The sequence below is a fragment of the Humulus lupulus genome, chromosome 6, assembly GCF_963169125.1.
Source record: "Humulus lupulus chromosome 6, drHumLupu1.1, whole genome shotgun sequence".
NCBI lineage: Eukaryota > Viridiplantae > Streptophyta > Magnoliopsida > Rosales > Cannabaceae > Humulus > Humulus lupulus.
This window is the reverse complement of record NC_084798.1, coordinates 223,193,659-223,312,970: the sequence shown is the minus strand read 5'-3', so window position 1 is coordinate 223,312,970 and position 119,312 is coordinate 223,193,659. Positions and strand designations below refer to the sequence as shown.

The 119,312-nt window shown below is 35.2% G+C and overlaps 5 protein-coding genes, 1 long non-coding RNA gene and 3 pseudogenes across 6 annotated transcripts; 2 read left to right on the top strand and 7 right to left on the bottom strand.

Moving 5' to 3' along the window:
- Positions 1-27,337: 27,337 nt before the first annotated feature.
- On the bottom strand, positions 27,338-27,988 carry LOC133783557 (uncharacterized). Its single transcript, XR_009870911.1, has 2 exons — positions 27,781-27,988; positions 27,338-27,566 (listed from the first exon to the last, which is right to left on the bottom strand). It is a non-coding gene; the product is annotated as an uncharacterized LOC133783557 (long non-coding RNA).
- Positions 27,989-28,354: 366 nt separating this feature from the next.
- Positions 28,355-31,243, bottom strand: LOC133786222 (wall-associated receptor kinase-like 1). The gene is made up of 3 exons (XM_062225422.1): positions 30,346-31,243; positions 28,473-29,673; positions 28,355-28,364 (listed from the first exon to the last, which is right to left on the bottom strand). Exons 1-3 carry the CDS (start codon positions 31,214-31,216, stop codon positions 28,355-28,357), a joined length of 2,082 nt encoding a protein of 693 aa, XP_062081406.1. The 5' UTR covers positions 31,217-31,243.
- Positions 31,244-33,411: 2,168 nt separating this feature from the next.
- On the bottom strand, positions 33,412-34,950 carry LOC133784552 (multiple organellar RNA editing factor 3, mitochondrial-like; annotated as a pseudogene).
- A 9,291-nt stretch (positions 34,951-44,241) lies between these two features.
- Positions 44,242-47,051, top strand: LOC133786221 (cytochrome c oxidase assembly protein COX15-like; annotated as a pseudogene).
- Positions 47,052-48,954: 1,903 nt separating this feature from the next.
- On the bottom strand, positions 48,955-50,384 carry LOC133786220 (wall-associated receptor kinase-like 1). The gene has a single exon (XM_062225421.1). It carries the CDS (start codon positions 50,107-50,109, stop codon positions 48,955-48,957), a length of 1,155 nt encoding a protein of 384 aa, XP_062081405.1. The 5' UTR covers positions 50,110-50,384.
- A 3,040-nt stretch (positions 50,385-53,424) lies between these two features.
- LOC133786219 (wall-associated receptor kinase-like 9) lies at positions 53,425-54,342 on the bottom strand. The gene has a single exon (XM_062225420.1). The coding sequence runs from the start codon at positions 54,340-54,342 to the stop codon at positions 53,425-53,427; it is 918 nt and encodes a 305-aa protein (XP_062081404.1).
- An 11,168-nt stretch (positions 54,343-65,510) lies between these two features.
- LOC133784551 (L-ascorbate oxidase homolog) lies at positions 65,511-71,121 on the top strand. Its single transcript, XM_062223847.1, has 3 exons — positions 65,511-65,824; positions 65,916-66,025; positions 70,377-71,121. The coding sequence occupies exons 1-3, from the start codon at positions 65,666-65,668 to the stop codon at positions 70,441-70,443; spliced, it is 336 nt and encodes a 111-aa protein (XP_062079831.1). The 5' UTR covers positions 65,511-65,665; the 3' UTR covers positions 70,444-71,121.
- Positions 71,122-105,221: 34,100 nt separating this feature from the next.
- LOC133786218 (G-type lectin S-receptor-like serine/threonine-protein kinase At4g27290) lies at positions 105,222-109,358 on the bottom strand (annotated as a pseudogene).
- An 879-nt stretch (positions 109,359-110,237) lies between these two features.
- On the bottom strand, positions 110,238-113,990 carry LOC133783556 (wall-associated receptor kinase-like 9). The gene is made up of 3 exons (XM_062223212.1): positions 113,497-113,990; positions 112,884-112,991; positions 110,238-111,656 (listed from the first exon to the last, which is right to left on the bottom strand). Exons 1-3 carry the CDS (start codon positions 113,969-113,971, stop codon positions 110,425-110,427), a joined length of 1,815 nt encoding a protein of 604 aa, XP_062079196.1. The 5' UTR covers positions 113,972-113,990; the 3' UTR covers positions 110,238-110,424.
- Positions 113,991-119,312: the final 5,322 nt, after the last annotated feature.

Here is a 119,312-nt window from a genome sequence, read left to right as displayed (position 1 = left end):
ATCAACATAAACTGGGTCTTCAAGGTACATCACATGAACTTGCTCCTCCTCGGCCATTGACTCATAATAAGGCTTCAGTCTCTGGCCATTCACCTTGAAAGACTTCCCCGTGCTTGGGCTTACAACTTCAACCGCTCCATGAGGAAAAACCTTGGTAACAATGAACGGACCTAACCAGTGAGACTTCAACTTCCCAGGAAAGAGTTTAAGGCGAGAGTGATACATGAGAACTTTCTGACCTTCCACAAAGCTCTTCCGAAGAATATGTTTGTCATGAAAAGCTTTGGTTTTCTCCTTATAAATTTTTGAGCTCTCATATGCTTCATTGCGTATTTCTTCTAACTCATGCAATTGAAGCATTCTTTGTTGTCCTACAGCAACCGTGTCCATGTTACACTTCTTTACAGCCCACCACGCCTTATGCTCTAGCTCCACCGGTAGATGGCAAGGTTTACCATACACCAACCGATAAGGTGACATACCGATAGGTGTTTTATATGCCGTTCGATACGCCCACAAGGCATCATCAAGCCTTGTACTCCAATCTTTCCGGTTTGAATTTACAGTTTTCTCAAGGATCAATTTGATTTCACGATTAGAGACCTCCGCTTGCCCGTTGGCTTGTGGATGATAAGCAACTGTCACCTTGTGAGTTACCCTATAGCGTCGAAACAATGCTTCTATACTCTTGTTACAAAAATAAGTGCCTCGATCACTAAGTATAGCCTTAGGTGTACCAAAACGCACAAAAATGTTGGAGCGAATGAAATCCACTACTGTTTTTGAATTATCCGTTCTAGTTGCAATTGCTTCCACCCATTTAGACACGTAGTCTACCGCCAATAAAATATATTCATAGCCGAAAGAGGATGGGAATGGTCCCATGAAATCCATACCCCAAACATCAAAGATCTCAAGAATTAAAATGGGAGTTTGAGGCATTTGATCCTTGGCCGTTATGTTACCAACTCGTTGACAATGATCACATGCCTTACAATAAGCATAAGCATCTTTGAAAATTGTGGGCCAATAGAAACCGCTGTCAAATATCTTACGAGCTGTCCTCTTAGGTCCAAAGTGTCCACCACAAGCATAAGCATGACAAAAAGCAAGGATGGAACAAAATTCAGATTCCGGTGCACACCTACGAATGATTTGATCAGTACAATGCTTCCAAAGATAAGGTTCATCCCATATATAGTGGCGAGCATCATGCTTAATCTTGTTCCGTTGTGCTTGTGTGAGATCACTTGGTGACTCCTTTGAAGCAAGGTAGTTTACAATGTCGGCATACCAAGGAATAACTTCTTGCATGGCAAGGAGTTGCTCATCTGGAAACTGCTCATGCAATGGTAACAACTCCTCCTCCCGAATCAACCGACTCAAGTGATCAACCACTTGATTTTCCGAGCCGCTTTCATCTTTTATCTCCAAGTCAAACTCTTGTAACAATAAAATCCACCGAATAAGTCTTGGTTTTGCCTCCTTCTTTGCTAGCAAATATTTAAGAGCAGCATGGTCGGTATATATGATTACTTTCGTCCCAATCAAATCAGAACGAAACTTCTCCAAAGCAAAGATAACCGCCAATAGTTCCTTCTCAGTGGTAGAGTAATTTAACTGTGCATCATTTAGAGTTCTAGAAGCATAGTAAATCACATGAGGAAGCTTACCAACCCGCTGCCCTAGGACTGCACCCACTGCATAATCACTAGCGTCACACATAAGCTCAAAAGGCAACTCCCAATTCAGTGGCTGGATAATAGGAGCTGTAGTCAAAGATTCTTTCAATATATTAAAGGCCAGTAGACACTTCTCATCAAACTCGAACTTAACATCTTTTTGGAGGAGCTTGCACAGTGGTGTAGAGATTTTAGAGAAGTCCTTTATAAATCTTCGATAGAAACCCGCATGACCAAGAAATGACCGTATTTCCTTGACACTAGATGGAGGTGGTAAAGACCGAATAAGATCAACTTTGGCCTTGTCCACTTCAATTCCTTTTTCCGAGATAACATGTCCCAAAACAATCCCCTGCTGTACCATAAAATGGCATTTCTCCCAATTCAAAACTAGATTGGTCTCAATGCAGCGTTTGAGAACCAAAGTAAGATTATGCAGGCATTTATCAAATGAATCGCCATATACACTGAAATCATCCATGAACACCTCAATAATGCTCTCAATGTAATCTGAAAAGATACTAACCATACATCTCTGAAATGTAGCAGGAGTGTTGCATAAACCGAATGGCATTCTCCGAAAAGCAAATGTGCCAAAGGGACATGTGAAGGTCGTCTTCTCCTGGTCTTCTGGGGCTATGACAATCTGATTATACCCCGAATAACCATCTAAGAAACAGTAATAGGAGTGGCCAGCCAATCTCTCGAGCATCTGATCAATGAATGGTAGGGGGAAGTGATCCTTCCGAGTTGTCGAATTTAGCTTGCGGTAATCAATACACACCCGCCACCCTGTTTGAACTCGAGTTGGAACCAGCTCATTCTCATTATTCTTCACCACAGTAATGCCAGACTTCTTGGGTACCACTTGAACTGGACTCACCCATTTACTGTCAGAGATTGGGTAAATCACACCCACACTAAGGAGCTTCAGTATCTCCTTTTTCACAACCTCCATCATAGGTGGATTCAATCTCCGTTGCGCCTCACGTGCTGGTTTAGACCCTTCTTCAAGTAAAATTCTGTGCATGCACATGGAAGGGCTAATTCCCTTAATATCCGCAATAGACCAACCAATGGCTGTTTTATACTCTCGGAGCACTCTCATTAATTTCTCTTCTTGACCTTGGTTAAGATTTCTTGCAATTATAACAGGAAGTGTCTCGTTCTTCCCCAAGTAAACATATTTGAGATGCTCCGGAAGAGGCTTCAATTCAAGTGTAGGAGCTTGAATAATTGATGGCTGCAATTTCTCATTAGAAATCGGCAAATTAAGAAATGCAACCTTCTTAAAAGTCTTGTCAAAACCACTATTGAGTGTGGTTATGACATCCATGATCTCATGAGACAAATCTTCATCGGTCAACACAAGATGCTTGTACTGACCCACTAATCTAGACTATTTGGACCATTAACGAAACTATACATAAAACTTACATTTTTACGAAAATACCATAATTTATTGAATAACTTGCAAAATAAGAGTTATTTACAAAGTAAATACCAAAACGGATATGGGATCCCATTGTCTTTAAAACAAAAACATAATTTAAAATAATAAAACATTACATAATTAGTGCGGAAAATACATATAAAAAGACATAAAACCGAAACTACATCCTCGAATCGATTAACGCTCAGCCCCTTGACTCCATTCATCATCGATACACATCCTCTAAGCGTCCACGAATCTTACCGCCTCTTAAAGCTATTTTCCTGCACATAAAACAGAAAGGAATGAGCCTAATGCCCAGCAAGGAAAATCTAACACAAAATCATATACATAAATTCATAAGAAAACATAAAGACTCAACATAATACATATAACATACACTTATTATAATGGCCATTATTACTTGGGGTCCCATAGACCAAACAAGCATATGCCCATGGGATTAGTGGGGTCCTACTAGCTAAGTAGGTCATATGCCCATAACCCATTTGGGGTCTTGTTAGTCATATGGGTCATATGCCCAAGCCTACAAACATACACATATACATATCATAACACTTTTAATAACATAAAACATATAGATAACATAAGCACATAACATGTTGATTCTAGCCTATTTTCCTTACCAAAGTTACCGGGATTATGGACTGAGTTGGGACTTTTGGAACACTCCTAAAACCATAAGAAAGAGTGAGTCTAAAGAAAGGAGATGAAATGAAAGAGATGGAAAGACTAAACCATAAAAAACATACTTACCGACTTATATGCTTAAGAGCTTGGATTCCCTAACCAAAATAAGAATAAGGTTAGGGGACTGAGTAGAAGGTTTTGAGAAAGGAAATAACATAAAATACAGAAAGGAACTAGAGTTTTGGTTTTACCTCAAAGATTGCAAGATCAATCTAACCTCCACTGAAATACTATAGAACTCACTTCCCAAAGTGTTTGATAAGCTTATGATGTTTAAGCTTATAGTTTTTCCCCAAACCAGGTGTTTACACTCTCACACTCACTTAACACTAGCAGCTTCTGAATTTAGAGCAAATGGTGAATAATGGCTAGGTACTACGTCCTATTTATAGAGTTTGGGAATGAAAATATCTTGATTTTACTTGAATAAAGATAATGGCTTTTTAGGTGAAAATCATTTGAATAATCGTTCAGCAGAGGCTGAAGACTCGTTCAGAAGATGCTGGACTGTTGAAGGAGTTTGAATGGCTGAAAGGAAAAGAATTCAAAAGTATTTGAAAACATGCTGGTGGAGGCGATATATCACCTGGACCTTTGTTCCCGAGGCGACCGTGCATCGATTCGTGTTTTCCGTATCTACGTGCTGCGATATATCGCCCCCTATAGCTGCGATATATCGGCATACGCTGAATATTTAAACACGAATTTACACATTTTTAGCTAAGTTTGAATGGAGTAAACAGCCTTGACTAAGCCCTCAACGTACTCAAAGCTGCTGACTGACCCTATAACATTCAAACTTTACCCTTATTTAATTTAATCCTCAAAAATACTTAATCCTTAATTACCATTCAAAACATGAGCTTAAAATCCTATTGGTTGATGTCTAAACCTTATAATATAATAATATAATCCTTAATATCAGTCACATTAATCAAACCTTAGGTTATACTTAATATTCTTAAACTATAGGTTAAACTTAGAAAATCTATAAGTACTACTATGAGTGTCCAAATAACTCCCGGTCTGAACCAAAAATCCAAAGTAACAAGGATAACACTAAATATACTATAATACTACTAACAATTAGCTAAGTAAAGTTCTTGGACTCTACAATGCTCTCTCAACGCAACCTCCAAACCATCTTCACTATGCAAGTCTAAAACTCTTTGAGAAAGAATATCCAACACATCAATAGAGTAAACAGCGTGCACATCACTTGGATATCTCATAGCCTCAAAAATATTAAATCGAATAGTCTCCCCATCAAATTCCATGGTCAACGTACCGTCATGCACATCAATCTTAGTTCTCGCAGTTTTCATGAATGGCCTTCCCAACAAAATTGGAGTGGAGCATGGAATATATTCATCTTCCATATCAAGAACATAAAAATTTGCCGGAAACACCAATTCATTTACTTGAACTAAAACATCTTCTATTACACCCCTGGGATAAGCATTCGACCTATCAGCAAGTTGAATAATCACCCCTGTTTCTTCAAGTGGACCGAGATTCAATGAAGCATAAATGGAGAATGGCATGACATTGATAGAGGCTCCCAAATCCAACATACACCGCTCAATTCTTTTATTCCCAATAGTGCAAGGGATAGTAAAAGTACCAGGATCCTTACACTTTGGTGGAAGCTTCTTTTGTAGAACTGCGGAAACATTCTCCCCCACACTAACTTTTTCATTACCCCTCAACTTACGCTTATTAGTGCACAACTCTTTCAGAAACTTGGCATAGCGCGGCACTTGTTTAATAGCGTCAAGAAGAGGAATATTCACTTCTACCTTTCGGAATGTATCAAGAATCTCCTTGTCAACCTCCTCCTTTTTAGTCTTTTTCAGTCTGCTTGGGAATGGAGGTGGAATGACAATAGTAGGCTTAAGGCTGAGTTGTGTAGGGGTGGTTGGCTTTGGAGGAACATATTCTTTGACTGAGCAATCAACTTGTGGCTTGGATGACAATTTACTGGGCACTGGAGGATTAGGTGGATCATATTGCGTTCCACTACGCAAAGTTACTGCACTAACATTCTCCTTGGGATTCATCTCAGGTTGTGAAGGCAATTTATTTGACAGATGAGCCTCCAACCGATTATATGATGCCGCTAATTGTCCCACCTGATTCTCCAAACTCTTCATGGAAGCTTGGGTGGTTTGCTGAAATTGAAGAGTATTTGTGGCAAGGGCATTGATTAAATCCTCAATAGAAGGTTTAACACTTGGTGGTGTAGCAGCCTGCGGTGGTTGTGATGGTCTAGGTACATAATTATTTTGAGACCTCTGTTGTGTAGTGAAACCAGGTGGTCTTGCTGCTGTTGGTTGTTGAGCTATTTGTTGATGATTCCCATATCGAAGGTTTGGATGATCACGCCAGCCAGGATTATAAGTTTGTGAAAATGGTTCATAATACATCTGACGTAATTGACCAGGAAAATTTCCTACAGCATTAACACCCTCAGTTTCTCCCTCTACTAGAGTGGGGCACGTATCAGTAGGGTGCCCCACTACTTGACAGATTCCACATGGCCGCACCTGTTGGCCCAAAGCTAGTTGTTGTACCACTGAAGTCAGTTGAGCTATCTGTTGACCAAGTTGATTATCAACAGTAGTTTGCACCTCGTTAACCCTTCTTGAAGATGACATATGCTCCTGGCGAATACCAAACTGTTGGGAATTAGCTGCCATATTAGAAATCAAGCTCCTGGCTGCTGCAGGAGTCTTGTCCACTAGTGCCCCTCCACTGGCTGCATCAATCATACTTCTGTCCAACGGCAGTAATCCCTCATAGAAATATTGAATCAATAGTTGCTCACTGATCTGATGGTGAGGACAACTAGCACACAACCGCTTAAAGCGCTCCCAGTAATCATAGAGTGATTCTCCCACAGCCTGCCTGATGCCACAAATTTCTTTCCTTATACTCCCCACTTTAGACGCTGGAAAATACCGCTCCAAAAACAAGGTCTTCATAGTGTTCCAGGTCTCCACAGTACCAGGGGGGAGATAATACAACCACTCCTTTGCTGAATCCTTTAGAGAGAAAGGAAAAGCTCGGAGTTTTATTTGTTCTTCTGTCACTGAGGCTGGCTTCATACTGGAGCATACAATATGGAACTCCTTGAGATGATTATTCGGACCCTCACCAGGCAGCCCATGGAACGATGGCAATAGATGAATGAGGCCCGACTTAAGCTCAAAATTCACATCAAGAGGTGCATATTGAATGCATAGCGGTTGTTGATCAATATCTGGTGCAGCCAACTCTTTCAACGTCCTATTTTGTGCCATATCTCTGTAAGATGTAATAGAATCGTTTGAATCTGAGTCGTGAGATGGTAAGGGCACTTTCACAGGATCCACTTGATGAGCAAAACGTTGAAAGAGTGGATTATCAGTAATAGTCCGCGAAGTCCGAGAAGAAGATGAAGTAGCAAGATACTGTTTGATTGCCTCCAACCTGTTCTGAGTGTCTTCGCCAGACATATAACTCTGAGATGCCAAGAGAAATCAAGTTAGTAAGCGTAAACCAATATGAATAATAAAAAGAATTAAATAGTTCCCCGGCAACGGCGCCAAAAATTTGATGCGTGTCGTATTGCGTACCAAATTTAACAAATATTTTATTTACTCTAAAACCAATTATTTAGTATAACGGCAAATAGAGGTCGAACCCAAGGGAACTATATTCAGTTTATTATTCACAAAAGCTTAACAAAGTTAAATTGGAAAGGGGGTTTTTGGAAAGTAAAAGTAAAAGCAAGAATTAAGAAAACAATTGATAGCAAGAAGACATTAACAACGATTTTAAAGATGGTTAAGAATTATTCTCCACCTCAGACAATCATGCATGAATATCAATAATTAATATTATTCCGATTCCCAATTAAACTATTAACCCTGTAGATAACGCTTAAGCAGTCAATTATCCCAATCTCCCTATCACAATCAATTACGGCTAAGCGCTCAATAATCAATTCTTTTTACCAAACAACAAACCTATTAAGCATACGATTCATTCAATTTTGGAAAAGCGTTAACAACAGTGGAGATAGGTTAATCTAGGCAATAAATCAATGAAGTATTTAATTCATTTAACCTAGGTTCTATTCTTCATCACAATCAACAATGCTTTTGACCACATCATCAATTGCAATTTATCACAAACACTTAGAATCCTAAGCTATTAGGTGAATAGAAATTCTAAGATGACAGTAAAATAATGCAAGCCCTAATTAGTTGTACACCCTAACAAGGAATCACAATATTTCATACAATAGGCATAGAAGAATAGAAGCAATTTAACATTATGGAAATCAAGAACAATATTCACATCTCAAATCAAACATTCATGTCTGGGTTTTGAATAACCCTTAACCTAAAAGAAACTTAGCCAACAATCATGATGAAAAACATAACCAGAATCAAAGAATAGAAGAGTTTAGAGAAGAAGAAAACTATTGAAAAAGTTGAATGCGATCGTCCTTCTTCTCCTGCGCTCTCTCTGTGTTTCTCTCTCTAAAATCGTGTATCTAAAATTTTTTTTCTACGAATATGACCTAATCCCCTTTTATTTCCCGTCCAAAAATTAAGAACAATCGAATTTAATTCTGAATTCAAACGCGTGCCGCGTCAGCCATATTTCCTTGCCGCGGCACGAGGCTTCAGATATGCGATATAAGCTTTTCGTGCCGCGGTATGCAACTTTCCTTGCCGCGGCACGAGACTCTCTGTTTCTCTTGTAGCGGCAGGGACTTTTCCCTGTAGCGGCAAGGACCTCTCTGACTTGCCTCGTAGCGGCAAGGACTTTTCCCTGTAGCGGCAAGCTCTCAGATTTCTGTACTTTTGTTCTTTTCTCGATTTTTCTTCTCTTTAACACTTTACTCCAATGGTTAGAATCCTACAAAATCATCATTCAACCAAAAATCATCAAAAATATACAATTATCCTTAAAAATAATGATTTAGATTAAATGAAACAAATTAACAAAACGATTCTAACTATCCCCAAACACACTACTTATGAACACAAAATCTGATAAGTAGAAAGGTAAATTATATACAAAAATATACTTATCAAAGATCCCCTTGCTTCAATGTTGAACTCCCTTCAACAATATCTCAAATCCGAAAACCTTCAGATCTATAGCATCAAGACCCAGCTGAACTCCTTCAGCAATCACGACTTGATTCCAGAGCTTGCACAGAAACCTTCAACCATCTTCAATGGAGTTTCTTGCCAACACCTGCAAAAATCAATGGAAGAAAAAGAAAGAAAACAGAGCAAAAACACCCAATAGAATCTTTCGAAGAAAGAGAGTTGGTTATAACTAATTAACCAACCCAATATATATCCTTGGCTGCAATTAGGTATAATCCCAAACAAACTAACAGCTGTAACTCACTAACAGACTTGCTTTACACACATGCTAACATGGACTGTAACTAATACTTGGCTCTTTCAGCATTTACTTTTTGGACTTTGACTTTTCATTCCACATTAATTAGTTATGAATATTTCAAAGTCTTTTCAAGTAAAACAAAAGTATTATCATTGTCGATTGAGACATAACAATATGACTTGATCATATCATCAATTATATGAATTTTCTATGCTTATATTTTGGCTTGGAAAATTCTTGTGTCTGAATGCTAATTTGGACGAGTATTAAATGGTGTAGAAGTAATAATGAATCTGACCTCCACATACATTTTAAATGTCTAAAGGACTTTCCAACGTTAGTTCCATGGTGCACTATTGTTGCATATATATATATATATTTATATATATATATAACATTCACTCTTCCGATTTCACTATTTACTAATTGTTATGAAAAATATATACCCAGGAATTAAAATTTTCGAAAATGAATATGGTTCATGTGGTGAACTAGGTTCGTGATTGGTTTGCTGAGTCAACTAAGTGAGTTGCTCAGGCAAATCATGTGTTTCTTGAAATAATATCTATTTTGTGATTGTCTTTGATTTTACATAATCAATTTGATAGCTGTGAAGTTTCTTGATTAGTTCTTGAAAATGTGAATTTAATGTTCTTAAGTGAAATAATTACGTTTTAATCAATATTTTTATGAAATTAATGTAATATATTTTATTATTAAAAATATTTGATTTGATTTGAATTTATGTTTATTTTGCATAAATAATAATGCATTGTGGCAAATATAAAGAAAGAAATTAAAAAGAAATAAAGATGCAAGCTTTGAAAGAGAAATTGGTATTTTTGAAAATTAAAAGCCCACAAAAAAATGACATTTTTAGGGAAGAAACCCAAAAAATAGAAGTGCCATTTGTACAATGGATCCTCCATATTCATATTTAAGGCCAGTTTGGCATGAATTTCAAAACTTAGAGTTGTTTTAATATTTAATGTTTTTAAAATTTCTTTTTTAACTTTTTTTTTTAAAAAAAAAAGCTCTTAAATGATTTAGTGGCGTATTTCTAAAATTACAGTAAATGATATTTTCTATCTAAATGTGGATTTTACACAATTCATTACAATATTATTTTTAATTATTATATTCATACCAATTAATATATTTTAATTTATATATACAAATCTTAACAAATTTTTCATTTTATTTACTAAAATTGTCTTTATTATTTCTTATACAAATATTACCTAATTAATTGAGAAGCGTGATATTATGGTATGTATTTAAAACTTACCATTTTAAAATATTTTCTCTTTTTGGTTTATTTCAAAAAATTTATGAACGTCTGCCATAAAACACCTGTTATATACATTTCCCCAACCATTGAACATTTTCCCAAATTCAAATTCAAAACCCCAAACCTCTTCTTCTCTCCATTCCCAACCGAAAACTCATACACTCAAACCCATTTCTATTCTTCATCTTCCAAACTGATGGTCTCAACGAGGAGCGCTGGTGATACTCTTTCCATAGACTCACCGGAGAAGGAAGAAGAGATGGAGGTTGAGTCTGAACCCGAGGAGACTCGCCATTGATACTATTTAACGTGACTGTTTGTTTATTTTTATAAACTCAATAGTATATTTTATTTTAAATTTAATATATTGGTTATTATTAGTAGCAATTTTGTTTATTTTTATGTTTATGCTCATGATGTCATTTTTTATTTTGTGGATTGTTTTGTATGTTAATTTTTTTTTCCTTTTTATGAATATAAAATTATGTTTATATTTATTTTTATGAATATTTCTTGCTATGAATATACAACTTGTTGACGCCGTTTTTCGTCAAACAGTGAAAGAAGAGCACATAAACAGTAAATGATAATGGCCAAATAAAAGAAAACAAATTAAACCCACGATTTTTACGTGGTTCAGCAGTTAAATCTGCCTAGTCCACGAGTCTCTGTTATTAATCTTAAGATTATCTCTGAAAATTCTTTAGCATGAATTCTTCAGAGTTTTCTCTTAAGGATCAGAATTTCGGTCCCTTACAATGGTGCATGGCCTCTCTATTTATAGAGAAGGCTGCAGAATATTATCCCACATATTTTGGGTAGTTACTCTTTTGTGAATAAAATAAATGGCTTTAAATGCCCATAATCAGATATAAAAGGAAACGTCCCCTGAAGATCAGGGGGCGTATAACTGACTAAATAATATCCCACAATTCTAGGGGATTTACAATAATGAATGAGGATTATATCTCGTATTTACAACACTTATAGATATTCAAGGTGGTTATCATGTATCTCTAAGGCTTTAGCTTCCCAGGTCTCACATCATCGTGCGAGCTAATGACATCTCCAGAGATCACATGGCTTTCGAGATCGTACATGTGTCAAGCTCGGAGCCCATGATCTGAAATCATCCCTGCGGATAGGTGCCTCAAGGGAGCTGCCTTTCGAGATCGTGAACGTTTCGAGGTCACCATATTCGAGGTCATACATCGTACTTTACAAGCTCGATATACAATCCTGGAGCATACTCTAAACCTTACGAGACCATCTGTTGCGAATCCAGCTTTTGAGGTCATATTTACCGTGGCTCGAAATCTGGGTATAACACAACTAAGTTTATGTTTATTTTTTAGAAAACATTGTTTATTTTGTTAATGTTGAATGAATATATTGTACTTTAAACAAATTTGTTTATTTTTTAATTGTTATTTTTTGTTTTAAACTGGTAGATATAGTAAATGTACATAGTTGTCATATTTGTGTATTATGTAAATGTATCATAAGCTTGATGAAAACCCCTATCAAATACGTGTGCCTGAACAACATCCATAGATTCGAATCTATTATTATTGCATCTCACGTATGGGCACCTAATTATTCTTTCATCAGAATCTTTATGTTTCGACGCCATCCTCAAAAAAGCTTGCAGACCATTCAATTATTCTTGATAACCACGATTTCTCAATGTTGTCCAAATCTTGTCAATCGCCATCTAAAGTGTTATAAGAGTGTGTGAGTTTTAGTAATGTGAATAGGAATGGATAACACAAAAATTTTGTTATCATTTTTGAAATCTTATGCAATATTATAATATCTTATCCTATTTTATGATGTTTTATTAGATAATGTTATTTATAAACAAATTAATATTTCTTCCTAAACTAATTTATTATTTATTATTAATTTTTTAAACTTTCATTAAATATTATTATCAATTTTTATATTCAACTAACTATTTAATATTAGATAATGTTATTTAATAAACAAATTAAATTGAATTATTTAATTAGATAATGTTATATCAAACTTTTATTATTTAATTAATTACATTAATAAAAAATAATTAAATAATTAAAAAAGAAATTATTATTTATTTAATTCTTTATTCATAATTTTTTAATTTGTAATAATAATAATAATTTTAAAAATTAATTATTATTTAACTTTTAGACTAATTTATTTTTTAAAATAATTAGATAAATTTTATTAATCTTTTTCATTCGATATTTTATCAATAATATTTTAAACTTATCATTTCTGTGTCGATATCCCTATAATTGATGGTGGTGGTCAACAACCATCAATCATAAGCATACCGAGACAGAGAAAATAAATTGACTTCTAATTAACTACTAATTAATTTTTTTTAATAATTTTCAATTAATTATAATAATACTAATTAACTAAATTATATAATATTCATTACAATTCTCATTATGTTGACATAACATATAACAAAAAATAATTAAAACTACTTTACTTAATTAAATTTCACAAAAAATTTGACAACATAACAGTTGTAATGACCCACTAATCTAGACTCTTGGACCATTATCAAACTATACATACAAATTCTTACTAAAAACATACATTTGCGAAAATACCATAATTTATTATAAACTTGTAGAAACAAAGGTTACTTTCACAAAATAAGTAGGATATGGGTACCCATTGTCTTTAAAACAAAAATAACTTAAAGTAAAAAGAGTTACATAGAAGATGCGGAAAATACATTTAAAACCATAAAAAACATAAACAAGACTACATCCTCGAATTGAATAACGCTCGGCCCCCTTGACTCCATTCACTATCGATACACATCCTCTAAGCGTCATGAATCTTACCGCCTCTAAAGCTTATTTTCCTGCACATAAAACAGAAAGGAATGAGCCTAATGCCCAGCAAGGAACATCTAACACATAGTCATACACATAAATTTCATAATGAACGTAAAGACATATCATAACACATAATACACTTATTATAATGGCCATTATTACTTGGGGTCCCATAGACTAAACAAGCTTATGCCCATGAGATTAGTGGGGTCCTACCAGCTAAATAGGCTTATGCCCACAATCTTTTTGGGGTCTTGTTAGTCAAATAGGGCATAAGCCCAAGCCTACAACAAACACATGCATAACATATTCATAACATACTCATAACATATCATAACATAACACATAAGATAATATAAACATAAACATAAACATATAGATTCTAGCCTATTTTCCTTACCAAAGTTACCGGGATATAATGGACTGAGTTGGGACTTTTGGAACACTCCTAAAACCATAATGAACAAGAGTGAGTTGAAAGAAGGAAAGAGATGAAAAGGAAATGGGAAGACTAAACCATTTGAGAAACATGCTTACCGAAACTTATGTGCTCAAGAACTTAGATTCCCTAACCAAAATGAAGATTATGGTTAGAGATTGAGTAGAAGACTATGAGAAAGAAAATAACATAATACAGAAATGAACTAGAGTTTTGGTTACCTCAAAGACTTGTAAGATCAATCTAACCACAACCGAAATACTAACGAATCTCACTTCCCAAAGTGTTTGATAAGCTTATGATTTCCCAACCAGGTGTTTACACTCTCACACTCACTTAACACTAGCAGCTTCTGAACTTAGAGCAAAAGGTGAATAATGGCTGGGTACTAGGTCCTATTTATAGAGTTTGGAGATGAAAAGATCTTGATTTTACTTGAATAAAAATAATGGCTTTTTAGGTGAAAATCATTTGAATAATCGTTCAGCAGAGGCTGAAGACTCATTCAAAAGATGCTGGATTGTTGAAGGAGTTTGAATGGCTGAAAGGAAATGAATTCAAAAGAGTTTGAATTTATGCTGAAGGAGGCGATATATCGCCCCCCTGTAGGCGATATATTGCCCGGGCCAGTATGCCCGAGGCGACCGTGCATCGTTTCGTGTTTTCCGTATCTACGTGCTGCGATATATCGCCCCCTATAGCTGCGATATATCGGCACACGCTGAATATTTAAACACGAAATTACACATTTTTAGCTAAGTTTGAATGGAGTAAACAGCCTTGACTAAGCCCTCAACGTACTCAAAGCTGCTGTTTGACCCTATAACATTCAGACTTTACTCCTTATTAGATTTAATCTTCAAAAATACTTAATCCTTAATCACCATTCATAACATGTGCTTAAAATCCAATTGGTTGATGTCTAAACCTTATAATATAATAAATATAATCCTTAATATCAGTCACTTTAATCAAACCTTAGGTTATACTTAATATTCTTAAACTATAGATTAAACTTAGAAAATCTATAAGTACTACTATGAGTGTCCAAATAATTCCCGGTCTGAACCAAAAATCCACAGTAACAATGATAATACTATACATACTATCATACTACTATCTATCTTAGCTAAGTAAAGTTCTTGGACTCTACAATTCTCCCCTACTAAAAAGAATTTCGTCCTCGAAATTTACTTATCAAATAACTCCGGATACCAGCCTTGCATGTCCTCCTCTAACTCCCACGTTGCCTCGCGTTCAGAACTATTGCTCCATAGGACTTTGACTAAAGGAAGGCTCTTAGACCGTAACTACTTCATCCCTCTATCTAGGATGCTAACCAGTCGTTCCTCGTAACTTAAGTCTTTCTGGAGCGCTATTGTATCGTACTTGAGGACGTGAGATGGGTCTGACACATATTTGCGTAGCATCGAGATGTGGAAGACGTTGTGACTAACGGCTAGTGCTGGCGGTAAGGCTAGTCTATACGCAATTGTTCCCACTTTGTCCAATATCTAAAAGGACCTATGAATCGGGGACTAAGCTTGCCTTTCTTTCCGAACCGCTTGACACTTTTTATAGGAGATATCTTGATCTCCAACTTGGAATTCCACATCGCGTCGCTTGGTATCCGCATATCTTTTCTGACGGCTTTGAGCAGCCAGCATACGCTGTCTAATAAGCGTTACTACTTCTTGAGCTTGTCTAACAGCTTCGGGCGCTAGAAGCTGCCTTTCTCCTACCTCGTCCTAGTGCAACGGTGATCGGTACCTTCGTCCATATAGCAACTTATAAGGTGCCATTCCGATCGTTGACTGGTAGCTGTTGTTGTACGAGAACTCGATCAATGGTAAGTACTTGCTCCACGATCCTCCGAAATCAAGTACACATGCGCGTAGCATATCCTCTAAAATATGAATCGTACACTCGGACTGCCCATCCGTCTGAGGATGGAAAGCTGTACTAAGGCTTAACTTAGTACCCATATCTCGCTGTAAGTTTCTCCAAAATCTTGACGTAAATACCGATCCTCTATCTGACACTATCGTCTTGGGGATTCCATGCAGTCGTACAATCTCTTGGATGTAGATGTCTGCATATTGGTCTGCCGTAAATGAAGTCTTAACAGGCAGAAAATGAGCCGACTTGGTTAGTCTATCTATTACTATCCAAGCGGAATCATGCTGCTTATTCGTCTTTGGCAGACCCGTCACGAAGTCCATGGCTATATCGTCCCACTTCCATTCTGATACGCTAAGCAGTTACAATGATCCTGCAGGTCGTTGATGCTCCGCCTTCACTTGCTGGCATACAAGACACTTAGATACATACTCTGCTATGTCCTTCTTCATCCCTGGCCACCAATAGACTGCCTTGATGTCATGAGTCATCTTGGTAGACCCTGGATGAACTGAGTACGGAGTATTGTGCGCTTCTTCTAGGATCGTCTTCTTAATACCTTGATCGTCTGGCACGCATACCCGATCCTTATATCTCAATAAACCTTGACTGGATATTGAGAAATCTGTAGTCTTGCCTTCTCTGACTGCATCCATGTGTGATGCTAGTGTGTCGTCATGTCCTTGACCAATTCGTATATCCTCTAACAAATTTGATTGGATAGACAGGTTAGCCAGCTTGTCTACAATCACTTCTATTCTGGCACTGATAAGCTCCTGCTGTAGCGGCTTTTCTATTCCGGATAAGACTGCTAAGTTCCCATAGCTTTTCCTACTAAGCGCATCGGCAACTACGTTCGCCTTCCCTGGGTGGTATAGGATTTCGCAGTCGTAATCCTCTACTAACTCTAACCACATGCGCTTGCCTCATGTTAAGCTCCTTCTGCGTAAAGAAGTATTTTAAACTCTTGTGGTCCGTATAAATCTCGCACCGTTCTCCGTAAAGATAATGGCGCCAGATTTTCAACGCAAAGACCACCGCTGCCAACTCCATATCGTGAGTTGGATAGCGTTGTTCATACTCTTTCAACTGACGTGAGGCGTAGGCTATCACCTTGTCGTTTTGCATCAACACGCATCCCAATCCTAGCTTTGATGCATCGCATAAGACAACGAACTTATCGTCGGGTGTCGGTATACTAAGTACTGGTGTTGAGCAAAGCTTATCTTTAAGCAACTGGAAACTTTCTTCCCACTTATCGTTCCAGTTAAACTTTTGTTGCTTCCGGGTCAGGTTGGTGAGTGGAGTGGCTATCTTAGAAAAACCCTCTACAAACTTCCTATAATAACCTGCTAGCCCTAAGAAGCTTCTTACCTCTGACGCGTTCTTTGGTCTAGGCCAATCCTTCACGGCCTCTACCTTCGATGGATCTACTGCAACTCCGTCTTTTGATATGATGTGCCCGAGGAACGCCACTTGCGAAAGCCAAAATTCGCATTTCTTGAACTTGGCGTAAAGTTTATGCTCATTCAATCGCGTCAAAATCAACCTTAAGTGTTCCTCGTGCTCTACTTCATCCTTGGAGTAAATTAAAATGTCGTCGATGAACACAAGGACGAATTTATCCAAGTAGTCCTTGAAGACCCTATTCATTAAATCCATAAACGCGGCTGGTGCGTTAGTAAGACCAAAAGACATAACCAAGAACTCGTAATGTCCATAACGAGTCCTAAAGGCTGTCTTAGGAATATCTTCTCCCTTTACCTTGAGCTGATGATACCTGGACCGTAAATCGATTTTTGATAATACCGTCGCGCCTCGGAGTTGATCGAATAAATCATCAATCCGAGGTAGCGGGTACTTGTTCTTAATCGTTACTTTGTTCAGCTCACGGTAGTCTATGCACATTTGCATACTTCCGTCCTTCTTCTTCACGAATAGTACCGGAGCTCCCCATGGTGAATGGCTTGGCCTAATGAAACCCAAGTCTAGGAGTTCTTGTAGCTGCGTCTTTAACTCCTTGAGTTCCGTAGGTGCCATCCGATATGGTGCCTTAGAGATAGGCTCGGTGCCTGGTACTAATTCTATCGTGAAGTCTATCTCTCGAGTTGGCGGCAATCCTGGCAAGTCATCGGGGAAAACTTCTGGAAATTCTTGTATAACCCGAACATCTCCAACTTTAAGTGATGTCTCCTTCTCCACATTCGCGATGTTGTCTAAGAACGCTTGGCATCCTTTCTCCATCATTCTTTGAGCTTTGAGAGATGACACTAACGGGGTGCGTAATCCTGAAGCTTGTCCCATGAAGCATCGTCTCTGGCCGTCAGGAGTCTCGAACATCACCTTCTTGCGTTTGCAGTCGATCGTTGCGCCATGCCGTGCTAGCCGATCCATGCCTAGTATTATGTCGAAGTCCTTGATCACTAGCTTTATCAGGTCTCCTTCTAGTTCTATGTCCTCAATCTTGATCGGTACGCCTTGTACTATTCGTGATGATAGAACTACTTTTCCCGAAGGCATCTCGGTTACAAACCTAGTTCTAAATCTTTCACTAGGTTTGTCTAGTTTTTCTATCATTCCTAACGAGATATACGAGTATACTGCTCCCAAATCAAGTGATACTAGAACATATACTATCGAGGATAGGATCTGACCTGTAAATGCTTGTTACTAGCATGGGTTCCTCCTTGGGTCAAGACAAAGACTTTGGTTTGGAACCATCGTTTAATCCCTCTTCTCCTCACTAACATTCATCTGAATCCTTTCTACTTTTATTGCCGTTTCTAGAACATTGGCATAGGTAGTGGTTCCCAGGTCTGCTAGCTTAACCCCTAATTCCATCTTTGGTCTAAGTCCTCTGACGAACTTGGTCAACCTCGTAAATTTGGTTGGGATCAACTCTGGTGCAAACTTGACTAATCTGTTGAACTGACGAGCATATTCTTCTATCATTAGCGATGACTGCCGAGGTGTAATACTTCTTGTGGAACAGCTCCTTAAATCTTGTCCATATCATGGTTGTGACATCGTTAGTCTGCTGAACTAAGTCCCACCATATTCTGGCATCCTTCCTGAGTAATGACGAGACGCAGGATATGCGGTCCGTATTACTGAGGTTCATGTGCGTAAGAATTGGCTTCACATTCCTTAGCCACTCTTCTGCCTCAAAGGGGTCTATAGTCCCTTCGAAGTTTGGAGCGTGCTGCTTGCGGAACCTTTCATACACTGACTCCATATAGGGTACTGGATGTGGCGCGTAGTTCGTCACTGGCCATCCCCCATATGGACCAACTTGTTGGGGTGCTAGGGCCATATATTGTAGCTGCGGCTGCGGTTGCGGCGGAGGCTGAGGCTGAGTCTGCGCCTGTTGACGTTGTTGCTGCAAGAGTTCCTTGACTTGCTGTCGCCGTCTAGCGATTTCCGCGGTGTTGTCAGCTGACGGTGTCGGCGCGTTGCGGCTAGTAGTAGCACGCACTCCTCTTCTGCGAACTGGAGGGCATCATTGGTCGTTGGAACAACGTTGGAGGCGTTTCCGTTGGTGCGTGCAGATCTTCAGAGCGACATCTTCACCAAAAGTTCTAACAGTTGAGAACTTGTTAGAACTTACCCTAATAGGCTCTAAGGCAAAAACTTATTCTAAAACAAACATATCTCGGACCTATTTATTATGACTTCTTATGAAAAATTATATAGGTCTTTATTTATTATCAGAGTGGGTTTCTATACTTAGAAAAACAAGTCATCTTTATTTTCTAAGTGTGTTTCTAATCTTCCTATATGACTTAATCCTCAGGCTCGAAACTTATCTTTGTTCCAAAGTTAACCATATTGAGGGAGGGCTGGGATCAGTAAATCGTTCCCACTACTAAGGCCCCCTAACTCTCAATAAGGAAACTTGGTTCATTGATTTGTATCCACCCTCACCAAACTTAGCCATTATTCATTTTATTTATTACTTATTATGATTGCGAAAATAAAATTAAACTCATACATGATGATAAAATAACATGAAATTAATTTGGAAAAAAAATAATTTTCACTTATTACAATCATAAAATAAAGAAATAAACAAAACAAACAATGAAAAACTAGCTATTCTAAAAATCGGGATCTTCTACATCCGATCCTTCATCTAGCATATCATCATCTATCTCCTTATAATCATCATTGTCTTGAGCCTCAAAATTTCCTCGGGGAAGATTCAAGAAGATCCTATGTTGTTGCTCATTAGTGAATTGAAACTCTAAATTATAGGTGAACTTAAGTATGAGAGAATAATATCTTAGGGCTGCTTGTAAGTCATCATCATTATTTATATTCTCCCATATTTCTTCTAAAGTTAAAATTGCTGAAGGAAAATCTTTTAAAAGCCTAATTACTAGGACATATTGTTCTGCAGCTCTCATCATGATTTGCTTAGACTCTTGAAGGTGACCTATCTCTTTGTGGAACGAGATCAATCTCCGAGTGATCCTTTCTAGTGCTCCTACGGTGTTTCTTGGCTCCCTTATTCTTTTTAAAGCCTTAATGGCTCGGATATCCTCATTGCCTAAAGCTCCGTTCATTCTTAACTGAAACATAAACACTAAAGGTGTTAGCTATACACATAGGCAAAGTAACTTGTAACTTAAACACTTACTTGGCGGTCAGATTCGGAGCTTTGAGCGTGTGTATCGAGGAGAACTTCATGCAAAAGAACCGTTTCTCTGATACCAACTGTAATGACCCACTAATCTAGACTCTTGGACCATTATCGAACTATACATACAAATTCTTACTAAAAACATACATTTGCGAAAATACCATAATTTATTATAAACTTGTAGAAACAAAGGTTACTTTCACAAAATAAGTAGGATATGGGTACCCATTGTCTTTAAAAAAAAAATAACTTAAAGTAAAAAGAGTTACATAGAAGATGCGGAAAATACATTTAAAACCATAAAAAACATAAACAAGACTACATCCTCGAATTGAATAACGCTCGGCCCCCTTGACTCCATTCACCATCGATACACATCCTCTAAGCGTCACGAATCTTACCGCCTCTAAAGCTTATTTTCCTGCACATAAAACAGAAAGGAATGAGCCTAATGCCCAGCAAGGAAAATCTAACACATAGTCATACACATAAATTTCATAATGAACGTAAAGACATATCATAACACATAATACACTTATTATAATGGCCATTATTACTTGGGGTCCCATAGACTAAACAAGCTTATGCCCATGAGATTAGTAGGGTCCTACCAGCTAAATAGGCTTATGCCCACAATCTTTTTGGGGTCTTGTTAGTCAAATAGGGCATAAGCCCAAGCCTACAAAAAACACATGCATAACATATTCATAACATACTCATAACATATCATAACATAACACATAAGATAACATAAACATAAACATATAGATTCTAGCCTATTTTCCTTACCAAAGTTACCGGGATATAATGGACTGAGTTGGGACTTTTGGAACACTCCTAAAACCATAATGAACAAGAGTGAGTTGAAAGAAGGAAAGAGATGAAAAGGAAATGGGAAGACTAAACCATTTGAGAAACATGCTTACCGAAACTTATGTGCTCAAGAACTTAGATACCCTAACCAAAATGAAGATTATGGTTAGAGATTGAGTAGAAGACTATGAGAAAGAAAATAACATAATACAGAAATGAACTAGAGTTTTGGTTACCTCAAAGACTTGTAAGATCAATCTAACCACAACCAAAATACTAACGAATCTCACTTCCCAAAGTGTTTGATAAGCTTATGATGTTTAAGCTTATGATTTCCCAACCAGGTGTTTACACTCTCACACTCACTTAACACTAGCAGCTTCTGAACTTAGAGCAAAAGGTGAATAATGGCTGGGTACTAGGTCCTATTTATAGAGTTTGGAGATGAAAAGATCTTGATTTTACTTGAATAAAAATAATGGCTTTTTAGGTGAAAATCATTTGAATAATCGTTCAGCAGAGGCTGAAGACTCATTCAAAAGATGCTGGACTGTTGAAGGAGTTTGAATGGCTGAAAGGAAATGAATTCAAAAGAGTTTGAATTTATGCTGAAGGAGGCGATATATCGCCCCCCTGTAGGCGATATATCGCCTGGGCCAGTATGCCCGAGGCGACCATGCATCGTTTCGTGTTTTCCGTATCTACGTGCTGCGATATATCGCCCCCTATAGCTGCGATATATCGGCACACGCTGAATATTTAAACACGAAATTACACATTTTTAGCTAAGTTTGAATGGAGTAAACAGCCTTGACTAAGCCCTCAACGTACTCAAAGCTGCTGTCTGACCCTATAACATTCAGACTTTACTCCTTATTAGATTTAATCTTCAAAAATACTTAATCCTTAATCACCATTCATAACATGTGCTTAAAATCCAATTGGTTGATGTCTAAACCTTATAATATAATAAATATAATCCTTAATATCAGTCACTTTAATCAAACCTTAGGTTATACTTAATATTCTTAAACTATAGATTAAACTTAGAAAATCTATAAGTACTACTATGAGTGTCCAAATAATTCCCGGTCTGAACCAAAAATCCACAGTAACAATGATAATACTATACATATTATCATACTACTATCTATCTTAGCTAAGTAAAGTTCTTGGACTCTACAACAGTTTAATACGACCATTTCAAAATCTTTAAAATCCTGCACTCAGAAAATCCCATAACATTTATTAGAAGATATGTAGTTTTTTTTTTTTAGTTTTGACAGCATAACAACTTAAATTTGGCATATCCCAAAATTTAAAACAACACCCAAGTAATGCCCTCTTATGATTCCAAAATTTTGTGTTTCATTTGTGCTCTTTGCATCTTTAGTTTTATTCATTTAGTTTTTGAATTCGGAATTATATTTTGTCACCCACACCACAAACAATTCATACTATTATTAAAAAAAATTAATTCTACCATAACCCAATTACTGAAATACTAACTCATCCAAAACTGAAAAATACACACATCAAAACAGATATTACACAAATCAAATATATATAATATCAACACACATATATATTTTTGGGTTTTATGCCCTTATAAAACCATGTCAGACATGTAGCACGATTTCATATTATCAATAAAAGTAGTAGAAATCATTTAGTTTGACAACTGTGTTGCTTGCTTGTTTTATTACATGATTATTGAAATAATACAAACATTTATAAAATCCCGAACATATGGATATATACAATTATAGTGACTAGGTCACAGTGGATTATAGTTGTAATTATATGTTCAAAAGAACGAGTCCTAAGATTAGATCAGTGCATTGGATTTTCACTGATTAGGCAATCTACGATATGATCTACTTACACATTCAAGGTGTGATGTCTTGTCCAAGGCTTCGACCAAGTAGATAAGATCGAATGTATTTAGTTACATCGGACTAGGATCGATATTGATTATTGATTGATAAATAAGTATCGTTGTTATCAAATCTAATTAATGTCACAACGTTGACCATATATTAAGTCGATCTTAATTCTGAGTGATAATATTCTGCTAATTATATTATTTAAATCTTTTGACTTGTTCGTTACCAGCTTACCCTACGGTCTAGCCCATACTTACATCTTGGAGATTTATTAGTGTAATTGAGTGGGAGTATTATTCATAGATACGAAATCTATAACTTCTGTATGAGAAGTGAAAAGATGATTTCCTTAATTGCTTTGTTCAAAAGGTTAAATGATTGAGATCTCATTTCTGTGATTAAGTCCACGGAAATATCATTTATAAGGAACTTAGTGGGAGTTAAGGATAAAATACTGATGAGGGGTAAAACGGTAATTTGCACCCAGCTCGTTAGTAAGTCATCGATAGAGGATTGACTGATTGTAATGGTTATAACAATGGATAACGTATTTATGGTTTTGAAAATACGTTCTATGAATTCAAGAGTTCAATTCCGAGTCTATAGTGGAGTCACGAGGAATTAATAAGGTAGTGAAATTATTCGTAAATAAATTCACGGTAACTTGTTGGAGCTTGATTTCATGGATCCATGGTCCCGGCATCACCTTTGAGTAAATCATCTAGAATGTCTCAATTAATTGATTTAATTATCAATTAGGATTTTTTTAAGTTGACTAGGTCAATTTTGGAAAATTTACAGAGATATGAGATTTAGAGAATAAAAGAGAATCTTTGGGTAAATTTATTAATATTGATAAATTGGTATCAATATAAATAAATAATATTAAATCAAGTTTCAAATTATAATTAGTTAATTTGAATAAGGATTTAATTAATTAATTAATTAAAAATAAATAAATAAATAAAAGGTTTTGAATTTAGGCCCTATTGGGATTTAAATTCAAAACAAAGAGATTGGGCCCAAGTCCATTTATGGCAGCCCAATGCTTTTATTTTTGTTTATTATTTTTAATTAATTTAAATTTAAATAAATCCCATTAAGTTGCCTATATAAGGAATATGATATCTAGGGTTTTCAAAGAGGAAGCAAGTCAGTCTCAGTTGATTTGGGTAAGTGAAAACCTAGACACTCTAATCATTTCTTAGCCACAATCTCTTCTTCTTTTCTAGATCTCTATCTCATGTGTTGAGAACCAGCCCACACTAGTTCTAGGTTGATCAAAGGCTTGGTGAGGAAGACTGTGTTGCTGATCTTGTTCAATCTCTTGATAATACTCTGCTGCAGAAAGGAATCAAGGGTTAGAGAGATTGAATGATGGAGTTGTTCCAATTCCGCTGCGTAATGTAAGTTCTTACTTTACTTTGTATTTGTATCAATTTCATAGGAGCATGTTCTAGGAATTTGCATGTTTGTTTGATAATATGTAAATTGCATGAAAATAAATAAAGATCCTGAAATGAGTTTTTCCAACATATATATATATATATTGGGAACGACTACAACGCATCCCTTTTTTGCAACACTGGTGCATCCTTTTCTAATTTCGGCACCTGGATAGATATAATCCCAATTTTTTTATATGACGGTGTATATTGTAGGTATTTAGAATATCCTGCAAATTTTCAAGAAATTCTGAATAGTTTACGAAGCCGAAAACGGAGTTCAAACTGTCAAATTTTACACGCGTACACAAAAAAACAGGTACGCGTGCAACAGACAGTTTATACCCTGTTTTGGTACCATAATTTATTCAGAATTTCTTGAAAATTTGTAGGATGTTCTAGATAGCTATAATGTACACCATCATATAAAATTTTTTGGGATTATAACTATTTAGGTGCCGAAATAGAAAAAGGATGCACCGGTGTTGCAAAAAAATGAGATACGTTGTAGTTGCTCCCTATATATGTTGTAGTCGCTCCCTGTATATATTATAGACATACACAAATATATATAACACATATATATAAAACACATACACAAATACATATAATATAGGACAGATTTAATATACAAATACATATAACATACCTATATCAAGTAGCTCCTACACAACCGGAGGTCTGAAGCTCTGTTGTGTCGTCACTGCCGTGGCCCATGGAGAAGAGTAGCTAGCCATGGAGAACAGAGTCACACATAAATATATATATATATATATATATATAAAACAAAGTTGTTGGAATAGAAGAAAAATCACAAAACAAACCTGTGGAGTGTGAAAAGAGAAGAGACGCGGAGAAGAGAAGAGACGAGGGGTTGTGCTAATTTTTAACCTCTGCATAAGTATTAGCGGCAGGACCCGCCGCTATTATAAGTATTAGCGGTAGTCCGCCGCTAATAAAGTTAATTACCCGTCGCAAATACTATTAGCGGCGGATAGTCCGCCTCTAATCAAAGTGATTATCCGCCACTAATAAAACTTAAAAACTTTTTCCGGGAATTTCATTTGGTATATTGGCGGCGTACGATCGACCGCTAATATTGGTAAGTCTGCCGTTAATATATATTTTAATATATTATTTAAATACTCATACATTATTAGCGGCGGACCCCCTAGTTCGCCGCTAATAGCCTGTACAATATAGGCGGACTGTGTCCGCCGCTAATACTTACGCCGTAAATGGCGGTAATTGTTGTAGTGCTATTTCTTTAACCTCTTTTATAAATGTTGATAGCAAAAAAGGCAGTCAACAGATTGATTTACATGTTAATGATAACACAATCCGCTGAGGTATTTATTTAATTATTAATGTTTGTTAATCTTTGAAGTTTTTAATTTAAATTATTGATCTTGATCTTCTATCATTTTCATCTTATTTTTGTATAATGTTTTAGATGTTATCGGGTGTTTATGTCGTGTGGGTAATATTGAAATTGTTGGAGGTGATTGGGAAAAAAGAGACATCAAAGTTGTAACAAATTAGTAAGTATAAGTTAATCAATAAATCTTCAAATAGATTATGTAGCATCATTAATCGAAAGATTTTCCACCATCTCCAATGGTGTGGAAGCTATTGCGAGTACTAATATATTTATATTTTATTTAATTATTATTATTATTTAAAATGAATAAAAAATAATAAAATTGCATAACCATCTTATTTTTTATCTGCTTATTTGTGGTTAATTAATTTACTATTATTATTATTTTAAATTTAAATAAGATATAATTTTTTATTTATAATAATATGTTGATATCTATTTTTGTAGACTTTTTATAAAATTAAAGATATTTATAAAAAAATATCTTTTTGTATATGAATATGAATATAAATTTAAATAATTATTTTTAAATTAATGATTCTCGATCGATATTATTAAATATATTATTGTTATTATTATTATTATTATTATATGTGAAGTTTTGGTACAATTTGAATTGAATCTTATAATTATGATACAAAAACCTATAATCTCTGTCAATAATTATTCCCTTTTTTCGAAAGAGATACGAGTAAATAAAATAGAAAAAATCTAAATTTATCATTTCATCAAAATATGATGCTACATAGAAAATTTAATATATGTATATGTATTGTAATATCTTTTAGTAGCAATAGTATATATATAATAACTTATCACACTTGTCAACTTCTAAAACTAACATGTATATATAGTGCCACTGATCAATGACATATTCGCACATTTAGGAAGTTACCATAAAAGATAAACAATGATCATGTCCAGAAATCCAATTCATCAAATCTAAATGAATTGGATACAAAATACTAATTCAGATGAGAATGAAAATGTTGATTTCTCTTCACTGATCATTTTTACCTTTTGAAACCTTTCTTTCACGTCAAAAACCTTACTATATTCTCAAACCTTTTTTTTAGTATTATTGAGATCTCAACTAAATTCCTTTGCTCTGAGATTTTTCTTTTTAGTACTGTTTTGCTCCGGAGCCCTGTTGTGGTCTTTGTTTCAATCTACAAATAGTTTCATTTTCGTCATTGGTTATGTCTTTCATCTTTTGGTTGTAGAAATGGTTTATTTTCTTAGGTTTTTGTCTTCTTCTTCTTTGATATTTTGTTCGAATAAAATTGTAGTGATTATGTAAGATAACACATGTTTCTACAATGAAAATGTATTTCTCATTATAAATAGAAATCTTGTACCGGCATAATAAAGTCTAAAATATACATAATTTGAACATAAAGATAATTACAAGTCTAAATTATCTAAAATCTCACACTTATAAAAGTCTACAACAAGTCTAAAATATTCAAAGTCTCGTACATATATAATAAAGTCCATATAAAATAATGTTCATAACAAAGTCTCATGAAATAAAAAGTTGATAACTCCATACAATAAAGTCCAACTCATCAAAACCAACTTCCAAAGGCAATATATTTCTGCAAAATGACTACAATATCACCCCCAAACAAAATCCATTGTTGAACCAAGGATAAAGAAGAGACTCTCCAAAATATTATTTTGGATGATAAACCTGAAAAGTTCATAAGAAAAATTAATATTACACAAACTTGACAACGTCAGTTGCTTAACAGAGGAAGAGGGATCACAATTCATCATGTTGAAACAACAATATGAAAACAAGAATCTATTCCACTGCATAGTTTTATCTACAGCAGCATAATATATATATATATATATATATATATATAAAAAAAAGAGAAATGAGAATGAGAGAGAGACTGTACCAGTGGGGTGCGTGAGAATAATGTGAGCTGAGAGCTGCACGAAACAAAGAAACGAGAGGCTTCGGTTAAATATGTTTAAATTCTTATATTTGTCTAATTAAATTTAATTATAATAATAAACTTAAGCATTCCCAACACTAAATCTTCCCCAAGTATTTTTTTGTCACAATAGATAACAATTGGCTTTATAATCAATGTCGGAATAAATTAAAATGGATACTGATTAAACAATACATATAAACATTATTAAAATTACTTTATTAGTTAGCTCTAGAAATTATTATTATTATTATTATTATTATTATTATTATTATTATTATGTGTAATAAAACGAAATATGCTTATAGATTACATTACACACTACAGCCAATCACAAAGTTCCTGGATTAAATAAAACAAATGGTTAAAGTGTTATATATGTAGTTTATTAGGAAAATGTATACATAATTCATTTTTAATAACTATTTAAGAAATACTTTGAATTTAAAATTCGAATACAAAACAATATCTTATTCTGCCTATTTCTTACAATTACATTGTTTGTATTATTATTATTATTATTATTATTATTAAACTACAACAACCTATAAAGAATTCCACATTATAATTGACCAGGCAAATATATACTATTGTTTTTTAATTATCTAAATTTGAAAAAGAAAATATAAGTGAAGAGTATTACAAAAAGATACCTTATAATAATGGTAATTCTTGATGCAACGAAGAACGCATTACTATCAAAAGTTGATGACGTGGAAGCATTCCAAGAGTAGTCTATAACTTCAGGTTGTGCATATGCTAGCTCTTCATAATCATGTTGACTACCCTTTGCATCTTTATTATCAATGACTTGTATCCTCTCGAGCTCCATTGCTACTTCTTTCATGGTAGGTCTATTCCTTCCGTTCAAGTGTAAGCATTTTTGTGCAAGATTAGCAACAATTAAGATCTCTTCTTTTAGCACATCTTTGACAATTTGACCATCAAGAATATCGAACAGACTACTGCTATTTTCCTCCATTGTCATTATGAAATATGTTGCCAAACTTCTTCCTTCCTCTGATCTTGCAGCAGATATTGCTTTTTGTCCAGTCAAGAGCTCAACAAGAATCACTCCAAAACTATAAACATCACTCTTATCTGTAAATTGACTTGTTTGAAAATATTCTAGATCTAGATAACCAAATGTGCCATAAACTACCGTGGTCAAGTGTGTTTGCTCTAAGGAAATAGTTCTTGATGTACCAAAGTCTGCAACTTTAGCTCTCAATTTTTCATCAAGGAGTATGTTTGTAGACTTGACATCTCGATGATAAATTGGAAAAGAAGCTGCTGAGTGTAAGTATGAGAGAGCTCCCGCAACTTCAGTTGCAATTCGTAATCGCATGCTCCATGTAAAAGGAAACTCTACATTTTTGTCATGAATATACTCAGAAAGCGTTCCGTTTGGGACAAATTCATAAACTAGAAGTGGAACATCTGTCTCCAAACAACAACCCAATAGCTTGACAACATGTCTATGATTGATTTGCGTAAGAATAACAACCTCATTAATGAATTCTGAGAGTTTGGCTTCATCAATTATTTTAGACTTCTTTATGGCAACAATCTTTCCATCTTCCAACATTCCTTTGTACACAGTTCCTTGACCTCCTTGTCCAAGAACTCTGTCTATACTAAAGTTATTTGTTACCTTCTCTAACTCTTTTGCATCGAACAACTTGGTTTGCTCGACATTGTTTTCACTCGAGTGTATTTGCTGTTCCAACAAAAGGCCACCATTTCGTTTGAAAAATATTTTCTTCTGTTTAATTTCTTTTCTTTTCTTTATGAATTTGTATAGTCTCCATGTACCAAAAACAAGTACTAAGACTCCAAGAGCACTCCCAACTCCTGTTTATCAATTTATGAATAAATAAACACAAATATATGTCATTTTTTTAATCAAAGCATTAACAATTAGTTTGTAATATTAAATTGGCGTAAATAAAATAAAACTTTATATTGCTTTTATTTCTCTTCAAAACTTTAATTTTTAAATATAAATTTTATGATAAATAAACAGAATTATCACAATAACTTATTTTTCAAGGTATTATGAAAATTGATCTTTTGTATTTTTTTTTATTTAATGTTCATTCATATCAACAAGTTTACTCTATGAGATGACCCACATACACACATTGCTTTGTAGAGTGACATGAAATTTCTATTGTGTCACTTAAAAAAGGGATGCAAATGTCTCTATTTTATTGTAGTAATGTTCGAGTAAAAAGGTGGCAAAATTCCAATTATTCAAATTTCAAAACTTTTATAGTAACACCGTGCATGCATTAATATTATAAAATATTATTTTATGAAGAATTGATAAGCAGGCATACATACCAAATTATAAATATGCATTGTATATAAAACCATACCTATAAAAATAAATTTGCTCTTGTAAATATGCAGGCAAAACATGTGTTTTAAATATATCAAAATACGTAACTTTAAGGGACCAACTTAGGAGGGCGGGAACATAATAAGGATCATGGGATGTTTTATTTTTATAAATTTCATAACGATCAATCAGGAATGCATATTTACAATATTCGTTATCACGATTTGTTGCAAGAGTCGTACTAGAATTATTATCCATGGAGATTTTGAAGCTGGCACCACTGTCTATAGAGAAAGAAGTACTACGACAACATTTAACGCCATCGTCGCAATTACTAAAATCAACATTATTACTACTATTGAATGATGATGAGCAGGTGGAACTGCTGCTGGTGCACCCATCCTGGACGAGCCTGTTACCGCTCCTTGTTTCGTACTTGGCAAAAGCACCACAACTTACTGCAACAAAGTCATTCTCAGAAGAATAGTAGAAGGGGCTTCCTGTTAAGTTTGCTGATTTTTTGCTTGTCTTATTTGCACAGTTGAAGAAACTGATGGGGCTTCTCACCTGAACCCATTCGGATGGTCTACTGTCGTAATTATCAAGTATAGAAATGTTAAGTACCTGTAGTTGTAGTTGAGTGTGTTCGAGGAAAGGCGTAGTAGAGTTGTGACAGGAGATTTCGAACCATTTGTCAATATAACAATTGGACGATCCAATTCCGAATGGGAATGGAATAGTTATGTTTCCGCACTTTTCTGGACAGCCAGGTTTGACAAATATAGCTAGCACTGTTGACGATGTTGTCATTAATAACCATCCAGTTATGATAACAAACAAATAGTTCAGCATAGTAGTCACTACCATTCTCTTCTTTATTATAATGATCACTTTGCCGTAGTCTCGTATAATCGTATCTAACAAATAAACAAAACACAGTAAGTAAACAAATCTATAAAAACAGTAAGAGAATATGTTGTGATACGTACCAGAAGGGAGTGATCTTTGTGATATTATTTCCACCAGAGAGAGATGAGAAAAGTTGTGTGACATTAGTGATCAGAATATATATATATATATAAAGAAGAGTTGAGGAAACATCCACAACTGAAAAGTCTTTGGCTGAACCAAACATTTCCCCTACAAATCATGGCCTACCCTATTAATTTGAACATAAATTTATAAGACAAGTCAATAAATACTATGATATTCAAACATAAGTAGTACTCGAACTGTGGCCTACCCTATTAATTTGAACATATTAAATATAAAAAGAGCAGGAAAGAAGAAAATTAGGCGTTGGATTTATTTGACTTGATAAGTCTTTCATTTTTTTTATTATTTAAAAAAATAATTTTAAGTCTAAAGTGTAAAACACTTTAATAATTTTACATAATAAAAATGTAAAATTTGAATTATTATTATTATTGTACGCATCCAAAATTGAGTATTTTTAAGTCTAAAGTGATACAATAAAAATATTAGTGCATCTAAAAAAGTTGAATAATACTCAAAGTTGATTTGAGTTGATTTTAAGCAAGTTGGCCAAGGGATTTGGCTGACCATTTTGACCTTGTGCTAAAAAGCAATAAGTGACATGTCGCATATATAGTGATACGTTCAAGTCTTTTAAAAAATTGAATTGTTTATTTATATACGTTCAAGTCTTTAATATGTTTTTTTTTTAATAAAAATCTTTAATATGTATTTTCGCATTAATCTTTTAAATATTATTTTTATTTTTTAAATAAATAAATCATATTTGAGATACTAATGAAGTTTTTCCTTTTCAAATTTTAGATATCATCACACTCGAATGCTATACATATCATAAATATGTCATTATACATGTTACATGCTAAGAGTACTCTTTTTCTACTCTATCATTTAAAATATATCACTAAAATCCTATTTTTTTTATTTTACATGAAAGTACACCATATATCAATTTTTCTATATATTTCTTTACATCATTTAAATATTATATCTTTAACATTGTAATTAATTAAAATAATAAAAAAACTAATAAATTTGAAAAGAGAAGAAATAAAAGTGAATAAGAAAATAGAAAAAAAATGTTTTGAGGAGCTCTTAAAAATCTATAAATGTATATAAGAAAATAAAGAATATAAAGAAATTCTATTTTAGATAATTAGTTTAAAGGAGCTATTGGATAGTAATTTGAATAATTTTCTCTATAATTATAGAGAATTATTCCTTACTCCCAGCAGCTCTTCTACTCTATCATTTAAAATAGATCACTAAAATTTTACTTTCTCTATTTTACATTGAACTCATAACTGATTCTTTATATATTTCTTCATATCATTTAAATATTATATCCTTAAATATTTTTATTAATTAAAATAATAAAAATGAATAAAAAAACTAATAGATTTGGGGAAAGAAAGAAAGAAAAATTAATAAAAAATTAGGAAAAATGTTTAAAGGAGCTTTAAAAATCTACAAGTATATTGAAGAAAACAAAACAAAAAAATAGAAGAGTTCCAAAATGAAGAATTGATTTAAAAGAGCTGATAGAGGTGAATTTAATTAAGTTTCTTCAAATTTTTAAAGTAATAGCTGTTTTAAAGGAGCTACTGTGAGTGCTCTAAGTTGCTAAGTATGAGGAAGAATTCTGCTAGCTGAACATGAGAGCAAAATATTCAATTATCTATCATAGCTCCATCACATAATATCATATCAAACTGTTCAAATATATGTCATTAGATTCGAGACAAATAAAGATAAGAAAATTAAATGAAGTTGCAGCATATTCTGAATGCACCAATCAGACACTACTTCAAAGAAAATTTATGTTCTTCTTCAAGCTCTATAATGCAATTTGTCAGAAGAAGTAGAACAATTAGCCAACGTTTAAAATATCCTACAGGTTTCAAAGTAAAAAATAACCAACATATACACTAGAAAGGCAAAGATAATGCAATCACCAAAGATGGTAAGTTTGATCGAAAAGGAGTTTTAAGAGTAAGTTTATCCAATCCTACACACCTAAAAGAGATCAATTTGTCAAATAAATAAAAGGATAAGTATTAGAGAATAAAATCCCTCGTGCTCGTGAAATGAATATGGTTACTCTACTCATCACCAATTAGTTTTTAGATGAAACTTCATATTTTTTTATCATACACCATTTCTTACTTTCTAAACCACATTCCATATTCTAACAATAAGTACCATTCGGTAACCTTAAATTAAAGGAAACTCACAGGAAAGCACTAACTACAGATGCAGATGAGAACATGCATAGTTCACCTTATACAATTACAATAAGAGAATCTTAAACCATCGTAGAAAGAAGATCATAATTCAATATCCCGACCTCGGATTTTCCAATTAAACGAAAGTTGTTGAAAATCTCAGAAATAATTTCTTAAACATCTCCTAATATTGGGCCTCACCTTAAGCATCTACTGATGCAGCACAGGCACCTACCTTTCTTCAGCACAACTCTTCAGTGTATCTTTGGTCTGCTTCTCTCATTTCACCTCTGCGCCTATCAATCTGCTCCTAGATGGTTGTTCTATCAGTGAACCTGAACTGTGGCCTAGGTATCACTTTCCCATCAATGAATAAATCTCCTGAATCCAAAGTGCAGGCAAAAAATAACAGTAGTTGCAGAATAAAGTAGCTTAAAAAATGATGAATATTTCGCCCCAAAAAAATCAATTCATTGACAAGCTCACCTCCATAATTGTTGGGAACGTCAAGATATGAATCTGGCAAAGCCCAAAGAACACTAGTTTTATCAAACCAAAATAAAAAATCAGACAAACTCTAAACAAGGTCTATATATATATATATATATATATAGCAAAGCTCTAAATCCTCATATACTTGAAAAACCAGGATCAATAAATGAAAGATCATCAACTAAAAAGAAACCAATAATCACAAAAGTAATGTAAAATTATTGCATTTAAATCAGCAAGTAAACATTTTTTAGGCAAAAATCACTCCTGTCATCATTTTGGTATGGGCATAATACGATCGGATCAAAATAGCGAAGAGAATATTCATCAGAAAATTTACCATTGATTTTACTTGGCTGCAAATTTCTCTTCAATATTCATCAATATGCATAACACTCAAAATCTTATTAAAACAATAACATCTCTAAAACAAATGAGTCATGAACAACAAAAATCCAAAATTCAAAGCAATAATAAAACCATAAACCCAGAAAGGAAAATGAATACTCAATATACCTCTAACTTTGATAGAAAGCTCCCCTGAAAATAAAGCACCAAAACCAGCGTATGTAGTAGTGGAAACAGAGTATATCTTCTTCTTTGCCTCCTCACTAAAACACAAAATCACTAAAACCCATTAAAAAAGATTGAAACTTTTCTCAAACCCCTTTAACAATCAAACGAGTTAGCTCAGTACCTCCCAAGAACAGTGGCAAGGGTTTTGACATAAGAATTGACCATTTCATCCCCAGGTGGTTTGGGGTCATTGGCTAACTCCATTACTATAAGCCAGTGATCGTATCACAGTCATCTAGAAGGATAGTCTCCTTAGGTGGGCGGTTGCTCCAGTTCGGAGCCGGGTCGTTCGGCGGCGAGTAACCGGACCCGGAAGTCTGGAACCGGACAGGAACATTTACTGAGCTAACACCGAAGCTAAGCGATGGAAAATCGAGAATGAGGTATAAGAAAGAGAAGGGGAGAGAGTCCGGCTGATGATGGAGGATGAGCCAGGCCTGGCAGCGGAGGACGCCATTGTTGGCTCTCAGCTAGTAGCTTCGACAGTGCGTGAGTGAGCTCTTTGATATTGTCGTTTTTTATAAACATATCGTTTATCAAATAATATATCGTTTTCAAAGAGGTGTCGTTTTTTTCGATCACTGTCGTTTATCAAGGAGGATGGCATTTTTAAAGAAAAATGTGCTGTCGTTTTTCATGAAACTTGTCGTGTTTATTGATCATGGAGGAATTGGAGTGAAATGACAAAGAACTACCCTTTTTCTTATAGTATTCATCTCATTGATTAATGGTCTTAATGCTCCTTTGTTGCAGCAATTAGATGGATTCAATATCGAGACAGTTGATGATCAATATAACAACATCAAAGTAATAGTCTTAATTCTCCTTTATAGCATATGAAATTGCTCAGAAAGAAGTAAATTTCAATTAATACTATTATATTGATGGTTAAGTATAATAAGTAGCATTATGTCCTTTGGACTAATGATCACCAAAACGGTGCCGTATTATTTGGTTACCAATTTGACCAAAAGTATTCATTTGCATGGTTTGGTCATTGGTGTATCTGCGAGCTGTCGTTGGCGTACGACAAAATGATGGTCAAAACGACAACTATTCCCACCATTTTAGTTAATTAAAAAGCAAATAATTTTCCAAAATACAATTAATATTTTTAAAGACGTTCTTGTTTTCTTTTTCTTCAACTAATTAACCCAATATATATCTATACTATATATATATATATACGAATAAGCTCCTCTGTCCTCCTTTTTCTTTGTCTTTTTCTTATTTTGTTGTTTTCTAATATGTTTTTCATTTTTTTTTTCTGAATCATCAATCTTAAAATTATCAACCACGTGTATTACATATAAATACTATAGTATGTGTCCGTTAGTTATATTATTTTGCTAACAACAAATATATTAAAATAAAGAACTTACTATATTTATATATAATGTGATAGAAAATTAAAATTTACTTGGAGACGTACAATATCTATTTATTTAGTTTATATATAGTTAAAATCTTTTCATTGACATTATATAAGTAATGGAAATAATTATTTACCAATTCCGATTTTTATACTTATACTTATTTTGAAAATTAAATTTACATTACAATTTTTTTTTGACATGTTTACACTATTTATATATTTCTAACAAATTTATTTACTTATTTTATATTGTAGTCGGTAGAGCCTAATCTTTCATGTATTAAGTTTGTTCAACTTATTTTATTAAAAATATAAAATATATTAGTAATAATATAAATAAAATACAAAATAGTAAAGTGACAGTTTTTCGTAATTATTATATGGCATGAATGAATTTTGTTTACTATAAAATTTTTTATTTTATATATATGTGACAAAAATACTGAAAAATATATTTATTTATGTTAGGCAACTTAAACGACAAAAATAATTGACTTATCATAAATACAGTAAAAATAGTAAAAAGTAGTATTATATATATATAGTAAATTAGTGTGTGAAAAAAATAGCAAAAGAAAAATCACAATACAAAAAGACAGAAGAAGAATTACAACTAACGGATCCTATTCAATAAACAATATAAAACTATCTGTTAAACTCAATTTCAATTAGTAAACATTACGCATGGTGATGCGATAATTTAACTTAGTCAATTACATTTATTTTAGCCAATTATACTGATCATATTTTGAGTGCACATATCACTATTCTAATTCTCTAAGATCATATAAGTTATAAACAAATAATTTACAGCCTTTTAACACTATTTACAAATTTTTCAAACAAAAAAACATATAATTCCTCAATATTCAAATATTATTTTTTTATATAATTTTAAGCATGAATATTTATACATTTAATAATAGACTCAATTTTTTTAAATAAACAATTAATTAAGACTACTTTTTTTCCACAAAAAAATATTGTCCCACCGACTCATTTCACTAATGCTCCAACTTGTCATTTATGTAATATATATATACATTGTTTGAAATATAATTTAACTCTAACAAAAAAATAATATCTGGGAAGTTGTAAATAGTTGAATTAAATATTTAGAAAAATATTAGTTTACAATCAAGTCTCATAATATATATATATTAATTTATTAAATAAAGAAAAATTGTAAGCGAAATAGAGAAGTGTCAAAAAAGTATAATAATAATAATAAAAAAAATCTTAAATATTCAATTCAATTTCCAAAGCCAAGAGAAATAAATTATTAGTTATGAACTATTTGTTTATATTATTATTTACTTTCTTCACATACAAAAATTTTAAACAAAAATATATTTTTTCACTCATTCCTTTAACAAAATGCTAGAACAAAAGTAACATTCTTAACGGTTGCTCGTGCCTTAGTCACGAGCTTTTAACTAGTATATATATATTTATATATAAATCATTGTAATTTAAACTCCTCCGTTCTTCTTCTTCTTCTTCTTCTTACCTCTTTTAATCTTCAGAGATCACCTCAAGCTCAACGCTCCTCCGTCGTTGTTCATCAACGCGCCGCCCCGACCAGCTGCTACGCTACACCCACGGTCATCGTCGACCTCCTCACACCTCACTCACCAACTCTTCGCTCATCATCTCAACTCAACTCAGCTACCACATGGTAAAAATCTCTCCTTTTCATTTCTCTCTCAGAGCAGGCTCAACTTGTCTCCATTTCATAGCTTTGTGTATTCAATATTGTGTTAGTTGTTATATGTATATGTATCTATATAGATAGATAGATAGTATTCGATAAAATGTATGTGCTGTAGTTGGTATGTGTAGTGTTTGATAAAATGTTTGTGTGAAGAATTGGTTACAGTGACGACAAACTGCTTCATGTTTCGTTGTTCAAAGTTCGTAGAAACTAAAGATTGAGTTAAGGGGTCATGTGTCATTAGTAGTATGTGCAAGGTTTTGTTGTTCTTAATTAACCATAGTATGGCTAAAGCTAATGTCTCAACACCCATCATTAGATTGAATAACTTTCATCTTTCTCTTGTATATGTTTCAACTTTTAACAACAATTTCTACATTTGTTTTTTCAGGAAGCTTTATATCGAACTTCTTTAGTTACTTGGCATGAGATTAGGTTGGAAATCCTTTAGAATTTGCCATTTCTATACCAACCACACCACAATTGTAGTTGCTTGCAAGTAGAATCTCAGTTGTGATTTGAAAATGGTTTATGATATAATTATTTTACTAGTTTCCAAAGAAATACATTTTATTGTTAAAAAAAGTTAGTAGATGCTAAAACCCTATATGGGCTAGTAAAACCCTCACACATTGGCATTGGTATTGAGACAGAAAGAAAGAGAGATGTTCCGGAGCCGATTATCACCATTTTTGTTGGTGAAGAGTAACCGTAAGGCTCTCTACAACCACCTCACCTAAGCAACATCATCTTCGTCTGGAGTTGCAAGGGAGGAGACATCTAGATTTTTCTCCACTGGAATCGTACGGAGAATTCTGCATGACTTCCGATCTTCCCCTAAGGTTCTTCTATCTTTATCTTTAGAACTAAGAGATTGTACTTTGCTAAATTTTGTTGTGTGGAAACTTGAACCAACTTCAAACACTTTGAGCTGAATTGATTAGCTTCAACTTCATTAAATGCCATTTCGAGACACCCAAAATGACTACTTTCTCATTTTTTATATATATGTAATCCATAAAGCATTGTCATAGTAGTCATAGATTTGATTGTGGAGTTCTGTAAACTGTCATTGCAGTTGTAGATATTTTAAAAATCATAGCTTGGGATATGCAGAAAACAATTTTTTTTTTAACTTTTGTGCTATGATATAAGTATATAGATATATATTTACATATATTGGTTCTTAGGACTTAAATGGCTGGTTCCTTGTCTGCTGTCTTTCTTTTTATTTTGTTTTCTAGATTTTTTGTTCTTTGCTTCATATCAGTATGTGCTCTTACATTTAAGTTTATATTTATATTTTAGTTGAGCATCATTACTTCTTACTGCATCAGCTAGCAGTAACCCAAGATTAAAGTTTAAAAATTTCAACTTCCAAAAATTCATTGGTTTCATAAATGCCATTTCGACCTCATTCCCTGCTTTAAAATTTATTTCTTGTAAGTATCATATATATATATATATATATATATGTTTTTGGGTATCTAAGTTCCTAGCTACATATTCAGCTATTATATTCTAAATTGCTAATTTGATAGAGGGAAGTAACCACAAAAGCAGAAAAGTCGATAGTTGCATATTTTTGCTTTTGATATTATGTGTTTCTTATGGCGACCCTGTATTCCATGACAATTAAATGTAATGAAAGTCCTTGTTCTAACTCAGTTTCACTTGGGAATTGGAACACAATTCATGTATCATGTTCATGTAATTTAAATGTAATATGGTATGTATCACAGTAAAGCTTAACAGAAATTAACTCAGAAGTGAATAAAATCAGGGATTCATAAGCTTGAATTCCCTTGCTGCCTTTTCATTAAAAAATACCCAGAATTCGAGAGCTGGGATTCTCTCCAAATACAACACAATTCTTACAGCACAAAGAACATAATACGTAATACTCCCCTTTAATACTCAAGCTCACAGCTCTATTCTGTACCCCAATACATTGTACCCCAGCCCTTCTAACTACTTGCTGACCTGTCATCCCTTCTTACCCCCCTAGCATACACATACGTCAAGGGTGGCCTATCATTACCCCCGGCCCAAAGACGCACCTTGTCCTCAAGGTGGAAATCTGGGAATTGCTGCTGGATTGTGCCCAAATCCTCCCAAGTCGCCTCAAACTCCGGTAGATGTAGCCATTTGATCAACACTTGTGGCTGCTGAAATTGAGTACCGGGACGCAAGGCCAACATCGCTTCAGGCTCAAGAAGCCACTCCAGCTCTTCAGTCAAGTTGGACGGTAAAGGAATGGCTGTTTGATGTGGGCCTAAAGCGGGTCTCAACAGCGAAACATGGAAAACTGGGTGAATTTTCGTTTGAGGTGGCAGTAGCAACTTGTAGGCTGTCGATCCCACTCTGGCCAGAACCGGAAAAGGTCCAAAAAATAAAGGTCCAAGCTTCTGATTTTTTCTTTTTGCCAAAGTCTGCTGCCTATATGGTTTCAGCTTCACATAAACATTGTCCCCAACTGCAAACTGAACATCGCGCCTCTTTTTTTCAGCTTGAGCTTTCATCTTTTGTTGAGCTCGCTGTAAATTCATCTTTAACAGATCCAAAATAGCGTCACGGTCCTTCAAATTTTTCTCCACAGCAGAAACAATAGTATGATTGCCTTCAATCCTTATCAACGGCGGGGGGTCTCTGTGGTAAAGAGCCTTAAAAGGCGTCATTCCCGCTGCTGAATGGTACGCTGTATTGTACCAATACTCTGCCCATGCCAGCCATTTGACCCATTGTGAGGGCCGAGAGCTCACAAAACACCTTAAGTAGGTCTCCAAACACCTATTGAGTACCTCGGTTTGGCCATCTGTCTGTGGGTGATAAGCTGAACTATATTTCAGCGAAGTTCCTTGCAACTTAAACAGCTCCTTCCAAAAAAGGCTGAGAAATACTTTGTCCCTATCGGAAACAATGGACTTAGGAATGCCATGTAATTTGACGATCTCTTTGACAAAAACGGCAGCAACAGTAGCAGCTGTATAAGGGTGTCGAAGAGGTACAAAATGGCCATATTTAGACAAACGGTCAACCACCACTAAGATTGAATCGAACCCATTGGAACACGGTAACCCCTCAATGAAGTCCATCGATATATCGTCCCAAACTTGGTCCGGTATAGGTAATGGCTGTAACAAACCAGCTGGAGACTGCACTAAATACTTGCTTTGTTGACAAGTATGACATTCAGCAACAAACTTTTGGATATCTTGTCTCATTCCTTGCCAATAAAAATCAGCGGCGATGCGCTGAAATGTGCGGAATGCCCCTGCGTGACCCCCCATGTTACTACAGTGATACTCCTGTAATATCAGCGATATAAACGGCGAAGAAGAGGGAACTACCAGCCGCCCTTTGAACTTCAAACACCCCTTCGAAAAAGAGTATCCCAGTACCTCTTTGCCCTGCTGAAGTTGCTGAACAATGGCAGCCAAAGTTGGGTCTGTAGCTACATGATTCTTTAAATCTGAAACAGAAATCAGATTAGGAATGGATAAAGCATTGCAAGCTCCAATCTCTGGTACCCGTGAGAGAGCATCAGCGGCTTTGTTTTGAAAACCTGGCTTGTATTGGACCTGAAAATCATAACCCAGCAGCTTCGTAAGCCACTTTTGATGCTCCGTTGCTACCATTCTTTGCTCAAGCAAGTACCTTAAGCTCCGCTGGTCCGTTCGAACTATAAACTGGCGGCCCAAAAGGTAAGGACGCCATTTTTGTATAGCTAAAACCATAGCCAGAAGCTCTCGTTCATAAACTGATTTGCAGCGATCTCTAGGTGATAACGCCTTGCTGAAATAAGTTATTGGACGTTGTTCCTGCATCAAAACAGCCCCAATCCCCGTCCCCGATGCGTCCGTCTCCACTATAAATGGGGAAGCAAAATTTGGTAAGGCTAAAACAGGGACCTCACACATTGCTTTCTTAAGTGCCAAAAATGCCGCCTGAGCCTCTTCATTCCAGCCAAATGCATCCTTCTTGAGCTGGTCCGTTAACGGTCTTGCCAAATACCCATAACCTCTTACAAATTTTCGATAGTAGCCGGTGAGTCCCAAGAATCCTCTTAGCTCCTTTAAATTTATGGGTGCTGGCCATTCTTCCATCGCTGCCAGTTTAAGTGGGTCTGCCGAAACACCTGCTGCTGAAACAATATGCCCCAAATATTCCAGTTGTGACTGCCCAAATAAGCACTTCTTTTTATTTGCATACAACTGATGCTGGCGGAGGCGAGATAACACCAAATCTAAGTGCTGCAAGTGAAGCTCCAAGGAAGCGCTGTAAACAAGTATATCATAAAAAAAAACTAAGACAAACTTTCTCAAAAACTCACGAAAAACATCGTTCATTAAGGCTTGAAAAGTGGCTGGAGCGTTGGTTAGGCCGAATGGCATAACCAAAAATTCGTAATGTCCGTCATGGGTACGGAAAGCCGTCTTCTCAACATCCTTTGCTGCCACCCTTATTTGGTGATAACCCGCCTTGAGGTCGAGTTTTGAAAAGACCCTTGCCCCATGTAGTTCGTCCAACACCTCCTCAATGACTGGAATGGGGAATTTATCAGCAACTGTTTCACGGTTTAATGCTCTATAATCGACACAAAACCTCCAACTCCCATCTTTTTTTTTACTAGTAGTACGGGGCTCGAAAAGGGACTGGTACTGGGCTGAACTATCCCCGCCTGTAACTTCTCCGTCAATAATTTTTCTATCTCATTTTTTTGGATCTGCGCGTACCGGTAAGGGCGCACTGAAATGGGGCCAGCTCCTTCTCTCAAGGTGATGTGGTGCTCATGAGAACGGTGGGGTGGCAGTCCTTTTGGCATGTCGAATACAGCTTCATGTTTCTGCAGTAATCCTTGTATTTCAGCTCCATTTTCAGTCGGCCTACTTTCAACTTCGGCAGTAAGTGCACCACATTGAATCCAATAGCCCTGTCCTTCATGCTGAACTGAATGAATCAAAGCCTTCAAGGAGATCTGCGACTTGCATAAACTAGGGTCCCCTTGCAATGTAATCCATGTACCCCCAATTTCGAATTTCATGACCATGGTGCGCCAGTTCACTTGCATATTCCCCAAAATACTCAGCCACTGTATACCCAAGATAGCATCGGCTCCCCCCAGTTCTAACGGTAAAAAATCCGTCACCACCCGTAGCGACCCCAGGTCTAACTCCACATTCTTGCAAAGCCCCTCCGTTCGTACTCGTCCCCCGGTGCCCAGCAAAACCCCATAAGCTGTAGTCTCTGTAACGGGCAACTTAACCGCACTAACGAGGTCCTTCGACACAAAATTGTGCGTTGCTCCACTGTCGATAAGCACAGTCACTGGGTGTTCGGCTATTGACCCCAATATTTTCATTGTGTGAGCTGATGATATGCCCACTAATGAGTTAAGAGACAGCATCGCTAATTGTTCTTCCTGTACTGTGTCCTCCCCCGAATCTGGACTAGAGGGGGCTGACTCTTGGCTCTCTGAACCTTTGATCTCATCTGCAATCAACATCACATGCAAAGATTTCTGTTCACAAACGTGCCCCCGATGGAACTTCTTATCGCAGCGAAAACAGACCCCACGACTCTTCTTATCTTGGTACTCTTGCTCCGTTAGCCGTCGTAAGGGAGGGGGGGTGACTGGCGTTGCTGACGGCGGCCTAGTGCTGGTCGACGATGGTTGCGGGGAGCTGGCCAAAAACGCCGTAGTCGATCTCGTGCTGGGATGCTGCTGTGAAAATCTGGGCAACGAAATTGGGCCGGCCTGTGCCCTAGCCGATCCAGTTCGGTGGTGGAAACCCAACCCAAATAGGAAATGGCCCTCTTTAATGCGCTGGGCCGTCTCCATGATTTGGGCCAGGCCCGACGGTTGTAACACGTGCAACGGCCCACGGATCTCCTCCTTCAACCCCTTGATGAAACTTCCCTCCAAGACGTGTTCAGGAACACCGACTACTCTAGATGCCAGAGCCTCCCATTGAAGCCGATATGCTCTGACTGTAGATTCTTGCTTGACGGACAGTAGCTCTTCCGTCGATGACCCCACGGGAGCAGATCGGAATCGTACCATGAGAAGGTGCTTCAACAATGCCCATGAAGTAATCTGGCGACGGGAATTCTCCCATTGGAACCAAGTAAGAGCGTCTCCATCCAGGCCGATTATAGCTGCCTCCAACATTTCTGCTTTGCTCAATCGATTAAGAAGAAAGAATCTCTCCACACGGAAGACCCAACCCTCTGGGTTCTCGCCAGGAAACAATGGCAGCTCGATGCGTGGTGGTCGGAAATCGCGAGATTGCTGTAAGTCAGGATGTGTAAACGGCTGCCCCGTCGACGGTGTTGGAGGTGGGTGCATCGCCGCAGGAGCTCCTGTTGCTGGATGAGAGGAAGAGCTGTCGCCGTCAACTGCCTTCTTCTGTCGATCATCCGCCGCACTTGTACTTGCCATTCCCGGTCGCTGAGTTGACTGGAGCAGCTGCGTGATATGTGCAACCAAGAATTCCACCTTCTTTTCCAATTCTGGAATTCGTTGTGTGTCCGCTCGTAAAGCGTCCAGCTCCTGCGGCAGGTGTTCGATCTGCGATCGAATTGCCGCAACTTCCTGCCTCAGTTCAGACTGCACCTCTTTGATCTTCTCTTCCACCAGCTCGATCTGAAAATTTGGTTTCGATCCCATCTTGGATCTGTGTCTCTGATACCACTTGGTATGTATCACAGTAAAGCTTAACAGAAATTAACTCAGAAGTGAATAAAATCAGGGATTCATAAGCTTGAATTCCCTTGCTGCCTTTTCATTAAAAAATACCCAGAATTCGAGAGCTGGGATTCTCTCCAAATACAACACAATTCTTACAGCACAAAGAACATAATACGTAATACTCCCCTTTAATACTCAAGCTCACAGCTCTATTCTGTACCCCAATACATTGTACCCCAGCCCTTCTAACTACTTGCTGACCTGTCATCCCTTCTTACCCCCCTAGCATACACATACGTCAAGGGTGGCCTATCATAATACTTGTGTAACAAGTTTATAATGAAATTCAGGGTCAGTATGTGCCATCTTTGAGAAATGTTTCCACCGCCCAATCTCTTAATGCAAAAAGTAATGAAGGACTGAAGCTACTTGTAAATGGAGGACCTCGTGCTCAGAAAATGGTTAGGATATGGCTCTTTGGCTCTGCTGCTTGGGTGTTTAGTATGGTCGTACTTGGAGGTGTTACACGACTAACAAGATCTGGTCTTTCGATGACTGATTGGAAGTTCAGTGGTGGGCTCCCTCCTCTATCTGATGAGGAATGGTTACAGGAATTCGAGAAGTACAAGCAATCCCCTGAATATAAGCGATCAGTGAAAGAAAAGAACAGTACATGTATTTGTAGCATTGCTAATGGTTTGTGATGCTTAGCTTTCTAGTTTTTAACGGTTTTGAGGTGAACTCTTTTGGAGTTCGGACAAGGATTATTTTATGGCATTTGCTATAATCTTATTAATATTTTTTGAATTTATGGATGATGGTTTTTGCAGGGTTAATCGAGGAATGAGCATTGATGATTTCAAATTTATATACTGGATGGAATAGCTCTTGGTATCATGTTTGCTTTGCCATTTTCATATTTTCTTCGTAAGGGATATATTACCGTACGACTTGGACTGAAACTCTCTACTCTTTTCGCCCTTGGTGCTGGGCAGGGTCTGATTGGATGGTGGATGGTTAAAAGTGGTTTAGAGGTAGGACACCTTATATTAAGTGTATTTGCAAATTTGAATCGAAAAATGTTGCGGTTTGCACCTTTTAAATGATCTCTCTTTTTTCAAATAGGAACCACCATCTGAATATGCACAGCCTAGAGTAAGCCCGTATCGGCTTGCAGCTCATCTCACTTCGGCATTTGTTATATACAGCGGCCTTCTTTGGACAGGTCTCTCGGTGGTAATGCCCGAACCACCTGCAGAATCAATGTCCTGGGTTAAGGGTGCTGCAAAAGTAAAGAGATTTGCTCTTCCTGTCAGCTTACTCGTCGGCATTACTGCTGTCTCAGGAGCATTTGTTGCAGGAAATGATGCTGTATGTAACTTCAACTGTTATTGTATTGCTCAGTTTTTAACAAATTAATTTGTAGGTGGTATGGTTTTTTGTTTTGTTTTTTTTGCTAGTAGCGTATTGTGATAATGATTTTGTGAATTTCCAGGGACATGCCTACAATACTTTTCCAAAGATGGGTGACACATGGATACCTGAGGATGTTCTAGAAATGAAGCCACTTATTCGCAACTTCTTTGAGAATACCTCGATGGTACATGTAATTTTCCTATGGTGTTTCTTTACTGTGTATTAATGAGAGAATTCCTTAGCATGATTTAGGTTCAGTCCGTCGTTAAATTTTGATTCATAAAGGGATTCATGAGATCTCGAATTCAGAAAAATATCTTTTAAGCCATTGATCTGCGAGCTCAATGGCTCAAACTCTATATGACCAGTAGTTTCCTCAGTTCTGTGTGAACCTATAATCAATCAATGTGATCATAGAATATTCCTTTAACCACATTTACAGCTTGACCATCGCATCCTGGCAACAACCACTTTAGTTTCAATCGCCTCGTTATGGTGGTTAACGAGGAAGGTGGATCTTCATCCTGCAGTTCGATATTTGATTGGAAGCACTGTTGGCATGGCTGGTCTTCAGGTACATACGTTCCGATAACTAAATTTCTATTAATGTTCTTCTGACTATAAAGATCGAAACTTGGTTCTTCTCCTTGAACATGTAGCCGGGACCGAACTATATTTGATGATCGTTCTTGTAATCATTGCAGGTTACCTTGGGGATATCTACCCTTTTGTCATACGTGCCGGTTTCCCTGGGCAGTGCTCATCAAGCTGGGGCTTTGACACTAATGTCACTGATGATCCTTCTCATTCACACTCTGAGGAAGCCATCGCCTTCTCTTCTTAAATCTCTGCCAAAAGTTGCCAAGACAATCTAGCTTACCGCACAAATTTGTGCAGATGCCTGCCCTTTTGGTTGGTGTTTCTGGTCACGAGTTCTTTCTTATTTTGTCATAAGAAAAATTTGTTTCATAAACGCATAATGCTCGGCCTTTGTTTTTCTTCTTCTTCTTCTTGTTTAGCTAATGTGATTTATTCAATTCCTCATTGTGGAACTTGAAACGTTATAAATTGAAAAAATAATACAATGACAAATTTCCTTCCTGGATGGTGCTTCATGTTACAAGGGCCTTTGTGGTTAAAGAAACTTACCCCATTTTCGTTCATGGAGATCAGCTAGAAAAAGTTTGATGGAAGAAGACGTATCAGAGAACATTGATTGATCAGATAAGATATTTGTATATTGGAATGAGGTTATGAGAGAGTGGTGATAAAGAATAGCACAAGACTAGATAAAGTATTACAATATATTTTAATACTATCTTTTTCTTCAGTAGTCAATAATGCATGTTATATTGTTTAAATTTGTGTTGTAATAAATTATCTAATTGTTAATAAAATGTTCCCCAAAATGAGAAGTGCATACAGAAGCAGAACATATAGTTTGTATCATTGGCAGAGACAACTTGAGGATTTTCTTCAATTTAATTAGATTGAAGAAAAGTTGAGATGAAAATTGTTGACGACCCACTACACAAATATTTGATTAAGAAATTTACTGCTAAAATACTAAAACTTTCATTTTTACTAACATTTAAATACCAAACTATTGTGTGCCGATTCATCATCTGAAAGGACCATGTATGTGATCATGTTTAGTTTCTATAATCATAACTGATCAACCAAACTATATAAAAAAAAATAGGAAATATACGTATCTAATACGGTTCCTATATTTGTAAAAAAATTAGTAACAAATGGTACATTCTTTACTATTTTGGTCAATAAATTTTCTATAATATACAAATTAATCTTTTTTTATATACTAATTTAGTAACACATTGAAATATAATAATTTTAGTACCATCTAATAAGAGAAATTCCTATCAAATACCCTATATTTCTAAAATCAATAACAAGTTTATAATGAAATTCAAGGATGTGCCATGCATCTTTGAGAAATGTTTCCATCGTGCAGTCTCTTAATGCTTAGAAGATGGTTGGGATATGGTTCTTTGGCTTTGCTGCTTGGGTGTCTAGTATGTTCGTTCTTGCACGTGTTAGAGCACTTACAATGAATGTTCTCCTCTATATTACAAAATACATCACTAAAACATACTTTATTATAATTTATCTCAAATTTTTACATTATACCATACATCAGCTTCTCTATTTTTTCTCTACATCATTTAAATATTATATTTTTAAAAAAATATTTTATTCATTTTAAGAAATAAAATAATTAAATATATAATAGTATCACACTCATATATATATATACAAAAATTTATAAAAAATAATAAAATATTTATAGATTGATGAATAGTGTTTCACTACATATAGAGAAATACTATTCATTTAGATAAAAAAAAATATAAGTTTACACCATTCATTGGAAGACTATTTAACAATTTTTTCTCTATATTATAAAGAATAAAACATTTTACCTTCTCCATTGAGAGTGCTCTTACACGACTACAATATTTGGTCTTTCGATGATTGAAACATTCCAAAAGTAGTCCACAATTTTAGGTTGTGTATATTCTAGCTTTTCATAATTATGTTGACTATCCTTAGAATCTTTATCAATTATTTGTATCATCTCAAGTTCCATTGCTACTTTTTTCATGGCAGGTCGATTCCTTTAACTCAAATGTAAACATCTCTGTGCAAGGTCAACAACAATTAAGATCTCTTCTTTTGGTTCATTTTTGATAACTTGATCATCAAGAATGTCAAAGAGACTAATTTTTTCCTCCATTGTCATTGTGAAATATGTCGCCAAACATCTTCGTTCCTTTAACCCTTGTTGTAGATGTTGCTTTTTATCCAATCAAGGGCTCAACAAGAACCACTCCACATTAATTTTTCTTTTAATAAATAAATTATATATTTAGACGAAAAAATATATTAAGAATAAAGAGATGCTATGTTTCGTACCAAAAGAGATCGAGTATCGATGAAGAGATTGAAAGGTCGTATATTTATGTGAATATGCATGTTCACCATCATTCTCACCTACTTGTAAGAATAATATTTATGGAGATAATATTTATTAGATAGTGGGCAATAAAAATTCGTATAAAAAGAACTAATTAGAAAAATAAAAAGGCCAAAACCATACAAAAACACAAATACTACTATATTATATTACATAGTAAAAGTACCAAGCGTTCAGATGAAACCAAAGTTAACAATATTAACCAATAAAGTAGACCACAATATATAATTGATCTCTCAAATTTAAGATAGAAAAAAATAAGTGAAGAGTACTATGTACAAAAAGGATATTACTATATTTGTTCACCCTTACAACAATGATAATTCTTGATGCAACGAGAAGCTAGTAGCAGCACTATCAAAAGTTAACTCTATTGACGATGTGGAATTATTCCAAGAGTCTGCAATTTCAGGTTGTGCATATGCTAACTTTACATAATCATGTTGACTACCCTTCGAATCTTTATTATCAATGACTTGTATCCACTCTAGCTCCTTTGCTACTTCTTTCATGGTAGGTCGATTCCTTCCGCTCAAATGTAAGCATCTCTGTGCAAGATCAGCAACAACTATGATCTCTTTTTTTGGCGCATCTTTGAGAACTTGACCATCAAGAATATCAAAAAGACTGTTTTCCTTCATTGTCATTTTGAAATATGTCGCCAAACTTTTTCCTTCTTCAGTCCTTGTTGCAGATATTACTTTTTGTCCAGTCAAGAGCTCGACAAGAATCACTCCAAAACTATAAACATCACTCTTATCTGTAAATTGGCTTAATTGAAAATATTCTGGATCTAGATAACCAAATGTGCCATAAACTAAAGTGGTCAAGTGAGTTTGCTCTAAGGAAATAGTTCTTGATGTACCAAAATCTGCAACTTTTGCTCTCAATTTTTCATCTAGGAGTATGTTTGTAGACTTAACATCTCGATGATAAATTGGAAAAGAAGCCCCTGAATGTAAGTATGAAAGAGCTCCTGCAACTTCAGTTGCAATTCGCAATCGCATGCTCCATGTAAAAGGAAACTCCATATTTCTCTGATGAATAAACTCAGAAAGTGTCCCGTTTGGTATGAATTCATAAACTAGAAGTGGAAGATCTGTCTCCAAACAACATCCCAATAACTTAACAACATTTCTATGATTGATTTGCGTAAGAATGACAACCTCATTAATGAATTGAGAAAGTTTGGCTTCATCAATTATTTTAGACTTCTTTATAGCAACAATCTTTCCATCTTCCAACATTCCTTTGTACACAGTTCCTTGACCTCCTTGGCCAAGAATTCTATCCATACTAAAATGATTAGTTGCCTTCTCTAACTCTTTTAAATCAAACAACTTGGTTTGTTCAACATTGTTTTCACTTGTTTGCATTTGTTGTTCCAACAAAAGACCTTTGAAAAATGCTTTCTTCTGTTGAACTGCTTTTCTTTTCTTTCTGAAATTGTGTAATCTCCGCATGCCAAAAACTAGAATTAATGCTCCAGTAGGAAACCCAGCTGCTACACCTGTTTAACATGTATTAATAAATAAACATACATTTATAGAAATATGAAATATGTGATACTTTCTACACGCATTACTTTGTATTTTTGTTTATTTAATCTTCATTCATATCAACAAGTCTACTCTATGAGATGACCCACATACACACATTGCTTTGTAGAGTGACGTGAAATTTCTATTGTGTCACTTAAAAAGGGATGCAAATTAAATGTCTCTTCTTTATTGTCGTAATGTTCGAGTAAAAAAGTGGCAAAATTCCAATTTCAAAACTTTATAGCTAATTTTTAACAATATTTCCCTTATTTGAAAATAAATTTATAAAGATGAGTCGAAGGACAATGCCTGGGCTTGAGGCTTCTGTGAGATCGGCGAGGAGTTGAAGACGAAATCGTCGGAGGTCCGATCTCGGCTCTGGCGGCAGATAGACGGCGAGACTGGGTTTATCGGTTTGTAGACTCATTCTTGTTAACTTATTTTTATTTTTGAACTTTTTCCCCCAAAACCTAGATATGGAAACTCATTCTTGAGGTATTTTTTTTTCTAACTCGGACTATGGAGCAAATTCTGGGCAACTCTTGAGATGGTCCAACTAGGTAGTGACACATGTCATCCTAGTCACCACCTAACTAACGGATATCAATAGACTAAGAGTGACGAAATTACTATTATACTAATTTCTGGTATCCCCTAAAAAAAAGATTGAGTCTATGATGCGTACAAATCTCAAACTTTAGGGTAGTTTTGGTGCAAACATTTTTTTTATTTATTATGACAAAATAGCCTCAATTTATTTATTTAAAATTTGTGATAGATTTAAAATATATTTATAAATTTTTATTAAAAATATGATTAATAAAAATATATGGATATTGGTAGTAAAAATACATAATGTTTCAACACGGTTATAGTTAAATTCCTAAGTTTTTTTTTCTTTTGCATCGAAAATACATCTTGTTATGCTTTTTTGGTAATCGTAGGTACCTATCAGTTAAGATGTGATTATTTCTTTTGGAGATGTGCTATAATTTCTTAAGAATTGATAAATTTAAAAGATATTTTCACTTCTAGTTTTATTCAAATATTAATAAAAAAAAATTAAAATATAATATAATGAAGCTCTTTTACTCACAAGATTTGTTGAATGAAAGTATTAGATTTTTTTTAAAAATGAGAGTAGGTGGATAGATGAGTTCTAATAGTAGAATAGTTATCCCAATTACATTATTTTATTATTGAATTTATATATATATATATATGTAATTTTAAATTTTTGTTCCATTATATTATATATTTCCAATATATATTATTATTGAATTTTATTTTTGGTGGAATGAATTCCTAGATGCACTACTATTATGAAATTTTACTATGTTTTACATTAATTAATTACTACAAAATATTATTTTATGATGAATAGATAATCACACATACACACAAACAAAATTATAAATATAAATATATATATATATATGCATTGGATATAAAGACATACCTATAAAGATAGCCTTGCGTTTATAACTGCAATGATAGTGCCCGAAAGTGTTGACGCAAGTAGAGCCTCCAGGGCATAACGAATTGTACTCAATGCATTCATTAATATCTGAGAATTAAATAGCACATAAATTTTTTAGTTAATATAAAATTTATTATTTATTTATTATCATATATATATATATATATAGATTATGAAAAAAAGATTACTGTAACTATAATAATAAGTCCTAACTAATTGCATTTATGAACAATCTTTATATACAATTTGTGTTATAAAATAAAGGTAGCTAATATATGAGGAACTCATAAATCTTTCTATATAAAAGGTGCAGAAATTCTTGACTTTAAAAGTTTGTTTTGTTAATTTTAATAGAATATTTTAAATATTTAATAAAATATATCTTTAAAATTAACTAAAAATGATATTTATTAATTATATTAATATAAATTTAAATATTATAAAATATATCATTATTATTATAATATATGATATAAGACTCTATATAAAATAATTATATTAATATAAATTCAAATTCAAATTCAAATTCAAATGTTATTAAATATCATTATTATAATAATATATAATATACAAGACTAGATATTTAATAATTATATTAATATAAATTTAAATGTTACAAAATTTTATTATGATAATAATTTATAATCCTAATTTTTATAAATTTATTAATTATATTAATATAAATTTAAATATTATAAAATATTATTATAATAATATTTAATACAAAACTAGACATTTAATACTTATAATAATATAGAATTAAATATTATAAAATATCATTATAATAATAATATATAATAAATATTTTTTATTTTTATTAAAAAAAAGTATCATTAATGTTTAATATTGTTATCATATTATATTTATATATTTTTAAAAAATTATAAACATTTTTATTTTTATTTTCATTTAATATATTTATATCATTTTTTTATATATATAATATTAATTATTTATTTAAAAATTTATATATCAATAATATAAATTTAATATATATATATATAATTGATAAATTCTATAAATAAAATTAAAGAAATGTGTGTTATAGATTACTTGTATCTAACTAGTATATATATAGTAATTGAAAGTATTGCTCAATGCTTGCTTAATATTTATATACAATTATAATTAATACTAGATACAAGCAACGTGCAATATGTACTTAATTTTATTTATAGAATTTATTGATTATTTTTATTAAATTCATATTAATGTTATATAAATCTCAAATAAATATTTTATTTTAATTAAATAATTTATTTATTTTTGTTTAAGTTTATGTTTATTCTAGTTTTTAAATTTGGGAGTGACAACAAGAAATTATATATTATATGTTTAATGTAAAATTAAATATTATACGTGGATTATTTAGTTTTTTTTTAAAGCAATTTGTTACTAATTGTCAGTAGATTATATTATATGTTTAATATGATATTATTCTAATAAGTGAGTTTAAGTTTAATTAAATTTTATTTAAATTATAAAACGTATAATTTATTATTTTTAAATAATTATCATAGTATAATATCTAAAAAATATCATATTTTAATTTGTTTAATTATTTATTATTTTTAAATAATTATTATTGTAAAATATCTCAAAAATATTCTATTTTAATTTTTTCAATTATTTATTTTATTTTTTTAAGTTTAAGTGTTTACAAAATACTGTTAAATATAATAATATTCTGTTAAAGTTAACATTAAATAAAATAAAAAACCATTAAAATCAAGAATTTCTATTATCTACGCACTTATTCATTTTTGAATTAATATTTGTGGTAGAGGTTTACCTTGACTACACCCACCCACCAGATAGGGATTCCCTCGAAGTCCAGTACTGCACCAACAATCACTTATTCGATCCAAAGAGGATTTTAATAAATTACCATAGTCCTCCGTCGAAGTTCGACAATCGAAGTTGCTAGTTTTGTTTGGTATAAAAGGTGTTTTAAATACATCGAAATACGTACTGTTAAGGGACCAACTTAGTCGGACGGGAACATAATCCAGATCACGAAATGTTTTATATTTATACATTTCATCATAATCTATCAAGAATGCATATTTGCATTGGCTATGATTTGCAGGAGTACCAGAAGAACCATTATCCATGGAGATTTCGAAGCTGTTGCCCACAACATCCGAAGGGAAGACGACGGAAGTAGTACAACATTCAACGCCATCGCAATTACTAAAATCAATAATATTATGACTAGTTGATGTAGTTGTTGTACTATTGGATGAGCATCCATTCTGGAAGAGCATGTTGCCTGACTTTGTTACGAACTTGGCCAGGGCACCACAACTTACTGCAATGAATACATTGCCACGCGAATAGTAAAACTGGGTTCCTGCTAAATTTGCTGATTTTTGCCTTATTGTCTTGTTTCCGCAATCGAAGAAACTAATGGGGTTTCTCACCACAATCCATTGCGAATCGTAATCATAGCCAGAATAATAATGACCAGAATCAGGATCAGGAATTAATGAAATATAAAGTACGTGTAGCTGAGTGTGTTTGAGAACAGGCGTGGAAGAGTTGTGGCAGGAGATTTCGAATCGTTCGTCAAGAAAACATTCGGATGGTCCAATTCCGAAAGGGTATGGAATATCTACATCTCCACACTTGTGTTGACAACGTGGTTTGGCAATGGGTGAAGCTAGTGCGGACATTATTGTCATTAATAATGATCCAATCATAATAACATTAACATTAACAATCAGCAGACTCATCATGAGTACCTCTTTCTTCTTTATTGATCACTTATTTGTTATCTGGCATCACATTTAATCAAAAAAACACACATGTATAGTACTTCAATGGTGAATTAAACTTCAGTTTGAATATATAAATAATAAAAAATACTATAAATTGATAAGCAAATATCTAATTAATTAAGATACCATTTTAGCAATAAGTCAAACTAAAAGATATAAGGTTAATTAAGCAACTATTTGGTATATTGTGTTTTATCAAAATACACACTTAGTACCCCATGTTATTGATAATATTGTTTATTTAGTACCCTAGAATTTAAAATTTTACATATTTGGTACCTTAAACAAATTTGATTAATGAAATTTTATCAATACGAACAAACTATCCTCAATTATATGGATTTCAAATTCAAATTTAATTATTTAATTACATATAATTTAGAACAATTTATTAGTCATATTTATAAAATTTTATTGATCGTATTTGAGTCCAGGAACCAAATATGTACAATTTTAAATTATAAGATACTGAATGAGTATTACTAAAAATATAAGATACCAATTCTGTATTTTGATAATACACAAAATACCAAATATGTATTTACCCGAGATATATTAATATATAATATCTAAAAGCATGAAGTAATTACTAAATTCACTTGTATATATATTTTATAACTTGCAAATATATAATTTAAAACTTGATTTCGAGTACTCATATAAAAAGAGTAAAAAATAATTTATGGACATCATCAAGGAAAGTATGATAGAGTGCTAATATCAGAGGATACTTCTATGGTATGTTCCAAGAAAGAGACATATTGATACACTTTTCGTGCTTCCAGTTATAATCTTAATTTTTTTATATAACAATATACAATATATTTATTTACTATTTCACATATGGATCAAATTTTTAATGATAGTGTACAAATTTTTTATAAATTTTGAATAATTCACCGTCCCTTATACAAATAAAGGTAACCTTCAATGACAACTTTATAGTCACAATATATATTTTGTGTGACTAAATATTACTTTTAGTAACAACAAAATATTATTTGTGACGAAAAGGTCATACATAATCACAAGTTGTCACTAATGTAGTTTTACTCACAACCTATTATTTTTTAGTGATACAATTTGTTGTGACTAAAAATACATTTAGTGACAACAAATTGTGATTTTTTTTACAAATACTTTTAGCCACAGACTTCTTAGTGATGACATAGGTAAGATGATTTTTCTTTAGTCACAAAATTTATTATGACTAAAACTAAGATATTTTGTAGTGCCAAAACCAAGAATCAAACAAATCTATTTGATACAAAAATTTCACGTGCTGAAAACAAGAAAAATGTAATGGTATGCCCCTTTTGGGGATGTACTATAGAATTACACTACATAATAATGGAATTTTTTTGGTGCAAGCAACTTGTTTCAAACATAAAAGAAAAAGCATGCATGTATGCAACAAACTATTTAAATTTTGATTTCGACACTCTAAATAATCTCAAACTTTTTGAAAATTTATGGGAATAACACTAAAAATTATGAATTCTGTTATATGTACAAGCTACTTTGCCTTGTAGCTCAAAATAATAAATTATATCTAGAAATGAATTGAATGATTTTGTGTAGAAATTTAAAATAAATACTCTACTTTCTCATAAGTATAAAATAAACTATACATTGAGAAGAAAGTAGATAAATAAGAAATTAAAAAACATCAAAAATAAATATAGAGGGATAAAATTATTTCCAAGAAACAGCAAGATATAGTATGAGTCTATGTGTTACTTACCAAAAGAGATCGAGCGTTTTTTATATTTCCCAGAGAGATCGACAAGGAAAGTGTTAATTATTTTTTCATCAATGAGAAACTAGGAAGGTATATTTGTGTGAGTATATGTGTGTTTTAGTGAGAATATATATAATATTTCAAAGATACATGAAATTAATTTAGGGAAAAAAGAAAAAGAAAAAAAAAAGACTTGTAGCAAATATAGAAGAATCGAGGATACATCCACAGTTGAAAAGTCTTAGCTGAACCAAGAAAGAAGACTCGAGGAAACAAAAAATCTTAATTTGCTTAGACCCTACCTTTTTAATTGTCTGTGTTTGGTCCATGTATTAGAAGATACTAGCCATCATCGACTAGTACTTGATGTGGTCCAGTAGTCAAGTCATCAATCAATATTTATGTTCATAAATTATATGAAAAGACATATTTTAGCTTGATGGACGAAATCATTTATATGGATCAATCAGAATGCTTTAAAATAGTTGGATAAGAATGAAAAATTTGCAAGTTGAATAGGTCCATTTATAGACTTAAGCAAGCTTCTCGTTCTTGGAATCTTAGGTTTGATGAGATAATCAAAACCTATGGCTTTGAACAAAATATTGATGAGCCTTGTGTTTACTAATTAAGGGAAAATCAAATAGTGGTATTTCTGGTTCTTCATGTAAATGATATCTTACTCATTGGAAACAATGTTAAGAAATTATCATATGTGAAGAATTGGCTGAGCACTCAATTCTAAATGAAGGATTTGAGTGAAGCGAGTTATGTTCTAGGTATCCAGATCATTAGGGATAGAAAGAACAAACTCTCAGCTCTATCTCAAGCAACTTACATTGATAAAGTGCTTGAACGTTTCTCAATGACAAATTCCAAGAAAGGATGTCTACCATCTCGCCGTGGAATTCATCTTTTAAAAAAAAAACAGTCTCCCTAGACTCCTGAAGATGAAGATGCAATGAGAAAAGTTCTTTACGCATCTGCAGTTGGAAGTCTGATGTATGCTATGTTGTGTACTAGACCAGATACCTGCTATGCAGTGAGAGTAGTGAGTAGGTATCAGTTAAACTCAGGACCGAAACATTGAATAACAGTTAAACATATCCTGAAACATTTAAGACAGACTAGGGATTATATGTTAGTCTACAAGGGTAGTGTTTTGAACCTTGTAGGCTTGTAATGACCCAACTATTTCTAAGACCTTGGACCATTAGATCTACTATACATAGCTACTATTTTGGGAAAGATACATAAGAAATAATATAACTTTATTAAATCTCGAAATATTGTATCAAATACATAATAATAGAAAATATGGCATGGGTACCCATTGTTTAAAACATAAAACATAATTTTAAACTAAAGAAAATTGTTTACAAAACTAAATGCGGAAAAACATGATTTAAAAGACTAAAAATAAATAACTTCATCCTCAATCGACACGCAGTCCACACATTCCATCCACCCTCAACACACAAGCCAAGCTACCAAGAATCATTCCGCCTTCCATATTCATTTTCCTACATCACACTAAAAATAAAGGAATGAGCCTAATGCCCAGCAAGGAAAAACTACTAACACCATAAACATACACATAAACTCATATCATAACATATGCTATAAACATATCATAACATATACTAAAAACATATTATAACATATACTATAAACATATTATAACATATTCCATATAAGACTATACTAATAATGGTCATTATGACATGTAATAAATCATCTACGTCCCATGTTTAATATTTGAGGTATGTTAGATCACATATAATGTATGATAACAAATCTACGTCCCCTGTCTAATATTTAAGGTAGGGTAAATCATATGTAGTGTATGATAACACATCTACGTCCCCTATCTAATATTTGAGGTAGGGTAAATCATAACATAACATATTAAAACATAAACTTATCATAGCATATTATACATAACATAACATAACATATCATTCAAACATACAAGATCTAGCATATTTTCCTTACCAAAACCGGGATGCGAGAACAAATGCGGGGCTTGGAATACTCCTAAAACCAGCAATAGAATAGTGAGTATTTCTTAAAAGAAAGAGATGAAAAGACTAGAACTAAACCACCAAGAGAAATATTACTGAAAAGATACCTTAAGTTCAAAGAACTTAAAAATCTAACCACAAAATCATAACAAAAGTTAGAACCTGAATGAAAACTAAAGAAACTAAGGAATCAAACAGGATTGAACTTAAGAATATGGGTACCTTTGTTGACCTTATAGATGGCCTAACTTCAATACTGAAATACTCTAATCCTTACTTCCCAAGTGTTTGGTAAAGCTTAAGAATAGTAAAGCTTTTTCTTTCCCAACCCAAGTGTATCTGTTTAACGCCCAAAATGTGACTACACTAAGCGGTAGTTGTAGTATGATCGGGCAGTCGATCCACAAGGAGGTAACCTAAAATCAAAAGGTTCGTAGAAAATAACACAAAAAGTTAGTAACAAGAAGTAAATAAAATTGTAAATGAAAAGAGGTTTGGGATTTTGGTATTGTATTTTTGATAAAGTGATGAAATGAGATAAGTGAAATAAATGTAAGATGTAATCAAGAGTTTGAGAAAATGAAAGGTTTCAATATTCATCCATATGCTTGTTTAGTTACTTGGCTACTTGATTTACAAAAATACACAAGTAAATAGTTCACATCCCAACATTTACTTGGAAAATCTAACATTAAAGTCCATAGTTTTTCAAAAAAAAGTTCATTTGAGTTATAAAGTTCTTTACTTTAAAAGCACAATGTTAATCTTATGAAAAATCTAAAAATGACAAAATACCCAAGGGCAATAATGCAATAGAAGATTAGACATAAAATTATGTATCAATATTACTTTTACTAATTAGAAGCACATAGAAAGAACATGACTAATCATATATACTATTAGCATAAGTAAATAAAGATAACAAAATAAAGATAGAGATGAAAGAACATAAATAACTCAAATATATTACATTACGAACACAGTAAATCAAAGTAGCAAAATAACATCACTTGCATATGGAATCATCCCTAACCTTCCTAGGAAGATTAGGCCATTATGCTCATGATTCTCACAAAATTATAAGAAGTAAATATGAGAAGAAAGTGAGTGGAAATTTTGCTATAGTTTCTCTACTCTAAAAATTACATACCAAATGTGAAGAAAGTGTCCCTATTTATAGATGGAGAAAATGACTAAAAAGACATTAAACAACAAAATGGGGTTTACAAAATAAATCTGAAATATTAATAATAAAATATGATTTTGAAAAATCAAATCTTATTATTAATATTACCCTAGCTATTTTTGTGTATAGTCAAAATGCTCCTTTTCTAAAATACCACAAAAACATGATCTTTAAAGCTCAAAATAGCAATTTACAAAGCCCAATACCCACAAAACATGGTTGGTGACACAAGAGGGTTTTGACTCATTTTTGGCCAATGAAAACGTGCCACATGGGCGGCTGGGTTGAAGAGAAGGCTGATGGGCTGTTGCAATTTGGGCCAAAGGCTGGGATCCTTGGGCGTGAAGATGCTGCTGGAAGGAGTGGGCCTGCGTTGGGCTGGCCTTTGTTTGGGCTGTTGGGTAGCTTTGTTGAAGGAAAAAGGAAGCTTGGTGATAACTCTACAAAATAGAGTTATTTTACCATATTTTATATGCTAATTGTTACTTAGTTCTTGAGTTTTTAATTAACTTATTAAGTTTTTATGTAATTTTTAATTTATTAGTCTTATTGTAGTTTTCTAGATTTTTATATGTTTTTATAGATATTTTATTATAATATGTTGTAGTTTAATTATTTGAAATTTGTGTTGTTAGATTATAAGTAAAAAAAATGTGATTTTATTGAACTTAATTGCCAAAGTAAATTAAATTTCAATTAGTATTTTCATGGAATCAATATGAGTTATTTTATAATTGAAAATATTTGATTCTAATTTAATATTTACTTATTTTGTAGGATGTACTTTGCAATTTTTTTATGCTTGAAAAAGAAGAGAAAAGGAAATAAAAGTGGCATTTTTGTAGAAAAAGTAAAGAAATTTTGGCATTTGTTCAAAGGCCCATAAGCAGCCCCAGCCCAATGAAGCTCCTCTTGCCATCACTTGCCGCTGCCTCTCCCTCACAGCCATGCTCAATTCTCCAGCCGCCACCTGTCCCAAACTCCTCCACCACTCAGCATCACTTCCATCATATAACCAGCCCCTTGGCCAAACGTCCTTCAATATTGCCTAGCTCACGTTCAGCAGGCTCAGCAAAACGGGCCAGCCTAACATCCAAAGCCCATCTCTCTTCCAGCAACGCCAGTGTAACGACCCACTAATCTAGACTACTTGGACCATTAACGAATCTATACATAAAACTTACATTTTTGCGGAAATACCATAATTATATTGAAAACTTATGGAAACAAAGGTTACTTTCATAAAATAAGTAGGATATGGGTACCCATTGTCTTTAAAACAAAAATAACTTAAAAACTAAAAAGATTTACATAGAAAATGCGGAAAATACATTTAAAACCATAAAAACATAAACATGACTACATCCTCGAATCGAATAACGCTCGGCCCCTTGACTCCATTCACCATCGATACACATCCTCTAAGCGTCACGAATCTTTCCACCTCTAAAGCTTATTTCCTGCACATAAACAGAAAGGAATGAGCCTAATGCCCAGCAAGGAAAATCTAACACATAGTCATAAACATAAACATAATGTCATAATAACGTAAAGACATATCATAACACATAATACACTTATTATAATGGCCATTATTACTTGGGGTCCCATAGACTAAACAAGCATATGCCCATGGGATTAATGGGGTCCTACTAGCTAAGTAGGTCATATGCCCATAACCCATTTGGGGTCTTGTTAGTCATATGGGTCATATGCCCAAGCCTACAAACATACACATATACATATCATAACACTTTTAATAACATAAAAACATATAGATAACATAAGCACATAACATATTAATTCTAGCCTATTTTCCTTACCAAAGTTACCGGGATTATGGACTGAGTTGGGACTTTTGGAACACTCCTAAAACCATAAGAAAGAGTGAGTCTAAAGAAAGGAGATGAAATGAAAGAGATGGAAAGACTAAACCATAAAAACATACTTACCAACTTATATGCTTAAGAGCTTGGATTCCCTAACCAAAATAAGAATAAGGTTAGGGGACTGAGTAGAAGGTTTTGAGAAAGGAAATAACATAAAATACAGAAAGGAACTAGAGTTTTGGGTTTACCTCAAAGATTTGCAAGATCAATCTAACCTTCACCGAAATACTATAGAACTCACTTCCCAAAGTGTTTGATAAGCTTATGATGTTTAAGCTTATAGTTTTTCCCCAAACCAAGTGTTTACACTCTCACACTCACTTAACACTAGCAGCTTCTGAACTTAGAGCAAATGGTGAATAATGGCTGGGTACTAGGTCCTATTTATAGAGTTTGGGAATGAAAATATCTTGATTTTACTTGAATAAAAATAATGGCTTTTTAGGTGAAAATCATTTGAATAATCGTTCAGCAGAGGCTGAAGACTCGTTCACAAGATGCTGGACTGTTGAAGGAGTTTGAATGGCTGAAAGGAAATGAATTCAAAAGAGTTTGAATCCATGCTGAAGGAGGCGATATATCGCCCCCTGTAGGCGATATATCGCCTGGGCCAGTATGCCCGAGGCGACCGTGCATCGTTTCGTGTTTTCCGTATCTACGTGCTGCGACATATCGCCCCCTATAGCTGCGATATATCGGCACACGCTGAATATTTAAACACGAAATTACACATTTTTAGCTAAGTTTGAATGGACTAAACAGCCTTGACTAAGCCCTCAACGTGCTCAAAGCTGCTGACTGACCCTATACATTCAAACTTTTACCCTTATTTAATTTAATCCTCAAAAATACTTAATCCTTAATTACCATTCAAAACATGTGCTTAAAATCCTATTGGTTGATGTCTAAACCTTATAATATAATAATATAATCCTTAATATCAGTCACATTAATCAAACCTTAGGTTATACTTAATATTCTTAAACTATAGGTTAAACTTAGAAAATCTATAAGTACTACTATGAGTGTCCAAATAACTCCCGGTCTGAACCAAAAATCCAAAGTAACAAAGATAATGCTATAAATACTATCATACTACTATCTATCTTAGCTAAGTAAAGTTCTTGGACTCTACAGCCAGGCCCACGGAGACATCCACCAGCCACCAGCTGCTGCCATTTCCTCCACTCGGCCCAGCCCACAAGCCCAACGCATGCCAGCCGCCTGCCACCAGCAGCCAAATAGCTGCATTTTCCCATTTTGAGCCTAAAATTGCTTAAGTGTACCATTTGTCCCCTATGTTCAAAATGTCAACTTTTTACCCATAATTTTTACCCAAAATCATCATCACTCCTACAATTACCCCCTACATACCATATTTATTTTATTTAATTAATCTAATCAATTTAATTAATTTTAAATTGATTATTTTAATAATCTCATTTTGGCTATGAATATGGTATTTCAAGACCATTTGGGGGTGCTTAATTTTTGGTTACCATCTTCCTTTCTCCCATTTTCTCTCTACCATCCTCTCTTCCATTTTGGGTTTTTCAAGAGTATTTTGCAAGTATGTATGTCATTTATTTTGTAATTTATACTCTAGTTATGTGCTTCTAATCTTTTTCATAAGATTATTAAGATCATGATGAAGCAACTTGTAACTAGGTAATATTTATGTTGTATGTTGATTTCCCTTGTAATGCAACAAGTTTATGGATTTTTCTTCTTCATATATTTCTTTCATCTTAAATATCTTGTATTTTAGATTGTTAGAACATATTTACACTTTGTTCTTCATTAGTGCATAAACATAATATTCTTTGTGTAAGATGTGTCATTAAATTGTACACATCCATGCTTAGAACAAAAATATTATGTTTTGCCTTATAAATAATGTTCATTGATTTATTTGTTATTTTATTAGATTGATTTACACTAAATGTTTTGAAATTATAATTTTGAAAAGTGAAGAAAAATCCTATCTTTTTAGAAGTAATTTGTGCTTAAAATTATAAATCTATTTAGAAAATGATAGTTTAAATTATTTTAACTATCACTAAAACTTGGGAATCAATGTACTAATATATATTATTAAACTTACATTTTGTGGATTCTAGTATCTTAATAATCTTTTCTTTTAACACTTATTTTCAACTCATTATTGCTTTATTTTTATTATCTTAAATAGCTTTATTTTTTTCAATCTTTTATTTTATGTTCATAATATTAAAACTCATCAATTTTTGGAGCTAGGTTAGAATTTATTACTTTTGATTTAAAATAGCATACTCTTTACGAACCTACATTTCGAGAAAGTTTATTTATTCTCAAAATTTGAGTGTAACATGATCGTATACATTCACTTTCAAATCTCATATATTCTTAAACTATGACTTCACATTTAGGTCAATAGTATTACATGCTATACTATATTAAATTAATTTGTGTTGTAAACTTGTAATAAATTATATATATATATACACTGCGGTATGAAATAGTTATCCAAATATTATATATATAAAATGTGCACCAAAATGATAAGTGAATAGACAAGTACATGTTCTTTGTAGTATTGGCAATGACATATAGTTGCTGAATCCATGTGAATTGACTTGTCCCTAAGGAAGGTCAATTTTTAGAAGATATATTCCAAAGTATTTTCATTCATGTGAGGAATTATTAGAAAAAGTTAATGAGAAAAAATATGAAAAAGTATAGGTAATTTAAGAGTGTGTGTATCATTACTACTTTATATAGGTGGGTTTTGTCTTGGTTTTTAATACAATGTGTAACGCCCCGATTTCCCGAGACGTTACTTAGGGAGTCCATTTAAAAATAATAAACAATAAATACTTTAAGACACTAAGAGAAAATATTTATTTAAAATTTAAACAGACAATGAGATCTCATTATTTAAAAATAAAAATGTTGGACGCTAGGTTTAATAACAAAAACATAAAGAAAATAACCATTCAAGTCTGAAAATTTTAAAAACATAACATTTATTTCTAAAAAAACATAAAATAACTGGAGCCCAGCCTCTAACATGTTCCGTCCATGCCTCGAGCCCGCACCACTCACTGCTTTGCTTTGCCTTTACCTGCACACAGAGTACCCGTGAGCTAACGCCCAGTAAGAAGAGCTATGTAGGACATAACTCCCCAAACCAGAAAACATAAACTTTCAACTAAACATATATAAACATCATAAGCACAATAATCATCGTGTGATATATAAACACCATATCACACTAACATAATGTGAGTTACACTCACACACATAAATACTAACAAGTCATGTTGATCGGACATGAAATGTAATCTGCCTTGCCTGCGCTGAACTCACACTCGGCATTCCCACGGTGGCTACTAGTCTAGCCTGCGCTGTACTCACACTCGGTCGTTCCCTCGAGACATCGTTGCCCTGCCTGCGCTGTACTCACACTCGGCAGTTCCGTGGTGGCATCCTATTATCCTGAGTTATACACACCCAAGATAATTCCTGCAAGTGCTATACTCACACACGCAGCTAAAATCTACTCTATCCTCTTAGCATGTCTACTAACTAAAATCCCTAGCACTATCCTCATGCTAGTCAACCTAATGCAACAATTCAGGTCACAAATATAATTACATAACTAACAAATAAGAAAACAAGGTTGTACGCATAATGTACACCCTATGCGCAGATGTCCACTCTTCTTACCTTAAAGAGTGCGTTTTCCGCTGACGTGTCTCGAACCACTCGCTGCATCACCTCGATGACCGCTAGCTCCTAGACATCCAATTACACAGCGAAAATTTAGGAAAAATAAAATAGGCGTTAAGGTTTTATTTCGAAACCTTAATTATCGAAATAATTTAACTATGCCATTTTAACATGCATGACACGTAAATTAAAACAATTTTCCACAAAAGGTTCAAACCATCATGTCACACACACAAACTATGATGTTTCTAACATATCGCATGAATTCATATAATTACTTTTTATGTGAAAATTACCAAAATACCCTTTAATATCATAATTGCATTAAAGACTCAATAATTTTATAAAAATTATCATATGACAACAAAATTTAATAAATAACTTTTCCAGAACCCTAAATAATTAGCAAATTCTCATATACGACCAGAAAAATAATTTTCTCTCTTTTTTATTATTTTTTATTTTTCTTTAATTTTGTTTTTATTTACAAAAAATTATATTTCCCTCTCTTTCTTTGTCTTCTTCTCTTCTCTTCTCTTCTCTCCTGCACAGCACTTATATAAATACTTGCTTTCCCTTTCTTCTTCTTCTTCTTCTTCTTCACTCATTTCTTACCATTGTCCAATTTTAGAAGAACAAGCAAACTGAACAATTTGATTCAGTTTCCATGGCGCTAATCATAAGCTTAGCGAGAGTCAAACTCTGTTCTCTGCTATATTTCGCCGCTGCTTCTCTCTTCGCCATTGTTAGGGCTGAAGATCCTTACAGGTTCTTTGACTGGAATGTCACTTATGGTGACATTTACCCGCTCGGTGTTCGCCAACAGGTACTTATCTTGCTTCATTTTTTTTTTTGATCTTTTGATTTTGATCTGATCTGACTGTGTAGTGAAACCGTTCTGATCTGTTTGTTTCTAGGGAATCCTTATCAATGGACAATTTCCAGGACCAGATATTCATTCAGTTACTAATGACAATCTCATTATCAATGTTTACAATAGCTTGGACGAGCCTTTTCTCCTTTCTTGGTAAACTAAATCATTCTCTCTCTCTCTCTCTCTGCACTAATTAACTATCAATTAATTTTTATTTTAGTTAATTTTAGTTTAGAAGCATTTAAGCTGATTCCTTTATTTCAAAATGTGATTACGAGAACTGTTTGATATAATTCATGTGAATCATGTGATTTTGCTTTATGAAAATTCTGGTTGATCATGACTTTATTTTTAGATCTGGAAATTTCAGATTTCTGTAAACTGATACTCCATTTTCACTTTATGATATTAAATTCCCCACAATCATGGCAAAATGAAAAGATTTTCTGCCGAGAAAAACTCCTATCTTGTTGGTTCATTATCAATTCAGTTATAGAAAAACAAAGCCTGGTTTGCAATTAGGGTCCCACAAAAAACCATGCTTTTTAGGTGTTTATAGTAACAGTGGCAAAAGTCCAAATCTAGACTATACTCTGTTAGTATTGACTAAACCAACTTAAGTGTAAGTAGGATTAATTTAATGCAGGTATTATTAGTAGTAGATGAATTATTAAAAAAAATGTTATGAGTCTATGTGTTACTTACCAAAAGAGATCGAGCGTTTTTTATATTTCCCAGAGAGATCGATAAGGAAAGTGTTAATTATTTTTTCATCAATGAGAAACTAGGAAGGTATATTTGTGTGAGTATATGTGTGTTTTAGTGAGAATATATATAATATTTCAAAGATATACATGAAATTAATTTAGGGAAAAAAGAAAAAGAAAAAAAAAAGACTTGTAGCAAATATAGAAGAATCGAGGAAACATCCACAGTTGAAAAGTCTTAGCTGAACCAAGAAAGAAGACTCGAGGAAAGAAAAAGTCTTAATTTACTTAGACCCAACCTTTTTAATTTGCTTAGAAGATACTAGCCATCATCGACTAGTACTTGATGTGGTCTAATAGTCATGTCATCAACCAATATTTATGTTCATAAATTAAATGAAAAGTCATATTTTAGCTAGAAAGAAGTCATTTACATGGATATGTCAGAAGTCATTTATATGGATTAGTCGTAATGCTTAGACCCTACCTTTTTAATTGTCTGTGTTTGGTCCATGTATTAGAGCAGTACTTGATGTGGTCCAGTAGTCAAGTCATCAACCAATATTTATGTTCATAAATTATATGAATAAAGACATATTTTAGCTTGACCAAGGAAGTCATTTATATGGATGAATGCTTTAAAATAGTTGGATAAGAATGAAAAATTTTCAAGTTGAATTAATATGTCTATTTATGGACTTAAGCAAGCTTCTCATTCTTTAAAATAGTTGGATAAGAATGAAAAATTTTCAAGTTGAATATGTCATCAACCAATATTTATGTTCATAAATTAAATGAAAAGACATATTTTAGCTTGACGAACGAAGTCATTTATATGGATAAGTCCGAATGTTTTAAAATAGTTGGATAAGAATGAAAAATTTGAGTTGAATATGTCAATTTATGAACTTAAGCAAGATGAGATAATCAAAACCTATGTCAATTTATGAACGAGTCTTGTGTTTACTAATTAAGGAAAAATCAAATAGTGGTATTCCTGGTTCTTCATGTAAATGATATCTTACTCATTGGAAACAATGTTAAGAAATTATCATATGTAAAGAATTGGCTGAGCACTCAATCCTAGATGAAAGATTTGGGTGAAGCCAGTTATGTTCTAGGTATCCAGATCATTAGGGATAGAAATAATAAACTCTCAGCTCTATCTCAAGCAACTTACATTGATAAAGTGCTTGAACGTTTCTCAATGACAAATTCCAAGAAAGGACGTCTACCATCCTGCCATGGAATTCATCTTTTAAAAAAAAAAACAGTCTCCCTAGACTCCTGAAGATGAAGATGCAATGCGAAAAGTTCTTTACGCATCTGCAGTTGGAAGTCTGATGTATGATATGTTGTGTACTAGACCAGATACCTAGTATGCAGTGGGAGTAGAGAGTAGGTATCAGTTAAACTCAGGACCGGAACATTGAATAACAGTTAAGCATATCCTGAAACATTTAAGACAGACTAGGGATTATATGTTAGTCTACAAGGGTGGTGTTTTGAACCCTGTAGGCTTGTATTACTCAACTATTTCTAAGACCTTGGACCATTAGATCTACTATACATAGCTACTATTTTGGTTAAAATACATAAGAAATAATATAACTTTATTAAATCTCGAAATATTGTATCAAATACATAATAATAGAAAACATGGCATGGGTACCCATTGTTTAAATCATAAAACATAATTTTAAACTAAAGAAAACTGTTTAAAAACTAAATGCGGAAAAACATGATTTAAAATACTAAAAATAAATAACTTCATCCTCAATCGAAACGCAATCCATACATTCCATCCATCCTCAACACACAAGCCAAGATACTAAGAATCCTTCCACCTTCCATATTCATTTTCCTGTATCACACTAAAAATAAAGGAATGAGCCTAATGCCTAGCAAGGAAAAACTACTAACACCATAAACATACACATAAAATCATATCATAACATATGCTATAAACATATCATAACATATTCTAAAAACATATTATAACATATACTATAAACATATTATAACATATTCCATATAAGACTATACTAATAATGGTCATTATGACATGTGATAAACTATCTACATCCCTTGTCTAATATTTGAGGTATGTTAGATCACATGTAGTGTATGATAACACATCTACGTCCCCTGTCTAATATTTGAGGTAGGGTAAATCACATGTAGTGTATGATAACCCATCTACGTCCCCTGTCTAATATTTGAGGTAGGGTAAATCATAACATAACATATTAAAACATAAACTTATCATAACATATTATACATAACATAAAAGCATAACATATCATTCAAACATAAAAGAACTAGCATATTTTCCTTACCAAAACCGGGATGCGAGAGCAAATGCGGGGCTTGGAATACTCCTTAAACCAGCAATAAAACAGTGAGTATTTCTTAAAAGAAAGAGATGAAAAGACTAGAACTAAACCACCAAAAGAAATATTACCGAAAAGACACCTTAAGTTCAAAGAACTTGAAAATCTAACCACAAAACCATAACAAAAGTTAGAACCTGAATGAAAACTAAAGAAACTAAGGAATCAAACAGGATTGAACTTAAGAATAAGGGTACCTTTGTTGACTTTATAGATTGGCCTAACTCCAATACTGAAATACTCTAATCCTTACTTCCCAAGTGTTTGGTAAAGCTAAAGAATAGTATAGCTTTTTCTTTCCCAACCCAAGAGTATCACTCTTATGTCTCACTAATACCTTGGAGTCTGATCACAACTGAAGAGTAAGTGAAAGGGTTGGGTGCTAAGTCCTATTTATAAAGTTCTAGGAATAAAAATCTTCTTTTTGGCTTTGAATAAAAATAATGATTTTAATTGATAATATTTGAATATTCTTCAGTCAAAGGCTTAAAACTTGGTCAAATTGTTTAGAGAGAGGTTTAAGGAGTAGAAGCTTGATTATTACAATTAAAAACAAAAATAATAAAAACAAATAGAATCCTAACTTCTAACTTCCTAAAACTCGTAACTCTAAACTCACCTGCAGTAAAATCAATATAACTAGAGCTGTAGAACTCTAATTTATACCATCTTTATACCGTTAGAAATCTAATTCAATTATCTACAACTTTCTAGAAATACTATTTTTCGAAATTCATAATATAACTCGGTCAAAAATAGGTCGGAAGTTACATTACCCTAAAGTTATGGAAAATCTATTTAATTATCTAAATAACAACATAATCCACAAATAAAAAAAATTGTGACAAATGTCATGCTCCTAACAGATTCTGGTGAAGACTAAGTCTTATATTTCCCTTATTTTATCATTAAAATAATAATTCCTTAATAATTATGTATATGACAAGTGTCATAATCCTATTGGCTCTATCTAAACCTTAGGAATAACCATGCTCATGACAAGTGTCATATTCTTATTGGCTCTATCTAATCCTTAGGTTATAATAATTATCATATTAATAACTAATAACTCTACAAAATAGAGTTATTTTACCACTTTTTATGTGCTAATTGTTGCTTAATTCTTGAGTTTTTAATTGATTTATTAAGTTTTTAAGTAATTTTGAATTTATTAGGTTTATTTTAATTTTATAGATTTTTGTGTATTTTTATAGTTATATTATTGGAAAATGTTATAGTTTAATTATTTAAAATGAATATTGTTAAGTTAAGAGTAAAAAGATAAAATTTTGAGCTTAAATGTTTAAGTAAATTAAGTTTTAATTAATATTTTCATGGAACTTTTGTTGTATATTTTATTATTGAAAATATTTAGTTTTAATTTAATTTATGTTTGTTTTATAGGGAATTTGTTGTAATTTATTTGTTCTTGAAAAGCAATAAAAATGAGGATAAAGAGTGGCATTTTTGAGAAAAAAGAAATGAAAAGCTAGCATTTTTGAAGACCACCAGCCCGGCCCAACACCTGGGCCAGCCATCAACACTTCTGCATGCATCTCCTTCCTAGCCACCATGGGCCTGCTCTCCTCACCAGCCCAGCAAAGCCCCAGTAAGCAGCTTCTCCAGCTCCAGCCCAATCATTCCACCAATTCGTGAGCGTGCCTCTGGCCGAAGCCCGCACGCCAGCACCTAACCATGCCAGCCATCTCCTTCACCCAGCCGCCTGCCACAACCCACCAAGCCCCTTTTGTGTTTATTTTGAGCCCAACAAAAGCACATTTGTCCCTTTGTCCCCTTATGTTCAAAAATACCAATTCTTTTACCCAAATTTTTCTACACATTTTACCCCAAAATCATCATTACACCTTATAATTTACCCATATTTGTCATATTATTATTAATTTAATCAATTTAATTCATTTAAATTGATTATTTTAATATACTTTTTTTGGCTATAAATAAGGGAGTTTAGTGCATAATTTTGGGAGGGATTACACTACACATTCTACACTTTCAAGACCTCTCCATTTTCTTCTTCTTCTTCTTTGTTGTTAATTTTCTATGTATTTTTAGAGGAACAATTTGTGGGTTTTCCTCCAAATTTTCCTATGTCATGTTTGTAATTTTTTGGTTTGTATTTTCTATTCTAGTTATGAGTTTCTAATCTTTTTGAGATTATTAAGGTGATGATGTAACAATATGTAAATAGATATTGTTTATTTTGTATGTTGATTTCCCATTTGTGCAACAAAGTTTATGGATTTTTCTTTTTCAAATATATTCTTTCATCTTAAATACCATGTATTTTTTATTGTTAGCACATATTTACACTTTGTTCTTCATTTTGCAAGAACATAATATTCTTTGTGTAAGATGTGTCATTAAATTGTACACATCCATGCTTAGCTTTCGTGAATTATGTCCTTGTGAGTAATTCTGATCGCGTTTAGACCCTATAATCATATTGGGACAATATTCCTTAGTTTATGGTTTACTAACATTTTAAATATATTTAAGGGAATTTAAAATAAAAAACTGGAATTCCAGACCCTAGCCCAAACCCGAGCCCTTGGGGTAAAATAACCATAATACCCTTCTCAAAAGTCAAAACTTATGGCTTTAAACAAAATATTGACGAGCCTTGTGTTTATTAATTAAGGGAAAATCAAATAGTGGTATTTCTGGTACTTCATGTAAATGATATCTTACTCATTGGAAACAATGTTAAGAAATTATCATATGTGAAGAATTGGCTGAGCACTCAATTCTAGATGAAGGATTTGGGTGAAGCCAGTTATGTTCTAGGTATCCAGATCATTAGGGATAGAAATAATAAACTCTCAGCTCTATCTCAAGCAACTTACATTGATAAAGTGCTTGAACGTTTCTCAATGACAAATTCCAAGAAAGGACGTCTACCATCCCGCCATGGAATTCATCTTTTAAAAAAAAAAACAGTCTCCCTAGACTCCTGAAGATGAAGATGCAATGCGAAAAGTTCTTTACGCATCTGCAGTTGGAAGTCTGATGTATGATATGTTGTGTACTAGACCAGATACCTAGTATGCAGTGGGAGTAAAGAGTAGGTATCAGTTAAACTCAGGACCGGAACATTGAATAACAGTTAAGCATATCCTGAAACATTTAAGACAGACTAGGGATTATATGTTAGTCTACAAGGGTGGTGTTTTGAACCCTGTAGGCTTGTATTACTCCTCAACTATTTCTAAGACCTTGGACCATTAGATCTACTATACATAGCTACTATTTTGGGAAAAATACATAAGAAATAATATAACTTTATTAAATCTCGAAATATTGTATCAAATACATAATAATAGAAAATATGGCATGGGTACCCATTGTTTAAAACATAAAACATAATTTTAAGCTAAAGAAAATTGTTTACAAAACTAAATGCGGAAAAACATGATTTAAAAGACTAAAAATAAATAACTTCATCCTCAATTGACACGCAGTCCACACATTCATCCATCCTCAACACACAAGCCAAGATACTAAGAATCCTTCCACCTTCCATATTCATTTTCCTGCATCACACTAAAAATAAAGGAATGAGCCTAATGCCCAGCAAAGAAAAACTACTAACACCATAAACATACACATAAATCATATCATAACATATGCTATAAACATATCATAACATATACTAAAAACATATTATAACATATACTATAAACATATTATAATATATTCCATATAAGACTATACTAATAATGGCCGTTATGACATGTGATAAACCATCTACGTCTCCTATCTAATATTTGAGGTCTGTTAGATCACATGTAGTGTCACTACTACAAAAAAGACTTTTTAGGACTAGCATTGCGAGTCCTAAAAAAATTTTTAGGACTCGCGGGACGCGAGTCCTCTATTTGAGAGCCTTAAAAACTCAGGTTTTTAGGACTCGCAACGCGAGTCCTAAAAGATCTTGCTGAGTGCCTTTAAGTAAAGTTTTTAGGACTCGCGTTGCGAGTCCTAAAAAATTTTTACTACTACAAAAAAATTTTTTTTAGGACTCACAATGTGTGTCCTAAAAAATTTATTTAAATACCTTTTAATTAATTATATAATTTTATTTAATAAATCAAAATTTGGGTAAAATGCCCAAATTTTTTTTTAAATCTCATTATTGCTGAATAAATAATAAATATATACTTATATATTTAAAATAAATAAATTACAAAAAATATTAGAATTATTATTATTATTAGTTGAACAAAAACAAAATCAAACATTACCAATAATATTACATGATTTTACACCATCATCCGAATAACATATATGCAAAAACCAATAATATTAATGATTATATATAATCAACATATCAGCCAGCTACCACCTAAAATCCATATACAACAACTAAAATCCAAACAAATACAACCCGCCAGCCACCACCTGAAAATGAAGACCAGCCTCCGGCCACCGCCTCTAGGAGCGAGCCCCTCCGAGCCACCGCCTGTGTGAGCGAGCCCCTCCGCGAGCCACAGCCTCTGTGAGCGAGCCCCTCCGTGCCACCGCCACTGTGAGCGAGCCCCTCCGAGCCACCGCCTCTGTGAGCGACCCCTCCGCGCCAGCACCTCTGTGAGCGAGCCCCTCCGAGCCACCACCTCCGCAAGCAATCTCGTCGACGGCGTTGCAGCGAGCCCCTCCGCGAGCCACCGTCCAGCGAGCCCCACCGCCTCATCTGCTTGAGCAAGCCATGGAGAAGAGGGTTGGGAGGAGGAGGCTGAAACGTTTAGGGTTAGGGACTTAGTGATTGATCAATTTTTTTTTTTAAATGTATATTCAGACCCAAATAAATAAAATTAAATTTTCTTTTTTTTTTAAAAAAAAATAAAAATAAAAGAAATCTGTTTTTTTTTTTAATTTAGTTATTAAAATAAAATTTTAATTTATTCATTTATTTATCATTTTTTACTTAAAAGTTTTTAGGACACCCAAAGTGAGTCCTTAAAATTTACCACTAATATTATACTTAAATTTAATTTTTTTTAGGACATGCATTAGTTTTTAGGACTCGCGTTGCAAGTCCTAAAAGAAATTCTTTAAGGACTCTCAACGCGAGTCCTAAAAAGTCCAGAAGATTGGAGGGAATTTGTGATTTTTTAAAATTTAAATTTTTAGGAGACATATAAGGTTTTAGGACTCGCAATGCGAGCCCTAAAAAGTCCAGGAGGTGTTTTTTTAAAATCCAAAATCAAACTTTTTTAGGACTCGCAACGCGAGTCCTAAAAGATATTCTTTAAGGACTCGCAACGCGAGTCCTAAAAAGTCCAGGAGGTGTTTTTTTAAAATCCAAAATCAAACTTTTTTAGGACTCGCAACGCGAGTCCTAAAAGATATTCTTTAAGGACTCGCAACGCGAGTCCTAAAAAGTCCAGGAGGTGTTTTTTTAAAACCCAAAATCAAACTTTTTTAGGACACACAGAGATTTTAGGACTCGCAACGCGAGTCCTAAAAGATATTATTTAAGGACTCGCAACGCAAGTCCTAAAAAGTCCAGAAGTTGTTTTTAGGACTCGCATATATGTGAGTGTCCTAAAAAAGTGTCCTAAAAACCCTTTTTTGTAGTAGTGTGTATGATAACACATCTATGTCCCCTGTCTAATATTTGAGGTAGGGTAAATCACATGTAGTGTATGATAACCCATCTATGTCCCCTGTCTAATATTTGAGGTAGGGTAAATCATAACATAACATATTAAAACATAAACTTATCATAACATATTATACATAACATAACATAAAAGCATAACATATCATTCAAACATACAAGATCTAGCATATTTTCCTTACCAAAACCGGGATGCGAGAACAAATGCGGGTCTTGGAATACTCCTAAAACTAGCAATAGAACAGCGAGTATTTCTTAAAAGAAAGAGATGTGTCACACACAGATTTCGAGCTTTAAGAATTGTGATCTCGAAAGCTGGATTCGTCAGAAATGGATTCGTAATGTCTAGAACACGTGTCCGCAACCTAGGCACCGAGCCTGCAAAGCAGGGGCAACTTCGAAGATGGTAGCCTCGAAACCCTCACAAGCTCGAAAGACAGACATCGAAGTACGTCTATTCTCGGATGACCTCGGATCAGGGGTTCCGAGCCTGACATAAGTATGAGCTTGAAGCCACATGATCTCGGGAAAATGCTATAGCTCGAAAGTCATTAAGAGACCTGGTGATGGACCCAAAACGGGTATGTTTAAAAATTTATAAATCGCAAGCGCACGAATCGTTCATATAGAATAGTGATCGTGTAAGCAAGGATGTCGAACCCAAAGGAGTTGTCTAAAATCGAAAAGAGAAAACTATTTTAAATCAAAAGTAATAAATTCTAACCTAGCTCCAAAGATTGATGAGTTTTAATGTTATGAACATAAAATAAAAGATTGAAAAATAAAGCTATTTAAGAGAATAAAAATAAACCAATAATGATTTGAAAATAAGTGTTAAAAGAAAATATTATTAAGATACTAGAATCCACAAAATGTAAGTTTAATAATATTTATTAGTATATTGATTCCCAAGTTTTGGTGATAGTTAAAATAATTTAAACTATCGTTTTCTAAATAGATTTATAATTTTAAGCACAAATTACTTCTAAAAAGATAGGATTTTTTCTTCACTTTTCAAAATTATAATTTCAAATCATTTAGTGTAAATCAATCTAATGAAATAACAAATAAATCAATGAACATTATTTATAAGGAAAAACATAATATTTTTGTTCTAAGCATGGATGTGTACAATTTAATGACACATCTTATACAAAGAATATTATGTTTTTGCAAAATGAAGAACAAAGTGCATATTATCTAACAATCCAAAATATGAGATATTAAAGATGAAAGACATATATGAAGAAGAAAAATCCATAAACTTTGTTGCATTACAAGGGAAATCATCATACAACATAAATATTACCTAGTTATAAGTTGCTTCAACATGATCTTAATAATCTTATGAAAAAGATTAGAAGCACATAATTAGAGTAAAAATTACAAAATAAATGACATACATACTTGCAAAATGCTCTTGAAAAACCCAAAATGGAAGAGAGAATGGTAGAGAGAAAATGGGAGAAAAGAAGATAGTCACCAAAAATTAAGCACCCTAAAATGGTCTTGAAACTCCATATTTATAGCCAAAATGAGATTATTAAAATAATCAATTTAAATTAATTAAATTGATTAAATTAATTAAATAAAATAAATATGGTATGTAGAGGTAAAATATAGGGTGTAATGATGATGTTGTCACTACAACAAATTCTACTTTCAATGACTCCCTACAATGTCTTACACCATTGGTGTAAGACATTAAAAATTAGAAGGGATTTTAAATGGCTAATGGTGTAAGACATTGAAAGTGCATATTAATGGTTACAATTGGAAGACATTAAAAATAGTGGAAGACGTTGGAAATAGGCTGGTAGTGATTTATGGGTACATCCAACGTCTCCCGCTGGGAGACGTAGGACACGTGGCACGTCTCCCAGTGGGAGACGTTGGATGTCTCCACTTATAAAACAAACATATCAGCCTTCTTCTTCCTCACACGAACCCGAGAGCAAACCAGAGAAGAATTGGGCGATATGGGGCTGCGTTTTTAGGGTTCTAAGGTAAGTTTTTTTTTTATTTTCTTGATTTTTAGTTAATTATTTTGCAAATAAATCATAGGTTTTGCATTAGGATGAGTAATATACATGATTTTGTGTTAGTTTTACATTTTTATGCATTTTTTTATATACATTGTATGTTTTTGTGGTTTTTCAATGGAAGTTTTTAGGGATTTATGATTTTTTAGTTTTTTTTTTAATTTAACCTATCACATTGTCTATATTTCATTAGAGTATATATGTTCATGATTTTTTTAAATTTTTATCAATTTTTATTTCGAAATTTAGATATATTTTTGTATATTTGAATTTTTTTTTTAAATTGTAACTATTTTGTTATAAATATAGTTATGTTAAAATAAATTTATTAAATAATTTATAAAATAGAAATATATTAAAATTTTTATGTTTTTGTTTATTATTAAGTTTTTAGGTTATGAAATTTTATATTGATTTTTTGTTGAGGTTATAATTAGCGGCACATTGGGATTTTTTTTATTTGTTTACCAATATCATTTACTATTATTAGATATTTAGTGATATTTGTTTAGTAATGTTTAACATATTAATTAATTTAATTTCATAGGTTGTGATTTTTGTGGTGAGATTTTAGAGAGTATTTTGCATCAAAATTCCAATATCAATCACACATTTGAGGTAATTAAGTTTCTAAAATTACAATAATACATTATATATTGCTAGATATTTAGTGATGTTTTATTTATTATTTATTAATTTAATTTTATTGGTTTGTGGATTTAATAGCGAATTTGATTACTAAGTGAAGTAACTTTGCTAGCTTTTGGATTAAAGATTGCAAGAGGTACATATATATTCTCTTACTTCTACTTTTAATATTATTAAACAAATGTTAGAGGAGTTTGAATATCTTAAATATTCATCCATAGTGAAGTAGGTTCTGAGATTAAAATTGTGTGCTGCGGTGATAACGGAAGGTTGAGAACTTGTGTGTATTAGTGAAGTAGGGTCTGATAAATTTTATTGTGTGCTGCGGAGCTATAAGGAATAAACTTATTGTGTGTTGTTTGAATTGTTTGTTTTACTATTCACATGCAGATGGTTAGGTCACTATTATAGGGGAAATGCTGCCCGATTTTATCTAGGATAATAAACAATTAGTTTTATATAGACATTCTATAAGGAAGAAACTTATTGTATGTTGTTTGAATTGTTTGTTTTGATATTCACATGCAGATGGTTAGGTCACTATTATAGGGGAAATGCTGCCCGATTTTATCTAGGATAATAAAAAATTAGTTTTATATAGACATACAACTTTATCACGTGCTTATTTAGTGTTGTTTCTTTTCTTATCCATAGACATAGAAGAATATATGGATAAACAGTGGATGTCAGCGAATAGGTTATCTGCGGAATTTAGGAACGGGGTCGATTTGTTCTTAAGGTTTTGTTCGGAAAATGTGAAAGACCCAAATTTTACTTATTGTCCATGTCTTAAGTGTGGAAATGTTAAAAAGATGGATCTTAAAAAGATTAAAGAACACTTATATTTCAATGGGATCGATAAGAGTTACACAATTTGGTATTACCATGGGGAAATAGCTCCGATTGCTCCAACTCTGCCAAGTAGACCAAAAGGAGTGAGGAGGAATATAGTGGAGGAGAATTGGGATCCATTAGATGAAATGATTGACGACGCACATTATGGATCAGGAGTAGACCCAAATAAGTTTGAGACACTCCTTAATGATGCCGAGAAACCAATTTACCCTGGTTGTACAAGATTTACAAAATTATCTGCGCTTCTTAGGTTGTACAATCTAAAAGCTAAACATGGCTGGAGTGATAAAAGCATTACTGAGTTATTTGGTTTATTGAAGGAGTTATTGCCTGAAGTTAATGAAATTCCAATTTCATTTTATGAGGCAAAGAAGACATTATGCTCATTAGGCATGCAGTACGAAAAAATTCATGCATGTCCTAATGATTGCATATTGTATCGAAATAGTTTTGCAGATGCAAAATCGTGTCCTACTTGTGGTGAGTCACGATGGCAAATGAAAAGAAATGGTGACGATGTCAAGGAAGGAGTACCTGCCAAAGTTTTGTGGTACCTTCCGCTCATTCCTCGTTTCATCCGATTGTTTAGAAATGCCGAACATGCTAAAAGTTTGTCGTGGCATGCTAATGAAAGAATAAAGGATGGTAAATTAAGACATCCGGCTGACACCCTTGCTTGGAAGAGAGTTGATTTGAAGTGGCCTTCTTTTGGAAATGAATCTCGTAATATTCGTCTAGGTCTTTCGACTGATGGGTTTAATCCACACGCATCCCTTAGCAGTAAGTATAGTTGTTGGCCTGTTATGCTTGTTATTTACAATCTACCCCCATGGTTGTGTATGAAGAGAAAGTTTACGATTTTGACCTTGTTGATATCAGGACCTAAACAACCTGGTAATGATATTGACGTCTATCTAGCTCCTCTTATAGATGACTTGAAAACTTTGTGGGATGAAGGGGTTAAGGTTTATGATGCATATAGGCAGGAAGAATTTAATCTTAGAGCGGTCTTATTGTGGACAATTAATGACTTTCCTGCTTATGGAAATTTATCTGGGTTTAGTGTGAAAGGATATAAAGCTTGCCCCGTTTGTCAAGAAAAAACATGTTCTGAATACTTGAAACACTCTCGGAAAATATGTTATATGGGACATAGGAAGTTCTTGCCTAATACGCATAAACTTCGGACTTGGAAGAAGGCATTCAATGGTAAACAAGAGTTTGAAGAGGCTCCTGAGCCATTGAATGGGATCCAAGTACTTGAGAAGATGTCTAAAATTGTGTTCAAGTTAGGGAAGCCCAAAGTTCGTACACCTACAAAGATGAAACGTAGTCGCAAGGCCAAGGTTGTGGAAGAGCCAAAAGGGTGTTATAAAAAGAAATTTGTTTTCTTTGAACTTGAATATTGGCCTTTCTTACTTATACGTCATAATTTAGATGTTATGCACATAGAGAAAAATGTATGTGATAGTTTGATTGGCACTTTGTTGAATATTCCTGGGAAAACTAAGGATGGAATTAAGGCTAGACAAGACTTGGTTGCAATGGGTATAAGGGATGAATTGACTCCAAAACCAGATAAGAGACGAACATATTTACCTCCTGCAGCTTACACTCTTACTAAAGAGGAAAGAATGGAAATTTGCAGATGTTTGTCTAATATAAAAGTTCCAGACGGATATTCCTCAAATATAAGGTCATTGGTAGACATGAAAAGTTGTATTCTGACTGGCATGAAATCTCACGATTGTCATATTCTAATGCAACATTTGCTACCAGTGGCCATTCGATCTGTGTTGCCTAGGAGAGTTCGAGATGTAATCACAAGGTTATGCTTGTTTTTCAAGTCACTGTGTTGTAAGGTGATTGATCCGCTAAAGTTACCTAAGTTAAGAGATGAAATTGTTGAGGTATTGTGTGAGTTGGAGAAATATTTCCCGCCGACATTTTTTGATATAATGATCCATTTGACAGTTCACTTGGTTAGAGAACTAAGATATTGTGGCCCAGTTTATTTAAGATGGATGTATCCATTTGAGCGATATATGAAGATTCTTAAGGGGTATGTTAGGAATAGAAGTCAGCCGGAAGGATGCATCGTCGAATGTTATATTGCAGAAGAGGCAGTTGAATTTTGTTCTGAATACATGACTGGTGTACAGAAAATTGGGTTAAATGATGTTGAAAATGTTGAGATTCAGAGTCGTCGTGGTAGCGTTGTATGCACAGTAAGTCGAGATCTTCTAGATGAAGCGCATCGTCTTGTGTTGCAGAATATAAATGAAATTCAACCTTATATCGAGTGAGTTATACTCATATAATACATTAAGTTTAAGTTGTGTAATTTCGTATATTCAATTGTTTAACAACATATTTATAATTGAAGGGAACATTTTAATTGGATAAAGACCAAATTTCCATCCAAGTCAAGGAACTCAAAATGGTTACAAAACGAACATTATCGAACTTTTAGTAGTTGGATAGAACAAAAGGTAAATTGTGTTGATTATTTAAAGTTGTCATTAATTAGTACTTAATTACAAGGTGACATTGTTTGTTGTTTTTGGTATGTTGATTTGATAGGTTGTGTCAGAATTACAAAACACATCAAATAAGGTTTCAGACATTGTTAAGTGGATTTCTCGAGGACCTTCAGTTAATGTCATCAAGTTTTCATCATACATGATTAACGGTACTCTATTTAACACTAGGGAGCGCGATAACAACAGAAACACACAAAACAGTGGTGTTAGCCTTGTTGCTAAAACTGTGCAAGTCTCTAGTGCAAAAGATAAAAATCCAGTTGAATGTGATATGACTTTTTATGGAGTAGTTAATGAAATTTGGGAGTTAGATTATATCACAACTCGAGTACCTGTTTTCTTTTGTGATTGGGTGAAAAGTGACAGCGGCATAATATATGAAGATTTTGGTTTCACATTAGTTAATCTAAATCGAATTGGGCACAAATCTGATCGATTTATATTAGCTTCACAAGCGAAACAATTATTTTATGTGAATGATCCTTCAGACAACCAATGGTCAATTGTTCTTCCAACGCAAACAAGAGAATGAAACATTAAAGATGGTGATTTACATGATATACCTCTCGGAGAAGAACTTGTCACATTCACCGCAATAGAAGATAATGACGAAGTTGATGATGATTGTATTTGTTTCCGTGAAAATGGTGAAGGATTGTGGGTTGATGATAATGGGTCTTGAGGTACCATTTAATAGGTTTCATATGTTTATGATATGTGAAATTCTTAGTTGTTATCACAATGTGTTTCATCTTTTGATTATGAGTGTCCAAAATTGTTATAATAATGATATTTATGTTTCACAGATGGAGGCTGATCCTTTTGGTGGTAGTTCTGATGAGGGAGAGCAACGCCCTAATTCTCAGTCAGTGGAGCAAGAAAATAAATCTATGAGAGGACGTACATGGATGTCTAGAAACACAAAAAAAGGAGTGAAGGACATCTTACTCCTGTTGAATACAATGAGTATGGTCAACTAGTGGGTGGATCTACAAGTAATGTTTCATCACAGCTTGGATCAGTTGTTCGAGCAACTGTGTCCATCAACATTAACAGTTGGAAAGATGTTAGTGTGGTGGATAAAAATAAAATATGGGACACAATGAAGGTATATTTTTATTAATTATATTTCATTTAATGTTTTTAAAATATATATTATTTTGATAATATGCTTCTTATTACTTTCAAACTTGCAGAAAACTTATGATTTGGACCCCAAACAAAAGCAACAGATGTTGAAGGATGCGGGAAAGTACTTCCGAAATTGGAAGACTAATCTTACTAGGGTACACGTTTACGACGCTTTGAAAAAATACCCAAATGAGTTCCCGCCAGCTTTGCCATTTGGATTTGAGAATGTCATAACTCCGGATGAATGGTTAGCGTTTGTGAACTCAAGATTAACTCCCGAGTGGCAAAGAAAGAGAGAGGAGATGCAAAATTATCGAGCATTGAATAAATACAATCACAACCTCTCTAGAGGAGGCTATGTGCGTATTGAAGAGATGTTAATGGAACAAAGTGGGAAAAGTCTGACTGAACTTGATAGGGCAGATTTATGGAGCATGGGTCGTCGGAATGCAAAAGGAGAGCTAATTGGAGAGGCCTCTGAGATTCAAAAAAATATTGTAAGTGCTCATATTTAATAATGTTGATATGTCAAATTATTAGCTTATATATATAACTTTCTGTGAATATTGTTTCACAGGATCATTACCGGCAACTCCAAGTTGAGGGTAAATGGGCACCTGATGGCCCTAATGATGTGCTGACGAAGGCGTTGGGCACTCCTGAGCCTCGAGGACGTGTTAGGGCTGGAGGACACGGTGTGTCCCGCTCAGTATATTGGAATACTCCAACACCTACCTCAACGAAAAATAAATCAAAAGCCTCTTCTTCGAATGACGACATTAGAAAGGAATTTGAAGAAAGATTTCGAAAACAAGAAGAAGAGCATCGTCAACAAGCACACCGCCTAGAAGAGCGCCTTCAACAACAAGATGAGCTCTTGAGAAAATTATTGGCCCAACAGAGCGGGTCAGGATCTAACGTTGGAGTCCCACCAGCGCCATCATCATACTATGTGCCCGACCCACCAGTGCCACCAGCGCAGGCGTCCTACTATACTCCGGACCCAGTAGTGCCTCAAGCAGAACACCACATTGTTGCACTACAACCGCTTTTGTAAGAGGTAATTAAACTTTCTTGAATATTCTGAAACCAAATAAATTTCTTTACTGCTTCAACATGATTATTTGTATATAATATGTTTCTTATGCAGGGCCGAGCATGCCAATTAGCAATTGGTTCGGTTTCAAACATTGTTGCATCAGGTACACTCATTGAAAGAGAGGCAGGCAACAACTTCCAAGTTATGATTACGAGTGTTCTTAAGCCAACCTGTCCTCTCCCTTTTGCATATCCTGATTTGGACATGTACATAGTTGCTCAGGCCATTGGGACGCCAATAGCGTGGCCTAAGGATTTTGTCATTATATCTGAAGATGTAACTCATGAGGTGATGCCATGTTTTTACATAATTATCTTTACAATTCTATATTTGTTTGTAATTTTTTTAATTGTTGATATAATTGTATACAGACTCCCTCTACAAGTAGGACCAGATCACAACGACCAAGAGCTCCATCAACACAACAACCTCGAGAAAGAAGACGACAACAAACTCCTCCAACACAATTGGCCCAAACTCCATTGGAACGATTACAGAATATCGTATCTCATTGGGATGATGGCGAGTGTGTCAATCTAGGCATAGAGTCTGAAGTTTTTGATCAGGATATGTCTCACTGTTATATATTTAAGGATGACATACTTCAGTTTGCTCGAAAGGAGAAGATTGGACAAGCAGTACTCGTCAGCTACATGAGGTATATATCTGACAAATAAGTTTGTTCATTTAATTTTCTAATTTGATTTATTCATTCATATAACAATTTTTCATATTTTTGTATTAGGTTCATTTACAGATATGTGGTACAACAAGGTCGCCAAAATAAGTTTTTATTTGTCAATCCTAATATCGTCGCCACTCAAGGGAGTTCATTCGACGATCGTGTTCAGAATCTGTTCAGACGTTGCAATGACGTAAAATCAAAAGAACAAGTTATGCTTGTCCCTTGGAACCATGGGTAAGTTTAAAAAGTTGTCATTTTTCCGACCCATATCAATAATTTCTTTGTTTAACATTTGAGCTATAATTTTTTTGTTTTTCTTATACAGTGAACATTGGATGTTGCTTATTTTGGCACCATATGCATATCATGTTTATTGTTGTGATCCGGTGAATTCAGAGCTAAATAACCGTGAGGAGATTGTATCAGTGATCGTCAGCGCTTTCAATCTTTTTTTCTCTATGAATCTTCTTGATGTCGAGATCCCTGATACTCTACGCATTAAGCAACCTCAGGTAAGTAACTTTAGCATAAATTTTTGAACATTTATAATAATTAAGTAGAATAATATGTATGCATTTTTTAAAAAGTTTCAATTTAATAATAAATTACTCATATTTTTAAATAATTAGTGTCCACACCAACCGGACAATGTGGCATGTGGATACTACTTAATGAGGATGTTGAAGGATTTGATTGAGCATGCGAGTCCTGGGCATTACTTGAGAACGGTATTATTAATTAAAATTTACAAATTATTTTTGAAACTATAAATGTAATCAAATAATTAATTAATATATTTTACTTTATATTTCTTGCAGCTAACAAGCACATCATATACAGAAGCACAAATTGATGAGTTGCGACAAGAATGGGCGACATATATGTTGCCGATAATCCAAAGTTACCGACCTCGTTGATAGGTTTTTTTTTTTTTTTTTTTTAACTCTTTCTTCATACACAATGCAATATTTGTTCATTTTGAATATTTCTAACAAATATTGTATTTCTTGTATATATCTAACAAATATATTTTTTTCTTCCAATTTAATTGATTATTAAATTAATTTAAATTTAGATTAAAATAATTTAAATTTAAATTAATATTATTTCAATTTAATTAATTATTAAAGTAATTTAATAATATTAATTATTAAATTAATTAATATTAATTTAATAATTAATTAATTATTAATTTAATTTAATAATATTAAATTAATTAATATTAATTATTCAATTTAAATTAATAATATTAATTATAAATTTATTTAATTTATTTTTTTTAAATGTGGGAGACTTTCAATGTCTCCCATTAGGAGAGGTGGGAGACTTTCAATGTCTCCCAATGGGAGAGGTGGGAGACATCCCACGTCTCCCAATGGGAGAGGTGGGAAATCACTCACCTCTCCCAATGGGAGACGTGGGATGTCTCCTAGGGACTTCCCACGTCTCCCATTGGGAGAGGTGAGTGACTTCCCACGTCTCCCAATGGGAGAGGTGGAAAGTCAACGTTTGACTTTCCACCTCTCCCAGTGGGAGACGTGGGATATATACCTACAATGACCCTAGCAACAACATCTCACTAAGTGGGAGACATTGTAGACTTCCAATGTCTCCCAATTAAAGTCATAAAACATCTATTTTGTTGTAGTGTGTGGTGAAAATGTGTAGACAAAAGGGTAAAAAGTTGGCAATTTTGTCATAGGGGACAAAATGCAAAATGATGGGCTCAAGAGGTGGCTGAAGGTGTTGGTGGCAGGTGGTTTCGGCTGGGCTTTGGGGTGTTGGGCGTTGGGCTTCACGCTGGGCAGGAGGCCCAATTGGGCTGGCTGTGGTGAAGAAAAATGGGCCATGGCTGATTGCATGTTGGGGAGATGATGGAAGTGATGTTGAATGGTGAAGGAGCTTGTGAATGCTGGAGAAGCTTGGAGGTTGAATGAAATGGTGGACAGCTGGCGGCTTGGGATTGGTGGAGTGGGGAGCTACTGAAGGAAGAGGCTGAGATGGGCGTGGGCCTTGCTTGCTGGACTGGAAGATGCTTGGATGGTTTTCAACAATGCCGGTTTTTTATTTCTTGTTCCTCAAAAATGCCACTCTTTATCCTCATTTTTATTGATTTTCAAGAGCAAATAAATTACAACAAATTCCCTATAAAACAAACATAAATTAAATTAAAACTAAATATTTTCACAGTCGTAATCCTTGACTAACTCCAGCCACCGGCGCTGCCTCATGTTAAGCTCCTTCTGAGTAAAGAAGTATTTTAAACTCTTGTGGTCCGTATAAATCTCGCACTGTTCTCCGTAAAGATAATGGCGCCAGATTTTTAACGCAAAGACCACCGCTGCCAACTCCATATCGTGAGTTGGATAGCGTTGCTCATACTCCTTTAACTGACGTGAGGCATAGGCTATCACCTTGTCGTTTTGCATCAGCACGCATCCCAATCCTAGCTTTGATGCATCGCAGTAGACAACGAACTTATCGTTGGGTGTTGGAACACTAAGTACTGGTGTTGAGCAAAGCTTATCCTTAAGTAACTGGAAGCTTTCCTCACACTTATCATTCCAGTTAAACTTTTGTTGCTTCCGGGTCAGGTTGGTGAGTGGAGTGGCTATCTTAGAAAAGCCCTCTACAAACTTTCTATAATAACCTGCTAGCCCTAAGAAGCTTCTTACTTCTGACGCGTTCTTTGGTCTAGGCCAATCCTTCACGGCCTCTACCTTCGATGGATCTACTGCAACTCCGTCTTTTGATATGATGTGCCCGAGGAACGCCACTTGCGAAAGCCAAAATTCTCATTTCTTGAACTTGGCGTAGAGTTTATGCTCCTTTAATTGCGTCAAAATCAACCTTAAGTGTTCCTCGTGCTCTACTTCGTCCTTGGAGTAAATTAAAATGTCGTCGATGAACACAATGACGAATTTATCCAAGTAGTCTTTGAAGACCCTATTCATTAAGTCCATAAACGCGGCTGGTGCGTTAGTAAGACCAAAAGACATAACCAAGAACTCGTAATGTCCATAACGAGTCCTAAAGGCTGTCTTAGGAATATCTTCTCCCTTTACCTTGAGCTGATGATACCCGGACCGTAAATCGATCTTAGAAAATATAGTCGTGCCTCGGAGTTGATCAAACAAATCATCAATCCGAGGTAGCGGGTATTTGTTCTTAATTGTTACTTTATTTAGCTCACGGTAGTCTATGCACATCCGCATACTCTCGTCCTTCTTCTTCACGAATAGTACCGGAGCTCCCCATGGTGAATGGCTTGGCCTAATGAAACCCAAGTCTAGGAGTTCTTGTAGCTGCGTCTTTAACTCCTTGAGTTCCGTAGGTGCCATCCGATATGGTGCCTTAGAGATAGGCTCGGTGCCTGGTACTAATTCTATCGTGAAGTCTATTTCTCGAGTTGGCGGCAATCCTGGCAAGTCATCGGGGAAAATTTCTGGAAATTCTTGTATAACCCGAACATCTCCAACCTTAAGCGGCGTCTCATTCTCCACATTCGTGATGCTGGCTAAGAATGCTTGGCATCCTTTCTCCATCATTCTCTGAGCTTTGAGAGATGACACTAATGGGGTGCGCAATCCTGAAGCTTGTCCCATGAAGCACAGTTTCTGGCCGTCAGGAGTCTCGAACATCACCTTCTTGCGTCTGCAGTCGATCGTTGCACCATGCCATTCTAGCCAATCCATGCCTAGTATGACGTCGAAGTCATTGATCACCAGTTCTATCAGGTCTCCTTCTAGTTCCTTGTCCTCAATCTTGATTGGTACGCCTCGTACAATTCGTGATGATAGAACTACTTTGCCCGAAGGCAGCTCGGTTACAAACCTAGTTCTAAATCTTTCACTAGGTTTGTCTAGTTTATCTATCATTCCTAACGAAATATACGAATGAGTGGCTCCCGAATCAAATAATACATGACATAAATTATTGAGGATGGAAACCTGACCTGTGACCACCTTGTTGCTAGCATCCGCCTCTCCTTGGGTTAAAGCAAAAACCCGAGCAGGAACCATCTTTTCATCCTTCTTTGCTTCTGGCTTTTGCTGAGGATACTCTTTCTTGCGATGCCCCTCTTGTCCACAATTGAAACACTCCTTGGTGTTGGCGCGGCATTCTCCGGGGTGCTTCTTTTGACATTTGGCACATGGCGGGTATTCCACGTAGCCCGACCTATTTCCCCCATTATTTGGTCGTGCCCTTTTATTATTGTCAGTTTGCTTGTTGTTAGGATGCCTTCTCTTCTGTCCGTTACCGTTGTTGTTGGACTGATTGTTGTTCTGACTGGCCTGAGGTTGGCTCTGCTGTCTGGGTTCCGGCTTACTGGCTTCTTCTTTGCTTACGTTGGCCTGTAACCTTTCTACTTCAATTGCCGTCTCAAGAACGTCGGCACATGAAGTGTTTCCCGGGTTTGCTAGCTTCACCCCCATCTCAATCTTTGGTCGGAGTCCTCTCACGAATTTGTTCACCCTCAGATAATCGGTTGGAACTAACTCTGCTGCGAACTTGGCTAAGCGGTCGAACTGACGAGCATATTCTGCCACTGTTAAATTCCCTTGCTTCAGATTGGTGAACTCCTCAACTCTCGTAGCAAGTACCGCTGAATTGTAGTACTTCTTGTGGAAGAGCTCCACAAATCTGGTCCACGTCATGGTGGCAGCATCGTGGGATTGCTGGACCAAGTCCCACCATATCCTGGCATCCTTCTTGAGCAAGGACGAGACGCAGGATATGCGATCCGCATTACTGAGATTCATGTGGGCTAGGATCGGCTCCACATTCCTTATCCATTCTTCTGCTTCAAAGGGGTCCGTAGTCCCTTCGAAGTTCGGAGTGTGCTGCTTGCGAAACCTCTCGTACACTGGCTCCATGTGCTATACTGGGTACGACGCGTAATTCATCATAGGCCATCCCCCATACGGACCAACTTGTTGGGGTGCTGGGGCCATTTGCTGTGGCTGCGGCTGCGGCTGAGATTGAGCCTGTTGGCGTTGTTGCTGCAGAAGTTCCTAGACTTGCTGTAGCAGTCTGGCAATCTCTGCAGTGTTGTCAGCTGGCTGTGCCGGCGCGTTGCGGCGAGCAGTAGCACACACTCCCCTTCGGCGAACTGTGGGACCGCATTGGTTGCTGGAACATCGTTGGAGGCGTTTCCATTGGTGCGTGCAGATCTTCGGAGAGACATCGTAGCAGAGTTCTAACAGTTGAAAGAAACATGTTAGAACTTGACCTAATAGGCTCTAAGGCAAAAACTTATTCTAAAACAAACATATCTCGGACCTATTTATTATGACTTCTTATGAAAAAAAAATTATATAGGTCTTTATTTATTATTTAGAGTGGGTTTCTATACTTAGAAAAACAAGTCATCTTTATTTTCTAAGTGTGTTTCTAATCATCCTATATGACTTAATTCTCAGGCTCGAAACTTATCTTTGTTCCAAAGTTCACCATATTGAGGGAGGGCTGGGATCAGTAAAATCGTTCCCACTACTATGGCCCCCTAACTCTCAATAAGGAAACCAGGTTCATTGATTTGTATCCACCCTCACTGAACTCAGTCATTATTCATTTTATTTAGTATTTATTATGATTGCGAAAATAAAATCAAACTCACACATGATATTCAAATAGCATGTTATTCATTTGGAAAAACAATTTCACTTATTACAATCAAAAGTAAATAAAACAAATAAAAAAACTACTAATCTAAAAATCAGGATCTTCTACATCCGATCCGTCATCTAGCATATCATCATCTATTTGTTCATAATCATCATTGTCATGAGCATCAAAACGTCCTATAGGAAGGTTGGTGAGAATCCTATGTTTTTGCTCATTTGTGAACTGAAACTCAAATTTTGCGGTAAACCTAACTAAGAGGAAATAGTATCTCATTGCTAATGGTAATTCATCCTCCTCATGCATTTCTTCCCATATTTCTTCTAAAGCTGCTATTACAGGATGGAAATCTTTAAACAACCTAATTACTAATACATATTGTTCCGTTGATCTTAGCATTATTTGTTTAGCCTCTTGAAGGCCACCTATCTCTTGGTGAAACAAAAGCAACCTTCGAGTGATCCTTTCTAGGGCTCCTACAGTGTTTCTTGGCTCCCTTATTCTTTTTAAGGCCTTAATGGCTCAGATATCTTGGTAGGTTAAAGCTCCGTTCATTCTTAACTGAAACATAAACACTAAAGTTGTTAGCTATACACATAGGCAAAGTAACTTGTAACTTAAATACTTACTTGGAGGTCAGATTCGGAGCTTTGAGCATGTGTATCGAGGAGAACTTCATGCGAAGGAACCGTTGTCTCTGATACCAACTGTAATGACCCACTAATCTAGACTCTTGGACCATTATCAAACTATACATACAAATTCCTGCTAAAACATACATTTGCGAAAATACCATAATTTATTATAAATTTGTAGAAACAAATGTTACTTTCATAAAAATAAGTAGGATATGGGTACCCATTGTCTTTAAAACAAAAATAACTTAAAGTGAAAAGAGTTACATAGAAAATGCGGAAAATACATGTAAAACCATAGAAGATAAAATGAGACTATATCCTCGAATCGAATAACGCTCGGCCCCTTGACTCCATTCACCATCGATACACATCCTCTAAGCGTCACGAATCTTACCGCCTCTAAAGCTATTTTCCTGCACATAAAACAAAAAGGAATGAGCCTAATGCCCAGCAAGGAAAATCTAACACATAGTCATACACATAAATTTCATAATAAACGTAAAGACATATCATAACACTTAATACATACACTTATTATAATGACCATTATTACTTGGGGTCCCATAGACTAAACAAGCTTATGCCCATGAGATTAGTGGGGTCCTACTAGCTAAGTAGGCATATGCCCATAATCTTTTTGGGGTCTTGTTAGTAAAATAGGGCATAAGCCCAAGCCTACAAACATACATATTCATAACACATTTAATAACATAAAACATAAGATAACATAAGCATATAACATATAACATATTGATTCTAGCCTATTTTCCTTACCAAAGTTACCGGGATATGTGGACTGAGTTGGGACTTTTTGGAACACTCCTAATAACCATTAAAAAGAGTGAGTCTAAAGAAGAAAAGAGATGAAATGAAAGGGATGGAAAGACTAAACCATTGAAAGTTACACTTACCAAAACTTATGTGCTCAAGAGCTTAGATTTTCTAACCAAAATAAAATGGGGTTAGGAGACTGAGTAGAAGATTAAGAGAAGGGAAAATAACTTAAAACAAATGAACTAGAGTTTTGGTTACCTCAAAGACTTGTAAGATCAAATTACACCACAACCGAAATACGATAGAACCTCACTTCCCAAAGTGTTTGATAAGCTTATGATGTTTAAGCTTATGCTTTTCCCAAACCAGGTGTTTACACTCTCACACTCACTGAACACTAGCAGCTTCTGAACTTAGAGCAAAAGGTGAATAATGGCTGGGTACTAGGTCCTATTTATAGAGTTTGGGAATGAAAGTATCTTGATTTTACTTGAATAAAAATAATGGCTTTTTAGGTGAAAATCATTTGAATAATCGTTCAGCAAAGGCTGAAGACTCGTTCAAAAGATGCTGGACTTATGAAGAAGTTTGAATGGCTGAAAGGAAAAGAATTCAAAATTTTTTGAATTTATGCTGGAGGAGGCGATATATCGCCCGCTATAGGCGATATATCGCCTGGACCATTGTTCCCGAGGCGACCGTGCATCGATTCGTGTTTTCCGTATCTACGTGCTGCGATATATCGCCCCCCATAGCTGCGATATATCGGCACACGCTGAATATTTAAACATGAAATTACACATTTTTAGCTAAGTTTGAATGGAGTAAACAGCCTTGACTAAGCCTTCAACGTATTCAAAGCTGCTGACTGACCCTATAACATTCAAACTTTACCCTTATTTAATTTAATCCTAAAAAATACTTAATCCTTAATTACCTATTCATAACATGTGCTTAAAATCCTATTGGTTGATATCTAAACCTTATAGTATAATAAATATAATCCTTCATTATCAGTCATATAATCAAACCTTAGGTTATACTTAATATTCTTAAACTATAGGTTAAACTTAGAAAATCTATAAGTACTACTATGAGTGTCTAAATAATTCTCGGTCTGAACCAAAAATCCACAGTTACAAAGATAATACTAAACATACTATAATACTACTAAACAATTAGCTAAGTAAAGTTCTTGGACTCTACATTTTATTATCAATAAAAGAATAGAAACCATTTTTTGACTTGGTCAATCACTTTGTTCACATGTTTTATTTTCATGATTATTTGTTTAATATAAACTTCTATTAAATCCCGAGCATATGACTAATCTTATTTATAGTGACGTAATCACAGTAGAATATAAATATGATTATATGTTCAAAATAGGTTAGTCCTAAGATTAGTCAGTGCACAGGATTTACATTGACTTGCCAATCTACGATATGATCTACTTACACATTACAGTGTTATGTTCTTTCCAGAACATTAGCAAAGTAGATTAGATCGGATGTATTTGTTACATCAGACTGGACCGATATTGACAGTTGATAAGATAAGTAAACATACCGTTATTATCTATTCTAGTCATATCATATAGTTGACCATAGGTCAATTCAATCTCAATTCTGAGTGGTTAGTATTCTAACTGATTGTATTATTTGAGTTCTTTGAATTGTTCATTACCAGCTTACCCTACGAACTAGCCCATACTTACATGTTGGGAACTCGGTAGTATAATTGAGTGGGAGTGTTAATCATAGATATGAACATCTATAGCTTCTGATAAAGAAGTGAAACGATGGTTTCCTTTTAGTTTGGTTCAAGGTGTTAAATGATAGAGATCTCATTTCAGTAATGAAATTAGTTTACTGAAATATCATTTACAAAGAACTAAGTGTTTTAAGGATAACATACAATGAGGGGTAAAACGGTATTTTAGTCCTATCTCATTGTAGACCGTCTATAGAGGATTGAGTGACAATTATGGTTGTAACAATGGATAATTACTAGTGTATCTATATTTGTTATAGAGCGTTCTATGAATTCAAGAGTGCAATTCCGAGTCTATAGTGGAGTCACGAGGAATTAATAAGTTAGTAAATTTATGTGTTAGATTTATGATAACTTATTGGAGCTTGATTTCATAGTCCCATGGTCCCCATTGTACGTTGGATAAAATTATCTAGATAGTCTCAATTAATTGATTTAATTATCAAAGTTGACTAGGTCAATTTTGGATAGTTTCACAGAGCTGTGTATTTTTTAGAAGAAAAGAGAAATCATGGTAGATTTATTAATTAAGATAAATTGGTATCTAAATTAATAAATAAGTTTAAATCAAGGTTCAAATTATGAATAATTAATTTGATAAAGGATTTAAATAGTGATTGTTATCCAATAAATTAGCATTTGTGACGTGGCGGATAATCTCTTGACACGTGGCTGATACCTGGATGGCGTTTGCTAGAGTATCGACCAGGAGACACAGCAGAAGCAGGACAAGCCTGTTTTTCCCACGACCAGTCTGGTCGATGGTTCCGCTGGCAAGGCAACATTTATGGGAAGATCTTTGTGAATCCCGAATTTATCTCACGCAATCTTCTGGATATCCCATTATTCGGGGGATAATATCCGTAACAATATTTTGTAACCCTCCATGAGCCTATAAACAGCAAGATATAGCTCAAGGGAAGGGACTTTTGGGCAGCTGAGTCATAGAGATATAGAATTTCTTCTAGTAAATTTGTATTGTTTTGTGAGAAGTGTTGAAACTCATTGAACCCAAGTTCTCTGATCATACTTCTGATTTCAGATCAATATAATTCTGAGTGGACGTAGGTCATTACCAGATCATGGGGCCGAACCACTATAAATTACTGTGTTTTCTTTACTTTCGTCATTACATTATTCTCTTTACATTCGTCCATATCGTTCATATTTTGACTCTGTGTCAGTTGGCCAAATCGTGGGTCAACATTCTGGTGCTTTCGTTGAGAGGACGATTCATTGTTGTTAAGAAAACTAATGGCGAAAGCAGGAAGGAAAGCTGGCCAGACTGCCGCCGCTGCACCGTCGAATCCGCCACCTCCTCCTCCACCCGCAAGCATGGCGGAAGATGAGCTGCAACTAGATTTTGAAGAGGAGGAAATGGACGATGCGACACTGAAGAGCACCCTGGGCGCGTTGCAAGAAGAATTGGCTAGTCTGAGGGCCAATCAAGAGACTGCCGCAGAAGTTATGGCGCGACAGCAGCAGGAGCTTGACCGTCAGCGGGCGGAGTTGAGCGAGAGACAAGCGGAGGTGGACCGCCGCCAGAGTGAGGCCATGGCAGCCCTCGAAGCAGCCTTGCTGTTGGCTAGAAATCAGGCCACACCTGCCTCACAGCCTAACCAACCTGGAAATGGGCCACCTCAGAAGGGTCCCAATCCTAGCCCACCAATCCATCCTTCAAGTCCGCAAAGGCCCGAGCAGCCTCAGATGCCCCATGACGAAGTCCCACTGGACCCCGAGGCAAATCCACCATCCCAGGCTGCTCAGGGTAATCCCCCGCAGCAAAGGCAGAATAGGGCCGAGCGTCAGCCTCGTAGTCCTAGACGCCATGAAAATGATGGGCCAAACCAAGCGAACAGAGGTCACCACCCTCCTGGTAACAGAAGGGACTCGGAATTAGGCTCTGCGGTCCGTGGACCCCCACGGCATAACGATGCACGGGGATACCGCGACCAGCGCAGGCCACCCTCTAACGCTCGATGTGTTTCTGCCAGAGACGGTCACAGAGGGAACAGTCAGTCTCGCCACAGCCAGTCAAGGTTCAGAGATGGTCATGGGTACAATGAGGCTGACTCAGGCAAGGGCAATGCTGATGGGAGAAACGGAAATGGAGGTAAAAGCAGGAGCCAAGTACCTCAAGGTGACCAACCGAATAGACAAGAAGCTGGGGGGCAACCTAAACAAAATAATGTCTTCAACCGGCTCGGAGGTAGCGAGCAACGGAGAAGAGAGGAGGACCTGAGAGATGTACTCAACGATCGTCGAGAAAGGCACGGCGAGAACATCCCCCCAGCCACAGAGGCCACCACAATTCATGCCGCAGTGCAAGCCCAGATAGACGCACTCAATCAGGCTGTGCAGCAGCTGGTCGGAGGAAGGACTTCTTACATCGATCACGACAGGAGGAAAGGTACCCCTTTCGTCTTGAGGATAGCTAATGCTGAAACTCCCAGCAAGTTCAAAATGCCTACGCTCCCGAACTTTGATGGATATGGGGACCCAGTCTCACATGTGAATAAATTTGAGATTCAGATGGACATTCAGAAAGTGTCCGAAGACGCTCGGTGCAGGATCTTCCCTGCAACACTTTCTGAAGCAGCACAGGAGTGGTTCTTTAAATTCCCCCTACAAGCATAGTTTCCTGGGAAATGTTCGTGAGGGAGTTCTACGGACAATTCTATGCGGGTCGTGTGCACCCAACCGAAGCAAACCAGCTGGTTGAAATCCGCCAGCAGGATGGAGAATCCCTGAAGGACTACATCCAGCACTTTATGCGAGCAGCAGCTGGAGCAAAGACCGTCGGAGACGAAGGAAAGATGATGGCTATAACCGCAGGAGTGAGGCGCCGTTCTCCTCTATGGAAGAGTCTCCGAAAAGACGGGGTTAGAACTACCCAGGAGTTCTTGGACCGAGCTGATCGGTATATCAAGGTCGAAGAGGCAATTGCTGATGATGGAAAACCCTCGAACAAGGGTAAGAAGGCCGCCGAACCCGCCAAAGCCTCCAACGGTTCCAAACCTGATGGCAACGGCAAAAGCGACAAGCGCAACAATGGTAATGGCAAGAACGATGGAAAACATCCGCACAATGAGCCTTCCACCTCTGACAATAAACGAGCCAAGGGTAATCATTATGAACCTAGGTTCACTAACTACACTGCCCTCATCGAGTCCCGGGGAGAGGTTTACCAGGCCACAAGCTCTAGTGTGCCTTACAAGAAACCTGGGCCCATTCGAAAATACATTTCGAAAAGAGACACTACCAAGTTCTGTCGTTACCATAACGACTACGGACATGACACCAATGAATGCAACCAGTTAAAAGACGAAATCGAGTTCCTTATTAGACAAGGACACTTGAGAAGGTACGTACGGGCCTCGGGAACTTCCCAACGAGAAGCTCCAGGTGGCAACGAGCAGACGTCCACACGCCAACGCTCGCCACCGTTACAGCCTGCCCCCGTAGCCGGAACACTCTTAACCATCTGTGGAGGCCCGCGGGAAATAGCGGAAAGGCTAGAGAACGATATGCTCGGACTCTGCGCCATGACCAGGACATCGAGATGATGACTGTGGAGGACCGTGCGCCGAAAAAGGCTCGCTCAGAGGAGTTCGGGATAACCTTCTCTGAAGGTGATGCCCAACACGTCCGGTTCCCACATTCCGATCCGCTGGTCGTAGATATCCAGATGGCCAATATGATGGTAAAAAGAGTACTGGTCGATACAGGAAGTTCAGTGAACATCTTGTATAAGTCAACACTGGAACGCATGAAGTTATCCGTAAAAGACTTGGAGCCCTGCAATCAAACCATATACGGCTTCTCTGGAGAAGGACTCGCCCCAGCCGGAATGATCAAACTCCCAGTAACCACTGGTACAGCGCCTGCCTCAAGGACATTACTCACCACTTTTGTAGTGGTCGATTGTCCTTCAGCATATAACGCCGTTGTTGGAAGACCCGTACTGGTTGATCTAAGGGCCGTCATCTCCATGTGGCACCTAGCCATGAAGTTTCCAACGGACGCAGGAGTAGGATGCGTCTTAGGAAACCAAAGGGAAGCCCGGGAGTGCTATAACGCTTCGATCACAAAGGCAAAGAGTGGAGCATCGAGGAGCGCTACCCCAGACCGATTGCAGATGGCAGAAGACAGACAAGCCCAATCAGGTGGTAATGTCACCAAATAGGGCGTTGCCCAAAGTGAGGATATAGATTTGGATCCTCGCTTTGGGGATTTTGAAGAAAATGTTGGACCCGTCGAGGACCTGGAAGAGGTCCAACTTGTTGAAAAAGACCCGGCCAGAGTTGTGAGGGTTGGGAAGAGTTTAGAGCCTACCACAAAGCAGGCACTCGTGAAATTCTTGCAAGAGAACCAGGAAGTCTTCGCCTGGTCGTATAAAGACATGGTTGGTATAGACCCAGCAGTAATTAGCCATGTCCTAAACATAAACAAAGCCTTTCCACCGGTGCAACAAAAAAGAAGGCTGCTCGATAAAGACAGATCAAAAGCCTTAAAAGAAGAAGTCGAAAGACTTAAAGAAAATGGGTTCATCAGGGTAGCGTTTTATCCATCGTGGATCTCGAATCCGGTGCTGGTCCCCAAGCCTAACGGCAAGTGGCGGACCTGTGTGGATTTTACAGACCTCAATAAAGCCTGCCCAAAAGACTGCTTCCCACTCCCGAGGATCGACCAGCTAGTCGATGCAACTGCAGGACATGAGATCCTCTCGTTCATGGACACATATTCGGGATACAACCAGATCAGCATGCATCCCCCTGACGAGGATCACACCAGCTTTCGGACCTATACGGGCTTATATTGTTACAAAGTGATGCCCTTCAGACTGAAAAACGCAGGTGCGACCTACCAGCGACTGGTCAACTACATGTTCAAGGAGCTGATTGGGGTAAGCATGGAGGTATATGTGGATGACATGCTTGTAAAGTCCAAGAAGGCAGAAGGACATGTGAGGGATTTGAAGGGATGCTTTGATGTGTCGAACAGGTATCAGATGAAATTGAACCCCCTCAAATGCTCCTTTGGAGTCGGATCAGGGAAGTTTTTGGGGTTTATAGTAAATTCAAGAGGAATCGAGGCCAACCCTGACAAGATAAAAGCCCTGATCGACATGAAGTCGTCGAAGAAAATCAAGGATGTACAAAGCCTGACCAGAAGGATCGCTGCCCTAAGTAGATTTATCTCAAAATCAACTGACAAGTGCGTTCCATTCTTCAATCTACTCAGGGGGAATAAGAAGTTTGAATGGACGGAAGACTGCGAGCAGGCATTCCAGGCCTTAAAAGCTCATATGTCGCAACCTCCCATCCTATCAAAACCAATCGAAGGAGAGACTTTTAGCATATTGCTTAATTCTAGCCTCCAGAAAGTTGCGTCCGTACTTCCAAGCCCATCCTATCACAGTTCTGACCGACCAGCCCCTTCGGCAGGTCCTCCAAAAACCTGAGGCGGCTGGACGGCTGTTAAAATGGGCGGTCGAATTAGGACAGTTCGATGTAACTTATTCACCGCGAGCAGCAATAAAAGGGCAAGTCTTGGCCAATTTTATTGCGGAGTTCACCGAACTCCCCAACAGTGAGCTATGCAAACAGCCTGAAGCGCCCATGCCTCAAGACGAGACTCCTTCGTGGAAACTATTCACGGATGGTTGATCCAATGAATCCCACGCTGGAGCAGGAGTAATATTGATAGCGCCCAAAGGGCATCGATTTCACTGCGCAATCAGGTTTGACTTCGCACCATCGAACAATGAAGCAGAATACGAAGCGCTCCTCGCTGGACTGAGAATGGCCAGAGACATGAGCATCAAAACGATCGATATTTACAGTGACTCCCAGCTGGTCGTGAATCAAGTCCTGGGAGAATATCAAGCGTGAGGGTTAAAGATGATGGCCTACCTTAATAAAACGAAAGATGCGCTAGCCCAGTTCACAAAGTACACCCTCCAGCAAATCCCGCGAGACCAAAACTCCAATGCAGACGCCTTAGCTAAACTCGCAAGTGCGAAGGATGCTGACACCTTGAACATAGTCCCTGTAGAAAGATTGAGTAAGCCAAGCATTGAAGTGGCCGAAGCCAATATGGAGATTCGCGCAGAAGATACGTGGATGACGCCTTACATGGAGTATCTGACAAATGGAACATTGCCAGCAGATAGAAACAAGGCCAGAACTCTGCAAAGGCGGGCGGCTAGGTACATACTGCTCGACGGTGTTATGTACCGAAGAGGATATTCAATGCCACTACTCAGATGCATTACATCAGAATAAGCTAAGGAACTCATGAAAGAGGTGCATGAAGGCTTCTGCGGGGATCACGCTGGGGGGCAAAGTTTGGCGAAAAAATTCTAAGACAAGGCTACTTCTGGCCAACGATGAACGAGGATTCAATGGAGTATGTACGAAGATGCGATAAATGTCAAAGGTTCTCCAAGATCCCACGAGTAGCTCCAAACGAGCTAAAGCAGATGCAGAGCCCGTGGCCTTTCGCAATATGGGGAATAGACTTGATTGGATCACTGCCAACCGGAAAAGGAGGAGTAAAGTACGCAGTCGTGGCAGTCGATTATTTCACAAAATGGGCCGAAGCTGAACCACTCGCAACCATCACAACAAAAAAGGCTCTTGACTTCGTCATCAAGAACATTGTATGCCGGTATGGATTGCCTAGGAAGATAGTTTCAGACAACGGGACCCAATTTGATAACGACCTGTTCACCGATTTCTGCGAGAGGCATGGAGTTATTAAGAGCTTTTCTTCAGTCGCACACCCCCAAGCAAATGGGCAAGTCGAGGCTGTAAACAAAACTCTCAAGGACACCCTGAAAAAACGACTTGAAGAAGCTAAAGGACCATGGCCAGAACAGCTGCCTGAAGTCCTCTGGTCGTATAGAACATCTCATCGAACAGCGACAGGGCATACCCCATTTTCTCTAGCCTACGGATATGAGGCAATCTTACCTGTCGAGTTAGATCCCCCCTCACATCGGCGTTTGACTTACGACCAGGACGCGAACAGCCAGTTGATGATGGAGTCCTTAGACTCGATCGATGAGATAAGAGAAAAATCTCAACTCCGAGTTGCTGCTTACCAGCAAAAAGTCGCCCGGTACTTTAACTCCAAAGTTAAAGAAAGAAAATTCAACGTCGGAGATTTGGTGCTACGACGAGTTTTCTTAAATACCTGCGGCCCCACTGCTGGCGTACTCGGACCTAACTGGGAAGGGCCTTACCAGATTGAAGAAGTCCTTCACCCAGGCACCTACAAACTTGCACGCTTAAACGGAGATCTCGTTCCGCGTTATTAGAATGGAGAACACCTGCGCAAGTATTATCAATGAACAGCCCTTCTTAAAGGACTGGCTTGTTTAAATTTCTCTTTTAATTTTTACAAGTTTTGCAAAGAGGGTTAGCCACGATGTATGGATAACTGCTCGTATATGTAAGATTCTATTTCAGAATCACTCGTAAAGACATGTTTAGTCCATTTTTAATACGAGATTATAAGGGACTGTGCTCAGCCAGTCATTCTTGCCAACCTTTGTGAATTTATATTTACAAGTATTTGTTCATTACGTGTGTTGTTTTGCTGTATTACAAGTATAAGTTTGATTACGAACAGGAGCGTTCGAACAGGTTATGGTCAAGGCAAGTGACCAAGGACCTAAAGCTCCTCGATCACTTGGGGGGCATATAAGGCACATCGATAGCAAAGCATACTCGCAAGGTATGTAAACACATGAACAAAATAAGTGAAAGCATACTACAGTACTTAGAGTATTTTTCAAAATTTACGTTTTGTTAAAACTATGCCAAAGTACTATGCTAAGTTCGGTCATACGGACAAATGTTATAATAAGTAAAAATATTATAGCACCAGGAGTTAAGCTTTTACACCACAAGCATTGCTGCTTGGATGTAACTGTTCAAACAAAAAAGATTTACTGCCCGTGCAGCAAAGTTTAAAAAGAAAACTATTGTCTTTACATCACGACCCGTGGGTCGTGTGTTCGAAAAGAAAGGAAAATAGTTAATAAAGATTAAGAAGCATGAGGGGCAGGAGGATCCTGGGCAGCATTCGGGTCGGTCGCTTCCTCGATAGTTTCCTCTTCCAAACCAACGGCGCTTGGAGTTGCAGGAGTCGCAGCTCTTGCCTCCTCTTCGGCCAGATGGGCAGCGCACCGGGCCAACTCCGCAGCTCTGACTTCCTCTGAAAGGTAGCTAAAGTCCGCACCCTGATTGTGTTTCCAGAAGTTATAGAAACATCGGAGTGTCGTCCTTTTGTACTTTTCCAGATTCTTGGAGTTGTCGAGCTCCAACTACTGCACCTTGCTCTCGAGAGTGGCAATAGTCTTGTCCTTGGTCTTGACTACCCCATCCAGATGCTTGATTTCGCGGAGATGAGTTTTGTTGTACGACCGGTACTCTTCCCTCAGCTTAACCGCTGCATCTTTTACAGCTTCAACCGCGGACATTTTGGTCACCGCTGCATCCCTCTCTCGGACCATTGCTTCCAACTCCGTGGCATGCCTGGCCTTAGCAGCCGAAAGCTCCTCGGCCGCCTTCACCTGATATTTCTCGATAGCTTTTGCCTCGACCTGCTCGGCAAGAACCTGAGCTCGGGTGAGAGCAGTAGTGGCAGAAAGCAAGGCCTGTGCACAAAGAAAAAGGAGTTAGGACTTATCACAAGGTTTAAAAAACTACAAGGCTTGAAAAATAAAGAAACACTTACGCTGGAGATTTCGTTCAGAGCCCTGTTTAGGATCTGGTCGACTGGTAACTCTTCAGCTTGGATCATGGCGGTCCCAATATGCTCGCCTTTGCCTATGCGGTCAAGACGGTCCTTGGCAGATCGGATGGCACGGCTCACGAGTCTGGCCCCATGGGCCTCTTCACGAGAAAGCTGCTCCCTAGCAGGCGCAGCTGGAGGATTGGGCCGAACAGGAGTATTTTGCTGTTCAGAAGGAGCAGGAGCAGGAGTAGGAGTTTGCCCAGTTGGCGCAGGATTTTTCCCAGTTGGTGTGCCCTGAGGAAGGTCTTCTGGTCGACTCTTTTTGGCAGAAGGGCCCTGACTGGATTCACCAGCCCTCTTTTTCGATCTCCGTGAGAGTTGGGGGACTTCTTCTTCTTCCTCGGCCTAGTACATGTCGAAGATGTTGGGAGTCGACATATCTGCATGAAGGTAAACACAAGAGATTAATAAGGAAAGAGAAAGGTGAAAGTAAGTAATACAACAGAAAGAAGATAGCAAAGTAAATACCCGAGCTACAACTACTGGTCGTTACACTATTGACTCTATTAATCATATACTCATTTTCTGGCATGAAGAAGTCTGGCCCTAAATTTGGAGCATATGTAAAGTTACCGTCCCCGTCAAAGATATGACAGGGAATTGGCAAACTATTTAAAAGCGAAATAACGTTACCATTGTCATCAGAAGACTCTCCCAAGTCAACAACAGGCTCTGTGGCCTTTTCTTTCCCCTTGCCTTGGGGAGTAGAAGGCCTTTCGGCAGAAGGGCTACCCGTGGGTTCCCTGATCGTAACTCCTGTTGGCCTCCTCCTGGGAGGAGGCACAGGAGGTTGCTGCTCGGGAACCCCCTCGGCAGTGGCTTCGTCCACCACGGACCCTCAATTTTCATGGCGAGGAGCCAGGAAGCCAGACGACCTCAAGTTCTTTTCAATGATCAGGGCCTTGACGCTTTTCGCTGCGTCAGACATCCTGGCCAGAGCATTGGACCTCAACACCATGTCTGGTGTTGGAGTCGGACGTAACCAAGGGCCTGAAAAACGGGTCAAGTTTGAGAAAAAATGAAAGAGTATACTCTGGGGGAAAGTATCGACCAGCGAAAGATAAGCTCTTACCTCCTCTCGCGAAGGCCAAGTTGTTACTGGCTATGTCCGGAGTAAAGAAGTACTCCTTATTGTAATGACCCACGTTCGAGATATGGGTAGTGCCACTCAAGAACGTCCGGCCGGTTTCCTGGTGACAGAAGTGAAAAAAGCCAGTCCCGTTGTGTTAAGGGTTGGACTTGAGATCAAAGAGGTAGTTGACCTCATGAGGTGAAGGTTCTGGCCATTTGTTAAGTTTGTATAGGATATAGAGCGCGGCCAGCATCCTATATCCATTGGGATTTATTTGAAAAGGGGCGACACCAAAGTAGTTGGCCACCCCCACAAAAAACGGATGAAGAGGAAGATAAGCTCCCGCCTCAATGTGGTATCGGGACCAGGCGCTGTTCGCCCCTCCTGGGCGGTTAGCTCTCTGGTCCGCAGAAGGACGTGTAATGGTTACCCCCGTGAGGGGGAATTTTCTGAAGTAGTTGGCAACCATTCGAAGGGTCACCGAACTAGCTGGGGAGGTGTACCACTCGACATCAGGCGGATTCCGATGATGAGGACGAGCCCTAGTTTGGATATTAGGGTCAGGAATAAGACTTTCTCGACCACTGGTCGAGGGAACCCCAGCCTGCGAGCCAGGTTGGGCATGAGAAGTAGGGTTACTTTCAGACTCGGGCCTTTTCTTGCCGGAAGACTTTGAACGGGCCATGGGAGGAGAAGGATGTGGTCTGGAAGACGCTCGCGAGAAAGGTATCTGGTGAATACGATCGGTTGGTTGTTCTTCTCCCTCGAGCAGCTGGGCGAGGAGGTCGTCGTCGATGGGTCTCTCACCTCCCCACAAATCTGGCATTAAAGTCTGCAAACAGAAGAATGGGAAGGTGAGGTTAAAGGATTCTAGAAGGCTTTTGGAATAGCGCTGGTCGAGTATAAAAGATAAGCCTTTATACAACAGCATTCTAACAAAGAAACTAAACATTTCTATGCGAACAGTTTGAAAAATGGATCAAAGGGTGAACGTGAAAAGTTTTCCTGAAAAAGTTTTTTTTAACTCCCCTTAGGGCGGGAAAAATTATTTTTCAACTGGCTTAAAAATTGAAATGTTACTTCGGTTTTACGTCCTAAAAAGCATGATCCTGAGTTTTAAACTAACTCATAAGCCTACTCTGCCTACAAAAACATTCTATCTACAGGCGCCTAAGAACCAGAAGCCAAGGGACTTAGACAGTACACTATTAAAGAGCGTGCACCACAAGAAATTAGAAGCATGGGGTTTCAGTAGCTTACCAGGGAAAATGGTCGTGAAGGTGGAAGAAAGGACTTCGGAAATCAAGGAGCCCACCGTCTGAGTCTTGAAAGCACAAGAGAACGTTCGCCGGAGAAGGTAAAGCTCTGGTTTTTAGGGTTTTTGGCAGAATAATGGCGTGCGTGAAAAGAGAAGAAATGAATATGGTGGTCTTATATAAGTTTGTCTCTGATATTAAAAAGGCGTAATCATTAGTTTTCCTTTTTCGAAGTATGGGGGAACGTGATGGCCATCGAAATTGTTTCTGGGGAACTGAAAAGTCATGATTAGACAGGAGTGGGTTACTTTTTTCAAGAACACATGAAGGGTTCTGACACGTCAGGAGGGGTTACCGAAGAGTCGCTCGTTCAAAGTTTATTTACTATTCGTAGTAAATAAACTTTGGGGGGCAAATGTTATCTAATAAATTAGCATTTGTGACGTGGCGGATAATCTCTTGACACGTGGCTGATACCTGGATGGCGTTTGCTAGAGTATCGACCAGGAGACACAGCAGAAGCAGGACAAGCCTGTTTTTCCCATGACCAGTCTGGTCGATGGTTCCGCTGGCAAGGCAACATTTATGGGAAGATCTTTGTGAATCCCGAATTTATCTCACGCAATCTTCTGGATATCCCATTATTCGGGGGATAATATCCATAACAATATTTTGTAACCCTCCATGAGCCTATAAACAGCAAGATATAGCTCAAGGGAAGGGACTTTTGGGCAGCTGAATCATAGAGATATAGAATTTCTTCTAGTAAATTTGTATTGTTTTGTGAGAAGTGTTGAAACTCATTGAACCCAAGTTCTCTGATCATACTTCTGATTTCATATCAATATAATTCTGAGTGGACGTAGGTCATTACCAGATCCTGGGGCCGAACCACTATAAATTACTGTGTTTTCTTTACTTTCGTCATTACATTATTCTCTTTACATTCGTCCATATCGTTCATATTTTGACTCTGTGTCAGTTGGCCAAATCGTGGGTCAACAATGATTTAATTAATTAAATCAATAGAAAATAATACAGGTCTTGATTTTAAGTCCAATGGGCTTATAATCAAATGAGAAATTTCACGGGCCTAAACCCCATGATAATTTCGACCTAGGGATTTAAAATAACTGTTATTTTATTGATTTTTTAATTAAATTAAATGGCCTAATTGAGTCTATAAAAGGAGTGCTTAGAGAGAAGCCAAAACATACGTTTGATAAGTCACAAGTCAGATTTTCTGATAGTTTTAGATTCTCTCTAAACACAAGCTAAAACACAAGTCATTTTCTAAGCCTCTTTGTTATTTTGTCTTCTTCTCTGTATCTATCTCATGTGTTGAGAATTGCCCACACTAGTCTAGGTGATTCTAAGGATACATTGGAATTGTGAAGAAAATAAAAGATCGGTTCAGTTTCTTGATAATACTCCGCGACATAGATGATGCAAGAGTTAGAGAAACTGAAGGAATGACTCTTTCATTCCGCTGCGTATACTGTAAGTATTCTTGTCTTTGTTTCTCTTTGAATTCAATTTTAGAAACATGTTTTAGGCTATCTCGTATTAATTTGTTTAATATTAAATATACATAAAAATAAATAAAGATCATGTATAAGTTTTCCTAACACAAAATAAATCAAATAAATAAAACAAATAAAATTCAATCACAATTAACTCTAAACATTCAAATAATTAAATTAAAATTCCTAACACTTAACAATTACCAAATAAAGTAGTTAATAAAATAAAATAAAAAAAATTGATGCACTACAGTGTCACGCAAGAAAAACATGTCCATTGCTGTCATGTGGCAATTACATTACATATCATCGAGGCTCTAGTACTGACATGGTCGCATTGTTTGTTGTGGATGATTGAGAATGGCCACCTTGTGGTGACTCTGTCTCGAAGAAATAGCCTGGTTTTTTAGGCTGAGGCATAGAACTGTCACTGCCTAACATCATAACAATAGATGGCATGCTTGGTCTATCCATAGGATTATGCTGCACACATAAGAGACCAACATGGATACATCGCAAGACTTGACATAAATTTTATGAACCACTTAAGCACTCATCAAGCAATTCAATTGCCCTGCCTTCCTCCATCAATTTCCATGCCTAGATTATTCAAAACCAAACACTCATCATCAGAGAACACGCAAGCATCAAACATCTTCATATAATGTTATGAATAAATAGTGTTTCAATACTTACATGTCCTGTGAGTGCAAGGGTATCGATTTCAGGGTGAAAGACTCTATTTCTCTTTCCACTTACAATCTCTAACACCATTATACCAAAACTGAAGATGTCAGATTTGATTGAAAACAGACCATGGAAAGCATATTCTGGGGCCATATATCCACTGCATTCATAATAATAACATTATTAAAAATAATAACGACACTCGTTGATCATATACAAAAACTATTGCATACATAAATACATAAAGCATGGCAAGAATACTCACTAAGTTCCAACGACTCTGTTTGTTTTGTCTTTTATTTGATTTCCTCCAAAAAATTTAGCCAGACCAAAATCTGAAATTTTGGGATTCAACTCACTATCCAGCAAAACATTACTAGCTTTAAGATCTCTATGAATTATTCTTAGTCTAGAATCTTGATGAAGATACAACAGACCCCGAGAATTACCACATATAATTTCAAAGCGCTTAGGCCACTCTAATAATTTAGCTTGTTTTGGATCTGAAATATACCAAGTCAATCAACATAATTAGACCAAAAAATGCAGTTTGGAACTTCTAAAAATTATTCTAGGTTGTATATAAATTATGACAATTAATATTTTGTTCGAATAAAAAGATTCTACTTACCAAAGATGAAGAAGTCAAGGCTTTTGTTGGACATGTATTCGTAGAGTAACAACCTCTCTTGTTCTTGAATACAACAACCAAGAAGCTTCACAAGATTTCGATGTTGGAGTTTTGCAATTAGTACTACTTCATTTTTAAATTCGTTGACTCCTTGTCCTGAATTCATTGAAAGTCTCTTCACAGCAATTTCTTGCCCGTCTCCAATCTTACCCTATAAACATAGTTAAAAAAAGAAACTTGCAAAACTTGTTTTATTCTTTATTAAATAAATTTAAATGTTTTTTTTCTCTCTATATTTGCATATTTCAATCAACCAGCACACTTGAGAAACTTACTTTGTTAACAGGTCCGAAGCCACCTTCTCCAAGCTTATTGATGTCTGAAAAGTTACTAGTGGCCGTAGATATTGTGGAAAGATCGAAAATGGGGAGTTCCAATTCTTCTTCTTTGCTTCCACCCATCTGATTTTTTCTGAAATAGATAATTATACGTAGTAGACTTAAAAGGGTTAACAAAATGATCAACTTCATATCATCACATTATATATGTATTTATATATATACATGTCTAGTTAAATCACTGATACATATATAAGATTAAAATTACCTTTGCACGGCCTCCAACGAATAAAATAGCAAGCTAAAAGAATGCCAGAAAGTGCCACACCAACACTTGCAAAGATGAGTGCTTTCACTTCATGGTCACCCCTTGCTTTTGATAGCAATTAGTTTGACATGGAAAAGAAAAATGAAAATTTAAGTCAGATCTCTGGTCAACACAGCTGAAATAACATTATAAAACAGAGCAAATGTTATGAAAAAACTTACAAAGCTCAGAGGCCAGCATTCGAATATAGACATCCTGCCCAGTGTCACGGGCCGGCTATTTGGGGATTCCAACTAGACGGAACGTGCGGCACTTGCAGACTCTTCAAGCTAGCAAGTCAGCCTACAACACACACCTACAGGCAAACAAACTCAGCGGTTAGCCACATACACATCTCGGACATGCAACGGGCAATAACGAAGTATGAGCAAGCACAAAGCAAGTCATTCCTAGGAACGTCCACACAACACAAAGCACACAACAAGGCAAGTGGCACACAAAGGCCCAACGAAGGTAACAAAAAAGTAACACATAAGCAACAAGGAAGTACACAGGGGCAAGTATGGATAAATGTTATTTCATTAATATATAGCCTTGATAGGGCAAGGGAGTACACAGCTTTGGCCCCTATCTGCTGATGGCCATGGTGCTTCCCTAAGTCACCAGGTCACCTCCCCCTAAGGAGCCTTCTAGGGAAATAAAGTCTTCCCAGGAACATATATGATTTTTGTCTGGGAGACATATGCAATATTACAAAACTGCCACTACCCTATCCCATGAGGTTGCTTGGTGCAAGACTTGACTAATGATCAAGCACCAAGGCATGCTCATTACAAAATGGCCCCGTGTGGGTGTGCCAAAGGGGCAGCACGCCACACCCAGCACCTGGAATTTCTCTGATATCAACTAAATCACCAAACCAAATGACACAACCACTGCCTCCTTCTCTGATATCTGTGTTTGAATAAGCCACACAAGAACAGTTGCTCAAGCATTTGGCCCTGCAATTCTTCAGATTCATACTTGCATTTACCCAAGTGTTGGTAGTATCCGGCACTTTCAAATTTGCAAACTTAATGAACCCATCTTTTTCTTTGTTCTGACACATCAATGGAGTTTTTCTCTCACACCCTTGAGCCCAAATAAGTGAATTCCAATTCACCTGAGATTTGGGCTTAAACCCTTTAAGACATTGGCAGACTGGGTTAGAGCTTACAACACACTTGCCATTGACTCCACATAGCCCATAGCTATCACAGTAGTCTATGGGAGCTGAAGAGTAAAGACTCCAAGAGTTCTCTGCTTCGGTCCATTCATATCGTTCGCGGGCACTGGTTGTAGGATTGACGATTATTCTGCTGATGATAGATTTAACCTTGATAAAGTACCTGAAAAAAGCTTCATTATCGTCGTGTACAAATTCCAAGTCACAAATCGGGTTTGGTCTCAAATGAAGTGTGCCACTAAAACGAAGGTCGTTCCACGGGCCCTGACGATAGTAAATCCTTTTGCCCCTTCGAATAGATAATTCAGGGTAAGCATGAGGCTCCATCCCACAAGTCAAATCGATAGGACAAGGGTCATCTGCACTGCACTCTTCCATGCTGTCATAAGCCAAGTATGCCCTGTTCTTATGTTGAACCCTGTTTTCATACCAGGTAACATTGTATTAGAAGGATAATCAAAGCTTTGCCATAAATATGTTTCTGAGTTTCTGTTTTTCTCATCTATGATCACCAGGTTTCCAGAATCCAAAAGCATAAGAATTGGCTTTTGGCCTTGATTTCTTTCTAGACTCGTTGGTGTCGTCGATGACCAAACGATTGTCTTCTTCTGTCCGAACAGAACAAGATTTGTGCTACTGCTGTTGAAATGCAACGAACCCGACATGTCGTATATTGGATTGCAACGGTTGGCAACCCAAACAACAGTTTGAACAGAGATGTTTTTGAACCAAATTCCCAAGTAACAATATTTGGAATTTCCTGGACTGAAGAAACCAAGCTCAAACCTTCCTTCTTGGGAGACCAAGGTTCTGCCATCAGAGATAGACTCCACTTGTCTTAAGCTATCAACTGCAAAAATTGGTGTACAAAGGAAAAGCAGCAATACTAACACAAATGGAAACTCGCCCATTGATGCTTGCTTCATACAAATACGAAATAATGTTTGAATCTTTTATTAATCTTGTAAAGATTTTGAAAGGTACTCATACATCCCACTCACGTATATACATCGTATATATATATATTGTACCCTTCATACAGGAAGAATCTTGACTAGATTTTTCCTTCCTGGCTTTTGGTGATCAGTGAAGACAACGATGCACCACCAAATTTTGTGAAAACCATGACTTTCGGACTCCACGCCCCGAGTCCCTCGAACAACAACTGGTGTTCTTCATTACTATTATTAGGGCTGAGCATAAAATCCAAAAAACCGAAAAAATCGTGTACACTGACCTACCGAACACCGAAAAAACCAAAACCGTTTAAACCGAAAACTGAAAAAACCGCCGACGGTGCAAACCGCCACTGTTCGGTCGGGTTGGAAATTTTGGGTGAACCGACCAAAAACCGAAACCGACCGAACACAATAAAATAATAGTATAATATTATATAATTATTAATTATTAAAATTTTTAATAAAAAAAAAACTTAAGGCACTTGTAAATGTAATTATGTTCTATATATTTATATTTTAAAAACATACAAAAATGGATTCTAACAATCCAAAATTTTTAATTTTTTAACTAAAACTTTCAAAAAAAAAATAAAAAAAAATAAATAAATAATCAATTCGGTTTGGTCGGTTTAACCGACCAAACCGCGGTCCAAAACGGTCGGTTTTTTTTTAAACTGGTTTGGTTCGGTCAGTTTTCGGATTGCACCAATCCGAACCGAAAACCGAATTCTAGATTTCTTTTGGTGAAAAAACCACTCAAACCGACCGATGCTCACTCCTAACTATTATGTGCCTACTCATCATCTCATAGGACCATGTGTGCGACCATGTTTAGTTTATATAATCATGACCGATCAAACCAAACTATTAAAAATTAAAGGAAATATACATTGTCATTATGAAATATGTCACCAAACATCTTCCTTCCTTTGACCTTGTTGTAGATATTGCTTAGATATTTATGGAGATAATACTCATTAGATAGTTGGCAATAAAAATTCGCATAAAAAGAACTAATTAGAAAAATAAAAATGCCAAAACCATACAAAAACACGAGTACTACTATATTACATAATATAGTAAAAGTACCAAGCGTTGAATGCTTATACAAAGAGATGGAACCAAAATTAACAATATTAACCAATAAAGTATTCCACTGTATAATTGATCTCTCAAATTTGAAATAAAAAGAAAATAAAGTGAAGAGTACTACAAAAGGGATATTACTATTTGTTCACACTTCCAACAATGGTAACTCTTGATGCAACGAGGAGCTAGTAGCATTCCTATCAAAAGTTGACGATGTGGAAGCATTCCAAGAGTAGTCTATAACTTCAGGTGGTGCATATGCTAGCTCTTCATCATAATCATAATTATGTTGTTGACTACCCTTAGAATCTTTATTATCAATGCCTTGAATCCTCCTCTCTAGCTCCTTTGCTACTTCTTTCATGGTAGGTCGATTCCTTCCACTCAAATGCAAGCATCTCTTTGCAAGATCAGCAACAATTAAGATCTCTTCTTTTGGCGCATCTTTGAGAACTTGATCATCAAGAATGTCGAACACACTACTATTACTCTTTTCCTCCATCGTCATCATGAAATATGTTGCCAAACTTCTTCCTTCCTCCTCTGACCTTGTTGAAGATATAGCTTTTTGTCCGGTCAAGAGTTCGACAAGAACTACTCCAAAACTATAAACATCACTCTTATCTGTGAATTGGCTAGACTGAAAGTATTCTGGATCTAGATAGCCAAATGTGCCATAAACTAAAGTGGTCAGGTGAGTTTGCTCTAAGGAGATAGTTCTTGATGTACCAAAGTCTGCAACTTTAGCTCTCAATTTTTCATCAAGGAGTATGTTCGTAGACTTGATATCTCGATGATAAATTGGAAAAGAAGCTGCTGAGTGTAAGTATGAAAGAGCTCCTGCAACTTCAGTGGCAATTTGTAATCTCATGTTCCATGTGAAAGGAAACTCTGCATTTTTGTCATGAATATACTCAGAAAGTGTTCCGTTTGGGATGAATTCATAAACTAGAATTGGAACATCTGTCTCCAGACAACATCCCAATAGCCTGACAACATTTCTATGATTGATTTGTGTAAGAATGACAACCTCGTTGATGAATTCAGAGAGTTTGGCTTCATCAATTATTTTAGATTTCTTTATAGCAACAATCTTTCCATCTTCCAACATTCCTTTGTACACAGTGCCTTGGCCTCCTTGCCCAAGAACTCTGTCTATATTGAAATTATCAGTTGCCTTCTCTAACTCTTTTGATTCGAACAGCTTCGTTTGCTCGACATTGTTTTCACTCGAGTGTATTTGCTGTTCCAACAAAAGGCCGCCATTTCGTTTAAAAAATGCTTTCTTGCGTTTAATTTCTTTTCTTTTCTTTATGAATTTGTATAGTCTCCATGTACAAAAAAGTAGAACTAATAATCCAAGAGGACTCCCCACACCTGTTTAACATGTATGAATAAATAAACATAATCATTCATTTATGGAAATTTGGAATTTTTAAAAACTTATTCTTAATTAGTTTGTAATTTTAAATAAGCATAAATTAAACTCAGATTTTAATATTATTATTTCTCTTGCTCTAAACTTTAATTTTTTTATATAAGTTTTATAATATATAAATTGAAATTTTGTCAAACATTTGATCTTTTTGAACAAGGATTGTTAAAATTTTGTTTTTTTTCACTAATTTTGGTAAAAATATTATTTAGGAATATTTGCGGCAAAACTATCCAAAGTTTGAGGATTGTACGTGGCATAGATCCAATCTTTTTTTTAGGAGGAAAAATACCCAAAGTTAGTATAATAGTAATTTCGCCACTCTCTACATATTGATCTCCGTTAGGTGGTGACTAAACAATTTTTTGTATTTTTCACCGCTAAAAAAAAGATTGAGTCTATGACATGTACAAACCTCAAACTTTAGGTAATTTTGGTGCAAACATTCTTATTATTTATTATGACAAAATAGCCTCAATTTATTTAATTAAAATTTGCGATAAATATAGAATGTATTTATAAACTTTTATTAAAAATATGATTGATTAAAATATATGGATATTAGCAGTAAAAATACATAATTTCTCAATATGGTATAGTTAAATTCCTAAGATTTTTTTCTTTTGCATAAAAAATACATCGTACTACGCTTTTTTGGTAATCGTAGGTACCTAGTAGTTAAGATGTGATTATTTCTTTTGGAAATGTGGCATAATTTCTTAAGAATTGATAAATTTAAAAGATATTTTCACTTCTAGTTTTATTCAAATATTAATAAAAAAAATATAATATAATGAAGTTGTTTTACTCACAAAATTTGTTGCGAGTAAAAGTATAAGATTTTTTTTTTAAAATGAGAGTAGGTGGATAGATGAGTTCTAATAGTAGAATAGTTATCTCAATTACATTATTTTATTATTTAATTTGTATATATGCGTGAAATTTTTAAATTTTGTTCCATTATATATTTCCAATATATATTATTATTGATTTTTATTTTTGGTGGAATGAATTCCTAGATGCACTACTATTATGAATTTTTACTATGTTTTACGTTAGTTAACCAGTAAAAAATATTATTTTATGAATCACACATACACACAAAGAAAATTATAAATATAAATATATATATGTATATATATATATATGAATTTGATACAAAGACATACCTATAAAGATAGCCTTGCGTTTATAACTACAGTGATAGTGCCCGAAAGTGTTCACGCAAGTGGAGCCTCCAGGACATAACCCTTCAATCTTAATGCATTCATTAATATCTGAGAATTAAATAACACATAATTTTTTTAGTTAATATAAAATTTATTATTTATTTATTCTCATTAATATAGACTATAAAAAAAGATTACTGTAACTAATAATAAGTCCCGACTAATTAAAAAGTGCGGATATTATTGGTTTTATTTGTTAATTTTAACATAATATATCTTTAAAACAAACAAAAAAATAAATATTTATGCATATTATAAAATATATCATTATTATTATAAATATTTTGTTTTAATTTTTCATTTAATATATTTATGTTATTCTTTTATATATAAATATATATAATATTGATTATTTATTTAAAATTTATATGAAAATAATACAAATCAAATATATATATATAATTGATAAATTCTACAAATAAAACTAACGACCGACGTGCAGATTTGTATCTAGCTAGTATATATATATATATCAATATTTATATATATGTATAGTAAATGAAAGCTTAATATTTATATACAATTATAATTAATATTTGTGGGAGAGGTTTACCTTGACTACACCCACCCACCAGATAGGGATTCCCTCGAAGTCCAGTACTGCACCAACAATCACTTATTCGATCCAAAGAGGATTTTAATAAATTACCATAGTCCTCCGTCGAAGTTCGACAATCGAAGTTGCTAGTTTTGTTTGGTATAAAAGGTGTTTTAAATACATCGAAATACGTACTGTTAAGGGACCAACTTAGTCGGACGGGAACATAATCCAGATCACGAAATGTTTTATATTTATACATTTCATCATAATCTATCAAGAATGCATATTTGCATTGGCTATGATTTGCAGGAGTACCAGAAGAATCATTATCCATGGAGATTTCCAAGTTGTTGCCCACAACATCCGAAGGGAAGACGACGGAAGTAGTACAACATTCAACGCCATCGCAATTACTAAAATCAATAATATTATGATTACTTGATTTAGTTGTTGTACTATTGGATGAGCATCCATTCTCGAAGAGCATGTTGCCTGACTTTGTTACGAACTTGGCCAAGGCACCACAACTTACTGCAATGAATACATTGCCACGCGAATAGTAAAACGGGGTTCCTGTTAAATTTGCTGATTTTTGCCTTGTCTTGTCTCCGCAATCGAAGAAACTAATGGGGTTTCTCACCACAATCCATTGGGGATCGTAATCATAGCTATAATAATAACGAGAACGAGGATCATTATTAATCAGGAATTAATGAAATATTAAGTACCTGTAGCTGAGTGTGTTTGAGAACAGGCGTGGAAGAGTTGTGGCAGGAGATTTCGAATCGTTCGTCAAGAAAACATTCGGATGGTCCAATTCCGAAAGGGTATGGAATATCTACATCTCCACACTTGGCTTGGCAATAATCTTGTTTTGCAATGGGTGAAGCTAGTGCGGACATTATTGTCATTAATAATGATCCAATCATAATAACATTAACATTAACAATCAGCAGACTCATCATGAGTGCCTCTTTCTTCTTTATTGATCACTTATTTGTTATCTGGTATCACATTTAATCAAAAAAACACACATGTATAGTACTTCAATGGTGAATTAAACTTCAGTTTGAATATATAAATAATAAAAAATACTATAAATTGATAAGCAAATATCTAATTAATTAAGATACCATTTTAGCAATAAGTCAAACTAAAAGATATAAGGTTAATTAAACAACTATTTGGTATATTGTGTTTTATCAAAATACACACTTAGTACCCCATGTTATTGATAATATTGTTTATCTAGTATCCTATAATTTGAAATTTTACATATTTGGTATTTTAAACAAATTTGATTAATGAAATTTTATCAGTGCGAACAAACTGCCATTAATTATATGGGGTTCAAATTCAAATTTAATTACTTAATTACATATAACTTAGAGCAATTTATTAGTCATATTGATAAAATTTTATTGATCGCATTTGAGTCTAGGTACAGATATGTACAATTTTAAATTATAAGGTACCGAATGAGTATTACCCAAAATATTAAGTACCAAATCTGCATTTTGATAATACACAATATATCAAATATGTATTTACCCGAGATATATTTATATATAATATCTATAATGCATGAAGTAATTACTAAATTCCCTCGTATATATATTTTATAACTCGCAAATATATAATTTAAAACTTGAATTCGAGTACTCATATAAAAAGAGTAAAAAATAATTTATGGACATCATCAAGGAAAGTATGATAGAGTGCTAATATCAGAGGATACTTCTATAGTATGTTCCAAGAAAGAGACATATTGATACACTTTTCGTGCGTCCAGTTATAATCTTAATTTTTTTATATAACAATATACAATATATTTATTTACTATTTCACATATGGATCAAATTTTTAATGATAGTGTACAAATTTTTTATAAATTTTGAATAATTCACCGTCCCTTATACAAATAAAGGTAACCTTCAATGACAACTTTATAGTCACAATATATATTTTGTGTGACTAAATATTACTTTTAGTAACAACAAAACATTACTTGTAACGAAAAGGTCATACATAATCACAAGTTGTCACTAATGTAGTTTTAGTCACAACCTATTATTTTTTAGTGATAAAATTTGTTGTGACTAAAAATACATTTAGTGACAACAAATTGTGATTTTTTTTACAAATACTTGTAGCCACAGACTTCTTAGTGATGACATTGGTAAGGTGATTTTTCTTTAGTCACAAAATTTATTATGACTAAAACTAAGATTTTTTGTACAAAATTTATTAGGATTTCTTTAGTCAACAAGAAAAATGTAATGGTATGCCCCTTTTGGGGATGTATTATAGAATTACACTACATAATAATGGAATTTTTTTGGTGCAAGCAACTTGTTTCAAACATAAAAGAAAAAGCATGTATGTATGCAACAAACTATTTAAATTTTGATTTCGACACTCTAAAAAATCTCAAACTTTTTGAAAATTTATGAGAATAACACTAAAAATTATTAATTCTGTTATATGTACAAGTTACTTTGCCTTGTAGCTCAAAATAATAAATTATATCTAGAAATGCATTGAATGATTCTGTGTAGAAATTTAAAATAAATACTCTACTTTCTCATAAGTATAAAATAAACTATACATTGAGAAGAAAGTAGATAAATAAGAAATTAAAAAACATCAAAAATAAATATAGAGGGATAAAATTATTTCCAAGAAACAGCAAGATATAGTATGAGTCTATGTGTTACTTACCAAAAGAGATCGAGCGTTTTTTATATTTCCCAGAGAGATCGACAAGGAAAGTGTTAATTATTTTTTCATCAATGAGAAACTAGGAAGGTATATTTGTGTGAGTATATGTGTGTTTTAGTGAGAATATATATAATATTTCAAAGATACATGAAATTAATTTAGGGAAAAAAGAAAAAGAAAAAAAAAAGACTTGTAGCAAATATAGAAGAATCGAGGAAATATCCACAGTTGAAAAGTCTTAGCTGAACCAAGAATGAAGACTCGAGGAAACAAAAAGTCTTAATTTGCATAGACCCTACCTTTTTAATTTTCTGTGTTTGGTCCATTTATTAGAAGATACTAGCCATCATCGACTAGTACTTGATGTGGTCCAGTAGTCAAGTCATCAATCAATATTTATGTTCATAAATTATATGAAAAGACATATTTTAGCTTGATGAATGAAGTCATTTATATGGATCAATCAGAATGCTTTAAAATAGTTGGAAAAGAATGAAAAATTTGCAAGTTGAATAGGTCCATTTATAGACTTAAGCAAGCTTCTCGTTCTTGGAATCTTAGGTTTGATGAGATAATCAAAACCTATGGCCTTGAACAAAATATTGATGAGCCTTGTGTTTACTAATTAAGGGAAAATCAAATAGTAGTATTTCTGGTTCTTCATGTAAATGATATCTTACTCATTGGAAACAATGTTAAGAAATTATCATATGTGAAGAATTGGCTGAGCACTCAATTCTAAATGAAGGATTTGAGTGAAGCGAGTTATGTTCTAGGTATCCAGATCATTAGGGATAGAAAGAACAAACTCTCAGCTCTATCTCAAGCAACTTACATTGATAAAGTGCTTGAACGTTTCTCAATGACAAATTCCAAGAAAGGACGTCTACCATCCCGTCGTGGAATTCATCTTTTAGAAAAAAAACAGTCTCCCTAGACTCCTGAAGATGAAGATGCAATGAGAAAAGTTCTTTACGCATCTGCAGTTGGAAGTCTGATGTATGCTATGTTGTGTACTAGACCAGATACCTGCTATGCAGTGGGAGTAGTGAGTATGTATCAGTTAAACTCATGACCGAAACATTGAATAACAGTTAAACATATCTTGAAACATTTAAGACAGACTAGGGATTATATGTTAGTCTACAAGGGTGGTGTTTTGAACCTTGTAGGCTTGTAATGACCCAACTATTTCTAAGACCTTAGACCATTAGATCTACTATACATAGCTACTATTTTGGGAAAGATACATAAGAAATAATATAACTTTATTAAATCTCGAAATATTGTATCAAATACATAATAATAGAAAATATGGCATGGGTACCCATTGTTTAAAACATAAAACATAATTTTAAACTAAAGAAAATTGTTTACAAAACTAAATGCGGAAAAACATGATTTAAAAGACTAAAAATAAATAACTTCATCCTCAATCGACACGCAGTCCACACATTCCATCCACCCTCAACACACAAGCCAAGCAACCAAGAATCCTTCCGCCTTCCATATTCATTTTCCTGCATCACACTAAAAATAAAGGAATGAGCCTAATGCCCAGCAAAGAAAAACTACTAACACCATAAACATACACATAAAATCATATCATAACATATGCTATAAACATATCATAACATATACTAAAAACATATTATAACATATACTATAAACATATTATAACATATTCCATATAAGACTATACTAATAATGGTCATTATGACATGTAATAAATCATCTACATCCACTGTCTAATATTTGAGGTATGTTAGATCACATATAATGTATGATAACATATCTACGTCCCCTGTCTTAAGGTAGGGTAAATCATATGTAGTGTATGATAACACATCTACGTCCCCTATCTAATATTTGAGGTAGGGTAAATCATAACATAACATATTAAAACATAAACTTATCATAACATATTATACATAACATAACATATCATTCAAACATACAAGATCTAGCATATTTTCCTTACCAAAACCGGGATGCGAGAACAAATGCGGGGCTTGGAATACTCCTAAAACCAGCAATAGAATAGTGAGTATTTCTTAAAAGAAAGAGATGAAAAGACTAGAACTAAACCACCCAGAGAAATATTACCGAAATGACACCTTAAGTTCAAAGACCTTAAAAATCTAACCACAAAATCATAACAAAAGTTAGATCCTGAATGAAAACTAAAGAAACTAAGGAATCAAACAGGATTGAACTTAAGAATATGGGTACCTTTGTTGACCTTATAGATGGCCTAACTTCAATACTGAAATACTCTAATCCTTACTTCCCAAGTGTTTGGTAAAGCTTAAGAATAGTAAAGCTTTTTCTTTCCCAACCCAAGTGTATCTGTTTAACGCCCAAAATGTGACTACACTAAGCGGTAGTTGTAGTATGATCGGGCAGTCGATCCACAAGGAGGTAACCTAAAATCAAAAGGTTAGTAGAAAATAACACAAAAAGTTAGTAACAAGAAGTAAATAAAATTGTAAATGGAAAGAGGTTTGAGATTTTGGTATTGTATTTTTGATAAAGTGATGAAATGAGATAAGTGAAATAAATGTAAGATGTAATCAAGAGTTTGAGAAAATGAAAGGTTTCAAGATTCATCCATATGCTTGTTTAGTTACTTGGCTACTTGATTTACAAAAATACACAAGTAAATAGTTCACATCCCAACATTTACTTGGAAAATCTAACATTAAAGTCCATAGTTTTTCAAACAAAAGTTCATTTGAGTTATAAAGTTCTTTACTTTAAAAGCACAATGTTAATCTTATGAAAAATCTAAAAATGACAAAATACCCAAGGGCAATAATGCAATAGAAGATTAGACATAAAATTATGTATCAATATTACTTTTACTAATTAGAAGCACATAGAAAGAGCATGACTAATTCTATATACTATTAGCATAAGTAAATAAAGATAACAAAATAAAGATAGAGATGAAAGAACATAAATAACTCAAATATATTACATTACGAACATAGTAAATCAAAGTAGCAAATTAACATCACTTGCATATGGAATCATCCCTAACCTTCCTAGGAAGATTAGGCCATTATGCTCATGATTCTCACAAAATTATAAGAAGTAAATATGAG

Excerpts from the sequence above, each read along its gene's own strand:
- LOC133783556 (XM_062223212.1), bottom strand. The coding sequence starts at position 113,971 with ATGCTCTTCGAGAATGGATGCTCATCCAATAGTACAACAACTAAATCA. Across the intron at positions 112,992-113,496 it reads GGTGGGTGGGTGTAGTCAAG|ATATTAATGAATGCATTAAG; the intron begins GTAAACCTCTCC and ends TTTAATTCTCAG. Across the intron at positions 111,657-112,883 it reads ACGCAAGGCTATCTTTATAG|GTGTGGGGAGTCCTCTTGGA; the intron begins GTATGTCTTTGT and ends CATGTTAAACAG.
- LOC133784551 (XM_062223847.1), top strand. The coding sequence starts at position 65,666 with ATGGCGCTAATCATAAGCTTAGCGAGAGTCAAACTCTGTTCTCTGCTA. Across the intron at positions 65,825-65,915 it reads CGCTCGGTGTTCGCCAACAG|GGAATCCTTATCAATGGACA; the intron begins GTACTTATCTTG and ends GTTTGTTTCTAG. Across the intron at positions 66,026-70,376 it reads GAGCCTTTTCTCCTTTCTTG|GGAATTTGTTGTAATTTATT; the intron begins GTAAACTAAATC and ends TTTGTTTTATAG.
- LOC133786220 (XM_062225421.1), bottom strand. The coding sequence starts at position 50,109 with ATGCGGAGATTACACAATTTCAGAAAGAAAAGAAAAGCAGTTCAACAG.
- LOC133786219 (XM_062225420.1), bottom strand. The coding sequence starts at position 54,342 with ATGTCCGCACTAGCTTCACCCATTGCCAAACCACGTTGTCAACACAAG.
- LOC133786222 (XM_062225422.1), bottom strand. The coding sequence starts at position 31,216 with ATGTCACACAACTTTTCTCATCTCTCTCTGGTGGAAATAATATCACAA. Across the intron at positions 29,674-30,345 it reads ATATGCATTCCTGATTGATC|GAGTTGGGAGTGCTCTTGGA; the intron begins GTTATGAAATTT and ends ATTGATAAACAG.